General features: G+C 46.5%; 1 protein-coding gene across 1 annotated transcript; it reads right to left on the minus strand.

The window, feature by feature from the left end:
• Nucleotides 1–120,304: 120,304 nt before the first annotated feature.
• Nucleotides 120,305–120,805, minus strand: LOC109767901 (uncharacterized). The gene has a single exon (XM_020326625.1). It carries the CDS (start codon nucleotides 120,803–120,805, stop codon nucleotides 120,305–120,307), a length of 501 nt encoding a protein of 166 aa, XP_020182214.1.
• Between the last annotated feature and the right edge of the window lie 23,374 nt (nucleotides 120,806–144,179).

A 144,179-nucleotide genomic window follows, 5' to 3' on the forward strand; every position in this document is an offset into this window, starting at 1 on the left:
TTTCCCTGTAGCGACTCTATTTTTCTATAACAACTTGACACTGTAGCACATGGGTTTCCCAGTTGGTTAGAAAACGATTTTGTAAACACATACATTTTCTGAAACACATTTTTATTTAAGACGCGAGCTATTTTGGAAGACATGAATTTTTAAAAACTTTTTAACACTTTAAAACACATTTTTTGTGGGAACAAGTGAACAATGTTTTCAAACTCAAACATACTTTTACAAAATTCCGAACATTTTGTGAGTACACGAACATTCTTTGCAAATACAAACATTTTTGGGGAAAACACGAACAGTTTTTAAACGTGAACATCTTACAAAAAAAACATTTTCTACATTTTGGAACACTTTTTTGAAAAAGTATTTTGGGAATTCTTGAACAAATTTTGAAAACATAAAAAAGTTAAAAAAGTTCAAACATTTTTAAAATATGATCACTTTTTAGAAAAGGCCAAAGTTTTTGACATTGTGAATAGTCTGTTACAATGTGAACATTTACTGAAAAGACAAACATTTTTTGAAATTTCATTTTTTTCAAAAACTTAAATACTTTTAAAATAGTGAACAATAGTTTAAAATACGAATATCTTTTCAGAAGCAATTTCTCTTATTAACACACGAATATTTCTTGAAGAAAGCAAAAAAAAGGTACATGTACCGGACCGGAACACTCTGTAAGGTACCCAAAACCAGAAAGCTGAACGCACAGAAAACCTAGCTAAACGGGCCTATGCAGTTTTTTTTTGCGGGGAAAACGGGCCTATGCAGTTAAGTGATGCACTACCTTTCCCCTACATTTCAGCGTCAATCTACCGCAACAAGCGAGAAGATAGATTTTGCCACATAGATGCACCTTTTTCCTTACTCACTCCTTGAGTCCTTGTACAAGCGCATATGCAGAAACCCAACAACCTAACGGCTATCCCTTCGAGGGCTTTCGTAGAGTCACATATGGGACACCGAGAGTGCATCAAGTGGCATGTCCAGCCGCCGCCATATCGCACGCTGGGTACACCCTCAGGATTTGACTTTTTTGCATGTGTTCTTATGGCTTTTTACTTTTCTTTTGTTCTTAGGTTGACGAAATAACATTTTTTTTCGGGAAGCATGCTTTTTTTACTAGAAGCACAAGATGTGCTTATACTGAAAAAAGAAGAAAAAAATACATTCTATGCATCCACCGCATGAAGCACAACTTTGCTTATGCGAGAGGTACAATTTGTGCTTCTCCAAAAAATAGGAACCTGTGCATCAAAAAAAAATGAGAAACACAATTGAGCTTTTGGGATCCAGTTTTCATATTTTTCGATTGCTGGTTTTTTCGGCATACTATTTTTGTCTTATTCTTTTGGTCTTTGTTTTTTTATCTTTTTTTTTCCTTTTTCGTGAAAAAACAATTTTTAGGAAAACTATGTTATCTAGTTTTGAAGATCTCGATTGGAGAAATGCAACGGTGAAAACGGTTCTAGATTTGAACACATAATTTAAGATATAAACCATTTTTAGAAAATGAACGTACAAAACAGGCAAAACTCATAGATTGCGACAAATGACGCACATGCAGTGCGCCACTTATCAGCGCTGGATTTGCTGTTTTGGCACAGTCCCATCTGGCTCACAAACTACTTTAATATACCATGCATGGCCCGAGCCTCTTTTATGTGTCCTTTAATGGACGTTTGCCATGTTGCATGGGGTTTTTATATTTGACGCGCTCTGTGTGAAATTGGCACAAAAACAAACTTGAGCGAGTCTATTTCGGCTGGCCCATTTTAGGAGGAAACATAGTGCACCATACGGTTGTGGAAACCTTCAGAAGGTTCCTTACCTGTTTTGGAAACTTTTTACAAGGTTTCTAACCGGGCTTTTGTTCTTGTTGTTTTCTGTACTAGTTTTTCCATTTTTATAATTTATCCCTTTTTTACATCGATTTTCCTATCTCTTTTTTATCATTTCTTTCAAAAAATACTGATTTGAAAAAGTTCCCAATTAATAAATAAAAAATATAAATTTTAATTATTGTTCTAGTTAATAATATTGTACGTTTTTCAAAATTATTTTCTAATTTTAGTAACATATTTGAATAATAATATATTTTTTTACACATTCGGAAAAACCACAAAATATATTTACATGTTAGAAAAATTGCATAAATTTTACATTTTTTTGGCGTTTCCGGAAACTTTTCCAATTTTCAAAACTATATTTGTGTGCTGAAACATATTTTGGAATCCAAAATTTGTTTGCACTTTCAAAAAATTTACAAAATCTTTTTAATAAATATTCAGGTTTCCAAATAATGATTTCATAAAATTTCAAGAAAGTTTGTACTTCTTGGAATGTTCGGAATTTAAAAACATTTTCCTGTTTTAATAAACATAAAACATTATTCATCTATTTAAAAAATATTCCAACGAATTTCGAAATTATTTGTGTGCTTAAAAAATCAGAAATTCATATTTTCCCGCAATTTCAGTAAAAATTTAAAACATTCACGCCATTAGTTTTTGTATTCATTTATACGTAACTTTCTTATTTTCCTAAACCATTTGCTACAGTACCGTTTGCCGAAATCCGGTTCGCTCAATAAGGGTTTTTCGCCGCGAGTCATATTTGGCTTTTTTTTTAGAAACAGCACACTTTATTTATCTCATAATGATTGTAGGAAAACAAAGACCAACAGGTGGCTCGAGCAACCAAAGATGTCGCCCAGATTCTAAACTAGTAGCATATCTAGCTATGCATGAACCTCCTTATTGCATGTGCGTTGTTCGTGGCAAAATTCACTAGCCTGAAACTTGCTACGTCGGTCTTGAATCTCCCTCAAAACCATACAGTAGCTTCCAAACTGGATGGGTGCTTGAAGATCACTGATGAGTCTCAGACAGTCTGAAGCAACCTTGAGCTTGCTTAACATGAGATCTTCAGCGATAACTAGAGCTTCTCGGCATGCATAGGCCTCAAGTGTGGCCGGGTCTGTTACCCCTTCATAAACTACTGCTGATGCCCCTCTAAAAACACCATGATCATCCCTGCATATAACACCGACATCACCTTTATTTATGGATTTTGACACAACACCATCTGGGTTTATTTTGGTAGTTCCCAGGGGAGGTGGGATCCAACGGTCAATCCCCCTCACACCAGCACTAGGTGCAATCGCTGGTTTATTCGTGGCGATAATATTCAGATCCATCAGATATCGTTGTATAACCATGTGGGTGGACAACGGGCTCTGAAACTCCTGCTCGTGTATGGCCTTCCGCCTTGCCCACCATATAGCCCAAAGGGTCACAATAACTTGCACGAACTGATGGCTTCCGAGAGTGTTGCTGAGTCCAAACAACCATAGTTTTGCATCAGTCGTTTCATTAGTTATCAGAGGTATAGTGGTGTCATCCTCCCGAAGTGCCCATACTGATTTTGCCATGTTGCAATCCAACAGAGCATGCCTCCATGAGTCTGTCCCGGCTTGGCAAATAGGTCGCCAAATAGTGACGTAGCATGTCGTCTATATGGGCCAACCCATTCTGGGTTTTCTACAACCAATCTCGGGGAAGCATTCCCTGAACCAATTTTTTTCCTGGTCTTTTCCTTATTTTTTTCATTATCTTTTTTTATTCCTGTTATGCTTCTCCTATTTTTTCACTGTTTAGTTTTCCATTCCATTTTCTTCTTTCTTTAGTTTTCTCTTTTTCTTTTTTCCGTTTGCAATCATATTTTCGAAATCTTGAATGTTTTTCGAATACACTATCAGTTTTGAAATCACAATCTTTTTTATCAGGAAATTTTTCAAAAGCTCGCGGAATTTTTTGTGAAATCATATTTTTTTAATATGTGAACATCTTTTTCACAAATTCGAGAACATTTTATTGAAACTCGTGATTTTTTTAAATCGGCGAACATTATTTTTACACTTGGGAATGTTTTATGAAATTAATGAACATTTTATGAATCAGCTGTTGTTTGGAAACAATGATTTTTTTTCCAATTTGGGAACAATTTTTGAAAATTTTGAACATTTTTTAGTTTATTTGATCATTTTTTTAATTCATGATCTTTTTGGCTATTTCATGAACATTTCATTCCTCAATGTTGTCCAAAACCTTGAACATATTTTTAATATGCATAATTTTATCAAAATCACGAACATTTTATGATTTCCCAAACCATTTTGCAAGGTCACGAACATATTTTGAGTTCATGAATATTTTATGAAATTCTCGAACATTTTTTTCAAAAGTTGTATTTGTTTTCAAATTAGAATGTTTTATAAATCCTGTATTACTTTAAGAAAAACGAGAAAAAAGTGGGTGTGCACCTGAGGGGGGGGGGGGGGGGGGGGGTGGAGGTGCTGTGGGGGGCGGAGGGAACCATGAGTGCTACATCTCGCTTATAGCGGAGATAAAACTCGTGGAGGGAACCATGAGTGCTTCCGACTCGCTGAAAGCCGAACGAGATGGGCCAGACCACAGGCACGGCAGGACATAGCGTCTTTTAATATATATTTTATATATTATCCGTTTTTGTTTTTTCTTTATTTTTGTACTTTTATTTATAGTTTAAAATATTCTAAACATATATATTGGAAAACAAATCAACACGTATTTTAAAAATATTAGTCAAGCACTTGGAAAAATGTTGAATGTGTTCATGTATATCACAATTTATTAGAAATATGATGAGTTTTTTTATCATGTATGTAAAAATGGTAATCAAGCATTTTGAAAAAAAAATGTTGAACAAGTATTTGAGAAATGTTAAGCAAGCATTTGGTCAAATGTGTATAGAAAAAATGTTGAACATTTATTAAAAATGATGAAAAAATTTGATGTTGTATATAAAAATGTTAATCAACCATTAAAACAAATGTTGGGCAATTGTTCAAAAAATGTTAACAAGTGTTTTGGAAAGTGAAATGTTTATGGAAGAAATGTTGACCATGTTTCCAGAAATGTTAACCTTTTTATTTGAAAAGTTTAAATCAAACATTTCAAGAAATGTCAGAAATGTATAGAAAACATATTGACTATGTATTGAAAAAATCTTAATCTTGTATTAGAAAATCTTAGTCAAGCAATTGAAAAATGTTAAAAATATAAAAACAATGTTGACCATGTATTACAAAAATGTGTAATTTGTATTGGAAAAATGTTGGACTTGTATTAGAAAAATGTTGTTAACATATATAACAAATGTAGAAATATAACGAAAATAACAAAGGAAAACAAAAAAAGAAACAAAGTAAAGGAAATGAAAAAAACAAAGAAAATATATGCAAAAATGAATGATAAAAACAGAGAAGAAAAAAAAACAAAAAAAAGAAGAAAATTGGATCAAATCGCCTGAAGTAGGACATGCCCCTACAAATTACCACAAATGGGACCTGGGCGGAGTTGCTCGCAGCGCCCGCTATCTCCCAGGTGACCAGTGATCGATCCCTGATTCTCCCCTTTCCTCTGCAATTTTTTACTTGTTATGCGCGCGCAAATGGACCGACCCAAGATGACGCGGGGGGAGGGAAAACCTTCAGAGAGATTTGCTACCATCTCGTTAAATGTGAGATATAGAGCATAATTGGTTTGCTACCAACATTTGGCAAGCCAACATTTGGCAACTTTTTGTGAGATTGACAATGAAAATTGGCAAGCAACCAATCTCTAGCCAATATTTGGCACTTGCCAAAATTTGGCATGCCAACTTTTGGCACCAAACAATTATGCTGATAGCACTCGCGAAAAGCTCTCGCCTCATGCGCATCACGAGCGGGCCAACCATTATTGAGGTTATTCGCTCACTGTAGTTTGCTCGCTTGTTCACTCATCTTCCTGTTTTCTCCATTTTCCCATTTTTAGTTTTCTTTTGTTTTTTATTTTATTCTTTTTGTATTAAATCGGTTTTCTTTATTCCTTGATATAACTTTCTGTTTTCTTTGTTTTTACTCGGTTATTTCTATTTCTTTATTTTTTTCTTGCTTTTCATTAGTTATCATTTTCTTCGGTTTTTCTTTATTTCTCTTTTGTATTTTGTTGATTTTCTTTAGTTTAATTTCTCTTTCTTTCTCATCTGTTTTCTTTGGATTCCTTTTATGGTTTTCATCGGGTTTTCTTTTGTTTCTCATTTTTCTCCTTGTTTTGCATTCTTTGTTTTTTTGTTTCTTATTTTGCATTGTTTTTTTGTTTTAATCTGGATTCTTTTGTTTATTTTTTCGTTTCCATTTTTTGTTTTTGTTGTTTCTTTCTATTTACAATTTACATTTTCTGTATCTTCAAGAATCTTTCTTAATACATTTTTAATATTTTAAAAATACAAGTTTAACATTTTTAATACATGTTAAACATCTTTTCCATACACATCTTGAATTTTTAAAATGCTTGATTAAGATTTTTCAAATAGAAGATTAACATTTTTTGAATACATGGTCAATGTATACCTATATACATTTAAACATTTTTAAATGCTTGATTTTTTCAAATGTTTTTAAATACATGGTCAATATTTTTTTCTATACACATTTAACATTTTGCAAATGGTCGATTAACATTTTTCAAATACTTGTTTAACAATTATTCAAATGCTTGATTAACATTTTCTAAATAAATTTTCAACTTTTTACACACATGTTGTATATTTTTTGGATACATTTTCGTAGGTCAGAGAAATATTTTACTTATAGACATTTAACATTTTTCAGAGGCTTGCTTGACATGTTTTGTATACATAGTCAACAGTTTTTCTATGCAAATTTTAAACATTTTTTAATTACTTGATGAACATTTCAAATGCAAGATTAACCTTTTCTAATGTGTGGTCAACATTTATTTTTGTATACATCTTATTTTTTTCAAATGCTTGATTAAATTAATTCAATAAAAGCTTGATAGTTTTTTAATACATGCTCAACAGTTTTTCTATACACATTTAACATTTTTTAAATGCTTGATTTTTTTAAATACTTATTTAGAATTTTTAAATGCTTGATTAATATTTTCTAAATACGTGATGAACTTTTTTCACACACATATGATGTTTTGTATACATCTTTCGTATACTTGACCGACATTTTCTTTATACACATTTAACATTTTTCAAATATTTGGTAAACATTTTTTTCAAATAGTTTCTATAACATATTTATTTAAAATATTTGAAAGCATGAACGAAAGTAAAGAAAGAAAGAAAAAAATTGAAAACCAAAAACATGAAAAAAACGAGGCCGTGGCCTCTCGCGCGCCTGGGTCGACCCATTTAGGGAGGTGCGTGACGCAATACCATGCTAGGTATCGAAGGAAGGGACATATTGAAACAATGTCTGATAAGAAGAATTGGTGATGGCTCAACCACCAACATATGGAATGATAACTGGCTGCCCAGAGACGGGACGGTGAGACCGTACAGGTGTTTAGTAGATAACCCCCCTGAAACCGTGTCCGAGTTGATTGTTGCAACCACGGCCAGTTGGGACTTGCACCGAATCCAGCAAGTGATGCTCCCAGTTGATATCCCATCTGTAACTAGCATCCTGCTCTATACCAGAGTTGTCTCAGATTTTGGGTCATGGAACTTTGAGAAAAACGATTTGTTCTCGGTCTGGTCAGCATACAAAATGCTTGTCACAACAAAACACCGGCGTGAGGATTGGCTGGAAGGAACAACAGGGACATCCAGCACAGGGCAAGATAGGAGCTCCTGGAAGGCACTATGGAGCGTCCAAGTACCGAGGAAAATACGGGTGTTTCTTTGGAGACTTGCGAGACACTCACTGCCAACCGAAGATGTTAGGAAACAATGAAACATGTCAACGACCAGCTCATGTGGGCTGTGCGGTAGCCCGGACTCATGCCGGCATTCCCCCCTAGATTGTACAATGTCTCGCTGTATTTGGGCTCTAATGGACGGTGAACTTGCGGACCAGTTACGTGCGTGTTGACACCAGATTTTGGCACGGTCAAGAACTTATTTAAAATGGCCTCAAACCGAGAAGTAATCTACATGAAAGATTTCCGTATTGTTCATATGAACATCTTTGAAGTTTGGGTCATCGCCGTCCGATTTCATCTCGAAGGCCGAAACTATGTTCAAAGTACTAAGATCTTATATTCAGAGTACAGTTTAGCCGATTAAGCCCCCAAGACGACCTGAAATGGAAAAAGTTTCAACATGAAAGTTGTGCGTCTCGTCGAAACGGTTGATTCTGATATAAAATCGTCCCAATCCGAGTTAGTATGCAAAAGTTAGAGCCATCGGAATGCAGCCCTGTCATGAGGCAAAAAAATGGCGCGCCCCACCAGACACCCTGTCTGATGGGTAGCGCGAATAATAGCCTGTTTTGCGCGAGTTATTTGACCCCGAAGGTGACCTCCGGTCAGAAAACGTTCAACATGAAAGTTGTTTGTCTTGTCGAAACGGTCAAGGTTGCTTTTGGGCTCGTTTCCATCCGAGGTCGTTCACCACCTCAAAAAAGACCTGCAAGGTGCAGCTAGTTTTAAACCGAACAGTTTTGGAAAGTTCGGACAAAACCAATCCGAATTTGACTAGGGTTTTGGACGTGAATCCAAGCCTTTTTCTTGCACGGGAAGTCCAGCCGCCTCTTATATATCTAAGGGGTGACGGCCGATTGAACAACACACAATCGATCAAATCATCTACCACTTTTTATCTTTTATCTTTTCTCCTTAACCCTAATTCTTCTTCTTCCTCGTTCTTCGTCTATTCTTCTTGTTGCAGGGCGGCGAACCTCGAGGTCCTAGGGGCAATCATGTCGACCTAGGACAGCCCATAGCCGTCGCGTGCCCTGACGGGGTCCCTCCCGGGCGTGTGGGGTTTCGGGTCCACAAAAGCACCTGCCGGATTGCCTGCGTACCGTGCTTCCGGCCGGGTCTACTTCGACGTGAGCTGCGGTGCATCACCCTCGGCGTCGAGGGTACACGGTGACGTGTTCGTGTGTGAACGGTGCGTCATCATAACCAGCAGCAAATCCATGGCTCTTCTCGATGATTCAGGGATTATCGCATGATGCTTTTCTGAAGCTAGCAATCACATTGTGGGCGACATGGACTGCGCGGCAGATGGCTATACATGAAGGCGAATTTCAGAGCCCTCACGCAACTCATGTGTTCATCAATAGGTACCTGACGGAGATGGAAATTATCAAGGATCAGCAACCAGCTAGGCAACCGAGAGCCCTGAATCTGCAAGCTCCAATTGGAAACGCACGGCCCAAGGCTCCGTCGGCGGCTATGCAAAAATGCACGTGGATGCAGGTGTCTCAAAGAACCACAGAAGAGGTGCTGTCCGCGACAGTTTGCCGCGATGAGCACGGCGCATACCTGGGAAGCTCTTCTCGGGTGATTTCAGGAGTACATGATGCACCTAATCTAGAAGCTATTGCTTGCCGAGAAGCTTTTGCACTGGCAGAAGATCTAGCTCTTCAAAACATCATCATCGCGTCGGATGCTAAACAAGTAGTAGATGATATAAACCAGAATGGCAGGGGCGCTTATGGATCCATCATCACCGAAATCACGGCAAGGGCTCCGAGTGTCAACAGCAAGATTATCTATAAAGGTCGTCGATCAAACAATGATGCTGATAGCTTAGCTAAATTTTCCCTTAAGTTAGTTCAGGGGCGCCATTTGTGGCTCATTCAACTCCATGATCCTTTATGTATCCCACAAACTGTGGTATTTGATGAATAAATTCATGTTCATCCCTCCAAAAAAAAGTATCGCTATAAGCGAGACATAGCGCTGCCGTGGGGAGCGGGGATACGCACTTCATCGTGCTCCAAGGTGCAGGTTGCCAAATAGGTGCTCCCGGTTTTGCTTACTACAACATAGAGTGTCTGGTCTCCCGCTTGCTTCGGCAATGGGCCAGCTTTGTCGGGCACACCCTATGCGGAAGGGCGTGAAAATGGGTCAGTCCAGTCGGGCACTTGCTGACTACAACATACAACGCCTGGTCTCCCGCTTGCGTCGGCAATGGGCCAGCTTAGTCGAGCGCACCCTATGCGAAAAGGCGTGAAAATGGGCCAGCTCAGTTCGGCACTTGCTAACTACAGCATACATCGCCTGGTCTAACGCTTGCGTCGGTAATGGGCAGCCCGAGCCAAGTCACATGGGGCTCTTCTCTGGCGCCGGCAACACCAAAGCCAAGGGCAAGACCCCCGCCACCCCTTTCACCCTCCCCCGCCATCGCCTGTGCCAACTCGCCGGCCGAGTCAGCGCGTGAACGTGCCAGTGCATCAGGCGGAGTGGCACTGGCAGCACCACATCCCTCTCCCGTACCCCGGCATAACCCTGCCGCACGACTGGCATTTGGATCCGGAGAGGATCCGAGTGCCGGCGACGCCGCGGTCGGCTAGGGCGCATGCAGAGGAGGTGCGGCGTCGGCAGGCGCTGCTGACGCCGCGTACGCCTTCGAGCACGAGGAGGCCAGGCGGCGCAGCGTCCGCGAAGTCGCTCGCAGCTCGCCGCCGCCCCACCACGTCGTCCGCGACGAGAACCAGGAGGCGGAGGCCGCCTACCAAGCGGCCATGGCGGCTGTCCTCCGAAAGAGCGAGGAGGACCAGCGGCGCAGGGTGGCGGAAGAGGAGGAAGAGGAGGTGGCGTACCAGGCGGCCATGGCGCTGTCCGCGGCGGGTGATTGCGTCGTGCCGCCGGTGGCCCCGCCATCCCCGGTCAAGGCCGAGCCGGAGCCGGCCCCTGTCGAGCGCTATTCCTGGACCAGAGTGGTGCGAGAGTGGGTTAGCGCCCCGCCGGTCTGGTACCGGGCGACGGATGTGCAGGAGGCGGCGTACCTCGAACAATGGCGCCAGTAACGGCTGGCCGAGGAGCCCCACGACAGCGAGTACCTCGAGATGCTCAAGCGCGACGTCGTGGAGGAGGCGCGCCAGGCCGCGGCCGACATCGCCGTCGTCTAGAAGACGGCGTTCCCCTGGGCCGGCCCTGCGCCGATGCCCATCGACCTCACCGGCACCAACGTCGACGACGAGGATGCCTAGGGCAGCGCGCCGCCTCGTAGTTAACTTTTTTTAATGCAAATGTGGACGCGTGGACTCTCGCCGGCCTTCGTGGCCGGCTTTAATGTTTAAATAATGTTTGTCTTTATTTTTAAAATATTTGTATTCTTTTTTTTCTCGCACCGTCAAAATGGGTCGGGCCAGCGTTGGGCGCATGCACCGACCCAAACGTGGAAGCGGACGTTGGTGTCCGCCGGGCCGACTCAAACGGATAAAAAATGAATAAAATCGCCGATTGTGTGGGTCGACGCGTTGGAGTTGCTCTAACAAAATCTATTTTTAGCCTCTATGAGAGTACAAATGTGTGTGGCCTTATTTGAAGACACGGAAGAAGGATGGTCCAGCTTCATGGACCGCGCCATGCGACTGTTCGAGAATTGAGAACAGTGTCCACTCGCTCTCGTACGCACGGTTCACGATGGCCATGTCTTGGCTACCTCAAATCTGCTACCTAGCCTAGGGCGACCAGAACTGAACGCTGCTTTGTTATCTTACTGTTGGCCGGGACCTAAAAGAGTACCATCACTCCGGTTTAGTCATGCAGCATTTGCCGGTACTTAATCAGGCAGGTTTGTCCCAGCAAAAGTTTCCAAGCATACAAACATTGACCGGTCTCCTAGGCCCAGCTGCTGATCCACTCACGTGATTTTTGTCTTTCATGTCTATACATATTCCTCTGGCACATCTTACCCTTATACCCTATACGTACATTCCATCATTGTAAACGGATTGGAGTAACGTAGCAAGGATAGCAAATAACAGTATGGTCATTTGCAGAGTATTGCTCTTGCTTTTGTGGCCATCTTGATCTTGTATCGGTGCTTCCACTAAAAATACGTGAAGTGAGAGAAAGTTCGTGTGACTCCATCATTGGTTGTTACTTTCGACTTCAATGATGCTCATCATCCCTACTGCCCTACAGCGCAGCTGCCTGCGTCAATCTGCCCAATCTTTTTACCGCGAGCCAGATTTCACGTGCCGCTGCCAACGTAGATGCAGCTTTATATATACAGTTACGTACGCGCAAAAGGAAAAAAAGAGCAATGTGCAGCCAAAGGTTGGCAGCACCGCATGCAGATGCAAATGACGTTAGCGTCCACAGCCCATCATCATGGCTCCACAGGCAGGCCACTGTGGCTCCATGCAGGAAACGCAAACCGCAGCGCAATGCAGTTGCATGCATACTCCATACGTGCAATGTTCATGCGAGGCGAGCGCGAGACGACGCGACAAGGAAGGAGGCCCGGGAGCCGTCTCTTTCCGCTAGCCATAATGGATAGTAACATAGAGTAGTAACATGCTCATATAGTAAGGAGTAACATATGTGTGATAACATGCACCACTTCATTTATTATGCTATAGACTCATCTTGCCTTGATATGTGTGATGTTACTCATACTAGTAGTAGTAACTAGCTATGTTATTACATGCCTTTTTTTCTTTATTTATTGCTTGTCACATCATCTAATTTATCTAGATATGTGTGATGTTACTGACCTATGTTGCTTCTATTATGGGTAGTCTTCGCCGTTCCTGCTTTATCGGGATCTCCTCCCGCCGCTCTCCAGCCTGCGTTCATTCCTGAAATTCCAGGTACAGCAGCAGGCTAGCAGCGATACTTTGCTTTGTTTTGCTTTGCAGTCGCAGTCGCAGGGTACGCAGGCCGCAGAATTATTAGTCGCTAACTTTTGTTGGACGCCGTGCCGCCGGTAGGCCTCGCCCTCGTCACGTCCACGCCACGGTGTGGGCGCGGCGTGCCCATGCGTCCGCCGGCGGCTCCTTCCTATCGCCTTCCCACGGGCACGGGGTGATGCGTGTGGATCAAATTCTTCTTCTCCGCGCTCGTTGGCTTCGCTTTTACGTAATTTTACCCCATGAAGCAGGGCATACATGCAATGTAAATGTCAGTGTCACTACACAGTACACACGAGCGCGATAGCGAGGCACGCAGTTTGTCTGATCCCCACGGCCGTCGGAACGCTCAACCGCACCCGACGACCCTTTTAATTTGCTCGATTTTGTCTAGCTCTCCATGGATATGATGAGTACGGACCCGCGCAGATCCAACGAGGTCTCGTTTGGATTGTGCTGAGCTATAGCGGATACATGCATCCATCTAGGATTTATGACGATGCACCTAACACAAATCATATGTGTAGTGTAGTCCACCTGATATCAAAGGTTTAGCCATTGGGGAGCTGCAAGGTAGGAGTAAACATGTTCCAGCAGTTGAAGCCGTAGGCTCTGACCAGTGAACATGTATCTGCGTTCGATCACAAGAATTAATCCAGAATAAGACTACTCTCCCCAGCCAATCATTACGTTGTTCGCAGATGCACGCTTCCGCCGGCATGACGAGAGGGACGTTTGTATTTCTAGTACTGCCTCTGCAAAGAAATATAAGTCCTTTTAGATCATTATAAAGCAGAGGGAGTTCTGTAGACTCTGTTAGACTTGATTTCACTGCTAATCCTTGCAAGATCATGAAGCATCTCCGATGATAAAACCTATCTGTTCTTGCTTGGAGCTGGACTTGTAAACTCATGACAAAAAAATTCAAGTACTGCACAAGCAGGTTCAGTATTCAAAAAGTGCACTAGTAGAAAACAGGGCATTGGTTCGGCCCTCGTAATACCATTAATCCCGGTTCGTGCCAAAGGAGGCAACTGTCCCGGTTCGTGAGCCCAGGGGGCCGGCCAGGCCACGTGGGCCATTGGTCCCGGTTCATCTGGACCTTTTGGTCCCGGTTCCACGCACGAACCGAGACCAATGCGCCTCACCCCTGGCCATGACCATTAGTCCCGGTTTGTGCCACAAACCGGGACTAAAGGGTTGGTCCTCGTTGCGGTCAGAGTTTAGTCCCACCTCGCCAACCGAAGGGCGCTCACACTGGTTTACAAGCCCGTCCCTCTCTGCCTTGTTGAGCTCCTCTCAAAGTGAAAATAGATGCCCTTATACAGGGAATTTGACCTAAATTCAGAGTAAATTTCTTTGAAATTCATAAAAATTTATTATGAATTTAGGTTGAATTCTCTCTATAGGCGCATCTATGCTTTTTTTTATGTTGGGGTTGGCGATCTTTACAGACTTTTTGTGTGTTGAATATGCACCATTCAAAATCAGTCTCTGCTTTGAATGGTTCATTTTGAACACACAATAACTTCAAGAAAATGAAATCCCTTTGTAACAGATGAGTTTTCGTCTGAAACCCTGATACTTCGAAAGAGATTGTCCATTTTGTTCACGAAGTGCATCCAGCTTTCGCCGTAACCCTCTCAACTTTTTAGCACATGCTATGTGGGTGAAATGATGATACCATGCCAACTTTCAACCTTTTCAGAGCTCATTTGTAGGGCTTTTCAATTTCAGGGTCATTTAGCTCAAAACAATCCGTCACTGCATGAAAAATAACAAATGAAGTCAGAAAGGGTTGAAAATTGATGATGTGGCTTTGAATGGTGCATTTTGAACACACAAAAAGTCTGGAGTTGAAATAAGTTCAAGAAAATGAAATCCCTTTGTAACAGATGAGTTTTCTTTCGAAACCCTGATACTTCGAAAGAGATTGTCCATTTTGCTCACGAAGTGCATCCAGCTTTTGCCGGGACCCTCTCAACTTTTTAGCACATGCTATGTGGGTGAAATGATGATACCATGCCAACTTTCAACCTTTTCAGAGTTCATTTGTAGGGTTTTTCAATTTCAGGTTCATTTGAAATGCTTTTCAATTTAGGGTCTTATAGCTCAAAATAATTAGTAAATGCATGAAAAATAACAAATGAAGTCAGAAAGGATTGAAAAATGATGATGTGGCTTTGAATGGTGCATTTTGAACACACAAAAAGTCAGGAGTTCAAATAAGTTTTAAAAAATGAAATCCCTTTGTAACATACGAGTTTCCGTATGAAATCCTGATACTTTGAAAGAGATTGTCCGTTTTGTACACGAAGTGCATCCAGTTTTTGCCGTAACCCTCTCAACTTTCTTCCACATGCTATGTGGATGAAATGATGATACCATGCCAACTTTCAACCTTTTCAGAGTTCATTTGAAATGCTTTTCAATTTTAGGGTCTTATAGCTCAAAATAATCAGTAAATGCATGAAAAATGGTGCATGAAAAATAACAAATAAAATAAATAAGTAACTAGAAACAAAATAATATAAACTTTATTAAAATATATAAGTAGAAACAAAATAAAATAAACTTTAATAAAATTTATGAAACTAAAATTAACAAAGTATTTTCTGTTCAAAACATTATAAGAAACCTCTAGTATTATTGAAACTAAAATTATATAAAATTGATGCAACTAAAATTGTCGAAGTATTTTCTGTTCAAAATCATTAAAAGCAAAAAGAATTTTCATAAAGAACTTTTTTTGTTAGAAACTTTAATAGCAAAAAGAATTATCATAAAGTAAAATAAATAAGTAATTAGAAACAAAATATAATAAAATAAATAAGTTTTTGTTGTAAGTAGAAACAAAACAAAATAAATAAAGCAAAAAAGAAAACAAAAAATAGGCAAAAAATAAAAAATATGCCACCTACTGGGCCACCACGGCCTGAATACGACTAGAAACCCATCCATGGGCCAGGATTCAGGCCCGCAGATGGCCCAGTAGGCCCATCAAGCATAGCAGTAACAATTAGGCCCGTAAGCCTGCAATGGAGAGGAGCTCGAGAGGGGTGCGGCAGTGGGGCTTATAAACCACTGCGCGCCCCTCTCAACTAGCGAGGTGGGACTAAACTTTCGACGCGGGCGCAGCAGCACAAGGCCTTTGGTCCCGGTTGGTGGCACCAACCGAGACTAAAGGTGTGCATTGGTACCGGTTCGTTCACTAACCGGTACCAATGCCCCCCCCCTTTAGTCCCGGTTGGTGCCACCAACCGGGACCAAAGGCCGCCGCTTCTCGCCCTTTGGGCTGCTGAAAAGAGGCCTTTGGTCCCGGTTGGTGGCACCCACCGAGACTAAAGGTCGCATTCGTCACGGTTGCTGTCACGAACCGGGACCAATGCTTCGTCTATATAACTAGCACTTGTGAAATTTTTCATTCAGTTCGTCTTCCCCGCCCCGACGACGCCGCCAGGCTGCCCCTCTGCGCCTCGCCGTCGCCCCTGCCTCCGACGCCGTCGCCGCCCCGCGCCCCCTGCCTCCTCGTCGCCCGTCGCCGCGCCCCTCACCGTCGCCGTCGCTGCCCCCTGCCTCCTCGTCGCCCGTGGCCGCGCCCCTCACCGTCGCCCCCGTGCCCTGCCTCCTCGTCGATCGCCGCCCCCTTAGTGAGCTCATATGAATTTTTCTAATTTAGATGTGTAGTTTAGATGTGTAGTTAATTGAGTTGTTGTAATTTGTTCATAAATGAATATGCAAAAGTTAGATTTTTTTTCTATTCATAGATTTTTTTTGTGATATTATTGTTGAATATGCAAATGTTTGTGTGTTCATATATATGCAAAGAATATGTCAATTTTTTTCATAGAATTTTTATAATTTTTTTCTGTTGTAATTTTGTTCATAAATTTTTTATCTTGTTCATAGAATTTTTATGATTTTTTTCTGTTGTAATTTTGTTCATAGAATAAGAAGAGAAAGTGTTTAATAGAATTAGTTAGAAAAATAATAGAACTAGTTAAACTAGTTTATTTTTAGTAAGTACTACTTTATTCTATTTATAGTAAGTGCTTAGTAGTTGAACTAGTTGATTTAATAAAACTAGTTTATTTTACTATAGAAGTAGTTTATTTTTAGCAAGAAAATTAATAGAACTAGTTTATTTTTTTAGTTAAAGCAATTATTCCCGCATCGACGTCGACGATGCCAATCCCGCATCCTCGTCGTCGACTCGGCGGAGGAGGCTGGCTTGATCAAAGGGGCCATGTCCGGGACTGGGCTCCGCCGGGCTAGTTTTGGGAGGTGCTACCTTTCGGGGGGCGTAGGTTGGTGAGGAGCCAGCCCGTCATTGACCCAATCCTTGTTTGGTGGCGGTCGCGTGGGCCAGTGATGGTGCCGGGGCTTCCGGACACCGCGGAGGTGGTACGTCACCGTGCCAGCGAGGAGGACGAGCACGTCCGTCGCTACATGGTTGCGTTGGAGCGCAGGTTCGACAATACCTGGCAGGTTCTTCAGGGATCTCACTGGAGCTATGATCATGTGATGGTTCCTTCTCTTTGAGTATCCACCGCCCGCGCCGATACCCGTCGGGCGCTATGGTTCTAGCTGTACTAGCGATGCTATATGTATGATAGTATTCGAGGTGTATTAGTGATAATATTCGACGATGTACGGACGCATGGAGACGATGTAGTTTTTCTTATAATTGAATGCATCCTAATTTGAATACTACTTTATTTTGTGATTTGATTTTGCTTATTGAATGCTCAAATTGGAAAACTACTCCTACTTTGAATGCTAAAATTGGAGAGCACTATGCAAGGCGTATGCATATGATTAGTTGATAGCTTATAGGGTTTTTGTTTTCGCAGAAATCTAGGAGCCCCCCTCCATCATCCCCGCCGTCGTCCCCGTCACCGACCCCCTCCGACCTCGAGGTGAGACCAGCCACGAACCGGTTTTAGAAAGATAATTAAACGATATTTTGGGTTGACTTTAAGTCTATTGAGTCTCCACCATATATGAGAGGATAAAGAATCCCGACTGTTGTCATGGGGGTAGCTTCTCCTTCGTTCCCGTGTGCTAGAAAATTTGGTGTAATGCACTCGGGAACGAAAGGAAGGAGCTACCATCACCGACGGTCGCAAATGTCTGAGAGGAATCAGTGAGGGAGAGTTCCACCATATATATATGAGAGGACGAAGAATCCCGACTGTTGCCGTGGGGGTCGCTTCTCCTTCATTCCCGTGTGCTAGACATTTTGGTGTAATGCACTCGGGGATGAAAGGAAGAGCGACCATCACCAATGGTCGAATGTATACACCACGCGAGCTGAGAGTTTTCAAGAAAAGACTCGACAAACCGATAGTCAACCCGTGATGAATAATAATGATCTAACTTAGGTTTTTTAGTACATATATTTAATTATAGACGTTTAATATTTGAATTATGAACATAGGAAATGTCGTACTCGGACGACGAAAGTCTCCCGTGGGAGTGCGACTGGTGCCACGACGACCGAGGTCTGTGCAACAGGCCTCACCTGGACGAAGATCGGCGCTTCAGTATTAAGCTGGAGGAGATCTTCGATGTTGAAACGGTACGCAACGACGACAAGTGTTATTTTTTCGTAATTAAGCACGACTTCAACTATTTCAACGTGTACTTTTCATCTTTTACAATTCGACTAGCTTATCCCATGCCATGCAAGACGCTACGTTTTGGAGAGGATGGGTTTTGAAGACCATGAAAGTATGGAAACAAAGAAAATTCACCTAAGGACCCATCATGATATATATTTTGAAGTAAATCTGTATAATTCTGAGAGGGTAACCCATTTTGGTTGTAAAAATTGGGAAGCATTTTGCAAGATGTATGGTTTTGATGAGGGTATGCTTGTCACCATGGATCTTGATGATCCTGATATCGAGCAAGACAATATGGACATTTGGGTCCTTGTTGATATGCCTTCAATTCTACCGCTATGTGAGTTTCTCAAACATAGTTATTAGCTAATTTATATTGTTCATTTCAAAATAGTTGACAGCTTATTTTCATTGACAGCTTATTTTGATTGTTCAAACAATGTGCGGAACATGGTAGACAGAACCTACTACACCGATGGCTCTGAGTTAACTTATAAGGAGAAAACTCATCTGGTCGGATTTTGTACTGATCTTGAGAATTACAATATCTATTGTAAAACTCCTCCACATTATGGTCAATACGTGCCACTAGTGCACGTGTTGAACTACGGTAACTACTATGAAGATACCCTGGTAAGATTTCTTACTATTACGACATCCGTGCATCTTTTGCATACTTCTAAAACTAGTACATCATTGCTAACTATGAAGTTATTACTATGTTTTTCAACAGATAATCCCAGAGGATTGTGTGCCTCATTTGATGTATCAGAATGGTAGCCTTGATGTTTTGAACATACAACCAGGTCATCCTACGAATCTCAACTGTCCATACCGGATTTCTAAAAGAAGTGGAGACATGAAAATCAAAGAATGGAAAAATGTATTGACAGTCGCAAGGAGGTTCTTGGAAGCAAAAGGAAGCGAAGCGCAAAAATTGGAGACAGGATGATCTCCATTCTCCATAATGGAGAGTCGGGGTCTATATTGTTTTATGCTATTTTACCTTAAAGAGGGTATTTAGGGTTGGTTCGATGACTATGAGGATGATGATCGTATGACTGGTTATTAATAACGAGTAGAAGTTGTATGATGATGATTAGGACTTGTTATTATGATGATGCATGATGCGGGCATGAAGAGTTATTATATATCTCTGTTAGCTAGCTTACACACCCTAAATTACCCCCTAAACCCTCCCCCCTTTCAAAAAAAAAACAAAAACCCCAGCCACTAAAATGCTGACGCGTGGATGCCTGGTCCCGGTTGGTGTCACCAACCGGGACCAAAGGCCCTCCTTCCTGGGCTGGCCGCAGCGGCCACGTGGAGGCCCATCTGTCCCGGTTCGTGTAAGAACCGGGACTAAAGGGCTAGGGCATTAGTAACGACCCTTTAGTCCCGGTTCAACAACCGGGACAAAAGGCCCTTATCAACCGGGACAGATGACCCTTTTTCTACTAGTGGTGGTATTCAAAACACTAACTTTTTTGTTCCGGGAGCAGAAATTTTACATAGTCATGAATATGTGTACAAAATCTTCTTTTTTGTGTGTCTTTACCGTACATCCCAGGAGAACGTGATAGTACATTCATCAGACAAAAAAAAAATAGGAGTAGTTAAGTACATAAATCCACTAACATGCAATTCTAGCTTGTTATTGTCAGCCAAACAGTGCACGGCTAATTTCCACAAACGCATAATGGCTGGCTAATACCATGATGGCGATGAGGAGCATTGGAGCCAAGGTTGGACGCCATGATTTGAAAGGTGGCACTCTCCCGGTTGGGTTGCTGCTACCTCCTCTCTGGATCAAACCTCTCTCCATCCATCAGTGATCAGTGTTAATCGGGAGTCCTCTCCCGTTTGAATTGATCCTGTGCGCGCGTGATGTGATTTTGGCAAACCCCACCCTGCAGGTTCCCACTTCTAGCTAGTGGAAAGATCACATCAGACGGAGAGATCAGTATATTACTAGCAGATAAATTGTGCATCTCCAAAGCAACACTGGCCCTGGCTGGCCCCTTGTCTTTCTAATTCTAGTGGGTGTAGGGTTGTCAGTTTACTATTGGAGCAGTAGTACAAACTGGGAAGGGATACAATGCTAGTAATCGTTTGCCCGTTGAGATGTTGACATGCATTGCCATGACACTTGAGAGTAGTCTAGGGAAGCAGAAATCGCTATCACCTATCAGGTTCAGGTACAGTCCACTTGTTGATCGGAGAGGTGTTGTGAGCTATTTGGACGTCACATGGTCTTCCGTTCACTGTGTGCCCTGTCTACTCTTCTTGGCTTTTCGATTAGCTTTGGTAGCTGTGTGTGCATGTCTCCGATTTGGTTCGACGGTTCACTTGAAAGTTGACACAGAGAAGCCAACTTTTTTGTTTATCTGAACATAGAATCCTCTGCCTTGAGGGGGAGCACGCAATGTGCTCCGGCCGGCCATGAGCGTGGTGGCTACTATGATGAGCAAGGGATTCAAATGTCAAGAGAGAGGCTAGGGAATTTGAAAGAATCATTTTGTGCCCGCCTGGCGCCTGCCCTCCCCTCCGGGTGGACGGCGACGTGATCCTGTCAAATGCATGCCGGTGGACGTCTCCCGTCTCACCGTGTCGCTACTTGAGCAGTGTGCTGCACACGTTGCCAGTGAGAAAAAGAAAATGTACAGTGTAATGCCTGTTACTTTGGCTCCTCCAGCTCACCGCTAGAACACAGGGCAAGAAGATGGTAATTCGATCCACCGACGTCGCACGTGTCTTTGACGCGACACTCGGCAGTAGCCAGTCCTGATTATGAGCTCGGCGCTTTTATCCTGCTGATTCTTACCCATGAGCTGCAAGAAGTGCGACAGACTAATGACCTGAATTTTACACAGTTTCTCCGAAGATTCAAAGTCAATCTACCTGCTTTCCCACGAGCCTCATACTACTGTCAAACAGAAGCACAGGCAGTACGCTGCATTAGCGACGATCGATCGCGAGGGAGAAGCGAGAACACGACCCCTAATTAAGTGCACATGGATTTAGCCAAGTTTTTCCTTGGAGAGAGAGCGATTGACAGACAAGGCAAGGCTAATTGAATGCCCTCACATGCCGCAACAACTACTCAGCTCAGCTCGCTCTCGCCAATCAACACAACACGCGAGACTGGTACGTCGGCGCGGCGGCCATGCACATCCATGATCCGTCCTCTAGCTCAGGAGCCTGCTTGCCTACACATGCAGCGCGTCGACGATCGGCCGCGCACTCTTCCTAATTCCACAGAGCGCCCGATTGAACGGGCCGGATCAATCAAACCGCAGCAAAGCAGAGCGTTTAATCTCGGTGTACTGCCTGTGGCTCTGCGTGTCCTTTTGTTTTGGGATAAAAGGCTCTGCGTGTCCTCTCCATCCTCTGCGCGTGCCGGAACAGTTAAAAAGAGTACTAGCACGTCCAGGGAAATCAACACAGATAATGAGGCTGCGCCCCCGATCGGAACATTCCCGATCCGCGCCCGTGGAGCCCTTGCTCCTCTGGTTTTGCTGGAGTTGTAGCAGCACTAGCTAGGTACGTACCTGGATCAATTAAGCTCGTTAAAGATAGCTAGGCGCGGGATTACTACGTGTACTTCCCTCGCACCCACACATGGATCGGGGCATGGTAGGGGCCGGTGGTTCGTACCTGTAGGGGCCGAAGGCTCGTACTGTTACGCGTGGAGTGCATGGTAGGGGCCGGTGGTTTGACTTTTTTGCATGGTAAGAACATCCAGTTTTATTGTCGTGTCGGTAATGGAAAAAGAAGCCACTCACATGCATCCACGTAGTTGCTAGCCTGTTACTTCTAGTTTTGAGCTTATCTGCATTAGGACATCTCCAAAGACAACCCGTAAAAATCTTTCGTATCCGTCCGTATACAGGGGATCAATCCGCGGACAGGGGACAGGGGATCAATCCGCGGACAGGGGACAACCGTCCAATGCTAGCCGCACACATTTCAAACTATTTTTTAAAAAATCGGATGAAATTCATGCAAACATGGACGGATTTCGTACAAACACGGCAGATTTAACTATATTTCAAACATTTAGAAAAAAAGAGGCCCGCCCCTAAACCTATCCTACGGCGGCCGGCGGCGGCCGGCGTCCAAACCTGTGTCGTTCTCCTTCCGCCATCTCCATGAGCACCAGCAATAAGACCGATGAAGTGAAGGTGCGTTCATCGGCGAGGAAGAGTAGAACACGGAAGACGGACCGGCCCACATGGGACACCAGGCCCCGCCGCCTCCCATGGCCTACTCATCCTCGGAGGAGTCCATGCCTTGTCCGCCGCCGGTGGACGTGAGGTTAACGAGGGAAATGGTGGCGCCTTGGCTGTCGTCGTCCTATCGGGCCGGCTGATAATTCGTCGGCAACGCGTAGGAGGCGCAGCTAGCTATGTTCTCCTCCGCGATCGCCTGAAGCTGTGCCTCCGCGGTTGCCGCTTCCTGGAGAGCGACGGCCTGAGCGCAGACGACATCGTAGATGCCATGCTGCTCCGCGATGAAATTTAGATTCGTCGTGGCCATGGCCGCCGCAGTCTCCTCGCTCGCGCTCTTGTCGTAGATCTGGACCTCTGCCAGCCGGTGCTGCTCCCGGAGAAACAGGTTGTACCGCTGTTCCTCCCGCGCCTGTTGGAACGCCGACGCAGGCTGCACCTCCGCCATGGCGGCGTTGAACTGCGCCTGCGTCTGCTCCATGGTGAAGTCGGCGTGCACAGGAGGCGCGGGAGCCGAGGCGGAGTCGTCGTTGCCCGTCTCCATCGTGGTGTCGTCCTCGTCGTCGGAGACCTCGGGCGAGCTGGCCGGCAAGCTGACCTCGATCCGCCTAGCATGGGGGCTATGCCAGTCGGCGGTAAGGGCGGCTACCGTGTGCTTCATCTTCGGTGAGAGACTGTCCCACAGTGCTTTTCCGCTGGCATTCATGGCGGATGCAGTGCAAGGCAGGAGGATGTGGAGGGTCTGGTGTTATGGTGTGGAGTTAGCCGGGTGTGGCCGCCTTTATCGAAAATCCTAAACCTATGAAGGGTTACCTAGCTGCTACGTAAACTTCCAACTAATCTAAACATGCCCCCCCTGATTTTCAAGTGGGGTGGGCCTAATCCTCTCCTTTAATCCAATCAAATAGTCCCATGTCAGATCAGTTCGTAACCTTACGTAAACCATTATGTGGATGTAGCATTGCCGCGACTTTATATAGCGGATATGGGTGAGGCCAGACGTCCGGGTGCGTCAATGCGCGACGCCGGAGTGGGTTTCACGGCCGCGAGCCTACTTAATGGCGGCAGATGGACAGACAGCGGCATTGAACGGACTCGGTAGATATCCGTCCCGTCCAGTCACGCGTCTCCGGCATCGAATAGGCGCGGACACCGGAGACGCGTTGCCGGCGGCGCCCTCGGCCGGCGCACCGCTTCAATGGCGGAGGCAGTGAGAGGCCGCATCCGTCGTGAACCTTCAATGTTGAGCGGCACACTCTACAACGGCATGAATGCGAGCAGCTGGCACCGGGAGTGAGCACGTGTGGGAGGGAGGATGATTTTTTGGTGGGCTAGGGCGGTAAGAAAACAGGATTGGGATCGGTCCGGACTCCCGCAAACCTTCCCACGTTTGTCTCTGGTTCGCGGGAGAAATCGTGTCCTGACCATTCTACGGACCGATACACACTAGTAGAAAAAGGGTCAAATGTCAAGCACATTAGTGCCGGTTTGCTTTTGAGCCGGCACTAATGTGTGCATTAGTGCCGGTTCCAACGGCTAGCCAGCCGCTTTCATTAGTACCGATTCATGGCTGACCTTTAGCACCGGTTCGTGCCACGGACCGGTACTAAAGTGAGTGCTGGCAGGATGTTGTCAGTCCGGGGCCCCTCCAGCACCTTTAGTACCGGTTCATGGCACGAACCGGTGCTAAAGGTCGTCCTACTTAAGCCCTTCGTCCACCCGAGCTCGCTCTGTTCTTCCCCTTTCCCCTCTCCTCTCTGTTCTTCCCCTCTTACTCTCGAGCTCATCACACATTTTGCCCAAAATTTGTCAAGATTCGAAGGCCCCCATCCATTCAAATGATCACAAAGGTTAGCAACTTTGTCCTTTCATCTCTCATTGCTAGATTAGCTCTTGCAATGCTTTGTATAGTGATTAATTTATGAGTTTAGTAATTTGGTAGAAAATATATGTGCTAATATTTGATTTATATGCAATTTGTGGTCAAAACTAACACTTAGTTTGCATATGTAGGTGTGGTTTACTTAGTGCCTTCTAAATCTCCGTCGTAACCACAGTCGATCGCCCGCACCGTTCCGTCGCCGGCACCACCTTGTGGTGAGCCTCTTGTTCATGAATGTTTTACATTACCAAATTGATGTTTGTGTGATTTGGATATATAGTTACTCGTATAATTATCTTACCCGTACGTTGTTTGTTATACATAGTGCCATGGTTTTGATATCCGTCCCCGTCGGCCCTCGTCCTTGTTATGATTCGGATGTGGTATATTCTTTTTTAAAACTAGTTGTTGCCTTTCGTGTTTATGACAAATTATGCCCATCAAGTTGATATAGATATTTTTGTCTAGGAGGTTTGTGAACCGGAAATTCCAACCGACCCTATTGTCGAGAGGTTAAATTTAGTTGAAAGAAAATGAGTATTTGAAAGAAAAATTGAAAAGAATTGAGGGGGAGAAGATGGAATTGGAGTTGCATGTTGCCGATGTCGTCGATGATCACAAGATCAAGATGGAGAAAATGCGCTTGAAGATTAGAAAGATTAGAAAATATGCCATTGATAGTAAGGCTTGGTATCATTATGCTGTTGGATAAATGCCTGTTCTGCACTAGTGACAGGTCGGCGTTGAATGGCTTCCGTGGTCCGGACAAGCCGATTCGAATGGTTGTGGGAGTTTTACGGGTCCATCTTGAAGATGCCCTTACGTAGAAGGCGGACACATACATAGAGACCGAGCATCAGAATGACCATGCCTATGCATGCACGCATGGTCCAACAATGGGGTATCACACCATCACCGTGATCACGGGAACACCCTCGACCCTTTTCAATGCAGGCACGAAGGGAATCAATGCCTCCACGTACGCACGCAAAGCATTAACCATCGAGTACCTACACGTTTATGGCCATTGCAAAAACTTAATTAACCGATATCCCTCTCTCGTGGAAAATACTCTTGAAAACGATGGACGTACGTACCGCACGGTGAAACGCGATATATATAGTGTGTGTACCTGTGAACATTTGCATGTGCTGGTGGATGCACCGCTATCTCCATCTGCATGCTGCCTATCTTTGGGCTGGAAGAAGAAGAAGAACAACAACAAAGCCTTTAATCCCATACAAGTTGGGTAGACTAGAGATGAAACCCATAAGATCTCTCGATCAACTTATGGCTCTAGCACATATGAAGCTTCCACGCACCCCTATTCATAGGTAGTTCTTTGGTGATACTCCAATCCTTCAGGTCTTTCTTAACGAATTTCTCCCATGTCAAATTCGGTCTTCCCTGCCCTCTCTTGACATTCTCCGCACACTTTAGCCGTCCGCTATGCATTGGAGTTTCTGGAGGCCTGCGCCGAATATGCCCAAACCATTTCAGACGATGTTAGACAAGCTTCTCTTCAATTGGTGCTATCCCAACTCTATCTCGTATATCATCATTCCAGCCTCGATCCTTCCTCATGTGCCACACATCCATCTCAACATACGCATCTCCGCCACACCAAACTGTTGAACATATCGCCTTTTAGTCGGCCAACACTCAGCGTCATACAATATTGCGGGTCGAACCGCCATCCTGTAAAACTTGTCTTTTAGCTTTTGTGGCACTCTCTTGTGACAGAGAATGCCAGAAGCTTGGCGCCACTTCATCCATCCGGCTTTGATTCGTTGGTTCACATCTTCATCAATACCCCCATCCTCCTGCAATATCGACCCCAAATATCGAAAGGTGTCCTTCTGAGGTACCACCCTCCCATTAAGGCTAACCTCCTCCTCCTCACACCTAGTAGTACTGAAACCGCACATCATGTACTCAGTTTTAATTCTACTAAGGCTAAACCTTTTCGATTCCAAGGTTTGTCTCCATAACTCTAACTTCCTGTTTTCCCCCGTCCAACTATCACTACTAGGGAAAACCTTATACACAGAACTTTAGCAGTAGCGCTTGTTAAAAAAGGGTGCTACTGCTAAATAGCAGTAGCACGTGCAGGATAAACGCGCTGCAGACCCAAACGTAGCAGTAGCGCGTCTGCTTTTAAAAGTGCTACTACTAAAATTATCACTACTAAGCCGATAGGCTACATATAGTAGTAGCGGTCTTCTAGAAAGAGCGCTACCGCTAAGTTTATTTTAGCAGCGCGTTTCTTGTGAAACGCGCTACTGTTAATGAAAAGAAAATTAAATGAAAAACAAATAGAAAAGTAAATGAAAATGAAAGAAATAAAAAAAGGAGAAAGAAAAAAAAATAAAATGTAAAGAAAAATAAATGAAAAGGGAAAAAGGAGAAAGGAATAGCAGTAGCGTCTGTTCATCAGAGGCGCTATAGATAACTTAGCAGCAGCGCTTGTTTAGACCCCCGCTATAGAAAGAGAAAATGAAATAAGAAAAGAAAAGGAAAATACATAGCTATAGCAGTAGCGCTTTTACTGAAAAGCGCTATAGCTAACTTAGCTATAGCGTTTTTACAGAAATGCGCTACCGCTAAGTTTGACTTAACCCAAAAGCGGTTTCCCCCCCCGGCCAGCACTTCTCCCCCAAATCTCTCGCCCTACTTCGTCGCCATCTCCCCAATTCGCCGTCGCCCTACTTCGCCGCCGTCTCCTGCCGACGTCAACGCCCCCGGAGCCACCAGAGCCGCGCGACGTCGATGCCACGGAGCCGCGCGGCCTCATCAACGCCACCGGAGCCGCCCTCGGCGCCAGCGGAGCCACCCTCGACGCCCTGCCTCCCTCGCCACAACTGCCTCCCTCGCCGTCACCGGAGACGCCCCTGCCTCCCTCGCCACCACTGCCTCCCGCGCCACGACCGGAGCCATCCTCTGTAAGCCCCCACCCCTCCTCTCTCTCTCATGCATAGCACAAACATTGGACAAAGAACTAGCTAGCTAGGTTAACTAGTTTAATTAGGTTAATTATCTAGGTTAGTGCAAAAATTTAGTTAGGGCTTTGGCAGAGAACTAGTTAGGTTAACTAGTTTAATTAGGTTAATGATCTAGGTTAACTAGGTTAACTAGCTAGGTTAACTAACTAGGTTAAATAGCTAGGTTAATTAGGTTTGTTGGGCTAACAAGCTAGGTTAACTAGGTTCGCTAGGTTAGAGGAAAAATTTATTTTAGAGCATTAGGTGAGAAGGGTTAGAGAAATGGAGTTCCTTTGCAATTTAATTGGGTTCTGTCCTAGGCAGAGAAGCGTTAGAGAAAATAATGTGTGTGTGAGAGAGAGAGGAATAGCTAGAACAGAATTTGGGTTCTGTCCTAGGCAGAGAAGTGTTTAGTGAGGTCATTTTGCAAAGGTTTTTGATTTTTGAAAAGATCACTATTTTTCTAGGAAAAGAATTTAGGCAAGTTTTATTTTAAAGATGATCCTTCCTAGACTTTTATTGTTGATTTTATCTTTTCATTGAAGTGGTCATGTTATATCTTTTCATTGAAGTGTGGTTCGATTGTGCCCATGTGGCCTTTTGTTGTTTCCAGGGAATGAAGCACGGGTGGCCTATGTTTTGCCGGAATGTTGATTCATTTCCGTTCCGGTAAATTTCAGGTGCTCGATTTGTCCACTTTTTAGCAAAGGTCATGCCGAAATTTTCCGTGAATTTCGGCATGACTTGTGCTACAAACTAGGGCATATCGAGTGCCCGCGATTTGCCGCACCGGGAAGGAGTCAACGTTCCTACAAAGCATAGGCCATTTTTTATGTCATTATTCATTTTATTAGGTCTAGAATTAATTGACTAGATTTAATCGTAGGAAACATGGCTAGCAACGATGAAGGACAGGGTTCTCGTGACTGCGACAACGTCTACCTGGCGGCAGACGAATTTTTGAGGGAAGCCGACGATCAAGAGTTGATGTTGCTGGGTCCACCTGTCACATCGGAGATTGAGACCGACATCGAGACCGACGCTGAGACTGAGACCGACGCTGAGACTGAGACCGGCATCGAGACCGGCGCTCAGATTGAGACCGGCGCCGAGACTAGCGGAGCCAGTATAGAACCGAAAGCAAAGAGGCAACGGCTTCCTAACAAGCTCAGGACTACTAGACTGGCGGTCACGGAGGTGGACGACGGCAATTTTGAGCCAAACGAGCCCGTGGAAGCGCGCGCGTGCTACGGCAATCAAATAGGCTGCATCATACGGACAACCGCCACCATCAACGATGAGAAACTACAGAAGATAGATAATATGAGGCCCTCGCTCCTAAAGAAGCTGCACCAGATATTCTTGTTCCCGGGCCGGAATGAAAAGGATTATAAAGATCCAGATAAGGACCCGGCAATGAAGAAGATAAACAAACACGCCATGACCAAGTTTAGCGACGCATTGGCCGCCTAGAAGGCAAGGGTGAAATATCGGATCGTCAAAAAAAGGAACCCTACTCCGAGATTGTAAAGGATAATCCGACAATCACGGCAGAGCACTTTGAAATATTCAAGGCGGATTGCAAGGCCGAAGCTGCCAAAGAAAAGTCGAAGTACATGAAGGGGCTTCAACAGAGGAACATTGGGTGCCACCACCACAGAAGCCATGGTTACGGCGGGAAGAGGTCCATATGGGCCAAGGAGGACGTGGAAGCCGCGAGTCTGGGCATCCCAGACCCCTTGGCGGAGTTCACCGTCCCGCAGGAGCGTGATGTCCTCAGGGCTCGGCACCGTCGGGACCCAGTGAAGAAGATTTTTGAGACGAACGCAGTCACGAGGAGTTCATGAGACTCCTGGTAATTTTAGTTTCTGATCAATTCGACTACATATTAGTCATATTTGTAAACGATCCTTGTGCCTTTTGCAGAGAGAGCAGCACAGGATTGCGGCCGAAAGCGACTCGCCGTCTGAGGCATTGGCGAGGCCCAAGTGGGACACTCCATTCAACCGGGCGTTGAACATATTGAAACAACTCCCGGTGGAGACTCGACCATCGTATGGACGCGTGCACGGTGTCGGAGACGGTGCCACGTGGAAGAAGTACTACCGTGAGACCACGGAGGAGAGAAAGGAAAGACGGAGGTTAACTGAAGAAAACATCGACAAGAAGGTTGAGATTGCGGTTGAGAAGAAATCATCTGAGACAGTCGCAACAGCGGTAGCTGTCGGAAAACAGGTGCTTGTAGATATGTCTACTTCCTTGGTTCCGGCCGTTTTCAATTGGAGCAGGCAAAATCCAGAAAAAAATGCAGCGGACTTTCCCCTTGCTGACTTCTTGGGGAGCAGCTCGACTAGCGTTGCACCAGCACCAGCAGCTGCACCTGCTCCCGCACCGGCTCCTGCAACTGCTCCCGCACCGGCTCCCGCACCTGCTCCAGCACCGGCTCCCGCACCTGCTCCAGCACCGGCTCCCGCACCTGCTCCCGCACCGGCTCCTGCACCGGCTCCCGCACCTGCTCCAGCACCGGACGTGCTCGGCGGTGCTTCGTCTTTGGCTGAGCTCGACGCCCTCACGGTATCTGTCACACCGGCCCCCTTCAATAAATGTATAATCTCACGTTTTCGTTGCCTTTCGGATGTCTCACGTCGCAGACTTTTCTTTGCAGGCCGATGAAACCCCGTGCACCATATTGTACACCATCGGCGACCAGAAGGTGGACGTGGGGAAGGCGACGATAATGGAGCCGAAGGAACCATTGTTCCACAGCCGGCCGATCCCCCCGGACATCTTCAAGGTTTCCGTGGCCAGTGTCAAACCGGGCCATGAGAATTTGCCTCCTCTGGTACTAGTGGGGGATGATGACGAGACCTCGCGGCGGCTTGGTGATTGTTGCAATGGGTGGGTCCTGTTGTGGCCAAAGAGTCTGCTTCGTCTGGAGGCGGCCAGGAGCACACCCACGAGCACGCAGTTAGGTATGAACATCAACACCTCACCTACCCAATTAGCGTCGGCTGTCGTGCAGGGTGATAGCGGAGGGGGTGAGGAAAAGGCTCCATTAGTCGCTGGTGACGTCGCCATAGATGAGGATGAGGATGACGATGACACTCAACAGTATGTCAATACTGGCGCCTACTTAGGGTTTGAGTGTCATGAGTCGGCGCCTGAATTGCCGTCTCCGGAGGCTGAACGTATTATGGACGACCTTCCGTTAGTAAAGAAGTCTAGGAAGAGACCGAGGAAAGGCAAAAAAGCTGCTTCTATGATCCAGCCGCCTCAGCAGCCTCGGGTTCAAGACCGTATAGATATCCCCGGTGCGGAAAAATGGCATATCCCCGGTCAACCAATCCTACCTGAAGCAGTGCTAGGAGCCAGATTCGGCGATCTAAGGAGACTTCATGACGATGTGCTGCGGATAGAGAAAGGCCTCATCGCCTCGAAAGATCCAGGATACCCACTCTATGTGGTTAACGTTCCGCAGCAATTGTTGTACGTCGACACATTCCCCACGGATAAGTTCTTCCTTCAATTCGATTACATATTCGACATGTTTCACGTGAAGAAGCTGGATTTTACGTTTGTCCGCCTTTATGCCTTGCACATGAACTACATCATCGGGGTTGAGCAGATACCTCATATCCGTGTCGTTGACCCGTACTTCATGCACGAGGGCTTCTTGGGAGTCTGCACAAAGCACGGTGAATACGCGAGGGAATACATTGTCAAATTCATGCTCGCCAATAAGGACAAGGAGGCGATTCTCGTGCCTTATCATCCCCTGTAAGTCATCCGCGCGGATATCCTTCCTTCGATTTCAATCATTCATTTGCACGGTGGAGGCTAATTAATTTGAGGTGTACTTATTTTGTGCAGCGGCGGGCGCGCCGTCCTCATCATCCTCTACCCCCGATACTCCCATGCTCTTTACTTGGACTCGTCGAAGAACATTAACAAAAAGGATTACACCCACATCAAGGATGTTCTCGACAGTGCTATGTTTTACTACGACGCACGGGGTGGAGAGGTCAAGGACAAGAAGAGAAGGGACGGCAGTCCCGCCTTCGGCCATAAGACCGACTTCTGCTGCATCCAGCAACCGAGTGATTCTCTTAATGATGGATTCTATGTCCTCCACCACATGCTGGAGTACAGACGGGAACACCAGAACCTTCGCATGTCACCTACATCCGGCGATGCCCATATTCTGCAATGGGCAAAGAACGTAGGAGATATCGAGGATCATCGACTTCGAGCTGAGTTCTATCACATCCAGCGCGAACTTGCCCAAATCATCATGAAGGAGGTCGTCGGAAAAATAGGGATGTTCTACGAAGAAGGACAAATGTCGCGGGAAGACGTCCGAACACGGGTAGCCGCTCACGTCTCGACCTGAAGCCTTTCACTAGGCTCAGGGACTATCTCCCTGACTTGGATGGATGGCACTACATGTTGGCGTGATTGTCGATATATGACAATGTGTCCTTTTAATCCATACTTTCTGTATGACGAAACTTTGAGTTATGCACGGCGAAACTTTATTTGTGATGTAATTAAACCGTCCTCCTCGACTAGCGATGATCACTCTAGTTAGGGCATTTTGGGTACGATCAAACTTTATTATTTATGCTTATGATATGTTGCTTCTATTTTTGCCAAGTCTGTCTCTTTCTGTTGCTCAACTATATATGTTGCATATCATCGACTCATGTGACGATGCAAGTGCATAGATCATCGATGGCGAAGAAGTGCTACGCCAGGAGTATATATACGATGAGTGGCCGGAGTGTCAGGCCTAGGTGTACCGGTTTCTGGTTTCCGAGCGACAGGCAGTAGTTAGTTTAGGTTCACACTAATGCGAGAGAGGGATACGAACTCATGTAATGCATAGTTCCGCTCTCACTCTAAGTGATAGCTCTTCTCGCGTATATCATTGTTTAGATGGATGACGATGTAGTTGCAAGTAATCGAGACTTGTATCGCTATTTTTGAGATGATGACGAGAGACCACTTTGTGTTGGATGATGATTATGATGACGACATGATTTGATGAGACTATTTGTATGTATATGCTATGATTACATTTGTATGTGTATGATATGCTAAAGATTATTGTATAAAGCCTATTCAAATACAAAACAAATATGCAGAAAAAAAACTAATAAAACTAGCAGTAGCGAGGGGAACAGAGTTAGCAGTAGCGCTGCCTTACCAGTAGCGCTTCCTTCTAAAAAGCGCTGCAGATATTAGCAGCAGCGCTCTGCACTAAAGCGCGCTACTGCTAGCCATGTATAGCAGTAGCGTGGGACGACATGTGCTACTGCTACACGTTAGCTGTAGCGCCTTCACTACAAAAAAAATACATTTCCGTGATGATACGTGTTTGTCACAGTAGGTCGCGTTTTTTGTCATGCATGTACATCCATGACGATTTTATAACAGAATCAAGATAGTCATACCTGTGCTGTCGTAGAAGTGTTCCATGACATTTTCAAAATTATCATCACGGAAGTGTCCACTTCCATGACGATAAATCGCGCGTCACAGAAGTGCTTTCGTCAAGGGTGACCGACACGTGGCATCCACCGTAACGGAACGCCGTTAAGCTATCGGGTCGGGTTTTGGATCCGATAACCCGTTAACAGCCCCGACCAATGGGAAATTTCCACGTGTAAAATTCTTATTGGCCGGACGAAACACGTGTCAGCTCGTCAGTGGGTCAGATAGGCGCCTATGATATGTCGACACGTGCCACGGCCCACCACTGGCCCATTTAGCTTACAAAGCCGGCCCGTTTGACTTGGTCAAAAGTTAACGGGCTGGCCCATGAAAAGCCTGTTAATGGTCTCTTCGCAAATAGCCCATTTTATGGCCCGTGAACTCACGGCCCGTTAGGCCCTAAAGGAAATCGGCCCAACAACGTCATGTGGGCCGTCGAATATAACACCAGCCCATTTCACTTTCGGCCCATGTATGGCCCACGACGTCTTTCGGCCCATATGAGGCCTTCGTATCTTTCGGCCCTTTACAGGCCCATGGTGACTCTAGCCCATAATAAACAGTAATTTTCTTTATACCCGTTAACGGCCCATGATTTACATGGGCCGTTTCCAGCCCGTGTTAGCTTTCGGCCTATTGACGGCCCATACGTTCTTGGGCTCCTTTTCGGCCCTCGATTACTTTCGGCCCGTTACTGGCCTGTTCCCCTAATGGGCCAAATTCGGCCCATGGCAAGAGTCGGCCCGTTACTGGTCTGTTCCCCTAATGGGCCAAATTCGGCCCATGGCAAGAGTCGGCCCGTTACTGGCCTGTTACCCTAATGGGCCAAATTCGGCCCATGGCAAGAGTCGGCCCGTTTCTGGCCTGTTAACCCGTTGCGCCGTTTCCAGCCCGTCCTATATTCTGGCCCATTAACGACCCGTTATGCCTGTGACAGAATTAAGCCTTTGCTGTCCTACGGCCTGTTAACGGCCTGTTACCGTGCTGGGCCGATACCAATTACGCCCGATTACGGCCCATGTAGACCCATTTATCCGACGGCCCGAGGCCCACCGATTACAGGCCCATTTATCAACGGCCCGTAGGAGACCCATGGATCCTACGGCCCGTATATGGCCCATGGTAGTTGCGGCCACTAGCAAACCAGGGAAAAAGAAGACTAGGAAATAAATAAGGCCGAAACTAACGCTAGGCTATTAAGGCAATTGCACAGATTACATCCACTCGGCATCAAAGATCGCCACCAGTGCAAATATAGGGAACACCCTACACTATACAAAAATGGCTTGCTGTTTTCTTTAGCCGGTGGCTGCACGTTAAGAATAAATTTTGTATCGCACCAAAACAAATTACAACTATATAACAAAAGGAAGGTTGGCATAAAACTTAACAGTCTAGCAGATAAATGCACCACCAGAAGTTCAGAAGCTCGGTTCATTTGACCCGACTGTTATGTTTTCATGCTGTATTGTCCGATGGAGCACCATAACCATCGCCTTCATTTCCCTAGGCTCCTGAACAACATAGCAAATGTCTGATAGTTTGGTTTCAAAACCATGCATATCTTGACGACATTGAGCAATGTTTCTCCTTGTTTCACAAAGGGTCTCTGTTAGGGAATGGACTTGTGTCTGGAGCGCAGATACAACATTGCTTTGAGCTTGCATATCTTGATCATGAGGCAGTTTGGACGATATTGCCTTAACAACCAACCCAGTATTACGCAGGAACGTGCTTTTGGCACTGTTAGTGGACAGGTACTGACCCACTGCAACAAGAGCTGACATTGCGGTTATAGTTGCCTCGCCACCTTCAGAAGGTGGCGGTTCCACCATTTTTTCCATAGCTTGCTGAAAAGTTGAGGCTTTACATTAGTAGTACCAGAACAGAAGATATTAAGGAGGCAGCAAAACCAAACAAAATAGCTTTAGTCTATATACATAACTTATTCTGGTGAACCCATGTAAAATATTAGTTGTATTTTATTGCAAAGTACATAATAAAACCAGGTTCCAAACATATGACTATGTACCATCGCTAATGTATTGTCTATTTCTTCACATTGTATTGAGGGCTAAGGATAAAGAGACGAAGTTTATAATACGGTAAGCATAGTATGACATCATTCATATCACAAAACAACTGAGAACAGACAAACAGGCAATTGTAACGTTGTGTGGGCAAGTCCAGCACGGAACTAGATTACGGGTCAAGATCAAAGGAACATCACTCCTCTCTTTTAAACCTTGTAAGGTGCAATGATACGCTAAGACAATTGTGTATAAAATTGAAAAGAGTAATAGACATTGGCTGCAAACCATGTAGTTCAAGGCACAAGTCAGAGTAAGTAGTAGTTAAAAGGCATGAGGATTAAGGACTTACAACAGCGGCTTTGACTGGTGTAGTCATGCCCTTCTTCTTGCTGGTGTGACAGTCCTTGAAGATTTCCACAACATTTGGTTCAGGTACTTTTTGGTCCTTGCGGGCTTTCCTCTGCATTTCGAATAAGTCAATATAGATCTGATAATATGGTACAACGAAAAGAGTGAAACAGCAGCTAATTACAAGAGCCTCGCAGTGTGCAATATAGCTACGAGATCCTGTCGTCTGTTGGAATTTCACTTTCGTACGGTTGGCCTTGTTCTTTGAACAGTTCACCTACAAGAAGATAGATTTGTGTGGCACATGCGTAAATAGGACTTCAACATGTGATCTGATCACATATGTATAATGTACCTGATACTTCGGATTGGACCAGTGTTTAACAAGGCCCCTCCAGTCTTCATCCGATATATTTTCCACTGGAGATGTTTGGGAAAGTTCACTGTTAGCCTTGCCTTCAAAGTGAGTTTTCCTCAAGTTATACCGATACTGTCGCAGAGCAGACTTGAAAACATGGGTGCAAGCTTGTCTGGTTGCATCATCTTGGCTATCCAACTTGAACCTCATCTGTTGAAAATTATGGGAGTCTCATTATCAGCAACCTAGAAAGTATGGGACAGAGCAAGACGATATTACTAGTTTCCATACATAACCATACTTACAGATAAATGGTCGAGGAAGGTGTTGAACTGGGTTTCGTCTTTGTCATTCCTGTACTGAATCCATGTTGGGAGGATACGTACATGACACCTAACGGCAACCGCTGCCTCTGATACTAACTTGGCTGACTCTGTAGCATCACGTGGCCTTTTTAAACCTGCCTCAAAACGGATCTCCATTCTTCCTCCTCTAGATTTAGTTAACCTATCGAGCATTATCCCTGATGTTTGTTTCCTCTTGCGCCTAGGTGCTAGTCCAACAACGAACATAGGAAGTGTTAGTGTACATCAAACTATGAGACTACATATAATGAAGCATGCAACTGTAACTTGACTCCAGCAACTACCTTCTTGCTGTTGAAGCTCACAAGGTTCATCTGATATTGCCAACTCGTCTTGTGTCAAGAGTGCTTGGGAAGTAGTGTCAGGTGGCAAGGGAGCTTGGGAACGTGCTGCTAGCTCAGTTGACGCACGAGTAAGTCGTGCAGCTGGTAGTACTGTGGTAGGTGTTGCAAGAACTAGGGTTGTCTCTGCTTGTTTGGTGGCAGCTATTTGTTTCTGTTTGGCTTTTTTTGCAACTCGTGTAGCATGGGATGCCGTGTTTGTAGAATTTTCCGCTGGACTTTGACCTTCTATTGCACCATCAGTACCAGCAGAATCTGCAGGATTCATCCGCTTCTCATTCCCTGCCATTCCGTGTTTCTTCCTCTTTCTCCGTGCCATGTTAAGTCAAGCCGACAAGAAAAATGAATAAAAATTTAGTTCTTCAGAACAAATTGATGCGTGATGCAGACGAACTGAACTTTGATGTTAGACAACCACATGATAGGAGGATGTAATATGTATGAAAAACAGGACGGAAGAGATAACCAGAACTATGATGTGTAAACTAAGAAGAAGACATTTCACCAAATTAGAAGCAATGCAATGGAAGGTAGACACCATATGAAAGATGCTACAAATATTGCTCTGCCAAGTTAACAGTGTCTCATCATAAATGGCGTTTAAACAAATGTGAAGCAGTACAAGAAATAAATCATATGCAAGATGCAAACAACATCACACTACCATGTTAGAGGTCTCTCGTCATTAGTGCCATTGCATATTCACAGCATTGCATATTCATAGCTTATGATGTGTAAACTAAGGAGAAGGCATTTCAACAAATTAGAAGCAATGAAAGCTAGACACCATATGAAAGATGCAACGAATATCACTCTACCAAGTTAAAACTGTCTCGTCATAAGTGCCATTTCAACAAATTAGTAGTACAAGCTAGAAAAGAATGTGAGATGTAACCTATATCACACTCCGAAGTCAAACGTGTCTTATGATAAGTGATTGTTGCAGGTTACACAACAGCAGTAATTTGATGTAAGAACATGGTGTGATAGACAGATATTGTATGTTCTAGAAACAGGAACACGTGTCTTATTCAAGTATAATGTGTAAAGTAAGCAGATGGAATTCAACAAAATTAGAAGCAATACAAGCTAGACATCACACATAACATGCAACCACATATAACAGTGCCAAGTTAGAGGGAGCACCGGTGGTGCTACACTAGGGGAGACGTGCTCATCATAAACACAGCTTTGTTGAGTGTCTATGCATGTGTTGTCTTGGAAATCATCTTGGGGGTGTGGAGGAGTAGAAACTGTAGAGGCCCTCCGTTCGGAAGGAGCACCTTTATCCGCTGCCTTGCTAACTTCCTTCCGCTTTATTGATTTTGAATTGTCAAGTAAAACCGACAAGAAAAAGCAATAAAATTCTCTCTTCAGAACTCCTTCATGCATGATACTGACAATCACTACTTTGATGTAAGGCAAACACATGATACCAGGATGGAATATGTATGAAAAACAGGACGGCATGGCATGTTCACAACTGTTTGTGTAAACTAAGCAGAAACCATTCCAGCAAATAAGAAGCAATGCAAGCTAGACACCACATGAAAGATGCAACCAATATGACTCTGCCAAGTTAAAAGCGTCCCATCATAAATGGAATTTCAACAAATTAGAAGCAGCGCATGCTATAAATCATATGAAAGATGCAACTAATATCGCACTGCATATACTAAAGGTGTCTCGTCATGTTGATTGATGCGGGATACAAAAAAAACAATAGTTTTATGTAAGAACATGCTTAATAGACAGATATACTATGTACTAAATACAGGAAGGCATGTCACATTAACAGGTATAATGTATAAGCTAAGCAGACTAGCACATGCAGTTTAACCAGATTGGAAGAATTACAATCTAGACACCATATGCAACATGCAACCACATATCACGCTGCCAAGTTAGAGCAAACACCTGCGATGCTAGTGTAGGGGAAATGCTGTAATCAACTACAGAGCTATGTTCACTATCTTCATCTAGCATTTCTGTTTCTTGAGAATCATGTCGGGAGGCTGACGCTGCATTCTTTAAATGAGGAGTAGTCCCCTTGCCTCCCTGCCTCGTCATAAGTGATTAATGAGGGATACACAAGAACATTAGTTTGATGTAAGAACATGGTTAATACATAGATGTACTAGTATGTACCAAAAACAGAAAGGCATGTCATATTCAAAGGTATAATGTGTAAGCTAAGCAGATGCAATTTAACCAAATTGGAAGGAATACAAGCTAGACATCCGGCTGGAGTGGTGAGCATGATCATCTAGGACCTGAGAGCCTGGTGGGAGGCGGGCTGCTTCGCCACCATCGCAGCTTTTTAGTTGGCTTCCAGGTGATGCCTATCTTTGCTGGGCTTGTCACTGGCTCGGCCAGTGCCCTGACTAGCTATTTGTCTTCTGGTGCTCACGGGATGGTGGTTCATGTAAAAAAATATCTTTCCTTATCTTACCGACTTCGGCCTTTCGAATACAAGCTAGACACCATATGGAACATGCAACCACATATGACACCGCGAAGTTAAAGCAAGCACCTAGGATGGTGGTTCATTGCGAGCGAGGTCATCAACTCCAGAGCTACGTTTACCGTCTCCATCTACTGACACTGCACCCTTTATAGCGCTGTAACGTGTCTTGCCTACCCGCATATGAAGCTGGAGCGACTTCTCTCTTTTCTTTTTGGCTTCTCTCATGGCAGCAGAGTCTGAAATACCCTTGCATAAAAACACAATAGAGAGAGTAAGGGTGAAGTGTGTGCAGAACTAGTGCACTGTAAAAGTAGCAGATAGCAGGTGGCTGAAAAATAAATGACAGGAGACATATGATAGCTCTACAACATTGCATGGCAAACAAAATTAGATTCTACTCCGTATGATTTTGTAATATATGAGCACAGGTAATGCAGGTACTCCTCCAGCACACCACCACATGTGGTCATATCTAAGATAACAGTCGACTGAAAATAAATAGGTCAGTTGATTTTTTTAATGAACCGTTCGATCTATAAGGAAGGGGCAGATGGCCTTCGTCTACCTCCCGCCAGTCACTGTTGACGATCTTTCTCGAACCGCCAGCGACCACCGGCCCAGACCCCTGCCTCCGCCGCCCCGCCCTCCCATCGACCTCACACCACCGCCATGCTTGGCAGCACCCCCATGCCATCCCTTTAATCCCGGCCGACCTCCAGATCGGGCGCCAGTAGCTCTAGGCCGCACACGCCCCTAAGATAAACACCAAGGCGCTGCTTCCCCGGCGTAATAGGCGTACTAGCGCCTGTTACGCCGGGGAATGCTTCCATTAATTGGGAATCAACTGGCCAGAAATTGAAATTCAGGGGGGCGACGGACCTCTAGCTAAGGTGAAATAGTATATGAGGAGAAACCTTGTGCATCGCGAGTTACTAGGAACATCTAGTATCAAGAAGAAGCGGTCAACTAGTGTCATCTGTGGGATGAATACCGTGCAAGCAGAGACGTAAGATTTGCACAAATAAGGGAAGAGGAGTACCTTTTTCGGTTGCCGGTGTGGTCACCTCCACATGTCGCGCCGATCTTCTTCTTTTTACCGGGGAAACCGATGTTCTGGAGGGTGCAGGCTTGGACGAACCCATGGCCAAATTGTTGACTGTGTTGCCGTGGCCGTATGTCGGCGGAGGGGAAGCAGATCCGAGGCTGCGAAGGACGGCGTAGCAGGAACAACTCCGGTGCGGTGGAGGGTGGCGAAGTTGGAGCGGCAGCGGTGAGGCGCAGGACGGCGTGGTTGAACTGGCTCGGGTACGGACGGCTCGGCCTCGGCTTCAACTACTAGCCGTGGAGGGCGTTGCGGTTGAGGTTGCGGTGGACGACGACGTCGGGGTATCGGCTCCAGCGTGATGGAGGAGGGCGGCGGTTGATGGGTGGGATGGGGTGGCGGACGGAGGACGTTGGGGTTTCGCGGCTGGTGGAGAGGTAGTTTTGGCGCCCACGGAGTACGAATGGGGAATCGGACGGGTGGGGGGAACCATGTTTCGGTCTGGGACGCGCTTGTTTTTGGCTTTTTTGAACAGAAGATGGGACGCGCTTGTTTGAAATTTGGGAAGTACAAACTTTGCCCCCCTCTTAAATTTCGGACCTACTGCGGGTCGGGGGTAGGATGGTAATCCCAGGTGTCCCAAATAGTGGGCGGGAGCGATTTCGGCCGCGCGCATGTGTGCTTAGGCGGCCATTGTGTATGAATGTTTTTCGGTGCGGTTGCATGGCGTCTAGATGAAGCTACAAACCTACCCCGGTTTAGACCTTTGGACGTCGGGTCGGTAGGTTTCACGGGTCGGAGTTATTAGAAAAGTAATTTCCTTGTACTATCAAACATTGTCTCACACGGTTTCGGGCGAGTAGAGGCTCTTTTGGCGCTTCGTTCGAAATTTTGAAACACAAGCATTCACGTTTAGAGTACTCTTGAACTATGAGGATTGACCTAAATAGACAATGTTATATTTGACCTTGTATGTTTGAAAACCTCATTAAATTATCCGCTTCTTTTTGAAAACTTAGACACTTGAAAATCCTATAACTACGATTATTTTGGAATGGAGGAGCTAAATTTGAATCTATTTTGTACACGACTACATATGCTATTATGTACAAAATCAGAGCAAAGATTGGTGCCCCCATAATTTAGGTATGGTTTACAAATGCCATGATATCAAATTCAAATAATTGAATGGACTTCATGTTGAATTCGATTTTTTAAACCACCTTAAGTTGAATTCAAATGTATGCTAGTTCATAGGTAGCTATTTATAATGTCCATTGTGTAACTTTCGTATGTATAATGTGCTTTACACACACAACATGAACTATACTCACGTTTATTCGATTGCTAAAGCGATGCATTGTCTGGAGTTCAAAATACTAACTATGTGGATCAATTGTGTCGAATAATAACATAGACATGCTCAAATTCGATAGAATCTAGATGTGTGATGGATCAATGACCGCGCCTTAAGCGAATTGCAAATATCATGATCCCATCCTAATATTTGGATACAATTTATATCTTTAATCAATGTGTAGAGCAGTCTTTTACGTGTAGTTTCACTCTCCATCGGTGGTCTCTCACACATGCTCACACACTCTCTCCCGAGGTGTCTTTCTCGCACACATGCTCTAGATATAACCCTATTGGGAATCGTAGCATAATTTAAAATTTTCCTACGCTCACCAAGATGCATCTATGGAGTCTACTAGCAACGAGGGGAAAGGAGTGCATCTACATACCCTTGTAGATCGCGAGCGGAAGCGTTCCAATGAACGTGGATGACGGAGTCGTACTCGCCGTGATCCAAATCACCGATGACCAAGTGCCGAACGGACGGCACCTCCGCGTTCAACACACGTACGGTGCAGCGACGTCTCCTCCTTCTTGATCTAGCAAGGGGGGAGGAGAGGTTGATGGAGATCCAATAGCACGACGGCGTGGTGGTGGATGTAGCGGGTCTCCGGCAGGGCTTCGCCAAGCTTCTGCGAGAGAGAGAGAGGTGTTGCAGGGGAGGAGGGAGGCGCCCAAGGCTTAGATGTTGCTGCCCTCCCTTCCCCCCACTATATATAGGGCCAAGGGAGAGGGGGGGCGCAGCCTTGCCCCTTCCTCCAAGGAAGGGTGCGGCCAGGGGGGAGTCCTTCCCCCCCAAGGCACCTCTGAGGTGCCTTCCCCCTTTAGGACTCTCCCTTTTTTCTTATCTCTTGCGCATGGGCCTCTTGGGGCTGGTGCCCTTGGCCCATATAGGCCAAGGCGCACCCCTTACAGCCCATGTGGCCCCCCCGGGGCTGGTGGACCCCCTTGGTGGACCCCCGGACCCCTTTCGACACTCCCGGTACAATACCGATAAAGCGCGAAACTTTTCCGGCGACCAAAATAAGACTTCCCATATATAAATCTTTACCTCCGGACCATTCCGGAACCTCTTGTCACGTCCGGGATCTCATCCGGGACTCCGAACAACTTTCGGGTTTCCGCATACATATATCTCTACAACCCTAGCGTCACCGGACCTTAAGTGTGTAGACCCTACGGGTTCGGGAGACATGCAGACATGACCGAGACGCCTCTTCGGTCAATAACCAACAGCGGGATCTGGATACCCATGTTGGCTCCCACATGTTCCACGATGATATCATCGGATGAACCACGGTGTCGAGGATTCAATCAATCCGTATGCAATTCCCTTTGTCAATCGGTATGTTACTTGCCCGAGATTCGATCGTCGGTATCCCAATACCTTGTTCAATCTCGTTACCGGCAAGTCTCTTTACTCGTCCGCAATGCATGATCCCGTGACTAAAGCCTTAGTCACATTGAGCTCATTATGATGATGCATTACCGAGTGGGCCCAGAGACACCTCTCCGTCACACGGAGTGACAAATCCCAGTCTCGATCCGTGCCAACCCAACAGACACTTTCGGAGATACCCGTAATGCACCTTTATAGTCACCCAGTTACGTTGTGACGTTTGGCACACCCAAAGCACTCCTACGGTATCCGGGAGTTGCACAATCTCATGGTCTAAGGAAAAGATACTTGACATTGGAAAAGCTCTAGCAAACGAAACTACACGATCTTTTATGCTATGCTTAAGTTGGGTCTTGTCCATCACATCATTCTCCTAATGATGTGATCCCGTTATCAATGACATCCAATGTCCATAGTCAGGAAACCATGACTATCTGTTGATCAACGAGCTAGTCAACTAGAGGCTTACTAGGGACAGGTTGTGGTCTATGTATTCACACATGTATTACGATTTCCGGACAATACAATTATAGCATGAATAATAGACAATTACCATGAACAAAGAAATATAATAATAACCATTTATTATTGCCTCTAGGGCATATTTCCAACAAACCCTCCCTCCCTCTTGTAACCATTTACAAATGTTTTCACTAACCTTTATCACAAGCACTCTTCCTCTCGCAAACATACACACGCACAATCCTCATCGACCCTTTCTATATACATGGACCTGCCTACGTGTCTCATGTACGCACATTATCTTTACGCCTGTCTCTCACGCATTGTCTCACACCTCTCTTCCTAATTGACGAGTATGATTCTAGCAGAGCATTCTGTAGGATGCCCCTTAAAGTTAGGTTGGATGAATAGTAATATCAGAGATAAAAGGGTTACCTTAGTCCGAGAACCTGGGGTTACAAATCCTAGCCGGCTTTGTCAGTGGACACAGAGTCCTTCACAATTCTGCTATCTTTGTCTTGTACGACTAGTCATCCATGGGTCTTCCTAAATGCGTCACGGGCCGACCAATGTGGCGCAGGACGGAACCGAACGAAGGGCCTCACCTCGACCCACCGGACCTCACGCGGTGACACACCCTCTGCCCCCACGTCTCATTATCTTCTCACACCCACACATACCAACACAAACACCACACACACAGAAAATTTCTCCTGGTGCCTCTATTCCCTCCCCCCTTGCATATACACACTCAAGGGAATGGAATCTCTTGTCGTGACGTCATATTCGTCTCTCTCTCTCTAGAACACTCTCATTTCTCGTGCTATCTCTCCCACGCCCCCCCCGTCGGCCCCTCTATCCATGCCTCTCTCGAATACGCAATACACACACATACCTCTCTAGGCCCCGCCAAATGCATCAACTACACATTCACACATGTTACATCACGTACCCCATTGATCTAAAAAGCCCTCTCTTCACGTTTATTTCGCATACAACATTCCTTTTGAATAAAGTGTGGCCAAAAAATTATTTTAGAGTTTCTACATATATACAACATTACAAAGTTATATGGAGGAGTACGAACACTAATTTGCATTGCATGGTGCCCACAATGATATTTATTTCGCACTGTGAATTTGTATATTTTTATACTATATACAAAGTTAGTCATAATAAAGAGAAACGAAGAGCATCTCTCTCTCCATCGCATACCCCCCTGTACGCCCCTTTCACGTATGCACACAAAACTATCTCCAGGTCCTCTAAAAGTAAGCCCCTAGAAAATTCATGCATGTTTCATCTTTCTCTCACGATATATGCAATGACGATCATTGTATTTGAAGCGAAAGCACGATACGTACATTGGACTTCAGAATCCACTCATTACGGTCACCATTTACGTTTAGTGGTTATTATACAGTCACGGGCTCACCGTACAACTCTGTATTTGCTCATGACATGACTAGTTGACCAGTTAAACGCTCCACGTGGCACCTCTAGTGTTGCATCACATTATCTCACTACCATCGTGCCCACCTGTCGACTTGTATCTACTCTACATCTACACTCTTATAAAATACATAAAATACACTCTTATAAAAAACAGAGTTGGTGATGATGGTGTGCCTGCCATCCTGAATATAGGCCGTCCGATTTATATCTGACGGATAGGAAAGAAACTATGGCAATTTTGCAAAAAAGGTACCCACACACCTCTCCACATTTGCAAATAAGGCCTTCCCTCGTTCATCCTTTTCTCTCACAAGATAAACAAGTCATACAAATGCATCTTGATGTTACGTGCAACGCAAGGGCATCTTGCTAGTAAGAATGAAAACAAACGACAAAAAAATATTTGGACGGTGGTTCGAAGTCATGACCGCGGGCACAACGGACAAGGTGGCCTTGTATTGGTGTGCTGAGCCGTCTGTTTTAACACACAAGAGCTGGTGTGGTGATTATACACACACGCACGCATGCACACGAACTGCATCCACGCAACACTCACACAAACACATGCACCCACGCACGCACGCAACACTCACACGTACACACGCAGCCACGCACGCACGCAACACTCACACGCACACACGCACGCATGCATGCACACACCAGTACACCACACGACCAACACACACTCTCACGCTCAAGTGCTCAACCTACACGTGCATGCGCACACATCAGGCCCTGACAGACACATACACAACCAGGTGATTCCCGCGCACGGGTTGGAGCCTTGTCGCGCCTGCGTAAATATGTGTTTATCTGACCTTTTGCCTATGCGAACTGACAGGTGGGACCGACAAGGAACATGGTCAATTTAACTAGTAAACATGGCGCCACGCAGACTATTTGGTCGGTCAACAGAGTGCAATCCGATGCTGAACTGTGAGCAAGTGACCGTATAATCACCGCAAAACGTATATAGTGACCGTAATCAGCTTATTCTGAAGTTCGGTGACCGTATTACGCTTTTCTCTCTGTAGGCCCTCCAAAACTACATCTCTACACGTTCTCGCATGTTACATCTAACAACTATGCAATACAGCACTACTACTACACTCTTAACACAATAAATCATATGTGTTTTTAGTTTTACTAGATATCATATTGTTACTTATAATTATTCAGTTTGCATACATTAAAATTGCCTTTGAAATGTATGGCCAGTATCATCTACCGCGCGGGAAAAATCCCGCCCTTTCCTGTTTAATCGGGTTTGTATCGATGGATCGTGCGAAACAGCAAAACTATAGTACTATACAGTACTACAAGTGACAGTTCACTGGGCCGTCGTGTCGTCTACTCCTCCGTCGTAAGAGTGGAGCGCTCGCTTTTATAAATCTTCTAGTCCCTTTTGCCGACATGTGGGACATCAAGCTACCGGGTCCACGTGCCATACCGGAATACAGTGCAGAGCAGCCGGGGTGAAGCACCCCAGTCATGGCGCCGGCGTAGTAATGAGCAATGAGGCGTCAAATCACAAAGCTGCACCTTTCCCGCAGTTAAGTTGGAGGGACGAAGCAACCATCACATCATTTCACTCGTTGTTGAATCCGCTTCTCCCTCATCTTCTTCAACTTAACCACGTGTTGCTTCTGCCGTTGTTCTGCCTCATGTGGGACGCGGATCGGCTTGGTAAAGCACTGACACGTGGGACCGCATGTTAGCAAACCGCCAGGACAACGTCTTCTGAAAATAAGAAGCCTAATCCTAGACTTACAAAGGGCTACGTAGCTGCTACGTATACTTTCCATCTAATCTATATATGCCCCCCTGATTTTCAGGTGGGGTGGGCCTAATCCTCTCCTTTAATCCAATCAAATAGTCCCACATCACATCAGTTCGTAACTTTACGTAAACCATTACGTGGATGTAGCATTGCTCAAATAAGAAACCTCCCCCGCCATCCGCGTGGCAAAATCACCTCCTTTTTACTAATCTTGATTCTATAATTTTTTAGATCAATATAATTGAGATTTGTATAGATAGCGCACAGGAGCAAAACCAAGTGGTACGGTTAAGGGCATCCACAATGTGTAGCCAAATGTGAAAATAGCTTTTGGCATCGTGGGAACCATTGTGGACGGTGTTGCCAAAGCCAAAAAGATGGAACCGAAGCTCCCTGATTGATTGATTGATTGAAGGAATAGAAAAATGCAACGTCTCTCCTCTTTCTCCCATGCTTGGACGCATGTAGTACAGTATAGAGCACAGAGTCTACTCCCCTGTCCCTTCTATCACAAATCACAAAGCAGTGAGGCGTCAAATCACAAAAGCACGGACGAAGCAACCATCATTTCACTCTTCGCTGACTCCGCTTCTCCATCGTCTTCTTCGAGAAACCATCTCACCGCACTAGTACTCCTAGTAGTACTAGTAAAGGACTTCCTGGATGCAAATAAGGCGGTTGTCTCGGCTTGCAGACGGCACTTGCGAATGACTTACCGTGGTCTCCCTCAATGGTGTTCTCCGTCGAACGCACTTCGCCAAACCACAAAAAAAAGATATTGTCGACGTCACCGCAATGGGGAAGGAAGTCAAATATAGTTACTACCTCCATTTTTTTGTACACAAGGCCAGTATATCAAAATTACAATTTGCAAAGGGCCACTAACACTAATCGAGGCAAAATTGATGGGGTTAGCAACCAAGGACATTAATATCCCCTGCATGCATGCGGAAGTGAGAAGGTTGGTTTGCATGGCGCTGCATTAATCAAGCGATGAGGAGTGAGATGGTTAGCTCTTTGGTCTTTGTAGAAAAAAATACGCATTAATTGACACGTGAAACGATGATTTGTATCGATTAAATCCCGCGAAGGAAAACCCCGCCTTTCTTTTTTAACACTAGTACTCCTAGTACGTACGTACTTATCCTGTTTGGGTCTATGCCTGGCATTGCCAAACTTCGCCACACATTTTTGCCAAGCTTGCCTAAAGTTTTCAAAATGAGAAGGAGGTACACTTACGCACGGCTGTCGCGGTCGCACCGCACCCTCACACGGTCACTCCTGCATGCCGCGGTCGCACCGCACCCTCACACAGTCGCTCCTGCACGCCGCAAACCCAACCAAGGGAACGCACCCTCACTGACACGTGCTGTCGCATGTGAACAAACCAAACTCAGCCATCCTATCGCTGACACATAATTTTCGTTCATAGAGTATGTTTATCCAACCGCATGTTGGGGAGTATCTGTACGGCCCGTGCGGTGGTCTGTTGGGGAAGAAGAAGAGGTGAGGAAGAAGGAAAGAAGGGTTAGGAGACGTAGGATATTCATCCAACCGCCTGAAATGGTAGACTGACCCAAGTCAGGCGACTTGCATAACAAATATATGTTTTTACACAGCAAAAGATCCATAAAAACAACAACATAAAGAAAAACTATCACTGCTCGCGGAAAGAGACGGCCTCGTCGTCTTTGGCTGCCGGCGCGAACCAGTCGTCGCTGCCGACGTGTGTCTTCGCACCGTGGTTGTCCTCGGCCTCCAGCTACTCATTCAAGCGGAGCGTGCGGGCGCTCTGCACGGACGAGAGCACAGCCCGGTTCAAGTCGAGGACGTCCGGTTCCGCCTGCAGGAGGGCCTCGATGGCAGCGGCATCCGCGCGCTCCGCGTCGAGTCGAGCCTCCGCCGCCCGGTTCAAGTCCAGGACGTCCGGTTCCGCCTGCAGGAGGGCGTCGATGAGAGCGGCATCCGCACGCTCTGCATCGAGTCGAGCCTCTGCCGCCCGGTTCAAGTCCAGGACGTCCGGTTTCGCCTGCAGGAGGGCCTCGATGGCAGCGGCATCCGCGCGCTCCGCCTCAAGTTGAGCCTCCGCCGCCCGGTTGACATCCACGACATCCGGTTCCGCCTGCAGGAAGCCTCGATGGCAGCGGCATGCGCGCGCTCTGCGTCGAGTTGAGTCTCTGCCTCCCGGTCCTCCTTTAGTATCGCCATGTTGAACCGCTGGTCCGCCTGCACCATGGGGGACTCGGACGCCGGCACGAAGTCGACGTCCATCGTCTCATACCCATCGGGGGCCTTCTGCGCCGCGACCTCCGCCATGAACATTGGATCGGCTTCCTCCTCCTCGTAGCTTGGCTCCAGAGAACTCGGGGATTGGCCCGCCGCAAAGCGAGCTTGGGAACGGAGGTCTGTGGCGCCGACCGCCGCCGAGATTTCTGCACGGCGCTCCAGCGTCAGCATCTTGTAGTAAGTGATCTTGCGGCGCACCATGGCTTTCCGGCGAACTAGGGGACGCTTGATGCGGGCTAGGGGATCGAAAGGTGGGGGAATGGGCTGGAGATTTGGTGTGGTTTTAGGGCAGTGGCTGGCGTAGGCCGAGCGCGAAGGTTCTGGTGTGAATAGTGGTTCCGGTGACGACCGGTCAATCGGTTTTGACTGTACATCGCTCTTGTCGCGTTCGCGTTGCAGCCCGGCACGCTGGACCCTCCACGTCGCTCACCGAATGGAACGCACTTCGTCTTGCGTTTTCGCTCGCTTGTGGGACCGCAGTTGAGAGCAAACCGACGTCCCTCCCCCTCCCCCGCACGCGTCATTTATTATACCACCACTCCCTCCGTTTTATGCGGAGTAAATAAAAACAGAGGGAGTATACTACGGATGAGGATCCCCTGACGTGGCCGAACCCATTGAGTAACTGACATGCGGGGCCTAGCAAGCATGGGGTCCGCCAGTAAGTGACCGAAAGGGAGGGTAAGGCAGGGATACCTACGTCAGAGGATCCACTTCCACTATACTACTTTGACCAAATGTTAGAGTAATAATATATGACATGCAACTTACACAAATGTTAGAGTAATAATATATGACATGCAACTTACACAAAGCATACAGGGTCTAATGCGTTTTTTGAGGCTAACTTTGACCAAATGTTAGAGTAATAATATATGACATGCAACTTACACAAAGCATACGGTCAAATTCGTATGTGAAAGGAGTTTCCAATGATATAATTTTCACATTATACATCTCATGTACAATTAATCTTGTCAATAGTCAAATTGGAAACCATCTCGAGTACAAATCTAGGAGTACGTACGAATCTAACAATATTGATTGGGCGTTGTTGAATGTTGATACCTTTTTGATCAAAGTAGAGATACTTTGACTACACATAAAACTTATATGTAAACTAGAAAGGATAGGGGGAGTATATTGTACGTTCAAAAACGAAACGAACATTGAATACCCTTTATATATGATTTAAGGATGCTATGATCACCGGTTCAAAATTTTGAATCCGCCTTAGGTATCACGTGCCCCCACTCGTTCCCTCTCGATTTCATCTCGGGGTCCGGAGATCTATTGAAAGAGGACTACGGTGGGTACATGCGAATGATACTCGGCGGAATGTTCAAATGAGGCATGCGGGAGGATGGACTCGACTGGAGGGCGACATGATCGATGGAGAAGAGGGTTGGAGAGGAATGAGAAATAAGCAAACACCACATGATTATACTTGAACGGCTCAAATAAACAATAAGTTGTCTCGCTTGGCCTACATAGTGAAAGGCCTAATGCGCAACGCGGAGCACTGACGCTCGAATATGGCCGGGAAAACAGGGAAACCGACATGTGGAGCACACCCGTCGGGACGACGTAGTGCAGACTAGTCCAATGGAGGAGCTGGCCCACGACCTCCTCGCCACCGACAACCGTTCATGTGGTTCGTTGGGGCCAACAATGGGGCGCAGCTCCAGCACCGCCTCTGGACACGGCGACTGCGGTGAGCGACACGCTCATATCGTCGCTAGACACGGTTGGTTTCAGTGTGCCGAGAGTGGCGTTAGTGCTGTGGCACGACCAACGGTATGTTTGGTTTGTGCCCAAGGTTGCCCCATCAAAGCATTGGATAGCCAAAATTTTGGTTGAGGTATTGGTTGCCCATGATTTGGCCGACATTGGCAAGAAAAATGAACTAGAGTTGGCTAGAGTTCATTGGCATGCCAAAGAAATGGCAACCATCCAAACAAAGACCAATCTTTGGGTCATGACCAAAATTTTGGTTGAGGTATTGGTTGCCGATGATTTGGCCGACATTGGCAAGAAAAATGAACTAGAGTTGGCTAGAGTTCATTGGCATGCCAAAAAAATGGCAACCATCCAAACCAAGACCAATCTTTGGGTCATGACCAAAATTTTGGTAAGGTGCACTTTGGCCACAATCCAAACACACCCCAACACCCGGCTCGTCGAGGATGCACGGGGCGCCGTGACGCGTCCGCGGAGTGGTGTAGTGCGGCCAACTGCATCCTCTGGACCTGAGACCATGCCGGGTCGTCTTGCTTTTTCAATGACATGCGGGGATCGCATGTGAGCAAAGGTCATCTCCAACGTTGCCACGACCGCAGCTGACTACCCTGGCACACCAAAACCCTCGTCCCTCGCGCCGTCGCGCGGTGCGTTCCCAGCCGGCGCCAGCTGCCCGCATTCATGCCGTCCGTTCGTATGTCGTTGTTAAGAGGCTCGGTGCCCGAGGAACCAACTCCGGTGACTTAATGACGCACCCGGACGCTTGGCCTCACCGGAATGCACTACTTAAAGTGGCAACGCCCAGCTAACCTCCACACCATAGCGCATCGTCCTCCTACCTGGCACCACATCCGCCATGACCGCAAGTCTGAACGCTCGGCAGGAGAGCTTGTCTTCGGGGATGAAGCTCGAGGTCGCCGCCCTCGCTCAAGTCGCCTCTCGTGACGCAATAGCGGCGTAGCCGGACGCGGACGCGACCGCACAAGCGGTGGCCACGCTGGCGGCCGATGACGGGAGCACCGTCAGCCACGCGTCCTACTTGCTGCCGTCCAACGTCCGGCACCGCCGAGGTCGGGGACTCCTCCGAGGATGAGTAGGGCATGGGAGGCGGCAGGGCATGGTGTGCCAACTGGCCGGTCCGTATCCCGTGTTCTACTCTTCCTCGCCGGAGACCGCACCTTCACTTCACGGGTCTTGAACCCCGCCCCCGTACATAGAGATCACAGATGGAGGACGTCGGTCGCCGCCGTAGAATAGGTTTAGGGTCGGGTTTCTTTTATTTTTCTGTCCTATAAAAGTTCGAAATGTAATGAAAATCTGCCGTGTTTGCATTAATCTCGGCCGGTGTATATGAACTTTCACAATAATATACATATTGTAGGAGTACTAGCAAGATGCCCGTGCGTTGCACGGAAGATCAAGATCTTGTGGGAGAAAAGGATGAACGAGGGAAAGCCTTATCTGCAAATGTGGAGAGGAGTGCGGGTAAATTGTCATAGTTTCCTTCCTATCCGTTAGATATAGATCGGACGGCCTATATTGCAGGATGACAGGCACACCATCATCACCAACTCTGCTTTTTATTGAACCGAGACAAATCTAACATGCGAAGTAAAATAAACACATAGGGTCTATACATACACAAATTATCTTAGGCACTCCAATAGTACGTCCACTACACATTCACGCATTTCACATCTTTCTACATCTACGGGAACCTACGAAAGGGTTAACGTAAATTGCCTCTCTCTCTCCTCCCCTGATTTTCATGGTGGTGGGCCCCTCCCTCCCCCCAATCTACAATCAACAGCTCACACGTTTCACATTACGTTAATTACGTAACTGGGATTACGTAGGTGAGCATTACTCGTCCTAAAAAACCCAACTAAGCCAACCTCCCAGCATATCGCGCGGGAAAAGACCCGGCCGCGCCGTTTTAGTCGGGATTACCGGAATACTAGTGGTAGTATCGATGGATTGCGCGAAGCAACAAAATTTTTTTGAGGGGCGAAGCACCTAGTTTAAAAGGAAAGAAGGCGGTACACTCACAGCACTCCTGTCGCATTGCACCCCACACACGCTCGGTCCTGCACACGGCTTACGCAAACGGAACGCGCTTCGGCTTGCCTCTTCACTCACACGTGGGACTGCACTTGGAGAAACCGACCATGCGCCAAACTCCCCCTGCCCACCGCGCGAAAATCCTCCCCCCCACCCAAAAATTCCCCCCAAATCCGATTCAACCGCCCTTCGGCCAACTAGCCAATAATAGTCCCCAAACCCCCTCCCCCCTGTCCCCCTCCACTCCATTCGCTCCACCAAAGCCGCCCTCCCCGCCGCGCCGATACGTCGGCGCCGCGGTTCGGCGATTCTCTCGCTCCCACAGTACGCTCTCGTAGACTGCCGTCCTCTAGCCGCGCCGCCACCTCTGGCTACATTCTTGTGGAGGCGCACGGCGGTCAGCGCCGCCACCGCTGGCGATGTTCGTGTGGAGACGCACGACGGTCAGCTTCTCCCACGGTACGCGCATTCTAGACTGAGGCCCCGTTCATGTCGGTGTAGCGCTGAATGTTAGCTGATAGACGCTGTTAATCTCACTGTTTGCCGAAGTAGTTTACTGCCAATATGCTCTGCTTAAGAAGCTTCCTTGCCCTGTTCTGCACTCAATCTGCTTAGCTGAGATGGCATGCCAAGGCCGATTAGTTGCTAAAATATCGTGCCATATATTTATTGTGACGTAGATTGCCATGGTCTAGTAGCCAATCTGTTAGGTGAAATAGCTCTACACCGTTTTATACTCGATCTTTGTTGCTGCGATGGCCTTCGATAGTTCGCTGGCTGTGTGCTCGGCCTCATTGACTGCTGAAACAGCCTGCCATAATTTGGCACTCAAATCTGTTTGCTGAATTAGCTTTACATATATTTCGTTACTTAGATCTGCTCGTCCAAATATCTTGCCATAGCTTTAGACATCGACCTAGGTATTTTTTTCTGGACTTCATAAAAAAAGCATATATGTTTTTCCTGTAATATCTAGTAGAAGAACTAATTTGTATGTCTAACAGATGGACAGGACTTGGATAACTTCTGCTCGAAGATTCTCCGCTGCATATGTCGAGGGGGTTGAAAACTTCATGAACTTTATCAGAGCTGAGTACGGTGGTCCGAAATCAGATGTGCTCTGCCCGTGTAGCAGTTGTATGAATTCAGTTACAAGACCCCAGTAAATGGTGCAAAATCATCTACACTTGTATGGGATGTCGGTCACATATACTAGGTGGGTTCATCATGGTGAAGCTGTGAACGTCAATGTTATTGACTACGTGGAAGCAGCAGATCACCATCTTGATCTGCCTGATGCTCAGGTGGAAGAGGAGGAGGTGGTGGTGGCGGCGGAACCAGTGAGTTTGACAAACATTGAAACAATGCTACGAAATGCTCATGCATTCCGTGAACTTTCACCCGCAGAAGAAAAACGGTGGGCCCGCATGTTGGAACAATGCAACGTTGCTGTCACCCCAGGAAATAAGCTGTCAGTATTCTCAGCTATGGTCACCTTTCTTCAGGTGAAGACATCTGAGCGGATGACCAACAAATCATTCAATGCGATGTTGGCTGCTTTCCGCGAATCTTTCCCAGATGCGTCTGAGCTGCCACACACCTACAGTAAAATGAAGAATTTCCTTCGTGCAGTTGGAATTGGATATGATATGATCCATGTTTGTAAGAATAATTGTGTTCTGTTCCGGAAGGATTATGCCAACTTAAGTGAATGCCCGAAATGCAAATCATCAAGATGGAAAGATGGCGATGCTGTGAAGAGGATTCCTCATAATGTTCTGAGACATTTTCCAATTATACCAAGATTGCAGAGGTTGTTTCATGATGCTGAAACAAGAGAGGATGTACTGTGGCATTCTAGGAACCAGGAGTACAGAGATCAGAATGTAATGAGCCATCCATCTCATGGTAGTGAGTGGAAAAGCTTCAATGATAAACACAAAGAGTTTGCTGCTGACCCGAGACACATTAGACTTGGCTTAGCTTCAGATGGATTTAACCCATTTGGCCACCAGAGCGCCACATATAGCATGTGGCCAGTGCTTGTTATCCCTTACAACATGCCTCCAAATGTCTGCACCAAAGAATCAAACTGCATGATGGCCTTGCTCATCCCAGGTCCAAAAAGTCCTGGAAAGGATTTTGATTTGTTCATGGAGCCTCTTGTGGAGGAACTTCAACAGCTATGGAAGGGTGTTCTCACTCGAGACCTATATAGCAGCCCACCAGCTGATTTCTTTCTGCGTGCTGTTATAATTTGGTGCATCCATGATTATCCGGCTTTGGGCACTATGTCAGGGAGAACGACACATGGTTACAATGCATGTGTTCGCTGTGACAGGAATCCGCTGTCATACGCAATACTTAGCAAGATCTGTTACACTGGACACCGCCGTTTCCTTGCCAAGGACAAGCCGCATCCTAGAAAATACCAAAGACATGTGTTCAGTGCAAAGCATGAAAACCGTGATGCGCCAAAGAGGCTCACCGCCGATGAGTTGCAAGTGGAATTAGAGAAGGTCAGGCATATTACACCAGGAAACCATCCTGGTAATGGTAGCGGGAAAAGGAAGCATGGCAGGGTAGAAGAGCGATTATTGTTTACCCGCAGGTCCACTTTGTGGGACTTGGAGTATTGGAAAGATTTGGATCTGCGGCATAATCTTGATGTGATGCACATCGAAAAAAATATATGTGACAGCATTATCGGCACACTTCTTAATATTGAAGGCAAGACGAAAGATACCTTAAAATCTAGGATTGATTTGACACACCTAGGTATCAGAAAGGATTTGCAGGTGCAAGATGAAGGTAAACCACGGGATATGGCACCAGCTGTGTACGTCTTGGACAAGGTAAAAAGAAAAGAATTCTGCGAGGTCCTGTCACGTGTGAGATTCCCACATGGATTTGCTTCCAACCCTGAAAGGAGAGTCAGTGCAGATGGAATCAAGGTACAAGGGTTGAAAACTCATGACTGCCACGTCCTACTTCAAAGGGTTTTACCTGTTATCCTTAGAGGATTGGGCCGCCCTGACTTATACAGAGCAGTTGCAGAGTTGGGACAATTCTTCAGGGAACTCTGCAGTAGGAATATCAGGCTAGATGCTTTGGAGCGTCTTAGAGACAAGATACCAACTATCCTATGCGACCTTGAGAAGATATATCCTCCAGCCTTCTTTGATGTGATGGTGCATTTGGCTGTTCATCTACCTGATGAGGCACTACTTAGAGGTCCAGTACAGTATGGCTGGATGTACCCTATTGAAAGGCGGCTAGGCACTTTCAAGGGCTATGTTAGGAACAGAGCTAGACCCGAGGGTTCCATTGCAGAGGCCTACATTGCTACAGAAGCGTTGACATTCTGCTCGAAATACATTGAAACAGCTGATCAGCTTAGCAAAGAGGTGGGTGAAGACAATCCCGGGCTCAATGGTTTCGATTATACTATTCGAGTTACAGGGAAGAGTCGACAAGAGGACAAACCTAAAGATTTGGACAAAATGGTTTGGTATGTGTTGAATAACTGTCCTGAGATACTACCTTATATCAAGTAAGTGCAGTACTGCAGCTTATACATCGTAATCTACTAAACTTGCAGCACATACTTATATATTTAGATGTTTGACGCGATCACTATGTTGTGCAGCATCTACAAAGAGGAGTTACTGCCGCAAAATCCAAGAAACATTGACAAACTGGTTATGGCAGGATTTGCGAAATGGTTCAAGAACCATGTAAGCTTTTGAAGTGCACTGTCAGTTTTTTTAATATATTGAGTACATAAGATGATCAGCTTGTCTATTTTCTAACCATAGGTTAAGAAGATGCGGGAGGATGGGCAGGCAGTTGATGACGCCCTTTACTCACTAGCAATGGGTCCTGATACTCAGGTAAGACATTATGAATCTTGCGTTGTTGGAGATGTGCGCTACAACACCCTTGCACGAGACGAAGGCAGGAAGACACAAAAGAGTGCCATCATGAGCACGAATACGTATGACAAAGAGACAACTGAAATGTATGCTAACATAACAGACATTGTTTAGTTGCAGTATATCTCCAGTTTCGAGGATCATCGGTGTGTGGTTCTGTTGTGCTGTCGTTGGTATAACCTGTTTTCCAGGATCGCAAAACCCAGAGCTGATGATTATTTCAAATCCATCAATGTCAAGGCGGTGTACCAGACCAACGAGCCTTTTATTTTGGCAAATCAAGCAACACAAATATTTTTTCTTGGAAGTCACATTTGCACGTAGCGATGACTGGAGAGTATTGCAAAGGTTTGAGCAGAGGAATTCGTTTAATGAAGTTGCACAACAAGATGATGCTTACACTGCTCCTGATGTACAAGATAACACAGATGTTCCTAATATCTTTGAGAACCATCACGTCAATGACGCCGGCGAAAAGATTGTCTGTCGTGCTATGGACATACAAGAGTTGATCCAGAAGAAGCCAACGTTCGAGGACGAAGAAGAAGATGACACCGTGGGGAATTACGATTCAGACTGATGCACATGGCGAAGATGTTGACGCTGCTGCTGCGGATGATGATGCATTGCTTTTGTCGTATTTGCCTGTCAGAAGACGTTTTTTATCTACTATGTGAAATTGTGTTTGCTATGACAACTGAAACATGATGAACATGTTGTTTAGTATTTTGCTGTGAGAACATCACTTGTTATGTATGCTGATTTGTGTTTGGTGATTGTATGACAACTAAAACATGATGACATTGTTGTTTAGTTGTACTCATATTTGGCTGTGAAACTTGAATTTGATGACATAGTTTGCTGTTGGACTGCAATTTGCTCGACGTCTTCGAATGAGAACAAAGCTGACCTGACAGGGCCTCTGTTATTTATTTATTTATATGAGCAAAAGGGGATAACCCCTGATTTCCGTTAATAGAAATCATTAGATGTTCACAACACTACGCCCAGCCTGCTATACAGGTTTCATTCATTACTAGTTTCAGCAAAGTGCTCATGTCGTAGCCACTGAATACATCACGAGTGCTACATACACTTCAAATAAAGAGACAATCATCCTACAGAGCACATCGATTTTGCCCATTATCTTCACAAGCTCTTTCATCTCCTCATTGCTGTCAAGGCCGTTCAGCAGCTGTTGCTTGGCCATGATCAGAGGAACTGCATCTTTAACCTTCTGCTCTGCATCTTCCTCTTCTGCCGTTCCTTCAGTTACTTGTCCAACACCCCAACCTGCTGGTATTGGGATTCCTCGGCTAACCAAATAATCAGCGTAGTTGCATTTCCCCACATCAGCAACTTCCCAGAAATACAAATCACACGAATCTTCCCTTTTCTGCACGAATCAAATTGGAAGATCATCAACCAAACTATTAAAAAAATCAGCAACTGAAAGCAGTAGAACAACACTTAAACATATTATTACCCCATGATTCGGGCATTTGTAGAAGACTCGGCCAGGGTTGCGGATTGTGGTTGAGACGCGACGGATGACTCTGCATGATTTGCAGCAGTGTCACCACACCAATGGTAGCGGGTTGCGATGAGCAATCGGCTGCGGTGCGCGTGCCGGCGGGGGTGTGATGAGACCCACAGGCGATGGTATGGGTGGCGACTTGGCGCATATCTGGTTGTTGCCTGCTGAAGAGCAGGTGGACGAGCAGCCAGCGGACATGGTTGCTGCGGCCAGAGCTTCTGATGCTAGGCAGAGTAAGTAGAGAAGAGGAGAAGCGAACGTTGGATATGTCAGTTTCATTACTTGTAGAGTAGCATAGCACCATATATAGTCATAGTCTAGGTTTGGATTCGAACTAACTACAGGAGGGACCTCCTTGTTTTGTGAAAAAAAATATTTCTCCACCTGACAGCTGGGACCCACCGGCTGTATCTTCGCACGGAAGGAAGTGCCTCCTTGTTTTGTGAAAAAAATTATTCATCCCGTTGACAGCTGGGACCCGTCAGATTTGGTGACTGACTTGTGGGCCTACTAAGCGGACGTGTACGCACGGCTTTGTCAACTTAATCAACAAATGATTCTAGCAGCTGGACCATTGGATGTTAATCCAACAGCCGTGCTCCTTCTTCAACCTCTGTTCTTGCTCCTGTCTCCCGTGGGCGGCACCGCGGCTGTGCTGCCGCGCACCCGAACCAGTGAAGTTTCCCACTCCTCTCCATCTGTGACTCCACTGCCCCGTCTTCCACATCTCCGGGTCATTCCAGTCTGGGTGCGCTCGGCACGGTGTGGTCAACGTGGTCAACAACCGAGAGTCATCGGAAGATGACTGTACGTGAGAGGCTGACAGTGGGGACGCACCACGCCCATGGACGCATGCATGCAACGGAACGCGGCGAGGTCAACGTGGTCAAGGAACGACTTCCATCGGAAGTATACTGTACGTGGAGAGTCTCAGCTGGGTCCATGGTCGCAGCAAGTAAGTGCCTCCTTATTACGCGGAAAATAATGATTCCTCCAACTGACAGCAGGGACCCACTGGACGGGCCACCGTATTTTGCGAAAAAAACGTTTGCCCCCTGACTGTTGGGACCCACCTGACGGGCCACTGTATTTCGCGAAAAAAACGTTCCCCCCGCTGTCAGCTCGGACCCACCGGAAGTGCCTCCTTATTACGCACAAAAAAAATAAATACTCCCCCGGCTAGCTGGGACCCACCTTGGTGGGAGGCTGACTTGTGGGCCTACTAAGTTGACGGGGACGAAGGGCTTTGTCAACTTAGTCAATATGAACGACTCTAGCTCCAGTGACCGTACCATGTCCATCCAACGGCCGTAGTGCTTCTTCAACCTCTGGTCTTCTTGCTCCAGCCGCCCAAAGCAGCGCCGGTCGTGCCGCATGCTCCTGCCTCCCGTGGCCGGCTGTGCTGCCGCGGAGGCCTCACCGCCCCCTACTATTCCCACCGCTGGCCAGGCCCTGCGGCGACGGCAGCCTCACACCGCAGCCGAACGAGTGAACCCTCGTACTCCTCTCCGCGCGGGCTTCCACTGTCGCGTCTTCCCTGGCTCCGCGTCATCCCCTTCCCAGGCCTCGCCGTCGTCCACCGCCGTGGTGATCTCCGCGCGGCGTGGTCAACGTGGTCAAGGAACGACTTCCATCGGAAGAGTACTGTACGTAGAGAGGCTGACAGCTGGGTCCACGGGCACAGCCCATTTTTTTGTGATTTGCCAAGTAAGTCGCTTTGTCAGGCCTGTTGGGCTGCAAATCTTTCAAGACGAGGAGAGCTTTCATTCGGCTGGCCGAGAAAATGGCCCATCAGTAATGAGAAATGGGTTGTACATTTTTAAAACACATCAAACCGGCAATTAGTTTCAAATATCTTTTTTTTTCATTTCGAGATTTTAAATTACATTAATTTTTATGCGTGGAGAATTTGTTGGATTTTATATTGATATACATTTATTTTTAAAATCAGTTTGAATGTGAGTCAAAATTTCGGGATTAAAAACAGTTCGGACCGCACCGAAATATGCAAAATTTCGTATAATTTTTTAACCGTGGCCACAATATGGGCTGTAATGCTAACAAAAAGAATATGGGCTCCAAAAAAACCTTAATAATTAGCAAATGGGCTGTAAATTATTACAAATAATGGCAGATGGGATGTATGCTGTTTTCCACAGATTTGAGGCTTTCCTAAAAAAAGGTTGACGCACAAGCAGTGACTGTTGGATGGCCATCCAACGGCTGTCGTGCTTCTTCAATCTCTGCTCTTCCTGCTCCAGCCGCTCAAACAAGCGCCGGCGGGACTGCCTGCTCCCTCCTCCCCGCGGCCGGCTCTGCTGCCGCGCAGGCCTAACCGCCCCACCGTACTCCCATTGCTGGCCTAGCCATCCCTCTACTCACCCACACCTGTTGTTATTCTTCGGCGACGGCAGACGAACCAGTAAACCCTCGTACAGTCGTACTCCCCTCCGCGTGGGAAACAACTGTCGAGTCTTCCCTGCCTCCATGTCGTTCCCTTCCTAGGCCTCGCCGTCGTCCACCGCCCTGGTGCTCTCGGCGCGGCCTGGTCAACGTGGTCAACGACCGACATGCATCTGAAGTGGACTGTACGTGGAGAGGCCGACAGCTGGGTCCACGGCCGCACGCAAGGAAATGCCTCCTTATTACGCGCAAAATAATGATTCCTCCACCTGACATCAGGGACCCACCGAAAGGGCCTCTGTATTTCGTGAAAAAAAACGTTACCGCCGCTGACAGCTCAGACCCACCAGCTATATCTTCGCACGCAAGGAAGTGCCTCCTTATTACGCACAAAAAAATGAATACTCCCCCTGTTAGCTGGGACCCAGTATAGTGGCAGGCTGACTTGTGGGCCTACTAAGTTGACGGGGACGGAGGGCTTTGTCAACTTAGTCAATATGCATGATTCTAGCTCCAGTGACCATACGATGTCCATCCAACGGCCGTAGTGCTTCTTCAACCTCTGGTCTTCTTGCTCCAGCCGCCCAAACCAGCACCGGTCGTGCCTCGTGCTCCTGCCTCCCGTGGCCGGCTGCGATGCGGCGGAGGCCTCACCACCCCTACTACTCCCACCGCTGGCCAGGCCATCCCTCTACTCACCCACACCACCTGTTATTCTGCGGCGACGGCAGCCTCACACCGCGGCGAAGCAGTGAACCCTCGTACTCCTCTACGCGTGGGCATCCACTGCCGCATCTTCCCCGGCTCCGCGTCGTCCCCTTCCTAGGCCTCGCCGTCGTCCACCGCCCTGGTGCTCTCGGCGCGGCGTGGTCAACGTGGTCAAGGAACATCTTCCATCGAACGTGGACTGTACGTGGAGAGGCTGACAGCTGGGTCCACGGCCGCAGCAAGGAAGTGCCTCCTTATTACGTGCAAAATAATTATTCCTCCACCTGACAGCGGGGACCCACCGGACGGGCCACCGTACTTCGCGAAAAAAAAGTTTGCCCCTGACTGCTGGGACCCACCAGCTACATCTTCGCACGCAAGGAAGTGCATCCGGGCAAAAAAAAACGATTCGCCCCCCTGACTGCTGGGACCCACCAGCTACATCTTCGCAGGCAAGGAAGTGCCTGACAGTCGGGACCCACCTGGTCGAAGCGTACGTAGCGTTGTCATTCTGGTCGCGAACGTGTACGTACATATATACTGGTGGATGTAGAGGCGCGGACGTGTCGTAGTAGAGGCGCGTACGTGTCGTAGTAGAGGCGCGTACGTGTCGTAGTAGAGGCGCGCACGTAGCATGTACACGTACGTACAGCGGCCAGGGTGCAAGAAAGAAAATACGGCCACGTATGTGTACATACGGGCGGGGTCTCGAACGCCTACTCGCGCATACGTACGGCCAAGGCTCGTGTACATGGCTGGGTCGGAACGGAGAAATAGCGTCGTCGTCGTCTTCATGGGGAGGCAACGGAATGCGTCGTGTTCATGGGGAGGCAACGGAATGCGTCGTGTTCATAGGGAGGGGTGTGGCGTACCGCAAAATGGAGGAAACGGACCTCCTACGGTCGAAATGGGGGTCCTGTTGATCGGGAGGGGTGTGGCGTACCGCAAAACGGAGGAAACGGACCTCCTACGGTCGAAACGAGGGTCCTGTTGATCAGGAGGGGTGTGGCGTGCCGCAAAACGGAGGAAACGGACCTCCTACGGTCGAAACGGGGGTCCTGTTGATCGGGAGGGGTGTGGCGTACCGCAAAACGGACGAAACGGACCTCCTACGGTCGAAACGGGGGTCCTGTTGATCGGGAGGGGTGTGGCGTACCGCAAAACGGACGAAACGGACCTCCTACGGTCGAAACGGGAGTCCTGTTCATCGGGAGGGGTGTGGCGTACCGCAAAACGGGACTCCACGGGATACTGTTCATCTCCACCGTCGACCTCTTCCAGCCTCCACGGGCTACCGTCGACCTCCTCCAGCCTCCACGGGCTCCTGTTCATCCAGCCTCCACCACGCGCTACTCCACCGACTACTGTTCAAGCACCCCTCCACGGGCACCCCTCCACCGTCTACTGTTCATCCAGCCCTCCACACCACGGGGTCCTGTTCAAGCACCCCTCCACGGGCACCCCTCCACCGTCTACTGTTCATCCAGCCCTCCACCACACCACGCAGTCCTGTTCATCCAGAGGTGACGCCACCGCTCACTGTTCATCCAAAACCCCCCGCAACGCTCACTGTTCATCCCAGAGGCAACATCGACCGGCTTCAGTTAGCAGCAGTAGCGAAGGAATCGCTCAATCGGGTTCAGTTAACAGCCATCGATCGATCGCTCGGGTTCAGTAACGCGTAGCCTGCAGTGCAATCGCTCGGGTTCAGTTAGAGCCCAACGCCTCGCTCGGGTTCAGTTAGAGCCAACGCCTCGCACACACGCGCGTACGTGTACGAGAGAAACGCGCATCGCTCGGCCCCCGACCTCCCACCGTAACCGGGAACTCCCCGAAATTTTCCTCGCCCTCGCTTCTACCACGGTTTTTTCCGTCATGGACGGCCCATAGAATGTCATGCAGTTGCGTCTCCGGCCCGCCCAGGACGAAAAGCCCATTTTCTGTCATGATTTTTTGTCATAGAAGTAGGACCCCACCACATCTATGATGATACCGGGTTTTGTCACAATTATCGTCATAGAAGTGTCATATGTATGACAGAAAAAAAATTTGTTCGGCCCAAAATGTCACGGATGTGTCTTTTTTTTGTAGTGCTTATCAGTAGCGCGTCGTCCCGCGCTACTGATAGGCAAAATACCCGCGCTACTGCTAGGGTTTTCCCTAGTAGTGTATCGTCAACTAGCACCACATCATCCGTAAAGAGCATGCACCATGGGATATCTCCTTGTATATGCCTTGTGACCTCATCCATCACCAAAGCAAAAAAGATAAGGGCTCAAAGCTGACCCCTGATGCAGTTCTATCTTAATCGGGAAGTCATCAGTGACAACATCACTTGTTCGGACACTTGTCACAACATTATCGTACATGTCCTTGATGATGGTAATGTATTTTAATGGGACTTTGTGTTTCTCCAGGCCCACCACATGACATTCCGCGGTATCTTATCATAGGCCTTCTCCAAGTCAATGAACACCATATGCAAGTCCTTCTTTTGCTCCCTGTATCTCTCCATAAGTTATCGTACCAAGAAAATGGCTTTCATGGTCGACCTCCCAGGTATGAAACCAAACTGATTTTTGGTCACGCTTGTCATTCTTCTTAAGCAGTGCTCAATGACTTTCTCCCATAGCTTCATTGTATGGCTCATCAGCTTAATTCCACGGTAATTAGTACAACTTCGAACATCCCCCTTGTTCTTGAAGATTGGTACTAATATACTCCGTCTCCATTCTTCTGGCATCTTGTTTGCCCGAAAAATAAGGTTGAAAAGCTTGGTTAGCCATACTATCGCTATGTCCCCGAGGCCTTTCCACACCTCAATGGGGATACAATCAGGGCTCATCGCCTTGCCTCCTTTTATCCTTTTTAAAGCCTCCTTGACCTCAGACTCCTGGATTTGCCGCATAAAACGCATGCTGGTCTCATCGAAGGAGTCGTCGAGTTCAATGGTAGAACTCTCATTCTCCCCATTAAACAGCTTGTCGAAGTACTCCCGCCATCTATGCTTAATCTCCTCGTCCTTCACCAAGAGTTGATCTGCTCCGTCCTTGATGCATTTGACTTGGCCAATAACCCTCGTCTTCCTATCTCGGATATTGGCCATCTTATAGATGTCCCTTTCGCCTTCCTTCGTGCCTAACCATTGGTAGAGGTCCTCATATGCCCGACCCCTTGCTTCACTGACAGCTCGCTTTGCGACCTTCTTCGCCATCTTGTACTTCTCTATATTGTCTGCACTCCTATCCAGGCATAGGCATCTGAAGCAATCTTTCTTCTCTTTAATCGCCTTATGGACATCATCATTTCACCACCAGGTATCCTTATCTTCGCTTCTCCTTCCCTTGGACACCCCAAACTCCTACGAGGTCACCTTATGAATGCAAGTCGCCATCTTCATCCACACATTGTCCGCATCCCCTCCTTCCTCCCAAGGGCCCTCCTTAATGACCCTCTCCTTGAACGCCTGAGCTACCACCCCCTTGAGCTTCCATCACTTTGTTCTAGCGACTTTGGCACGCTTATCCCGCTGGACACGAATCCGAAAGCGGAAGTCAGCAACCACCGGCTTATGCTGGGGTACAACACTCTCTCTAGGTATCACCTTACAGTCTAGGCACGCACGCCTATCTTCTCTTATCGAGAGGATGAAATCGACCTGGCTAGAGTGTTGGCCACTACTAAAAGTCACCACATGTGATTCTCTGTTTCTAAAAGAGGGTGTTAGCTACAATCATGTCGTAGGCTAGAGAAAAGCTTAAGACATCTTCTCCTTCTTGATTCCTGATGCCATAGCCAAAGCCCCCATGCGCCCCTTCAAAACCCGTGTTAGATGTACCCACGTGGCCATTGAGGTCTCCTCCTCTGAAGAGCTTCTCGCCAATCGGTACACTCCTAACCATGTCTTCCAGGCCTTCCCAGAATTCCCTCTTGGTGTTCTCATTGTGGCCTACTTGTGGGGCATACGCGCTGATAACACTGAGAACTAAGTCCCCAACTACCAGCTTGACCAGGATAATCCGGTCCCCACGTCTCTTGACGTATACCACTCCATACTTGAGGCTCTTGTTGATCAAGATGCCTACGCCATTTCTGTTTGCAGCCGTCCCCGTGTACCACAGCTTGAAGCCGATATTCTCCACCTCCTTCGCCTTCTGTCCCCTCCATTTGGTTTCCTGGACGCAAAGGATATCAACAACTCTCCTCAGAGCTGCATCAACTAGCTCCCGAAGCTTCCCTGCCAGAGACCCTACGTTCCAACTACCTAAGCGAATCCTCCTAGGCTCGGCTAGCTTCCTTACCCTTGGCACTCGTAGAGTCAAATGCGAAGACCCTTGCTCATTTGCCACTACATCCGGGCGCCGATGTAGCGCGCCACTAAGGATGCGACGACCCGATCCTCGCTCACTTGCCACCGTATCCGGATCAAGATACGGCGCGCCACCAGGGGGTGACGACCCGGCCCTTACCCATTTGCCACCACACCCATGTTCCGATGTGGCGCGTCGCTGAGAGGGTTACGCCCCAACAAAAATCTTTTGGGTTTCATCTCCATAAGAGCGGCTGAGTTTTTACGTTGGCTCACCAAGCCTATCACAACCCTCCTTCTTTAGCCGGGCTTGGGACCGGCTATGTTGAGACAACATAGGCGGAGTTTATCTTTGGGCTGGAAGAAACGATCTAAAATTAGAACGTAGGTACAGTACCATATCTAGCCGTGCCCATGCATGAGGTTGCACTCAGATCCCTGACGCCGCTTTTTATTTTGACTTCCGATTTTAAAGTTCTATATCTTTTAAACGAAAATTTCAAATTAAGTTCTGTTTTCATATTCATGTTTCTCGTGACCAGCGCTTAAATAAGATCCATATTGAATATGTTTTTATGACTTAAAAAATGTTAAGTTTCAATGTTGAAACTCAAAATCAATTATTTTATGTCTACGACAGACAGAAAAAAATTGCTTAAAATTATATCTCTGAAACTTGTTGAGACTTGGGCATTTTTAGATGCAAAAACAACAAGTTTCATCGTTGAATCTTACAGCTTTTTGAGAGATTTTCTTTTTTATTGTGTCCACGTGTATGACTCAACTACTTCGCGAATGGTGAGGCTAATTGAGCGGGTGGGAGTGCCTGGCAGGTGAGTGCCCCCACACTTATGTGCCCCTGCGAATTTCCGGCAAACATATAGTATTATACATGGTTCGTTCGACTAATGAACCATGATTAAACATGAATAGATCGAAAGTTTTTTCATTAAAAAAAACTACGAGTAGATTTTATGGCCGATTAAATCCGCCCTCGTGCTACGTACACTACGTGCAACGCACTACTCCTTCGTCAGTCCTATGAATCCGTTGCATACCCGAGCGGGCAGGTCGAGCGCAGTGCATGCAGCAGTAGTTGCATACCGGTATACCCGCGCGGGAAGCCTGCGCCCAACACGCCGGGCATTGGCAAGCTATATACTCTAGATCGAGTGCATGCAGCAGTAGTTGCACCCCAGCGACGCGTCAACTCACGCGGTAGCCAGAGCCCAGAGAAACCCACAAAGAACCAAGCCAAGCTTGACCACGTTGACTGATATGCGTATGACAGGATTGATTGGCTCATGTGAGCGCAGTGTAGCTTTGGCTTGGCACTCCACGGTGACCGTGGCCACAGCTTCTGCACGCAGCTCTAGCTGTATATGTAGCTGGCCGGCACAGCCTACCCTGACTGCGCCTATGCTGCTTCGCTTTGGCATCTGTGGATTTGTACGTACGGGCGTGTAGTACTAGCATGGACGTACTGCTGGACACTGGACGCGTTGGCCGTTGGGTCCGGCGAGTTATGAAAAGGGAGAAAAGTTGAGGGCACGGTCGCTTATCCAGAGACTTGAGTGCACCTGCGGTGATTCTTCCAGGACCTGTACCACTGGCACTAGCTTTTAATTGCTGTTGCCTGTTGCATGCGTGTGGTGTATACTCACGTCTACTCCTATGCAGGGAGGTCCACAGGGCAGACCGGCCAGCCACTGCATTTATTTTCTGTATATAATGATATACAGAAGTTGTACGTCGCTTCAGGTAGGCCTACTCTACTGCCGCACGTATATTTGGTCCCAAGGCTAAAGGGGTGGTGCTCGGGCTCGGCAGCGGCGGTGCTCGCGTTCCCCTCTCGAGGGCGTTGTCGTGGAGGCTTAGGTGTCCTAGGTCGTGCTATGACGTTGTAATCGGGTAGTCATGTGCTAGTTTTTTGGCAGCATAGTTGTGTGCGTTTATGTTGACCAGTTATCTAGGGATCAGCTGTCTCATAGGACTATCTTATCACATTGTGTCGTTCGATCGTGTAACTTTGGTCTTATTGCTTTATTGTATATAAAGCTGGGCGAGAAGCCTATTTTGAGAGGCTAAAGGGGTGATGGTGCTGCCTCGAGTATGTATCTACTCCCTCTTGTAATACTCTACCACTTGTATATAAACTGTATACTTCCTCTGGTGAGTTTAACATGGATGGTACTCAGTGGTAGTTTAGTGGCCTGCACCAGCTTGCTTCGCCCTGTACTGTCTTGAGTGGTTCGACGGTTGGTTTGGCCTTGTCAGTATCATGGATTCTGCTATTTCCTCCGCGTCTATTAATCATGCAGTAGGTAGCTTGTGCCTGTTATTAACCAGACAAAAGCAAGTTGGAACAACACATAACATGATGCATCTGGACCTGGGTACAAGGTCTAATAATGGCACGGAACATTCCTCATATTCACCATATACTATGTAGCCGCAAAAAAAGGTATTGCACAATTATAAGCTACTCCCTCCGTCCCATAATGTAAGATTTTTTTTGACACTAGTGTAGTGTCAAAAAACATCCTACATTATGAGACGGGGAGTAATAATTTTCTCATTTGCCGCAGATCCAAACATTTTTCTCCCACAATTATAAGGCAAATGAAATGGTAATTCGCAGTCGTGCAAGTCCTTGCTCTGTGCAACGACCGGCAGGGCACAGCAAGTCCATGCAAGCCAGCCGGCCGTACGCGGCCGATCGAACCATGGCAGGACGCAGCAGGCGGCGCCATACTCGTCTGTGATGGAGACCACGCTCTACTCTACCAGGCTGCGCGGGCGCGACCAGCTAGCTGCGCCAGAACGCAACAGCAACCCTTTGTCCTTTGCCGGAGGCCGCTCGACCAGCGCGGGATGGGCTCGCCCGCCTCGTGCCGCCATTGCTCGCGCTCCTCCGGCACCGTGCCGCGGATCTCGTGAGGTCATCGCGCGCCACGCCACTCCTATAGCCGGCACAGGCTGGCTAGCCTTGCTGCGCGCGTCGGGTAGGCGCCCGGCCGGGCCCCAAGCACAGTGGCCTGGCCGACCCTGTGACCCGGGCCACAGGTTAGCTGGGCACCGGCACCGGCCGGGGCGTCGAGGAAGCAACCGCTTGTTGCGGGGGTTCTCACAAGGGAATGATTGGATAGATAGATTCATAGATCGCCTGGCCTCCAACTCGACGCTGGTCGCCGTCCATCGCTATTCATTAGCTGTCGTGCATGCGGTGCGTGCTGGCGGTCCCACGCACAGTCACCAGAGAAGAACTCATCAATCCAGGGCATGGCCAGGCAACGGATCGATCGGGAGATAGGGTTTTTCTTTTTTCATGCTAATACGTGTCTCACTCATATCATAAAGATTAAGTTACAAGTCACGTAAGGATCGACATGACAAAACTGGAAAAATAGTAAAACATCTCTGAGCTTGACGCCAACGCCCGTCACCTGCCTCCGGCACCACCACAGCAACCAGCGAAGAAAAGAATAACGGATCACCTCCTTACCCGACCTCAACGTGGCTCCATCGCTGATATGCAGCTTTGACCTCTAAGGTGGCTCATCAAAAGTGAAGCCCTTGCCGTTGAACGAATTAGACCGGGGCAACACCCCGGACATGCCATCGAACTCCAGATCTGACACCCCACCATAACTAAAACGCCGAAGAAGGAACCATACCTGCCATCCACGAACCACAAACCCATACGTACGTTTTGCTCGTACAGCAACTCAGCAAGGTTGCCTCCATACGTACGTATGGCGGAGGCTGCTTTTTATTTTTGCATGGTGGGTGCTGGGCTGCTGAGGGTGTGGATAATATAGGGCATGTGACACGTTCTTTTTGCTTGGCAATACAGCAGGGCATGTCGTATATCATAAAAGTCATAGTACAAGTTATGTTATCTAACGAGACTGAATAGACAATAGAATGCTAGTCTTTAAACAAAACAAAACCAGCCAAAAAAGAAAATTACAATCAAGATCAAAGAGTCATTGAGCTTGGCTCGTTACAGCAGGTCGTACGTGGGGACTAAAGAATAAGAGATGCATGTAGAATTTTTTTGCATGATAATATGCGTCTCATATATTATATCATAAGGATCGTAGTACAAGTCACGTGCACACCCACATGCGAAATTGAAAAACAGCAGATCGCTAGCCTTTGTATAAATAATTATCAACCAACAAAGAAAAAATACAATAAAAACCGAAGAATCCTCTTAGCTTGACACCAACACACGTCACATGTCTCTGACACCACCACAATAGCCATCAAAGGAAAAAATTGACGAATCACCTCGTCACCCGAACTCGACGCGGCTCACCAAAGGCGAAGCCATTACCGTTGAACGAATCAGATCGGAGCAACACCTCGGACACGCCATCGAACTCCAGATCTAGCACCCCTCACGACTAAAACATCGATGGAGGAATCCATACCTGCCATCCACGAACCCAAAACACGACACACCATCTTCTAGATGCTGCAGATGCAGACCACAATCTGCATCCACTCCTGGACTACCTCCCTGATTCTGTGCTGACACTAGAGGAAATGTGTCGCAACGGCAGTGCCTGAGGACACAAGTCCACCATGAAGATGCCGCCGTCGCCATGCCATCCTTGCTTCATATTTTATAGAACTTCATATTTTCAACATCTATTAAATTATAGTTTTACTTGTCAGATACGTTCAATACTGTATAGGTGATGCTCTCGCATTTCGCGGGGACAGCGTTGCTAGTTTTATAACGGAAAAAGGAACTTTTTGTACTAGAATTTATGGCACCCAAGTGCACGGGCGCACATGTCTCTGGTGCCCGCTTTTTTATTTTGGCTTTTGATTTTCGAAATTTTATATCTTTTAAATAAAAACTCTAATTAAGTTCTGTTTTCATATTCATGTTTCTCGTGACCATCGCTTTCAAATAAGATCCATTTTAAATATATTTTGACAAGTTTCTTGTTGAAACTTAGTATGAGCGACCAATAAAAAACAATTATTTCATGTCCACGGCCGATAGAAAAAATTGTTTGAAATTATATCTATGAAACTGGTTGAAACTTGGCAGTTTTAGACAAAAAAATTGTAAGTTTCATCGTTGAAACTTCAAACTTTTTGAGGAATATAATTTTGTTCGTTATTGTGCCCTTGTGCGGAATTGAACTACTATGCGAATCACGTGGCAAAACAAGCCGGAGGGGGGGGGGGGGGGGGGGGGGCGATCATGTTAGTTTTAACATATTTGAGAATACATATATGTGTGGCCTTGTTTGAAGACACGGAAGAAGGATGATCCTGTTTCATGAGACGGTTTGAGAATAGTGTCCACTCGCTCTCGTACGTACGATTCACGATCGTCATGTTTTTCGCTACCTCAAATCTGCTGTTACCAAGAACTGGACGCTGTTTTTCATCTTACTGTTGGCCTTGGCCGGTACCTAAAAGAGTACTACTATCACTCCGGTTTAGTCATCCAGCATGAGCCGGGTACTTAATCAACTCCCTTCGTTCAAGAATTAAGACGTATTCTGATAAAAGAAAAAACGCCTAACATTATAAAACGGAGGCGGTACCTCGTGGCAAAGGTTCCCAAGCATACAAAGATCATCTGTCACATCTTTCTTTATACTCCATTCGTCATTTTAAACGGGTTGGAGTGGCGTAGGAAGGACAGTAAATGACAGTATGGTCATTTGTAGAGTGTTTCTCTTGTTTTTTCTACCATCTTGTATCACTGCTTCGACTAAAAATACGCAAGTGACCAAAAGTTCGTGTGATTCTATCTTCAATAATCCTACACCGTTCTATCTTGGACTCTTGGTGGTTACTTCCGACTCCAATGATGCTCATCCCTACAGCGCAGCTGGTTGCATTAGTCCAATCTTTTTACCGCGAGCCACGTTTCACGTGCTCCCAATGCAGATGCAGCTTTATACTATATGCTGTTACATGCAAAAAACAAAGCACAGTGTGCAGCCAAAGGTTCCCAACTTCCCATGCAGGGTCGTGACGTAGCGTCCACAGTCCACACAAGCACAAACTACGGACGCATGGCTCCATGCAGGAAACGCAAACCGCAGGGCCAAATCGGCTACGCAAAGCAGCGGCATAGTGCATGCAGTATGTACAATGTGCATGCGAGAGCGAGACGACGCGACAAGGTGGCCCAGGATCCGTCTCTTTGCCCTCCTCCTTGCTTTATCGGGATCTCCTCCCGCTGCGGCATGCGCATCTCCAGCCTGCGCTCATTCCTGAAATTCCAGGTCCGTATCGTATGCGCCCAATCAGCATGCACAGCAGCATCAGGCCAGCAGCCACCCTTTTGCATTGCTTTTTGCTTTGCAGATGCAGTCTTTTGTTGGATGCCGTGCCGCCGGTAGGCCTCGTGAAGTCTACGCCGCGGTGTGGGCGCTGCGCGGCCATGCATCCACCGGCGGCTCCATCCGATCGCCTTCGCACGGCCACGGGGTGATACTGATACGTGTGGATCCCATTTCCTTCTTTCCCGCACTCGATCGTTTCGTTGGCTTCTCTTTTGTTCTGAAAAGCCAGACCCAAGGCCATCACAAATGCGGGATGCAAACAGTGGCAGAGCACAGCAGCAGCTCTCGTAGTTTAACTGTTTTACTCCCTCCGATCCATATTACTGCTCAAACGATGTATTCCTCATACATCCGTTTGAGCGACAAGTAATATGGATCGGAGGGAGTACTGAAGTTTCGTATTTTCTTTGCTTGTAAAGAATCAAGAAAGTGGCGTTGGACCCGGTTGCAGATCCCGCAACCCCCTAAATACGAACGCGCATACATGCAATGTACTAATGTCAGTGTCACCACACACTAGCGCGATAGCGAGCCACGCAGGAGCCCCCACGGCCCGCGAATCGGAAAGGGATGCCCAAACTGCATCCGACGACCCTCTTTTCTCGATCGATTTTGTCTGGCTCATGACGACGCCTTAGCCCGTTTGGATTATGTTGAGCTATAGCGGATAGTACATGCATGCATCTCGGATTATCAATCAAACGACGAGGCACCTAACACAAATCATATGTGTTGTGTAGTCCACCTGATAAGAGAAGGCCAGGTAATGAGGTAAACATTTTCCAGAAGTTGAAGCCGTGGGCTTCTGACCAATGAACATGTATGTATGTGTGTCGATCGCAACGGCATTAATCCAGAATAAGACTACTCTGCCTAGCCAATCATTACGTTGTTCGGAGATGCATGCATGGTCTGGCATGGCGAGAGGGACGTTTGTATTTCTAGTACTATCCGAGGACTCCGTTAGACTTGATTTCATTGCTAATCCTTGCTAGATCATGAAGCGCATGTGCGATGAAAACACCTATATACTCTTCCTAGGAGGGCGTGTAAGTGTAAATTAATGGCAAAAAAATTCAAGTTCTGCATAAGCAGGTCTAGTGTTCAAAAACTGGTTTTCATAGCACTAATGTGTTTTGTTCCGGAAGCACAAATTTTACATAACCATGGATATATGTGCAAAATCCTTTTTTGTGTGTGTCTTTACCGTCCATCCCGGGAGAATGTGCTGGTAGGGTCCATATTGGTGAAGAACAAAGAAATTGTTGAGTATATAAATCCCCTAACATGCAATGGGAGGTGATTAGGAGAGAATTAGCATTCTAGCTTGTTATTATCAGCCAAACCGTAGGCTAGACATATCCATTCCGTGGACAGCTAATTTCCGCAGACGCATAATGGCTGGCTAATACCATGATGGCGATGAGGAGCAACGGAGCCAAGGTTGGACGCCATAATTTGAAGGTGGCACTCTCCCTGTTGGGTTGCTGCTACCTCCTCTCTGGATCAAACCTCTCTCCATCCATCAGTGATCACTGTTAATCGGGAGTCCTCTCCCGTTTGATCCTGTTCGTGATGTGATTTTGGCAAACCCCACCGTGCAGGTTCCCACTTCTAGCTAGTGGAAAGATCACATCAGATGGAGAGAGATCAGCATAGCAGATAAATTGTGTATCTCCAAAGCAACGTTGGCTCTGGCTGGCCACTTGTTTTTCTAATTCTAGTGGGTGTAGGGTTGTCAGTTTACTGTTGGTGCAGCAATGCACTGGGAAGGGAAACAAATACGAGATGTTGAGACAATGACATGCATTGCAATGACACATGAGAGTGCTCTAGGAGAAGCGGAAATCGCCATCACCTCCATGTACCGTCCACTTGTTGATCCGAGTGGTGAACATCGTCCCGGCCGGCCTCCTTTGTGTCCCAAGCCCTGGCCGGCCATGAGCGTGGTGGTTATGATGAGCAAGACCAAGGGATTCAAATGTCAAAAGAGCGGGTAGGGAATTAGAAGGAATCATTGTGCCTGCCCTCCCGGTGGACGGCGACGTGATGCTGTCACTTATATGCCGGTGGACGTCTGCCGTCTACTCGCTACTCGAGCGGTGCGGTGTGCACACGTCGCCAGCGGAGAAATAAAACGTACGGAGTACAGTGTAATGCCTGTTGCTACTTTGGCTCCTCTAGCTCACCGCAAGAAGATAATTTGATCCACCGACGTCGTACGCGCCGTTGACACGACACTTGGCAGTAGCTAGTCCTGATTATGTGATCTCAGTGCTTTTTAAATCCTGCTGATTCGTCGTACCCATGAGCTGCAAGCGTGGTAAAAGCAATCTCAAATTAACAACAACAAAAAAAGTACCCATGAGCTGCAATAAGTGCGACAGACTAATGACCTGAATTTTACCTCTCTTCTCCGAAGGATCAGCTAATCTGACCATCTACGAGTCTCATACTTACTACTTTAGTGATCTAAACGTTTTTAGATTTCTTTACAGAGGGAATACTACTGAACCAAATGGAAGCACAGGTACACAGCGTTAGTGACGACCGATTGCGAGGGGAACGAAGAACACGACTCCTAATTAAGTGCACATGCGTGCACGCAGGGATTTAGCAAAGTTTTCCCTGGGACTGATAGCGATTGAGAGAGAGGGCAAGGCGGATTGAATGCCCTCACATGCCGCAGCAACTACTCAGCTCGCTCTCGCTAATCAACACAACACGCGAGTCTGGTATGTCGGCGCGGCGGCCATGCATCCATCTTCTGCTAGCTCAGGAGCTTGCCTACGCATGTCGCAGATGGTCCTGTACGTATCAATCAAACGGCACTGGTAAAACCAGCAGAGGGTCGAACGGGTTTAATCGCGATACTGCATGTACAGTGCGTACGTATGTCCTCTCCAGATCCTCCGCGCGTGCCAGAAGCCCAGAGCAGTTAAAAAAAAAGGGTACGTCCAGGGAAATTAACACGGATAATGAGCTTGTGCCCCCGATTGGAACATTCTCCCGGAATGATCATGTGATTATTAATGAAAGGTAACAATTAGTTCTCCTAGTGCATCGTAGGAGAGTATTATCATTAAATGAAGAAAGACATTTGTGATAGTATCATATATAGCTTGTAATTCGAGAAAACATTAGTTTGATTTGATCTAATACTTCAGACCATATACATGGAGTACATGATACTAGTCTATACAAGATCGTATACTACATGGAATTTGTAGGCTCACCTGGACTACTTGCTCTAGTAGTATCTGCTTTCTAGTAGCAGTAGACAAAAGAACCAGTATCTGGCACGTTGAAGCTCGTTAATAGGCACGGGATTACTACGTGGGGATTACTCTGTGTACTGCACTTCTATCTCAGCCACACCTACCATTTGGACGTGGAGTTTCTCAGCCCGAGCTCAAATGAGCTCGTGTGAACAGTAAAATTGAAACAATTTTTCTTTCTTTCAAAAAACTGCAATTTTCTTGTGACAAACATTAACAAAAGTTCTAAGATCTTGCAAATATTCGTCATGAAATCACATTTGTGGAAGTCGTGACGAAAAAAACAAAAGCAATACTCTGAAAATGCTACTTTTGAAAGCATTTTGGAGCACTGATTTTTTTTGTCACGACTTTCACAAATGTGATTTCATGACAAAATTTTGCAAACTCTTAGAACTTTTGTAAATGTTTGTCACAAAAAAATTACAGATTTTCTTGAATTTCTTTTGAATTTTACTGTTTACCCGAGCTCATTTGAGCTCGGGCTGAGAAGGTTAGTTTCCCCGGTAATTTGACATTTTTGCATGGTAGGAACACACAGCTTTATTGATATGTCAACCAATATTCCTTACTCCTACGCATGGACCACATGGTAGGGGCCGGTAGTTTTAGCAAAAAAAAAAGAGGAACTCTACCGGAGTCGCCATACGGCGTATGGTAAGTGGAGGCTGCGAGGACGACACACAAACTCAGAGTTCCCATAGTGCGTACTCAATAGTATTTGTTTGTGTTTTTCATTTATTTCAAATTATATGTTCGATTCAAGGTGCTTATATCATGCGTGTTCAAATATCGTTATTACATTTTTTTTGCAACTTTAAATGTGGCCAACGACATTTTCAAAATATGCAATGTCGCTACGTGTTACTGCCTGTGGTACCGCCGCCACCATCTAGTCGTCATCCTTGTCTTCCTCCGAGAGTTTGTTGAAGAAGGCGTAGGGGCCGGACTCACAAGCGGCAGCCGCTGCTCCTTCCGGTCGGTGGTTGCGGGGCGGGATCACTCCTCGTTGTGGCGGAGCGCCTGACTTCAAGTTGGGAGAGTCACAACATGGCGACGACCGGGTCCTAGGGATCCAGCTCGGGGAGGGGGTCATGGGGCCAGCGGCGTTGTGAACGGCTACGATGCACCCGAGGCGCCGCCTGACGCCATGGGAGCCGACAGATCCCCTGAGGCTCCCATCACGGGAGCCGCCGTGGGAGGTGGAAGCGCCCCGCGAGCCGCTGTGGGAGCAGGAAGCCTTGACTGTCGTGGCCGTCGGTGTGCCACGTTTGGAACAGGAGGATCAACTAATAGGTTCCATCCTTCCGGCGTAGCAGCGTTGTCGTGGAGAGGGGAGGAGATGGCTAGGGGAGCAGACAACGAGGAAGGGGGACACGGCAGCTAGTGTTTAGGTGACGGGGACGCCTTGCCGCTAGGCTTTTTATAGCCGGGGATGACTCCGCATGGCGGCCATCGGAACTGGCACCTGGGGTATCCGAGGGAGCGGGCACACCATTAATTGTCGGTTGTTAGCGGTCACGTCAACCTACTCGCAGGTGATTATGTGTGCGCGGTGGTGCGTGTGGGGCGGCGGTTGCTTAAATTTCAGCGTTTGCGCGAGGAGGAAGAAACTGAAACCTTCATCTTGCGCTGGCGATTGGATTTGGAGCGAGCCCCAAACTGACCTGCACAACTTTCAAATATGGAGGCTACAAGCTCGTTTTTGGAGTGAGCTACATAAATTTTGACGATCCAGAGACACATCAGATAGAGTGCCATTTTACGCCAAAAACAATATATCGGTGATTATTATGACAATTGGGCCAATACAACAACTCCGTAGAGTTGCTCAAAGAACAGGTTATTAGTGTAGTTACGTGAGCATATCTTGGCCCCATGCATGCATGTCTCTAATTTACTCCTTGCTAGTTGTAGGCTTATGAGCTCTGTAAGACGTGCATACATAGAGATCAGAGCACCACAGGATACTTGCATGCATGCACGCATGGTCCAACAGTCGGGGATCACACCATCACCGTGACCACGCAAACACACAGTTACTCCCCCATCCGCCCTTTTCAATGCAGGCCCGAAGGACTACGTAGGAATGCAAAACATTAACCAGGAGTTCGTGGCCACTGGCAGCCGGGAAATTTAACTGACACCCTCTCTCAGGGAATTGCTCCTGAAAATGATGGACGGCCGTACGCACGGTGGAGCGAATATACAGTACGCAATTCTTGTGTGTGTACGTGTCCCCGCACGATCGCGAAGTACGCGCGCATGGCCAAGGCCTGTGGACATTTGCATGTGCTCCTGGAAGGACCGGCCGGGCGGCTGATCCAAAAGCGGTGTTTCATCCGGCGCCTGCATACATATACGTGCCTATCTTTGGGCTGGAAGAGACCATCTAAAATTAGTGTGTACGCGACCTGCATACATATACGTGCGTACAATACAATCTCGCCTTGTCGATCCATATGTGGGGATATATGCACGGACTGGAGTCTTATGAATCCACTAATGGGTAGCACTGCGTGAGTAAATTTGATGTAGTACGATTGAAAGGCTTCTTGGTACTCGCACTGTGCAGCGCACTAGTAGTATGGATTTCCGGATGCATGCCCAACTCACACACTTGTAAAAAAGAGAGTAGCCGCAAGCCGCGTTATCATTGCCATTGCGTTTCAGATTTTTTATTTTTCTTACGGGGTATTGCATTTGAGAATCTAAGAGCATCTACAGCTAGACCTGACAAATCGGCACGTATCCGGGTGCGCCCATGGACAACGCCGAATGGCTTCTCATATGGGTTGCCAAGCAGCTACATACCTCAAATATGAATCCTCAAATTCATACGCGTTCATAATACACGTGAATATCATACAGTGCTTATAGTCGTCGCTAAGTGGTCTACGTATCTGGATGTAATTTTTATTATTTCTAGTGTTCGTTGTACTACCATGATTGAAGATGAATAGAATGAAAGTTTTTCTCACAAAAAAAAACAGTTGTTGATAGCGAAAATACGTAGTTCGACCTGTACATGGAGTATCTACTCTCAAGCTCATATGCTCCTGGATTAACTGTAAATTTGAATAAATGTAATACAAATTCAAAATATACTGAATTTTTTGGGGCTAAACTTTAAGAAAATTTTAAGTGCATGCAAAATTTCACACGAAATCACATTGGTGGAAGGCATAGCAAAAAAACAAATCGATGCTCTAAAAATGGTAGTTTCAAACGCATTTTGGAGCTCTGATTTTGTATTTTTCGCCACGACTTTCACCAATATGATTTCGTGATGAAACTTTGCATGCACTTTAAACATTTCTTAAATTTTGCCAAAAAAATTTAAAAAGGTATTTTTAATTTACTGTTCACACCAGGAGCATTTGAGCCAAGCTGAGAAATGTACTTTCGGTTTGACCTGCAATAGCCAAGTGAGCAGAGCAACACCAGTATACCCGCGCGGGAAGCCTACACACAACAAGCCGAGCACTGTCAAGCTATACTCTTAGGGCGTGTTTGGTTGCTCGCATTGAATTTGCCTGCATTGCATGTGTGGCTCACTTAGGTCTGGTTGAGAAAAAATAAGAAAAAACCAGCATCTACATCCTTGTTTGGTTGCCCACATCGAGGTTGTCTGCATTAGGAGATTGGTTTGGGCACGGTGTTTGGTTTCCTGCATTGGCCGGGCAGACGCAAATACACGATGTTTAGTTGCATACATGGAGCGAGGTGTGGTTACCTTGTACCCTACGTGGTGAGCTTACCCACTACACCTTACACACGATCACACCAATCACACCAACAAAACAACACTACAATCACAATGAATTGGACGATGATGATGTTCTTTAGCCCAAACTGTCGATCCACCTTGCCAACTTCAACACTGCATGCCTGCTTGAGCATGGTCTTAGAGTAAGCATCCTTGCCGCCTGCCTACTCTTAAACCCTCTATGGCAGCTGTTCTTATAACCTGACACTTTTTTATTGCATGCCCCCTATGAACTGCCCCTGAAATCCTCCCTTGGAACACCAGATACCACTTGACATAGCATGGCAGAAGAGCAACAATTCAATTAGCAAGCAATGGAGCACACCAGACATGGAACATAACAAAGCATGTATGATCATACGACATAGCAAGTTCATCCTACCACTACTATGGTGTCATCCTACCACCACATCCAAAAGAGGGTGTAATCATATCACCGTAAGTTCGCCATCAGCGTGAGGGGTTAGCATATACCACCTCACCAAAATATATAGACCATCAATAGTTTTAAGCTCTAGCTACACAATTATATGTCGTCATCGTCTTCATCGTCGTCATCGCCATAGTCGTCATGGATCATGCACACGGTCACCACCACAAGAAACAACACTAGTAGTAGTCCTTGCCCAGTCAGGTCTTGAGCCAGAGCCCCCTCTGAGCGTATGCCACGGCAACAAACCCAACACCCTAGGCCTTGTTGTCCAATAGGTGGCTCAGAGCCTCCACCAGAGCCTCTGGGCTGAAGCCACCTTGGCCCAGGACAACGGTGTAGAGGTCAGGGTGGCCGTCGACCGACTTGCTCTCCCTTATGGCGGCTGCCACCTCCTTGATGGCCTCGGTCATGATGGTGAAGACACTAATCTCATCCTCCGTCAAGTTGCCCCTCTTCTTCTTCTTATCAAGCACATGCACGTACTCAAAGCCCTTATCAGGACCATCAAGGACGATGGACTCTAACTCGTGGGTGTATGGATACTCAGGCATGGGTGCACCGAGTGGCTCACCAGAGCCCACGGCATGCTTGCCGATTGCCAGCCCAAAGGAGAATATGTGTTGTATCTGCTTGTAGTTTTGGATGAGTGTGTTAAGAAATTCTGCGTCCTTGGGGTGGTCCTAAAAAATAACACAACGTGGTTAGTAGTGACAAGACGACGGTTGGCATGCTTAAACAAGGGGGATGTGAGCTAACCGCGATGTGACTGGAGTAGTGCTCTGCCTCAAGAATGATCGAGCAATTGGTCTGATCCCATGAGACGCCGCTAAGGTCTCTCAGCATGGACACTTGGATCCATCTAGCTCTCCACTTCCCGAGGTGGTTGTAGACCTAGGTGGCGGTCACCTCCTAGCCATAGAACTCTAACACCTACTTCGCAACGATGTTTAAGTGCACCTCTTTAAAGTAGTTCTAACCACACTGGCTGTGAGCTCACACATCTTGTTAAGTACCACTAGTGCAGAACAAGCCTTTATCACTGGTTCGTAAGGGCCTTTAGTGCCGGTTCTGCAACCGGCACTATGGAGTGGAGACTAAAGGCCCTCCCCTTTAGTACCGGTTCGGCACGAACCGGCGCTAAAGTGCCACCACATGGCACGAGCCAGGCCCGGGTGCTGGTAGACCATTAGTACCGGTTGGTAGCACCAACCGGTACTAAATGTTTGGGGGGGTTTTGGTTTTAATTTTTATTTTTCCATTAATTTTGTGTTTTCCATTTTTTTGTTTGCTGGTATTTTACGATACTACATATTGTACACGTTATGCATATATATAAATAGATTTTCTCGTAGAACTGATCATATATATATAATCGAATGTCTCACAACCACCATTAATTATTCACACATACACATGTATATATATACAATTTCTCCTACATGTTGCCTTGGTGCCTTCGGAGTACGATGACAAGTGGTTCATGGGGGCGGTAGCGGGTAATAGTATTCTCCTTTGGGATCTATGACCTGGTCAAGCAAAAATCCCACTATTTTCTCTTGAAGTGCTCATATGCGCTCCTCTGATAGGAGCTTGTCCCGCACCTCTTTGAACTGTTAAGAAGGAGATCAATATGCATGTGTATTAGTTGTGTGACTAGATATCGACAATCATGTAAGATTTGTGAATAGTGTTCTGGCAAACGTACCCAGTCCTGTCTATCAGATCTGCTCCTTTCGGACGCCATCAGGCGAATGTTCTCGCAAACGTAGTATGCACACACTTCAGTCCCCGGCGCCTGCTTCAGGGCCTTTACGACAATATAATTTAATCAGATAATAATTAATCAAGCATGTTAATTAATTAATGGTATTGAAACAAGAATTAAAGAGATGGTAGCTAGCTAGCTAGTACTACTTAATTACTTACCTTGGGTCGATACCAACATAGCTTTTGTCGCCATTATCCTGGAGTCACCTTGATGTACTTTGCCCAAGCCCTACCTGCCGGCAAAGAAAATTAATAAAGGAGTTAGTAAAAATAGTTCATATCAGGAAATGACGAACTAAATAGGCCGAGATATAGTTAATAATGATTGAAATAACCTGTCGACTATCCCCTTCACGATGCTGTAGTCACTATTTTTTTAAGTAGTGAGTCCAGTACTTCAACTTTTCCTTCGTCAACTTTAATGTCTAACAAGATCCAGTGGAAGCTACATGCGCATACGTTTGCATGTATAAATTAAGCGGGCATGTGCATAACACTAATCAACTATAACCCTAAACCCTATACACTTATTAACATGTAGCTAGTAAGCAAAAACAGAATTTGTAGTACAAGACAGTGTGACTCACTCGAAGTTGTAAGGAAGTAGTATATCTTCATTGCTATTGAGGCGCTTCAAGAACTCTACCATGTTTTTCTCTACATCTTGTCTACACCATTCCAATTTCCATGTGTATTCATTAACGGTATTTGGGTCAATGAACCCAATGCCATAGCGTCCAGCTTTTTTCATTTCATACATCTTCATCCTGCATAATACCACAGAAAAGAATATATAGTGAGAATATATAATTACAGGTAATTAATGATCAATCAATGAGCACTAGAGCTAGCTTGAGACTTAAATTACAGAAAGAAATCATTTACAGACAATAGCAACTGACGATAGATTTGTCGAGTGCATCTTGATTGAATAACTGAAATAGTTCTGAATACTCAACGGCCAGAGCTTTCTTATGGAAGTAATGATCTTCCTCGACTTGCACCATGAGGGACTCTCGATTGGAAATCTTGGTAATTTTCATGTACCAATCATGCAATTCATACATTCTCGTTGGGAGGTTCTTGACCTCCTCGGGCTCGACCAAAGGTTCGCCGCGGATATATTTCCGTTTTATTTCCTCCTCTCTAAGCGGAGGCATGGGCTCGATATCGAGGAGTTGTCCAATAGTGATCTTGAGCATTTCAGCCTGCATTATATGCTCCTTGGTTATTACCACATCGCCCAGCTCGGGAACGTAAACGGTTTGCCCACAATAATATTGGGCGCGCGTACTCTGATGTGTTGTTGGTAGAACAAGCGGGGGGGGGGGGGGGGTCGATTGCGCCGCCTGTTCTCCCAGCTGGGGAACGGTTTTCCCGCATTTTTTGACAGCTGCTTGTTGGCTCGAGCTCGAGCTCGCTTCTTTCTGTAGTCGTGCTCGATGTGCCTTCCTGATTTGGCGCTCATAGTCTGAGTCAACAGGCTTGGGAGCTGGTGGTCTAGCCATACGAATGAAGTGGTCAATCTTTTCCTCAGGCACTTTCTCCCTCGGCGGCGTTGCCGGTTTCGGTCGAAAATGAGCGTCCTCTTCGGCCCGCACTATTGCATCGTTTTGCTCCTCGGTCATGTCGTAAGGCCTCTGAGGAAGAGGAGCGAGGCTGCTTGGACCATATTTATATCGCTTGTCTCCGCCTGTACTTTCTGTACTACCTTGACTCGTACCGCTACGCACCATAGCTGCGGCGTGTCTCTTCTGCGATTGCTTAGGCGGCGGAGACGGCTGACGTGGCTTAGTTGGAGCAGGAGGAGTGGCCTGACGCTGTGCCGGAGTTGAAGCAGGAGGTGTGGCTTGACACGGTGTCGGACTTGAAGCAGGAGGTGTGGCCTGACGCTGTGCCGGACTTGAAGCAGGAGGTGTGGCCTGACACGGTGTCAGACTTGAAACAGGAGGAGTGGCCTGACGCTGTGCCGGACTTGAAGCAGGAGTCTGCTCACGCCTTCGTGGACTTGGAGGAGCGGGAGTCTGCTGACACGGTGGCAGACTTCGAGGAGGAGTCGGCAGACGCGGTGTCGGTGGACTTCGAAAGATGATGCAATCCTTTTTCCATAGGATGATACGATGTATGGCCTCTCCCAGTGTTTGCTCGTCGTCACCTCCAGGAATGTCAAGCTCTAGCCCCGAATATGGGCCCACCACCTCATCAACCAAGACACGAGCATAGCCCGCTGGAATCGAGGCGCAATGGAAGGTTGCTTCGGGGGTAATTGTAAAAGCAACGACGTTCGCCACCTTCATGGATATGTTCTTCATTTTGAAGTGTAGCTCACAGTTAGTGTTCTCTATGATGTCATCCACAGGGTATGTATCCAGCAGTGCGTCGCCCGGGGCGGAACCAACGCTGCTTCTCGGCATGGATGGGACGGTGCTATCCAATGCTGGATGATCATCCGCTTGCTGCTGCCGCTGCTGAGACCCCCTTTCCTGGCTAAGTGAGTCGATCTGCTGCTGCTGCTACTGGAATTTGAGTGCCAAGTCCGCGTGCCTTGCTTCTAGGCCTTGAAGGCGTTCCGCGTCCTGCTTCCTCTGCTCCTCCTCCAGCTTCCTCTTCTTCTCCTCCTCCATCTTCTTTCTTGCACGGGTCCTGTAGTCATCGTTCCATTCCGAAAAGCCCTCATACCAGGGAATAACGCCCTTGCCTCGTGTTCTTCCCGGGTGTTCAGGATTTCCCAGGGCGCGCGTAAGCTCGTCGTTCTCTCTGTTGGGCGTGAACACCCCCTTTCGAGCATCTTCTATTGCGTCAAGTAACTTTTATTCTGCTGCTTTTAGACTTGCCTTCTTCGAAACCAGGCCTGTCTTCGGGTCCAACGCCCCCCCATGCGCATAGAACCAAGTTCTGCACCTGGGGGGCCAGCTCCTAGTAACCGGAGTGACCCCTGCATCCTCCATCTCTTGCTCAGACTTATCCCACTTAGGCATTGCCACCGCGTAGCCACCTGGACCCAGCCTATGGAACTGCGTCTTTTTTGCGGCATTGGCTTTGTTTTTTCTCGACCGTTCCTTAGATAATTCTGATTCCTTGAATTTCACGAAAACGGGCTAGTGTTCTCTTTGCTTCTCCAGTGTTCCCTTGAATTCTGTAGTCTTCCTTTCTGCAGCGAGGTACTTGGCCCATACAGTTTTCTTGTGGGTGTTGAATGCAATTGCCATCTTCTTAAGAGCAGCGCCCTTGACTTTCTGCACATCTGCATCAGTGAAATAATCTGGTAGGGTGAAATGTTCCATCAGAGATTCCCAAAGCTTTTGTTTTGCTCTGTCGTCGACCCAAGTAACATCTGGGCGTTTAGTTTTTGGCTCTTTCCATTCTTGAATGGAGATCGGGAGTTGGTCCTTCACAAGAACTCCGCACTGACGAACGAACTTGCTCGCAATGTTCTTAGGCGTGAGGGGTTCACCACTAGCTTTGATGGAATCGATGTTGTACTTCACACCCTCCTTCAACTTTTTGCTCGGGCCGCGCTTTCTCCTGCTGTCTGTAGAAGCAGATTTGCTCGATCCGGAGGGCTGAAAGAAGAAAGATCGATTCGTTAATATATCTTCAAATAAAAAACATGTGATGATCACTAGATGCCTGCTTATATAAATATACCTCGCTGGTAGTCTTTGTTATTTCAAGATCAACATTGTATTCGTCATCATAATCATTGTCTGCGTCATCATAATCATAATCATAGTTCATGACTTCATCAGCTCGGTCGTCGAGATCGAATATCTTATCATCACCCTCCCCGGTATTGTTCAGATATTGGGAGCCGTCATTTGCTTCATTCAAATCATCTGGCCTGCTAGGGCTGCGTATGATCTCGAACAGGGCCTCTTCTCCCTCTCTGCCGGTATAGTCCGCCATAGGTTTTATTTAACTAATATAGAAGAAATATAAAACAATTTAGTATTCAAATTACAATGCATGGATGCAATCAATAAGGAAAAACTGAATCATATAGTACATAATATGCATCGTCTCGAATAATATATAATCTCGAATACATCGTCTCGAATAATATATAATCTCGAATACATCGTCTCGAATAATATATAATCTCGAATACATCGTCTCCAATAATATATAATCTCGAATACATCACTGGCTAGGTAGCTAATAAAGATCGAATACTATAGAAGAATCTAAGCCACTCGCGGTTCCTGGGGCGCGGGCGGTGGACACCCAAAGACAAGGAACCATCACAGGATCATATCTCCGGTCATCTGCCCAAAGAACCTGCCAGGTATTGGAGAACCTGACGTCCATAGCAGCCATGTAGCGATGGACGTGCTCGTCCTCCTCCCTGACACGACGACGCACCACCTCCGGCGGGGCCGGCTCCCTCTGCACCGAATGTGGCCCACGCGAACGCCACCAAAGGAGATCAGGGTCGACGACGGGACCCGAGGCCGGGTTCCTCACCAAGCGTCGCGCCCCTCCAGGTAGCACCTCCCAGTGCCAGCCCGGCGGAGCCCAATCCCGGACATGGGTCCTCTGAAGCAGGACGTCGTCGCGAACGGGTCGACGACGAGGATGCGGGCCGGGCATCGTCGACAACAAATACTATATGCCGCAAAAATAAAGTAACATTTTTTAAATGATTGGATTGTGATTTCTTATATGCAAATTCTAAATTTTATAACTAAAAATTATAATAAACTAAAAAAACATCGACCATATCTAAAACTAACATTTCTATAACTAAAATTGTATAACTAATTTTTCTTTAACATTTCTATATAACAAACATTTCTATAACATTAATACAGAAAAAACTAACATTTCTATATGACTAACATTTCTATAACATTAATACAGAAAAAACTAAAAACTAATAACTAATAACAGAAAAACTAAAAACTAAAAACAGAACAAAAATTGTGTATGTGTGTGTGTGTATGGTGTGTGTGTGTGTGTATGTGTGTGTTTGTCTTGTGTGTGCAGGAGACGGCGAGCCAAGGCGACGGCGCCGGCGGCGCGCGCGGCGGCTTTGATTGGAGGGAGAGGAGAGGGGGGACTGAGGCTCACAGCGCGGGCGAGGTCGAGGCGACGGCGACGCGGGCCGGTGCGGGGACGGGGACGCGGGCCGGTGCGGGGATGGGGACGGGCCGGCGACGCGGACGGCGCGACAAGGACGGGGGCGGCGGCGATGAAGCAGAGAGAAGTGAGAGGAAACTGACGAAATTTTCGTAAGTGTTTCTTATATAGGATGGTCCTTTAGTACCGGTTGGAGCCACCAACCGGTACTAAAGGTCGATTTTGGCCAGGCCAAGCGGCGGGAAGCGCCCACCTTTAGTACCGGGTGGTGGCACCAACCGGTACTAAAGGCCCACCCTTTAGTACCGGTTGGTGCCACCACCCGGTACTAAAGGGCGTGCGCTGCCAGGCGAGGGGCGCAGAAGTTTAGTCCCACCTCGCTAGTTGAGGAGCGCCAAGACCTGTTTATAAGCCCCGACGCGGGCACTGCATTGAGCTCCTCTCAATAGCAGGCCTTCTGGGCCTACCTCTCCTACTCTGCCTGTGGGCATACTGGGCTTGCGGGCCTGCATCCTGGCCCAACTACAGGTTGGGTTTCTAGTCGTATGCAGGCCACTCTGGCCCAGTAGGTGGGCTTTTTTATTTTCTTATTTTTTGGTTTATTTATTTTTGAGTTGTTTTTTGCTGTATTTAGACTTTCTTTGGAAATATTTTTGCTTTGGTACAAAAAATTACAAACTTTCTGTTAGTGCCGGTAGTTTACAAATTTGAATAGTTTACATTTTGAATTATTTGAAATTTGTGTGAATCACTAGTTTGTGAATAACTTAACTTTGAAAATAGATTTTCAGTGATTCTTTTTTCTTATGTTTAATATTAGTGTGTTTTATCATTATATTCAATTTGGTAATGCTTAGGTTATTTAAAAAATGAAATCCCTTTGTAACAGATGAGTTTTCGTCCGAAACCCTGATACTTCGAAAGAGATTGTCCATTTTATACACGAAGTGCATCCAGTTTTTGCGGTAACCCTCTCTACTTTTTTGCACATGCTATGTGGGTGAAATTATGATACCATGCCAACTTTCAACCTTTTCTGAGTTCATTTGAAATGCTTTTCAATTTCAGGGTCATTTAGCTGAAAAAATCAGTAAATGCATGAAAGAATTTGTTTGCACATAAAATTTCTTCGCGTTTCAAATGCCAAAGCACATAACTACCCTAACTATTACAGAGATTCCCTCCTGGGTGTGAAATACAGAAGAAAGTGATGATAGTGAAGCCGATCACATCCCAGATCTTTGGGTGTGAAACTTTTTCTTCGCGTATGTCCCTTTGCGCCGTAGCCATGGAAAATCTTCATCATTTAACTGGATGCTCGGGTCAATATTCACTGTGAATGGAGCAATTTCATCCAACTTTTCATAATCTTCTGACATGTCTGTCTTGTCATCCACTCCCACGATGTTTCTCTTCCCAGAAAGAACTATATGGCGCTTTGGCTCATCGTATGATGCATTCGCTTCCTTATCTTTTCTTTTTCTCGGCTTGGTAGACATATCCTTCACATAGAAAACCTGTGCCAAATCATTAGCTAGGACGAATGGTTCGTCTGCATACGCAAGATTGTTGAGATCCACTGTTGTCATTCCATACTGCGGGTCTTCCGTTACCCCATATCGTGTCATATTGACCCATTTGCACCGAAACAAAGGGACCTTCAAATCACGTCCATAGTCAAGTTCCCATATCTCCTCTATGTAACCATAATATGTTTCCTTTCCCGTCTTGGTTGCTGCATCAAAGCGGACACCACTGTTTTGGTTGGTGCTCTTCTTATCTTGGGCGATCGTGTAAAATGTATTACCATTTATCTCGTACCCTTTGAAAGTCATTATATTCGAAGATGGTAACTGGGACAACGAGTACATGTCATCTTCAATAGAGGCGTCATGCATGGTACGTGTCTGCAACCAGCCGGCGAAACTCCTGGTTTGTTCACGTGTAATCCAGTCATCAGACCGCTCCGGGTGTTTGGAGCGTAGAAAATTCTTGTGTTCGTCCATATACGGAGCCACCAAGGCGGAATTCTGTATAACTATGTAGTGTGCTTCAGTGAGAGAATGTCCGTCCATACATATTTTTTGATTCCCTCCTAGCGTGCCTTTTCCATCCAGTCTGCCCTTATGCCGCGATTCAGGAACACCAATCGGCTTAAGGTCAGGAATAAAGTCAATACAAAACTCAATGACCTCCTCATTTTCATGGCGCTTGGAGATGCTTCCTTCTGGCCTAGCACGGTTATGAACATATTTCTTTAAGACTCCCATGAACCTCTCAAATGGGAACATATTGTGTAGAAATACAAGACCCAAAACGCTAATCTCTTCGCATAGGTGAACTAGGACGTGCGTCATGATGTTGAAGAAGGATGGTGGGAACACCAACTCGAAACTGACAAGACATTGCACTAAATCATTCTCTAACCTTGGTATGATTTCTGGATCGATTACCTTCTGAGAGATTGCATTGAGGAATGCACATAGCTTCACAATGGCTAATCGAACGTTATTCGGTAGAAGCCCCCTCAATGCAACCGGAAGCAGTTGCGTCATAATCACGTGGCAGTCATGAGACTTTAGGTTCTGGAACTTTTTCTCTGCCATGTTTATTATTCCATTTATATTCGACGAGAAGCCAAATGGTACCTTAATACTGAGCAGGCATTCAAAGAAGATTTCCTTCTCTTCTTTGGTAAGAGCGTAGCTGGCATGCCCCTGATGTATGCCGTCTTTTCCATGCATACGTTGCTGGTCCTCCCGTGCCTCAGGTGTATCTTTTGTCTTCCCATACACGCCCAAGAAGCCAAGCAGGGTCACGCAAAGATTCTTCGTCACGTGCATCACGTCGATTGCGGAGCGGACCTCTAGGTCTTTCCAATAGGGCAGGTCCCAGAATATAGATTTCTTCTTCCACATGGGTGCGCTTCCGTCAGCGTCCTTTGGAACAGGTTCTCCGCCAGGACCCTTTCCAAAGATTACCTTCAAATCCTTGACCATATCATGTACATCAGCACCAGTACGGTGCCGAGGCTTCGTCTGGTGATCCGCCTCACCTTTGAAATGCTTGCGTTTCTTTCTTACGGGATGCCTGCTCGGAAGAAATCGACGATGTCCCAGGTACACATTCTTCCTACAATTCTCCAAATATATACTGTCGGTATCATCCAAACAGTGCGTGCATCCGTGGTATCCCTTGTTTGTCTGTCCTGAAAGGTTACCGAGAGCAGGCCAATCATTGATGGTCACGAACAGCAACGCCTTTAGGTCAAATTCTTCCCCCATGTGCTCATCCCACGCACGTACACCTGTTCCATTCCACAGCTGTAAGAGTTCTTCAACTAATGGCCTTAGGTACACATCAATGTCGTTGTCGGGTTGCTTAGGGCCTTGGATGAGCACTGGCATCATAATGAACTTCCGCCGCATGCACAACCAAGGAGGAATGTTATACAAACATAGAGTCACAGGCCAGGTGCTATGGTTGCTGCTCTGCTCCCGAAAAGGATTAATGCCATCTGCGCTTAGACCAAACCATACGTTCCTTGCGTCATCTGCAAACTCCTTCCCGTACTTTCTCTCAATTTTTCTCCACTGCGACCCGTCAGCGGGTACTCTCAACTTTCCGTCTTTCTTACGGTCTTCTCTGTGCCATCGCATCGCCTTTGCATGCTCTTTGTTTTGGAACAAACGTTTCAACCGTGGTATTATAGGAGCATACCACATCACCTTGGCAGGAATCTTCTTCCTCAGGCGCTCGCCCTCGACATCACCAGGGTCATCGCGCCTGATCTTATAGCGCAATGCACCGCATACCGGGCAAGCGTTCAAATCCTCGTACTCACCGCGGTAGAGGATGCAGTCATTAGGGCATGCATGTATCTCCTGCACCTCTAACCCTAGAGGGCAGACAACCTTCTTTGCTTCGTACGTACTCTCGGGCAATTTGTTGTCCTTTGGAAGCATATTCTTTATCATTACCTGCAACCTTCCAAATCCCTTGTCAGATACACCATTCTCTGCCTTCCATTGCAGCAATTCCAGTGTGGTGCCCAACTTTTTCTTGTCAGCTTCGCAATTCTGGTACAAAAATTTCTTGTGATCCTCTAACATGCGCTGCAACTTCTTCTTCTCCAAATCACTTGCGCAGTTTCTCTTTGCATCGGCAATGGCCCGACCTAGATCATCAGCGGGCTCATCTGATGCCTCTTCTTCAGCTTCTTCCCGCATTGCCAGCTCAGCTTCTTCCCCCATTGTTGTATCATCGTATTCAGGGAACCCATGGCCAGGATAGCTGTCGTCGTCCTCTTCTTCTTCATTGTCTTCCATCATAACCCCTGTTTCTCCGTGCTTGGTCCAAACATTATAGTGGGGCATGAAACCGGACTTAAACAGGTGGACGTGAACGGTTCTTGACGTAGAGTAATTGTGATCATTCTTACAGACTAAACATGGACAAGGCATAAAACCATCCGCCCGCTTGTTTGCCTCAGCCGCAAGCAGAAAAGTTTGCACACCATTAATGAACTCGGGAGAGCATCGGTCATCGTACATCCATTATCGGCTCATCTTCATTACACAACACCGAATAGACCAAATTAATACAAGTTCATACATAAAGTTCATACAAGACTTAAATGCAACAAACAAATAACTCTCTAACTAAAGAATTTAAATGCAACAACAAATGCGATCAAGATCGCAACTAAGGTAACAATTGACCCAACAGCATAATGATACCAAGCCTCACTATCAATGGCATATTTTCTAATCTTTCTAATCTTCAAGCGCATTTTCTCCATCTTGATCATGTGATCATCGACGACATCGGCAACATGCAACTCCAATTCCATCTTCTCCCCCTCAATTCTTTTCAATTTTTCTTTCAAATACTCGTTTTCTCTTTCAACTAAATTTAACCTCTCGACAATAGGGTCGGTTGGAATTTCCGGTTCACAGACCTCCTAGACAAAAATATCTATGTCAACTTGATGGGCATAACTTGTCATAAACACGAAATGCAACAACTAGTTTTAAAAGAGAATATACCACATCCGAATCATAACAAGGACGAGGGCCGACGGGGACGGATATCAAAACCATGGCACTATGTATAACAAACAACGTACGGGTAAGATAATTATATGAGTAACTATATATCCAAATCACACAAACATCAATTTGGTAATGTAAAACATTCATGAACAAGAGGCTCACCACAAGGTGGTGCCGGTGACGGAACGGTGCGGGCGATCGACTGTGGTTACGACGGAGATTTAGAAGGCACTAAGTAAACCACACCTACATATGCAAACTAAGTGTTAGTTTTGACCACAAATTACATATAAATCAAATACTAGCACATTTATTTTCTACCAAATTATTAAACTCATAAATTAATCACTATACAAAGCATTGCAAGAGCTAATCTAGCAATGAGAGATGAAAGGACAAAGTTGCTAACCTTTGTGATCATTTGAATGGATGGGGGCCTTCAAATCTTGACAAATTTTGGGCAAAATGTGTGATGAGCTCGAGAGGAAGAGGGGAAGAATAGAGAGGAGAGGGGAAAGGGGAAGAACAGAGCGAGTTCGGGTGGACGAAGGGCTTATGTAGGACGACCTTTAGCACCGGTTCGTGCCATGAACCGGTACTAACGGTGCTGGAGGGGCCCCGGACTGACAACATCCTGCCAGCACTCACTTTAGTACCGGTCCGTGGCACGAACCGGTGCTAAAGGTCGGCCACGAACCGGTACTAATGAAAGCGGTTGGCTAGCCGCTGGAACCGGCACTAATGCACACATTAGTGCCGGCTCAAAAGCAAACCGGCACTAATGTGCTTGACATTTGACCCTTTTTCTACTAGTGTACGAACATGGACAAGAACGGATGCCACTGCATGGGGTTCCCCCTACCACCCTTCTTTGCCTTTGCGGCTGCCATTTGTGCAGCGGCGGCAACAACAACATTTGGCACAACGAGCACAAATGTTGTAGGCACAAAAGGAGGACCCATACCTGAACCCTGGAACACATCCGAATCAGGAGGCATCTGGTCCTCGATGGGAGGTTGAAAGTCCTCGACATGGGACGACCGAAACTGGCTCTCAGACAGGACAATGGCCTGACTAACCTTTTACATTTGCGTTCTCATGCCCTACAATCGCAACACACACATGGAAAGTACGCATAACACACACTACTGATACCTCTTGAGCACTGCGTTGGTTTTCCCTTGAAGAGGAAAGGGTGATGCAGCAAAGTAGCGTAAGTATTTCCCTCAGTTTTTGAGAACCAAGGTATCAATCCAGTAGGAGGCCACGCACGAGTCCCTCGCACCTACACAAACAAATAAATCCTCGCAACCAACGCGATAAGGGGTTGTCAATCCCTACACGGTTACTTACGAGAGTGAGATCTGATAGATATGATAAGATAATATTTTTGGTATTTTTATGATAAAGATGCAAAGTAAAATAAAAGGCAATAAAAATAGCTAAGTGTTGGAAGATTAATATGATGGAAAATAGACCCGGGGGCCATAGGTTTCACTAGTGGCTTCTCTCAAGAGCATAAGTATTACGGTGGATGAACAAATTACTGTTGATCAATTGACAGAATTGAGCATAGTTATGAGAATATCTAGGTATGATTATGTATATAGGCATCACGTCCAAAACAAGTAGACCGACTCCTGCCTGCATCTACAACTATTACTCCACACATCGACCGCTATCCAGCATGCATCTAGAGTATTAAGTTCATAAGAACAGAGTAACGCTTTAAGCAAGATGACATGATGTAGAGGGATAAACTCATGCAATATGGTATAAACCCCATCTTGTTATCCTCGATGGCAACAATACAATACGTGCCTTGCTGCCCCTACTGTCACTGGGAAAGGACACCGCAAGATTGAACCCAAAGCTAAGCACTTCTCCCATTGCAAGAAAGATCAATCTAGTAGGCCAAACCAAACTGATAATTCGAAGAGACTTGCAAAGATAACCAATCATACATAAAAGAATTCAGGGAAGATTCAAATATTGTTCATAGATAAACTTGATCATAAACCCACAATTCATCGGTCTGAACAAACACACCGCAAAAGAAGATTACATCGAATAGATCTCCACGAGAGAGGGGGAGAACATTGTATTGAGATCCAAAAAGAGAGAAGAAGCCATCTAGCTAATAACTATGGACCCGAAGGTCTGAGGTAAACTACTCACACATCATCGGAGAGGCTATGATGTTGATGTAGAAGCGCTCCGTGATCGATGCCCCCTCCGGCGGAGCTCCGGAAAAGGCCCCAAGATGGGATCTCACGGGTACAGAAGGTTTCGGCGGTGGAATTAGGTTTTTGCCTCCGTGTCTAGTAGTTTGGGGGTACGTAGGTATATATAGGAGGAAGGAGTACGTCAGTGGAGCAACGTGGGGCCCACGAGGGTGGAGGGCGCGCCCTGGGGGCAGGCGCGCCCCCTACCTCGTGCCTTCCTGGTTGATGTCTTGACGTAGGGTCCAAGTTCTCTGGATCACGTTCGTTCCGAAAATCACGTTCCCGAAGGTTTCATTCTGTTTGGAATCCGTTTGATATTCTTTTTCCGCGAAACTCTGAAATAGGCAAAAAACAGCAATTCTGGGTTGGGCCTTCGGTTAATAGGTTAGTCCCAAAAATAATATAAAAGTGTATAATAAAGCCCATTAATGTCCAAAATAGAATATAATATAGCATGGAACAATAAAAAATTATAGATACGTTGGAGACGTATCAAGCATCCCCAAGCTTAATTCCTGCTTGTCCTCGAGTAGGTAAATGATAAAAACAGAATTTTTGATGTGGAATGCTACTCGGCATAATTTCAATGTAATTCTTCTTAATTGTGGTATGAATATTCAGATCCGAAAGATTCAAGATAAAAGTTCATATTGACATAAAAATAATAATACTTCAAGCATCCTAACTAAGCAATTATGTCCTCTCAAAATAGCATGGCCAAAGAAAGTTCATCCCTACAAAATCATATAGTTTAGTCATGCTCCATTTTCGTCAGACAAGAATGCTCTCATCATGCACAACCCCGATGACAAGCCAAGCAATTGTTTCATACTTTAGTAATCTCAAACTTTTTCAACTTTCACGCAATACATTAGCGTGAGCCATGGATATAGCACTATGGGTGGAATAGAATATAATGATGGGGGTTATGTGGAGAAGACAAAAAGGAGAAAGTCTCACATCAACGAGGCTAATCAATGAGCTATGGAGATGCCCATCGATTGATGTTAATGCAAGGAGTAGGGATTGCCATGCAACGGATGCACTAGAGCTATAAATGTATGAAAGCTCAACAAAAGAAACTAAGTGGGTGTGCATCCAACTTGCTTGCTCACGAAGACCTAGGGCATTTGAGGAAGCCCATTGTTGGAATATACAAGCCAAGTTCTATAATGAAAAATTCCCACTAGTATATGAAAGTGACAAAACAAGAGACTCTCTATCATGAAGATTATAGTGCTACTTTGAAGCATAAGTTTGGTAAAAGGATAGTAACATTGTCCCTTCTCTCTTTTTCTCTCTTTTTTGGACCTTTTTTTTATGGCCTTTCTCTCCTTTTTTCCTTTTTCTCACTTGGGACAATGCTCTAGAAAATAATGATCATCACACTTCTATTTATTTACAACTCAATGATTACAACTCGATACTAGAACAAAGTATGACTCTATATGAATGCCTCCGGCGGTGTACCGGGATATTCAATGAACCAAGAGTGACATGTATGAAAGAATTATGAATGGTGGCTTTGCCACAAATACGATGTCAACTACATGATCATGCAAAGCAATATGACAATGATGAACGTGTCATGATAAACGGAACGGTGGAAAGTTGCATGGCAATATATCTCGGAATGGCTATGGAAATGCCATAATAGGTAGGTATGGTGGCTGTTTTGAGGAAGATATAAGGAGGTTTATGTGTGAAAGAGCGTATCATAGCACGGGGTTTGGATGCACCGGCGAAGTTTGCACCAACTCTCAATGTGAGAAAGGGCAATGCACGGTACCGAAGAGGCTAGCAATGATGGAAAGGTGAGAGTGCGTATAATCCATGGACTCAAGATTAGTCATAAAGAACTCACATACTTATTGCAAAAATCTACAAGTCATCAAAAACCAAGAACTACACGCATGCTCCTAGGGGGATAGATTGGTAGGAAAAGACCATCGCTCGTCCCCGACCGCCACTCATAAGGAGGACAATCAAAGAGCACCTCATGTTTCAAATTTGTTACATAGAATTTACCATACGTGCATGCTACGGGACTTGCAAACGTCAACACAAGTATTTCTCAAATTCACAACTACTCAACTAGCACAACTTTGATATCACTACCTCCATGTCTCAAAACAATCATCAAGCATCAAACTTCTCTTAGTATTCAACACACTCATAAGAAAGTTTTTACTAATCTTGAATACCTAGCACATTAGGATTATTTAAGCAAATTACCATGCTGTTTAAGACTCTCAAAATAATCTAAGTGAAGCATGAGAGAATAATATTTTCTATAAAACAAAACCACCACCGTGCTCTAAAAGATATAAGTGAAGTACTAGAGCAAAAACTATATAACTCAAAAGATATAAGTGAAGCACATAGAGTATTCTAATAATTTTGAATCATGTGTGTCTCTCTCAAAAGGTGTGTACATCAAAGATGATTGTGGTAAACTAATAAATAAAGACTCAAATAGTACAAGACGCTCCAAGCAAAACACATATCATGTGGTGAATAAAAATATAGCTCCAAGTAAAGTTACCGATGGAAGTAGACGAAAGAGGGGATGCCTTCCGGGGCATCCCCAAGCTTTGGCTTTTAGATGTCCTTAGATTATCTTGGGGTGCCATGGGCATCCCCAAGCTTAGGCTCTTGCCACTCCTTGTTCCATAATCCATCAAATCTTTCACCCAAAACTTGAAAACTTCACAACACAAAACTCAGCAGAAAATCTCGTGAGCTCCGTTAGCGGAAGAAAACAAAAGACCACTTCAAGGTACTGTAATGAGCTCATTATTTATTTATATTTGTGTTAAACCTACTGTATTACAACTTCTCTATGGTTTATAAACTATTTTACTAGCCATAGATTCATCAAAATAAGCAAACAACACACGAAAAACAGAATCTGTCAAAAACAGAACAATCTGTAGTAATCTGTAACTAACGCAAACTTCTGGAACTCCACAAAATCTACCAAAATAGGACGACCTAGACAATTATTTTATTGATCATCAGCAATTGGAATCACTATTTTATCACGTTTTGGTGATTTTTAACAATTATTTTTGTGAACAGAAAGTTTCTGGAATTTTCTGCAAGATCAAATAACTATCATCCAAGAAGATCCTATAGGTTAAACTTGGCACAAACACTAATTAAAACATAAATACAAATCTAAACAGAGGCTAGAACAAATATTTATTCCTAAACATAAGCAAAAAAGCAAAAAAACAAAAAAATAAAATTGGGTTGCCTCCCAACAAGCGCTATCGTTTAACGCCCCTAGCTAGGCATAATAGCAAGGATAGAACTAAGTATTGAAATCTTTCATAGGCAATCCATAAGTGGCTCTCATAATAGATTCATAAGGTAATTTTATTTTCTTTCTAGGGAAGTGTTCCATGCCTTTCCTTAACGGAAATTGGAATCTAATATTCCCTTCCTTCATATCAATAATTGCACCAATCGTTCTAAGGAAAGGTCTACCAAGAATAATAGGACACGAAGGATTGCAATCTATGTCAAGAACAATAAAATCTACGGGCACATAGTTCCTATTTGCAACAATAAGAACATCATTAATTCTTCCCATAGGTTTCTTAATAGTGGAATCCGCAAGGAGCAAGTTTAGAGAGCAATCATCAAATTCACGAAAACCTAACAAATCGCACAAAGTCTTTGGAATCGTGGAAACACTAGCACCCAAATCACACAAAGCATAGCATTCATGATCTTTAATTTTAATTTTAATAGTAGGTTCCCACTCATCATAGAGTTTTCTAGGGATAGAAACTTCCAACTCAAGTTTTTCTTCATAAGATTGCATCAAAGCATCAACGATATGTTTAGTAAAAGCTTTATTTTGACTATAAGCATGAGGAGAATTTAGCACGGATTGCAACAAGGAAATACAATCTATTAAAAAACAATTATCATAATTAAATTCCTTGAAATCCAAAATAGTGGGTTCATTAATATCTAGAGTTTTGACCTCTTTATTCCCACTTTTATCAATTTTAGCATCAAGATCTAAAAACTCCGAATTTTTGGAACGCCTTCTAGGTAAAGGTAGATCATATTCAGTCCCATCATTATCAAGATTCATATTGCAAAACAAAGATTTGATAGGAGACACATCAATAACTTTTAGATCTTCATCTTTATTTTCATAGAAACTAGAAGAACACGCTTTTACAAAACAATCTTTCTTAGCACGCATCCTAGCGGTTCTTTCTTTGCACTCATCAATATAAATTCTCATGGCTTTGAGAGACTCATTGGTATCATGCTTAGGTGGAATAGATCTAAGTTTCAAAGAATCAACATCTAGAGAAATTCTATCAACGTTCCTAGCCAATTCATCAATCTTAGGCAACTTTTCTTCAAGCAAAGAATTGAAATTCTTTTGCGAATTTATAAATTCTTTAACACTAGTCTCAAATTCAGAGGGCATGTTATTAAAATTTCCATAAGAATTGTTGTAGGAATTACCATAATTATTAGAGGAATTACTAGGGTACGTCCTAGGATTAAAGTTTCCTCTATACGCGTTGTTACCAAAATTATTCCTACCAACAAAATTCACATCCATAGATTCATTATTATTCTCAATCAAAGTAGACAAAGGCATATCATTAGGATCAGAAGAAACACTTGTATTAGCAAACAATTTCATAAGTTCATCCATCTTTCCACTCAAAACATTAATTTCTTCTATCGCATGCACTTTTTTACTAGTAGATCTTTCGGTGTGCCATTGAGAATAATTAACCATAATATTATCTAGGAGTTTAGTAGCTTCTCCTAAAGTGATTTCCATAAAAGTGCCTCCCGCGGCCAAATCTAAAAGATTTCTAGAAACAAAATTCAATCCGGCATAAATTTTTTGTATAATCATCCATAAATTCAAACCATGTGTAGGGCAATTACGTATCATTAATTTCATCCTCTCCCAAGCTTGTGCAATATGTTCATGATCAAGTTGCTTAAAATTCATAATATCGTTTCTAAGAGAGATGATCTTAGCAAGAGGAAAATACTTAGAGATAAAAGCATCTTTGCACTTATTCCACGAATCAATACTATTTTTAGGCAAAGACGAAAACCAAGCTTTAGCACGATCTCTAAGCGAAAAAGGAAATAGCTTCAATTTAACAATATCATTGCCCACATCTTTCTTCTTTTGCATATCACACAAATCAACGAAGCTATTCAGATGGGTAGCGGCATCTTCACTAGGAAGGCCGGCGAATTGATCTTTCATGACAAGATTCGATAAAGTAGTATTGACTTCACAAGATTCAGTATCGGTAAGAGGAGCAATCGGAGTACTAAGAAAATCATTGTTATTGGTATTGGTAAAGTCACACAATTTAGTATTGTCTTGAGCCATAGTGACAAGCAAGCAATCCAACACACGAGCAAATAAGAAGCAAACAAAAAGAGGCAAACGGAAAAGAGGGGGCGAATAAAACGGCAAGGGTGAAGTGGGGGAGAGGAAAACGAGAGGCAAGTGGAAAATAATGTAATGCGGGAGATAAGGGTTTGTGATGGGTACTTGGTATTATAAATTTTGCGTAGACTCCCCGGCAACGGCGCTAGAAATCATTCTTGCTACCTCTTGAGCACTGCGTTGGTTTTCCCTTGAAGAGGAAAGGGTGATGTAGCAAAGTAGCATAAGTATTTCCCTCAGTTTTTGAGAACCAAGGTATCAATCCAGTAGGAGGCCACGCACGAGTCCCTCGCACCTACACAAACAAATAAATCCTCGCAACTAACGCGATAAGGGGTTGTCAATCCCTACACGGTTACTTACGAGAGTGAGATCTGATAGATATGATAAGATAATATTTTTGGTATTTTTATGATAAAGATGCAATGTAAAATAAAAGGCAATAAAAATAGCTAAGTGTTGGAAGATTAATATGATGGAAAATAGACCCGGGGGCCATAGGTTTCACTAGTGGCTTCTCTCAAGAGCATAAGTATTACGGTGGGTGAACAAATTACTGTTGAGCAATTGACAGAATTGAGCATAGTTTTGAGAATATCTAGGTATGATCATGTATATAGGCATCATGTCCAAAACAAGTAGACCGACTCCTGCCTGCATCTACAACTATTACTCCACACATCGACCGCTATCCAGCATGCATCTAGAGTATTAAGTTCATAAGAACAGAGTAACGCTTTAAGCAAGATGACATGATGTAGAGGGATAAACTCTTGCAATATGGTATAAACCCCATCTTGTTATCCTCGATGGCAACAATACAATACGTGCCTTGCTGCCCCTACTGTCACTGGGAAAGGACACCGCAAGATTGAACCCAAAGCTAAGCACTTCTCCCATTGCAAGAAAGATCAATCTAGTAGGCCAAACCAAACTGATAATTCGAAGAGACTTGCAAAGATAACCAATCAGACATAAAAGAATTCAGAGAATATTCAAATATTGTTCATAGATAAACTTGATCATAAATCCACAATTCATCGGTCTCAACAAACACACCGCAAAAGAAGATTAAATCGAATAGATCTCCACGAGAGAGGGGGAGAACATTCTATTGAGATCCAAAAAGAGAGAAGAAGCCATCTAGCTAATAACTATGGACCCGAAGGTCTGAGTTAAACTACTCACACATCATCGGAGAGGCTATGGTGTTGATATAGAAGCCCTCCGTGATCAATGCCCCCTCCGCGGAGCTCCGGAAAAGGCCCCAAGATGGGATCTCACGGGTACAGAAGGTTGCGGCGGTGGAATTAGGTTTTTGGCTCCGTATCTGGTAGTTTGGGGGTACGTAGGTATATATAGGAGGAAGGAGTACGTCGGTGGAGCAACGTGGGGCCCATGAGGGTGGAGGGCGCGCCCTGGGGGGGAAGGCGCGCCCCCTACCTCGTTCCTTCCTGGTTGATGTCTTGACGTAGGGTCCAAGTCCTCTGGATCACGTTCGTTCCGAAAATCACGTTCCCGAAGGTTTCATTCCGTTTGGACTCAGTTTGATATTCTTTTTCTGCGAAACTCTGAAATAGGCAAAAAACAGCAATTCTGGGCTGGGCCTCCGGTTAATAGGTTAGTCCCAAAAATAATATAAAAGTGTATAATAAAGCCCATTAATGTCCAAAACAGAATATAATATAGCATGGAACAATAAAAAATTATAGATACGTTGGAGACGTATCAACTACCAAACCATCTAGCTCAACACAACACGATATGAGAAACATACAACAACAACTAGCATGCTACCCATCTATGGAGTTCAACACACGGCCACACACCAACAAGAACTCTACGAATCCATCACATCTAGCTACTAATCCATCACCAATAGCTACCACAACATCACATTCTCACAGATCGAACGTGTACAATGCTACAAGATGGTCACAGATCAAACTCTAGCACAGGCTCTCATATCAAACTCCACACATGCTCTCAGATCAAACTCCACCACATGATCTCAGATCAAAACCTGCCACATGCTCTTAGATCTAACTAGAACGAGTGCAGAGAAGGGGATGATTGAACCCATAGAGGACATTGCTGCAGCTCGAGGGAGACACGGAACAGGTCGGAGAAGAGGAGGACACGAGTCGTCGCCGCCGCCGTGGACCGCCGACCGGAGAAGAAGCGTCGTTTACCTGCTCATTGGCGCCGATCCGCGTTGGAGGGAAAGCTAGAAAGGGGAGGGGGGATGGTGACGGGAGTTTGGGCAGTGAGATGAGAGCGGCTATATAGGGCGACCGAATTGGCGGGAGGTAACCCGAAATCCTCCCGCTCATTTTCTGGAGACGTGCGCGAGCTCGCGTCATCTCCGTGGTCACATGAGCTCCGTACCGCGTTCCCCCTCCCTTGCTTCGCCCGAGGCTAGGTCACTAGAAACTGTTGATTCGGAGGTTCCTAACAGGTCTGACTGTGAGGTGTTTTAAACTCCATGCAAGCCAAACAATGAACACGAACGACCAAACAACCGAAATTCATCCCTCACGGGCCTAATTGGTCTTAATGCGGGCAACCAAACACGTGACTACAGTGCAGTAGTTGCACCAAGCGACACATCAACTCACGCGCAGAAGAACCAAGCCAAGGTTGACTAGTTAACCGAGAGAAGAAACAAACGAGCCACGGCAGGGCCAGTATGACACGATCGATTGGCTCATGTGAGTGCAGTGCAGGTGTAGCTTGGCTTGGCACCCCTCGGTGAGCGCGTCCACGTACAGCTTCTGCACATAGCAATGACCTCTTAGCTATACCGGCACAGCCTACCTTGACTGCACTTATGCTGCTGTGGTATCTGCGGATTTGTACGTACTGCTGGACACTGAACGCGTTGGGTCCGGCGAATTTGAAAAGGGAGAAAACTTGGGGGCACGGTCTCTTAGAGCATCTCCAGCCGCGCCCCAGAAAAGCCTCCCCAGATGATTTTTTCGCGCCGGCGCCAAAAAAACGGCCCAGTCGCGCCCCCAGGAGCCCGATTTTCGCCGGCCTGGGCCGAAATCAGCGCCGGCGGACCAGGCCAAACCCGGCGCGCTGGGGGGCGCCGGGCGAATCGTTTTTGGCACGAAATAGCCGCGGGCCCTCCTTGCCAGCGGCTCGTCTCTCTTCTCGCCGCTTCGTCGTCCTCATCGCCTCGTTTCCCGTGACGAATCAATGCCAAAGCTGCCGCGCCGGTCAGCCTCCTCCATTGATGCCTCACGGGCGGCGTAGTGAAGACCGGACGACGCGCGTCCCTCGCCCGCCACGCGTACACCCGACGGCCACGCGTACGCGCGGCGCCCCCGCCTATATAAGCCGACCGCCAGCGCGCCGGTGACGCACAGCCTCTCCACCACCGACGCGCCGTTTCTCCACCATCCCTCCCTCTCCTCTCGCCGTCTCCAGTTCAACCATGGCCGAGCGCTTCCCAGGCGACGGCGCGGCGGCGAACGGCTTCGGCCGCCGCCACCTTCACGAGGACGAAGCTCGGCTCCTCTACGAGGCCCAGTACCCGGTCCCGCCGGACATGCGGGTGCCCGGGTCGTGGAGGATCTGCGTCGGCGGGGTCCCGGTGCCACCACCGCCCACGGGGGCGGCGCGGTGTGCGGAGATCGCGCATATCCGCGCCTCTCTGCCGCGGGCGGCGAGGGAAGGTCCACGTTACGTCCCCGACAGCCTGCTGTGGGAGCCCTACTTCCGCCACCGCCACGCCGAGCAGCTCGAGGCCACCAACGGCGTCGTGCCCTCCGGAAGGCCCAACTCCGAAGGCCGGCGCCGATGGTGGGGCATGCCAGGCCGCACGCTGGAGGCCGTCCTCGAGTACATCGAGGGCAGCAACACGCCGAGGCTGGAGTACCCCACTCCCCCGTCCTTCTCTCGCCGGCGTGGGAGCTCGTGGACGCCGAGGCGCATGGACCCGGGGGCGTCCTCCTCCTCGTCCGGCTCTCCCTGCCTCCGCCCCATCAAGCTGGAGCCCCAGGACACGCCTGTCAGTGCACGCACCCGCAGCTCCGGCGTCCGCATCGAAGACTCCGCCCCCGCCTCTGGCCGCCTCGTCCTCGTTAGGCCGAAGCCGGAGCCCGGCCTCCCCGCGGAGTACGAGGAGATAGCCCGGCGCGGCTTCTCTGACGAGCACTACTAGGAAAAGGCTAATTCGTGGCGCACCTGTTTTGGCTATTAATGGCGCACTACAGGTGCGCCACTATCATCACGACACTAGTAACTAATACTAATGGCGCACCCCTGGTGCGCCATTAGTATACCAGACAATAGTGGCGCACCAGGGAGTGTGCCATTAGTATGTCAAACGGTGCGCCATTACTATGCCTCCCAGGGGGCCATAGTTACCTTGTGCTCTGGGTTACTAATGGCGCACTTCTAGATAATGTGCCACTAGTGTGTTTATTGCAGTGCGCCACTAAAGTGCAGTGTGGTGCGCCACTAGTATGAATATTAGGATTTTTTTTCTTTTCTGATATTTGCACAGGTTACAAAATATATTACTGCACAGAATATAGACAGCACAACATACAAACAGCAGATTTATCGAATACAATAGAAGATTAGTCTCCGAATACAATTCATCATATTAGTCTCCGAATTCAAAAGACCAAACAAAGTTAGAACATTACAAGTCTCGAGACCGCGAGTAGCGAGTTTGTCTTCACATTACAAGTCGATATCGATCATCTAAACTACCATCACATAGAAGAGAGCTGCGGTCATCACGATTAGCATCATCGCGATGAAACTGGTCTTCATCCGGTTCCTCCTCCGCTCCCTCCTCTCTCCCGCTAGATAGCGCGCGTATCTAGCTTCCGCCTCCGCCCTAGTGGTGTACCCTTTGTAACTGTTACCGCTGAAACGGTGAACCTGTCTCCAACACTCCTCCCAGTCGTCGTAGACTCCGGGAACCTTACCCTTGTACACGACATACGACGGCATCTCTATGCACCAGCCAAACAAAACATTAATAGCAATTCACAGACAATACATAAGCAATATATAAGTATGCAACAAAAGGATCGGAAGAGAAAAGCAACACATTAATAGCACGATTCATGGTCCTACTAATAAATAGCATCGATTACATATAAGTTGAACGACTGTCCAAACCAAAGAGACATACAAGTTCATTAAAATTTAATTACAACATGAGTTAATCGATATTTCAGAACTACATAGCGTCACTACTTTCGACTCGACTCAGGGACCGGAGCGTGGATGAAGCCGCCGTCTGTCTGTCGTGATGGTCATGAAATCGCGGGCGTTGTCAGCCTGCATTTGTAGCGTTGTTTCTATCTCACTGTTGGACGGTTGATATCTGAGGTAGAACTGCCCCGAGGTACGAAGGACATCGTGATGGATGATTTCCGTAAACTCCGACTGGATGCGAAAGAATTCTTTTCTGATGTCCGTGTCCTGGATTGCCGACAAGCGTGCGGCCCAATCTTTGAGATTATTTGGTAGCAGAAGGTGATTATGGTCCCGTACGATCGCCCGCATGTGATGGAGGGCGTAGTAGGCATCCTTCTGACCGCCAGGCGGCTGCTTGACGCAGGGGAACGTCGTATTGTGGGTGAACACGTGCTTGCCGTACCTACGAATTGGCCTGCTGAAGGTGCCTCCAGATCCGGCGTAGCCGGGGAGAACATCATCAAGAACATTCTTGATATTTGTGTAGTCTTTCTTCGACTGACGGTCCGAGTCGAAATACGTTGCCATGGAATATTTCGGGCTTAAGAGGATGAGTGTGCAATGTGTGTCACTGCACAAAACACGGAATGTTAGAAAAAAAGAACGATCGAAATCAAAGAAATCATATGTTACGGGGCGGTGAGGGGATGACTTACTCGGGAAAGTAAGGCACGAGGAAGTTATCCTTATCTGGGTTTGCCAGAATGACGCCTTCGAGGTATGAACTCGCGACTTGCCGGTCCCCAGCGCTGCCCAAGATCTTGGCATGCATGTAGAAGGGGTCGACTATCACGATGTTCGGGGTCTTGTCTCTAATGATCCGCATCTCCATACTCAGTGAAAATAGCTGAACGAAGGTGTAGTGCAGCGGATGAAGGTTAAACATAGCGAAGATGTCATCAAACCGCAGGACGATCATACCCTCGATGGCGCTATCCACAAAGCCCTTGCCCTCTGGCACCTTGGCCACGAAAACCGGGTATGACACATCATTCTCGGAGAGACGCCGCTTCTCCAAAGAAAGAACACTGTCATGCAGACTCCGCATAGCACCGGTTGCAGCATTGAGCAGATTAGTCGGTAGCATCGGCCTACCCGCCACATGCACCCTCCTCGAGATATCCTTAGGTGAAGGTGGCCCGTCCTGAGCACGGATCGTACTCGGTGCCGGCTGGCTCGCACCCTTGTTAGTCTTTCTTTTCCGTCCCTTCTTCTTCTGCTGTAATGGGATCGAGTTCTGCTCAGAGACCGCCTTCTTGAGTGTGTTGGGGCTGATAATATTTCGCACCTCGGCTATCTGAGGCTCGGTGAAGGCGGCAGCTAGAGGCGTCTCCTAAGAACTGAACGCCAAACGACGCCTGTTGCAATTGGGTTTCTCTGCGGTACCAGCTAGATCGCGATCGTCTTTTCAGGGTTGGGTTCTTGAGAAGGAGGCCCCAAGAATTCGCCACCGTACCCATGTTCGTTGAAGTACCTATCGACGTTGGTAAATGTACCGTCGTCGTCGTCCGGATCCTGTGCCATATGCATGTCTGGATCCTGTGCCATATGCATGTCTGGCATGTCCAGTAGCGTTGCGGCGGTCTTGCCATGGCTTGGCGCCGGCACGACTGGCGGTGTTGTCTGTGGGGTGGTGTCCCCCGCCCCCAAACAAATCTGGCTCTTCGGCCAAAGCAGGGTCTAGCTTAAGCAGGCGCTGAGGGTCATCACATCATCTTCGTCGGCCCCAGGGGGTCGAAACGGAGGTAACGAGTCGTCGCAGCCCCGCAGCACCCAAACCAGTTGAACCCTATACACGTTGGGTGGCATCGGATTACCGTGGAACAGGTGGTTGCCCGGTTGAACGATTCTGGCCTTGGCGACATCGAACAACTTGCCGTCCCTGAAGTGCAGGAGAGTGCATGGAACGTCAGCGGCGCCCTGCGAAAACATGTAGGGCGTCAGGGATGCCCAGTCAAAGGCAAGGAGATGAAGTCATCGGCCGAGAGGCTTAATTAGTTACCATGATGGCGTCGAGCTCGGCTAATGTCGAGGCACCGCCAACGGCGGGCGTGCAAGTGACGGAGGGGCCGCTTGCTGCCGAGGTGTCGGCCGGCGTATTCTTCCCACACCCGGGTGCATTAAGCTGCAATGCCGGCGCTGCCACGGGAGACACCAATGCCGCCTCCGCCGGAGACACCAATGGCGCCGCCGGCGCGTTGCACGAGTTGCTGCACGTGAAGCTGGGAATCGGGGGCGGCCCCTGTTGGCCGCCCGCCATCCACGCCTGCAGCCCAGAAACCAAGGTAGGTATAATGGCGGTGATCGTCGCTCCCAGTTGGTCTCGCACTTGCTCTTTGACCATCTCCGGAATCCGCGCCACTTGTGCCTTGAGTTCTTGAACCTCGCGCTCCTGGCTTTCCGAGCTGGTCTTTCTCTCCTTTCGCCCACCAGCAGTATAGTATTCCGACCATTTCATGGACAAGCCTTTGCTGGCCACACGACCAGCTAACGACGGATTACTGAGCTTATCCTTGTTTTTCATTACGTTCAACGCTCTATTTAAAGTGGTGTCCCAAGGGAGCTCTTAGACGACCCCGCGCTACTGCTTTCAGTGTCCTGCGGAAGGAACGTGAACCATTTAGAAATTTGGCTTCATTAATTAGAATGCAATCATATGGAGCTAATTACGCGGGGGTGTATTCCTTACCAGAACAAGCTCAAGCGCCTTGGTCTGCGGATCCGTGGTAAGCTCCTTGGTTACAGGGTCAATCTTGTACCGGGCCCTGACATAGTTCCTGGTCTGCTTGTCACGGTATTTCTCGAAGAGGGGCGGTAGGCCTTGCTCGGCATGCTTCGCGTCCTCCTTGTCCCATATAGGTTCCGCCACTATGTAACCGCCAGGACTGAGTTTGTGGACACCTAAGTTCAAGTCCTGCATATCTTTCCCCCACTGACTTGATTCCCTGGTTGCGTTGCTCTCGCACTTGATCTTGAACTCCAGGTAGTCATCTTCGTTGATCGAAGGATTTTTCTCCTTGGCCTTCTCATAACTATCACCTTTTTCAATCATTCTCTTCACCGCGGCTCTCCAAGTAGCCAGGGCCGTGCTCATCTTCGTGAGGGTGGCACTGTTCACTTTATTCCCTGAGAGGCGTGTGTTTGCGAAGTCACCGGGGAACTTGTATCATTCGTGCAGCTTCGTGAAGAGGAGGTTGTGCAAATTCCCTCGGTCACGATGCCTTAGGTTCTCGGTGTTGATCGAGACGGTGCTCTGGAGAATGCACCCGAGCTGTCCCGCGTACACCTTGACTATTTCTTTGGGCGCCGTTGGATTCCCCTAGGAGGACACTTTAGTAAATTCCTCCTTGACGGTGCCGAGCACGTTCGGGCGCCGGTCCTTCCGTTGCCTCTTCGGTTGGCTGCCATCTGTGCGTGCGCTGCCATCATCAGTGGTGGCATCCTCGGCGGTACCATCAGTGGTGTCATCCCCGACGCCACTAGGGGTTGTGTAGTCAGGATCGGTGTCTTCCGCGGCGTCCTCATAGCGGTGAGGTTCTTCCTCCATCTCCTGGGACAGCTCCCAGAATGCCTTGCCCGAACCGCCGGCCTCATCATTGTGGGCCATGTTTCGCTCTAAATAGGAAAAAAGTTTGGTCAAAAAGTTGGTTATTGTCAAGGAACAAGATCTCTAAGTTGACCAAGTAACCTAATTCTCGAGGAATGTCGCCAAAAAGTTGGTTATTGTCAAGGAACAATTGAGAGATGTTTGTGATATTGCCTAGGTGTTTTGGGATGGAGCCTGTTAGTGTGTTGTTTCTAAGGTCCAAGTCCCTTCCTAACCCCCTTCTTCTTGTCTCCTCTCACTATCTCTCTCACACACATGGAAAGCAAGGTACAAAACGGAATTTTGGAAATCTACAGAATGAACAAGCTAAGGGCTGCAAATGCCCGCAAGGCTTCAAGGGTGACGGCATAATGGCTCAGTGTTATTGAAGGGTTGGTTTGTGAGGAATTATCATGGTCTCATCATTTAGGGTTTGTCGACACCAAGGCACCCTAAAAGCTAAGCTTTTATCATTTAGGGTTTGTCGACGCCGAGGCACCCTAAAAGCCTAAGCTTTCATCATTTAGGTTTTTATCGACACCGAGGCACCCTAAAAACCAAGGTTTTATCATTTAGGGTTTGTCAACGCTGAGGCACCCTAAATACTAATTTAAGTTTTCATCATTTAGGGTTTATCGATGCCGAGGCACCCAAGGTTAACTGATATATATGGGTATCTTCTAATAATATACCCTATCAAGAAAAGGGAAGGAGAATTCTAAGTTGGGCCTAATCACTTGGCTCTATTGCCACCTATGGCAGTTGCATATTAGTTGTGCAAAAAAATTTAAGAGCGGGCAGTAATGAATAATATTTAATGGGATACCTCAAAAAGCTAATCTAGTATCTCCATTTAACAGTTTTCAACTAGAAAGTGCATAAAGTGCAACAAACAGATTATTTCAACCCCCCAAACAATAATGATAACATTCTTTTCCTGAACTATAAACGACTCATGGTTTCGGCTGTCCACACATGAATTCAGCATATGTGTTTAATGCAGCAAGAATAAAGGGGCAGTTGATCCTACTTAATTAAGTACTAAGATACCCCGGCCCATGCATTAGTCACAAGTACCCCATATGTCCTATTTTTAGCAAAGTCATGCTAAAATTCACGGAAAATTTCAACATGACCTTTGCTGAAAATAGGACATATGGAGTACCCGAATTTGCCGGAACAGAAGTTAATCGACATTCCGGAAAACTCAAGGGCCTCTAGGGGTACCTGCAAAATCATCACGACACGATGGTTGGAGACAAAACCCAGCAAAGTTACTGACGTGTTTACAGAAATTGTTTTCTGTAAAGGATGATCATCATCTTTACAAGTCTTTCTCAATGTCTACAACTATCAGACCATCACAAGTATCAACAGAACATATCTACAACTATCAGACCATCACAAGTACCATCATTCAGGCCATCACAAGCATAACAGAGCAATGGTGTTTTCTTCAGTTACCTTTGATCTGGCTGCTCGGAATCCACTGACCTTCAGATCCGCTGACCAATCCAGTAACCTGATGTAAACTGTACATCATTGTAAAAACACAATTCATTTCATTTTATTTGTAAATAAATGCAATTTGTAATAAATTATTGTACAACAATATATCTTCTAGCCATGAAACCCTACCCTGATCCTCCTTTCTTCCTCTTGCCGAAGAGAAGTTGGCTGCAGAGGATGGTCCAACTCAGATCAGCCTGCAGAAGTTCATTGTATAATTCTGTTTAGTTCCAAGCATATACGAATACTCTTCAGAGTGGGCACAAAGATGGAAGCAAACTAATAGCACACCTCGATTCTCACTATTTTTCTGCCCAACATAAGTCTAAATAACACAGACAGTGTAAACATTTACAATTAGAATGTGAGGGTTGCCTACTTCTCTCTATGGTGCGTGCTCATCTCTGGTGGCCAAACAGGGGAGCCTGGACATGGGCTCATCGGGAACATAGCACATGACCCATCTTTTACAGTCCAATTAAATATCAAAACGTGCAAGCACTCAAATTTCCATTCAATAAGTCCACTTTAAAATAGTTTCAACTCTTGACATTAAAATTTCAACCCGAAAGAAGCAAAACAGAACAGGCACTCACTCTCAGTGTGAAAGCATCCAATGTAGTAGCCTCATTTTCTTATTCTAGACCGGATCGACAGGCATGCAAAGCATCCAATGCAGTAGCCCAAAAAACAGCATAATTAATTACTATTTTCCTTCCTACAATCATCCTATGGTCATCTATGACTAGTGGCACTAGACAAAATTGCACCGACAACTAGTGGCACTAGACAATGCCAAAATCCACAGTGTTCTCAGTCACTACAGATTTAGTGTTTTGAGGGATTCTGCAATCTGCAATGTGTTTTCAGTTAGATGTTCACTGTACCTCCAGAAAATGAAGGGAGAATCAAAATGATTAGTTATGGTTGCTTAGACAGAATCGGAGTTCAATCTCCCATGGGATTAGTTTCTGACTGGTTAGCAGCGGTTACCACTTACCACTTAGAGGCCCTCACTACTAAGGCCAGCACCAACTGGTATATTGGTCTGTTTTAAAATAATAAAACAGCAGTAGTTCAAGAAGTGCAAATTGCAGAAGTTTGAGAAAGCACTAACTGGAAAGTTTGGTGTTTCCTTGAAAACATGAAAGGGCCTGACTATGCATACAATTTTACAACAAGACATCCACCATAGTCAACAGATATTCTCAAGGAAATCATGCCTGTCACTAAAAAGTGTTTAAATAATATTTGATGCATTATGTATGCTGTAAATTTGTTGTAGTATTGTTGGCAAATATGTTCATGATTTTTACTGTGGTTTACAGATACAACAACTCACACACGTATATTTCACTATTATTCCTTGCACAATTCAACTTGCCAATAACCTAATCCAGTTCTTTTTTGTTCTGCAGTGAAAAAGAACCTGCATTGCTTGAACAAATGGTTGAGGAATTGTGTCAACATGTAACCGACGACTCACCAACTGTCAGGAGTCTCTGCTTGCGAGTGGGGGCGAGAAGCGGAGACAGGATTCAGATGTCAATCCCACAAGACGATTAAGACAGATAAACAAACACAACCACTAGGTGCCAGTCTACACAGATCAACCAACCCACCCTATGAACCCTACACTGTCGGTGATGAAACTGAAGTACTGAACCCTAACAGAGTATGACACATGAACAATCAGACAGAGCTGCCATTTTACCAAAAACTGGGGGATTTTCTCCCAAGTGATGAACTGCCAGTTCTTGGATGCACATTTGGATGGGTGGGCGGGTGGAACGATGAGTTCTTGGGTTCTTTGCTTTCGGGAGGAAGGGGAAAGGGGGGAGCCGCACCTTCGCAAGTGGGGGGCGACAGGACCCACGACGGCGAGGATCCTCCAAGACGGCGTAGCGGAGCTTGGCGCAACTCCTAGGCACGACGACGGAGCACGGGGCGGTCGGTGGCCGCGGTGACGCGCGGCGGCCGCGCTCAGGGAGGCGGGGGCCGCGGAGGGTTCGGCCGGCTGGGCGCGCCGCGGCGGAGGGCTGATAGCGGCGGCTTGAACCCTAGGTCTCGCGCTCGGGAAGGGCTCCGGTGGTGGGCTCGGGGAGGAGGCGGCACTAGGGGGGGAGGGGGTGGGTGGTGCGCTCGGCCGATTCCGTTCGGGGGAACCGAGCAAGGAGACAGGGGAGGGTGCGGGGGGTCGTCGGCGGCGGTGGAGCGGGGGAGGGTGCGGGGAGTCGTCGGCGACGGTGGAGCCGGGGAGGGTGCGGGGGGTCGTCGACGGCGAGGGGGATCTGGTGAGGGGGGATAGCGATCGAGATGGAGGGGGATCTGGCGCGGGGGGCGAGGGGGAAAGGGATAGAGGGGGGAAGGTTAGCAATGGCGCACCTCCCAGGGGTGCGCCATAAGTACATCCATAGCAATTGCGCACCACCGAGGGGTGCGCCATAAGTAACTTATTATTATTATTTTTAGTTGCGTCTAATAATTTTTTAGAAAATGACGATCAAATTTGAAAACATTTATGAATGTGAAAAAATATCATCAAATTATTATTTGAAAATATTTATGAATATGAAAAAATATCATCAAATTTGTTATTTGAAAATATCATCAAATTTGTTATTTGAAAATATTTGAAAAAATATCATAAAAATTGGTATACCAATGGCGCACCTCCTAGGGGTGCGCCATAAGTACATTGATAGCAATGGCGCACCTTCTCCTGGTGCGCCATTAGTAACTTTATTATTATTATTTTTAGTTGCATCTAATAATTTTTTAGAAAATGACAATCAAATTTGAAAACATTTATGAATGTGAAAAAATATCATCAAATTTTTTATTTCAAAATATTTATGAATATTAAAAAATATCATCAAATTCGTTATTTAAAAATATCATCAATATTTTTTTGGATTTTTAGATGCATTCATTTGTGAATTGGTAAAACATTTATGAATATGAAAAAATATCATCAAATTTGAAAAAATATTCATGAATTCAAAAAGTGCCCATGAAATTTAAAAATATTCACGAGTTCAAAAAATATTGACAAATTCAATACTTTTTGTGAGTTAGAAATTCAATACCATAATAAACATAAATAAATATTCATGAGGACTAGAACAGAAGAAATATCATTTCAATATGTCGAAATACAATCGAGAAATGAAGACTACGATTTAAATACAATCGATCTTAGCTAGCTATCTTTTCACAATCTTCTTGCCCTTCTTTTTCGCAAATGGAGTTCTTCTGTTGAACGGACGTCCTTTAGGTAGGGTGGTCCTGCTTCTTCTTGTTGTGTATGGCACTTCATCGTCGTCGTCATGTTCCATCTTCGGGTCGCCGTACTTGTCGAAGTCTTGCTCATTGGTGACTCCATCCATTCCGATGATCTTCCTTTTGCCTCTCCTCACGACAACACAACTGGGCTTTGACGGGTCGGTAATGAAGAAGCATTGGTCCACTTGGGAAGCCAGTACCCATGGCTCATTTTTCGCGGTGACGTTTGCGCCCGTGGTCTTGGATTTGGCTTCGGGTATAACCATGGTGGTGAAATACCGGTCTTCTTTTAGGACGCTCTTGGCCCATCTGACACGGAACATCGGGACCTTCTCTCCAGCGTAGCTCAGCTCCCAGATCTCCTCGATCCTTCCGTAGTATCTGTCCTTGCCGTTACCGGTGTAGGATTGCATCGTTACCCCGGAGTTCTGATAACCATCGCTCTTCATGTCCTTTCCCTCGGTGTAGAATGTGTAGCCGTTGATATCGTACGCCTCATAGGTCATCAGGTTGTGCTCGGCGCCCTGTGACAAGGCGAATATGAGTTTTTCTTCCGTGGAAGAATCCTCATGTAAAGGGTACGACAGAAGCTTCTCCTTGAACCAACGCGTGAAACATGAGTTGTGCTCTTTGATTATATCTCTGTCCATCCTCTGTTGGCCTCGGTCATTGTACGTCTTCTCAATAAAGGTTTTGTGTTGTACCACCCAACGATCGACCACGTCTATGTGTTGTATCACGACTAGGTTTGCTCTTTCAAAGTCGGCGAGTCAACCCTCGAAGTCGACATGCATTTCGCGGCGACCATCGTGGTGACCCCATCCAGCGAGCCTGCCGAGGTGCCTGTTGACGGGCAGACCAACGGGGTTCTCGATGCCTAGATAATTCGTGCAGTAGGAGATGCACTCTTCGGTCAGAAAGCCCCTGGCTATGCTTCCCTCTGGACGTGACATGTTGCGAACGTATCCTTTGATGACACCATTCATCCTTTCGAACGGCATCATGCTGTGCAGGAACGTCGGCCCGAGTTGGATGATATCCTCCACGATATGGACCAGCAGATGCACCATAACATCGAAGAATGCGGGCGGGAAGTACATCTCAAGCTCGCATAGTATCACCACGATCTCTTTCTGTAGCCTTCTGAGTTGCCTCACGCCAACCGACTTCCGAGAGATGACGTCGAAAAAGTTGCATAGGACAAATAGCGTTTCACGGACATGCGCGTCAATGATCCCACGGATTGCAACTGGAAGTATCTGCGTCATCAGCACGTGACAGTCGTGAGACTTCATCCCACTGAACTTCAGCTTCGCTGAGTCTAGGTATCTGCTTATCTTCCCCGCGTAACCGTAAGGAAGTTTTACTCCTATGAGGCAGGTGAAAAACTGCCCGATCTCCTCCTGACTTAAGAGTGAAGCACGCGGGAGGGTAGTCATTTCCAATCTTCTTGGCCTTTTTGCCTTTGCGACGACTTTCCGTGTCCTGTTTCGCCTCATCATCATCATCATTAGCGTGAAGCTCCTCCCTGATGCCCATTGATTTCAAGTCTGCCCTTGCTTTCGGCCCAACTTTGGTCCTCTCTGGCATGTTGAGCAGGGTACCAAGCAGACTCTCACACACGTTCTTCGTGTTATGCATGACATCAAGGCCGTGAGGCACACGGAGGATCTTCCAGTACGACAAGTACCAGAAAACAGACCTTGTTTTCCATACCTTCAGCAGCGGCTCTGGCGCCTTTCGCTTCTTTCCCGGCTCTGGCGCCTTTTGCTTCTTTCCCGGCAGTGGGCAATCTTTCCAATTTTTCAACAGCTCGTCTATTTCCTCGCCGCTCCTCGTACGCGGGCGTCTTCGGGGTTCGGTTTCACCATCGAACAGATCCTTGCGTTTTCTCCATGAGTCATCGTCGCGACGCCACCTTCGATGTCCCATGAACATGGTTTTCGAAGACCCGGGATCTCTATCTAGCTGGCGATACGTTGTGTCATCCATGCACCTGACGCATCCAGAAAATCCGTGGACCACCTGCCCTACGAGATATCTGTAACCGAGATAGTCATGCACCGTCGTGAGCAGTGCGGCTCTCATAGGGAAATATTCTTTCTCTACGGCATCCCACGTATTGGCTGGCGTTTTCCACAGCGTGTCTAGCTCCTCTTTCAGCAGCCCCAGATACAGATTGATTTCGTTCCCTGGTTGTTTCGGCCCTTCAATTAGCATACTCATGTGAATGTACTTCCTCTTCATGCACAACCAGGGGGGAAGGTTGTACATCCACACAAACACAGGCCAGGTGCTATGTGTGCTTCTCTGGCTGCCAAACGGATTGACTCCATCGGTGCTCGCTCCCAGCACGATGTTCGTTGGATCGTCCCCAAATTCTGGGTGTTCGAAGTTCAACGCTTGCCACTGGCTCGCATCCTTAGGGTGACTCAGCATCTTGTCTTTTTTATTTATCTCCGGATCATTTCCGTCATCTTCTCGGTTCTTCTCCTCCCTATCCGCGTGCCAACGCAGAAGCTTTGCTAGCTTAGGGTCCGCGAAATACCATTGCAGAAGAGGAGTGATCGAAAGTACCACACCACTTTTTGAGGAGCTTTCTTCCTCTTCTTGTATTGAGTGACACCGCACACCGGACATATGGTAGACTCCGCATGCTCATCCCGATAAATGATGCAATTGTTCATGCACACATGGTATTTCTCGTGCGGTAAATCCAGAGGACACACGATTTTCTTTGCCTCCTCAAAACTAGTCGGGCACTTGTTCCCCTTGGAAGACGTTCGTGCCAGAATGACATGTTCTCGTCGAAGCATGCGTCGGACATTTTGTATTTTACCTTCATCTCCAAAGCCATGAGCGTTACTTTCAGGCGGGTATCCTCGGGCCTGCATCCTTCGTACAATGGAGTAACCGCTCTATCTCCAGTTGATCCAGCTTGGCTTTCTCTCGGGCGGCAGCTCTTGCGTTATCCGTCTGCTTGAGAAGCAGCTCTTGAATATGAGGGTCCTGCACCCAGCCCATCGATGGTCCATCGTCGTCTGCTCCGGCATCTTCATCTTCATGATCATGCCCTTCGTCTTGATCTTCCTCATCATCATGTCCAGCATCTTCTACATGATGACTGTGTACTGCATCACCGTCGTGATCATGTCCTGGAGATTCTTCGTCTTCTCGCCCGCCCTCGCCGCGGTGGTTCTCTTGCTGCCCTTCCTCATTTCTTGCCCGGCCCCCATGGACGACTTCATAGTCATCTTCATCACCTTGCCACCGATAGCCATCCATGAAACCACGCAAGAGCAGGTGGTCCCGCACCTGTCCGGAATCCGGGTCCGTAATAAGGCTCTTCAGCTTGCATCTTCGACACGGACATCTTATCTCCGTCTCGTTCTTTTGAAGCATCTCGGCCTTCGCGGAGCTCAAAAACCTATTCACGATGCCTTCGGTCATCGTGCGTACCATGGTCGCCTGCGGGGTAGAGCAAAACGATATTTTAGAACCAAGGAAAAATTTGGCATGACTTTGCCTAAAAATAGGACCAAAAAGAATGCATAGTGCCAAATTCTCGCCAAAACGGAAATGAATCAACATTCCGGCAAAATATTGGCAACTATCGTATTTCAAATACCGGTACCTGCAAACACAAACATATGCAACACCACAAACATATGCAACACCACAAACATACATAGATCTAGGCCATAAAAAGTGCATGTGCACGTTGTTGGAGGGAGAAAAAAGTAGATCTACAACATAAAGAAAGCTTTCCCCTTACTTACCTATCAAAAAAAGGTAATTTAACCACTTAATTTGGGTGAATCTATGGTGCAAATGAGGTGAGAAGGAGGAGGCAGCCGAGACAAGCTTGGAGGAGGACGTGGAGAGAATGAAGTGGGGAAAGTGAGTGTGGTAGGTGGCTGCCCAAAATATCTAGCTGCTCCCAGGTTACCCTGGTTACTAATGGCGCACCTGTTACGTGGTGCGCCATTACTAGTTTTGCAAAAAAAAATGTTAGTAGTGGCGCACCGTGGTTGTGGTGCGCCATTACTAGTTTGAACTAGTAATGGCGCACTGTACCCAGGTGCGCCATTACTAGTTTTGAAAAAAAAGTAAAAAAAAATTGTTAGTAGTGGCGCACAGAGTGCGTGGTGCGCCATTACTAGTTAAAACTAGTAATAACGCACTGTGCTTTGGTGCGCCATTAATAGTTTTGGAAAAAAATTGTTAGTAATGGCGCACCGTGTGTGTGATGCGCCATTAGTAATGAGGACACTAATGGCGCACCTGTATCTGGTGCGCCACTGGCGCACCACATACATGGTGCACCATTAATGTCCATATTAGCTATAGCCCTTTTCCTAGTAGTGGAGGACGCGCTACGGTGGGCGCGGGACGACTACCGCCGCGACGAGATGGTCTGGCATCGCCGGGCTCTGGAGGAGATAGCCGCCGGCAAGCGTGGGCGCGAGGACGAGCACGGCGTGGTGATCCTCGACAGCGACGAGGACGAGGACGCCCCCGGACCGTCCAACCCGCCGCGCCAATCCTAGGGAGGGTTGCAGCAGTGACGGCGGCCGCGGAGGAGGCGACGACGACGACGGCGGCGGCGACTACACGCGGTCCTACAGCCTCCTCGGCATGTAGCTGCAAGGGCGACGGGCGGCGAGGAGCGGCGAGGGAGACGGCGGGCCTAGTAGTTTTTTTTCTTTTTGTAAAATATTTTAAATATATATGAACTCGCTGAAGTTTGGTTGAATTTGCGCCGTGTTTATGCCGGAATTTAATTTTCACAAAAAACTGGGCGCGGCGACTGAGGACCAACTCGCCCATAAACCCTTTTTTTAAACCGGCTCGCCCCCAGGCGGCGATTTTAGGCGCCTGGGGAGGGGCAACGGCTGGAGATGCTCTTATCCGGGGATTTGAGTGCACCTGCTCTGCTTCTTCGACAACCTGTACCACTGGCGCTAGCTTTTAATTGGTTGTTGCATCATTGCATGCGTGTGGTGTATACTCACGTCTATCCGGGACCAGGACGACCCACATGCCACTGCATTCATTTTTTGCTGTATAAATACGGAAGTCGTATGATCTGTGTACGTCGCTTCAGGTAGGTCTACCCTACTGCCGCACGTATATTCGGTCCCGAGGCTAAGGGGTGGGACAGTAGCATGTTGCACGTATATCCGGTTGCTGCCCCGAGTATGTATTTCCTCTTGTAATATTACTCCACTACTTGTAGATAAACCGTACACTTCCCCTGGTGTGTTTGACATGCATGGTACTACGTTTTCGCCTTAACCACACTACCTCAGTAGTAGTTTAGTAGCGTGCACCAGCTTGCTTCGCCGTGTACAATCTTTCTTTGTTCGACGGTTGGTTTGGCCTTGTCAGTATCATGGATTCTGCTATTTTCTTCCGCGTATTAATCACGCAGTAGGTAGCTTGTACTACCTGTTATTAACTACTGTAGACAAAAGCATAGTACATGGTCTAATAATGGGACGGAACTTTCCTCACCATATGTGACTGCATATTGCACAATTATAAGTTCCTTTTCCTGGGAAAAAATACACTTATTGCATAATTATAAGTTCCTTCTTCCTCAGGTCAAAACATTCTAATTTTCTCTTTTAAAGTTGCAAATAAAGTGGGAAGCAGTCCAGTTACCGTCGACCGGAGATCTCGTCGAACAAAGATTCCTTGCTCTGTGCAACGACCGGTAGGGCGCAGCAAAGTTCATGCAAGCTAGCCGGCCGTACGTGGTCGATCGAACGATGGCAGCACGCAGCAGGCGGCGCCATGCTTGTCTCTGATGGAGACCACACTCCACTCTACCTGGCTGCGCGCGCGCGACCAGCTAGCTCCACCAGAACGCAATAGCAATTCTTTGTCCTTTGCCGGAGGCTGCTCTCTACCAGCACGGCGGGATGGGCTCGTCCGCCTCGTGCCGCATGGCGCATGCCGTGTGCCGCCATTGCTCGCGCTCCTCCGGCACTGTGCCGCGGATCTCGTGAGGTCATCGCGCGCCACACCACGCCCATAGCAGGCATAGGCTGGCAAGCCTTCCTGCGTGCGTTGGGTAGCCGGCCGGCCGGGCCCCGGGCATATGGCGGAGGTCCAGGGCATGCTCGGTGAAAGACACGAAGGCATCTTCAACGTCGACCCTTAAACCTTTCGTAACCGTTCAGACTACGGAATCCATATAACACGGTCCTCTATTGGTCCGCGACGCAGTCTGGATGCGATTCTCCCGCGAACCGGAGACAAACGCGGTGGCGTGGAGGGGAGTGCTTTGCGGGAGTCCGGACCGATCCCACACCCGCTTCTGACCGCTCTGGCCCACCAAACCCCTCACCCACCCCTTCCGTGCTTTTCTTCCGATGCACGTGCCGCTTACCACGCCGGCCCAGAGCACGTCGAGGTCGGCATTAATGCCGTGATGAGGACATCAATACCATAGTTACACCTACAGCTCCTGCTTGTACTATATATACTGGACCAATTACTATAACTTGCGCACCCCAATTATTAAATTATCAGATACTTTCTTTTTTGGAATAATTCAAATGTTCATGAGAATATGATGCTCCCTAAAATAGATACATTTGTGTTGATTGCTAATGAAGGGCCTAGCATGGACAAGAGAGATGAACACTGGAGCAGGATCAAACTGGGAGATGAAGCCGCGCGCGAAGGGAACCAGAACAGCGTTACAAATGGAGTTTTCAGCACTTGGAAGCCCCCATAATGACATACAAGGACATGGAAGAAATATACAAGATGCCCTTTCATAAATTTCGTCCATAGCTTATTATAGGTGTTGCGTCACCTTAGTTTTGGGGAAGGCCCATGTAATTTCGAAATACTACTAAATAGACTGGTTTTAGAGTCGGTATTGTAGGGGAAACAACTCTGGAGGTGTTTTACTCCCACCTTGCCAAGGGTGGACGAAATCCCCTCCCTTTTCCCCTATAAATACAACCCTTAAGGCAATGTTTACACTTGGGTTTTGTTTAGATTAAAATTCGCCATAGCTGCAACTCGCGTCCTTCGTTTGTGTTCAACGACCAGACCAAGACGTCACAAAACCCCAATTTGAGGAATAAAATTTTCCTCTTAAATTCATAACATCCAGATTACAATCTCAGTTTCTTGCTTGTTCTTCATTTGCTTGCAGGAAATAAACCCTCGTGGTCAGGTTGATCGTGCTCCGGCGTGGTCAATAACCTCTCGGAGTTGGTTTAGCGATTGCTAAGGCGCGACGTCTTCGCACGTTCGTAGTCGGATCGTCAAAGTCAACTTCCACCAAAACGATGGTTACCATCTCATCGAAAGATGGGACACCTTCGCCTCTATCAAGTGGTATCAGATTTCCAGGTTGCTCGATGGGATTTTACCAGTTTTTCATAGTTCAAATTTTCAAATGCAACGGTAGTTCTACTTGAATAAGTTCAAATATTACACTCAAATATTGTTTTTTTTGCGAATGTACACTCAAATATTGTTGTTCCCTTTAACTGCTCACTGATGCTTGATCAAATCTTCCTTAAGTTGCCCATGAGTTGCTTAATGCCAAATTTGTTGATGCATTTGAACAAACTCTTCAAATGTGGCCAGATTCTTATCAGGAAGTTCGATAGGATCACCCATCTTCTCAAATTCAAGACTTGCGGCAGCACCATCACATTCATCCTCCACGATCATGTTGTGTATGATCACACAACAAGTTATCAGCTCCCACAAGGTCTCTGCATCCCATTTATTAGCTAATCTACGAACAACCGCAAAACATGTCTGCAGAACTTTAAATGCCCTCTCAACATCCTTTCTAGTTGCTTCTTGTCTTTGGACAAAGCAAGCCTTTTTCTGGCTTAGAGATGGTGTTGACAAAGGTAGCCCACGGAGGATAGATACCATCAACCAGATAGTAACTACTCATGCCCATTGACGGTATAGCGGCAAGTAGGAACTTTATTTTCAGTCAATCTCGCAAACAATGGTGATCGTTGCAGCATATTGATGTCATTGTGAGACCCGAGCATCCCAAAAAGAGCATGCTAAATCCAAAGATCATGTGATGCAACCGTGTCAAGAATGATGGTGGGCTTCTTAACATGGCACATATATTGCCCTTGTAGAGCTTTTGGGAAGCTCTTCCATTTCCAATGCATGGAGTCAAGAGATCCGAGCAAACCTGGCCACCCTCTTGCTTCAGAGATTGTCAAGAGCCTCTCGGTGTCTTCGACATTTGATTCTCTCAGGTATTGAGGTCCAAACACCGAGACAACAGCAGTTGCAAAATTGACCATGGCATCTCCGCATGTGCTCTCACGTATCCATAGGTACTCGTCCCACGAATCAGCGGCCGTGCCATATGCAAGCGTCCGCAGTGCGGCCGTGCACTTCTGATAACCAGAAAATCCAATCCTTTCCACGGCATCCTTCTTCAAGATGAAGTGGTCATCAAACGACCGGACCCTATGGTAGAGACGATCAAAGACATTTTTTCGCATTCGAAACCGCCAGTGAAGATTATCAGGGGCAAAGTAGTCGTACATCAGCGTCAAATAGCTGCGGGCCCTGTTGCAGTTGAGCACTCAATGACCCTTCATCGATCCCTTGAAATTGAGAGCATGCTCTTCCGCATGCTCCGCGTCTGCAAGGACCGCCTGCATCATCGCCGTCTTATCCGTCTAGTCCTGCTCGTTTATGTACTCCAATTCCGAATCCATTGCTTCAAAGAATAAGGGCTAAAAAAATTTAGCACGGGCATTTCATCGAACAGTTTCTGGCATGGTGAGTACCCTAGGAGCTGATGGTACCTGCGTGGCGGTCGGAGGAGAGATGTGGAACAACGGCGGAGAAGAAGCGGCTTGCTTCCTGGGTGTACCGCTGGAGGTGACGGACACGTCCAGTATCGGCATGGGGTGTGCCGGGGTGGCGGAACGGTGGCGAAGGCAGGAGGGAAAAATGGAAGGAGAGAAAATGGGAGGATGGAGGCGTGGGGTCCGAGAGGGGTTTTGGTGAGGCTTTGGGTGGGCCGGGGGTGTCGGTGTCCGACGTGTCTGCTATTCGGACTCTTGTAAAGCCTTCTCCCCCAGAGTTTGTCTTGACTTTGCTGGAAAAAGTATACCCATACCACTTGGCGGATCGATGCAGGCCCTCAACACGTCCGGACCACACGGTCCCGACGTATGCGGGCGGTTGAGGCCCCTTTTGGAGATGCCCTAAGGAGTGCTTTGCGAGTGACAATAAGGACTATTGATAATCGACTGACCGGAATTGGTGGTGATGTCTCCAGAAAATATTATTTGGTTGAAAACATGTAAGCGGTGATTGATTTGTTTATACTACGTGACATGCAAGTGACGTAGTCATGTTACATGACAATAAATACATGCAAGCGAGAGCTTAGAACATTTTGATCGAAGTGTGAGGAATAGTATGAAGAGCGTAAAAGTAGATCGAAATACCACTACCGACAAGACGTAGTTTTAGATTATGTTGACATGGTATTTTTTCAGCATTTTGCAATAAAAAAATTACGCATGAAATTATGAGGGAAACCTCCACGGTAATTTTTTATTAACTAACAAACCACATAATGTCCCACATAGGTGATATTTTATAACAATAGTTTTGCTAAAATACATCTAGATGTGACATAAGTATTGCACATCTAAGTGCTATGCCCTTGATCTTACACGGAGATTCGTGTGGTATTTTTTTCTTTTTTATGCTTGATTAACTCACTTAGATATGCAATAAGAGCATCTACAGCCGGGCGCCTCAAACCCGCCTCATACGCCCGGGCGGGCCGCTCGGTCACGATTTTTTGACCCAGACGAGCTCCTCAAACGGCCCTCAAACACCCGAGCTGGCCGGCACCCCCATATTCTCACAAATATGGTGCGGATATGGGGGCGACCGGGCGCGCTCGCCACGTCGGACCCGGCCCACGCTCGCCCACCCGACCCCACATAAATTCCTCCCCATCCACTCGCCGGACCAAAACCTAGCCACTTCACTCCCCTCCCCTCCGCCACCCAAGCTCATCTCCGGCTCCTTCCGGCCATTTCAGGCATGGCAGATCGCGGATCCGAATCCTTCACCTCCAGATCCGTCGACCCCGAGCTCATCCTACGCAGCCCCCAGGAGGAGATGGTCGTCTGGCTTGCGCTCCGGCGCGCCCGGGAGGAGGCTCGTGCACAGCTGCGCTCGGACTCCATCTGTCGGAAATCCATTGCGTCCGCCCAAATGGCGCATGTATCCGACGCTAGGCCTGCCGTAGGTGCCTCGGCATAGGCCGTGCGGTCCGTCTGGAGTCCGAACGCGCTGGCGGACGTGCAACCCCTCCGTTGGCGCGCCGATATTCGGGACGCCCATCGTCCCACGAGGCCATGGCATTGTGTGCCCGCCGTGCAAGGCACCGGGCGCGGGAGGCGGCGGCAACCCTTGCGACAACGGACATCGGCGAGGCGGAGTCGCATTATCCGACGCCCTGTATGGGGCATCTGTCCGGGCGACGCAACCGCATCATGGTGGACGTCGGCGGCTCATCCCCGGAAGGATCCGTCATCGATCTGACGTCCACTGGCACCGTTCAGGTTCCGGGCTCCAATGAGGAAGAGTAGGGCATGGGAGACGACGGCGCCTTGAGTCCTGTGAGCCGGCTCGTGTCCCATGCCCTTCTCTACCATGCCGGCAACCGGACCAACATTCTGAGGTGCGCAGTGATACGTCCATTTTGCATCATCTTTTCTTACTGTTATTTATGATGTTTTTATGAATAATAATGCTTTCTGGAGTAATTCTAATGCATTTTCTCTCATAATTTGCAAGGTACACACCAAGAGGGAGAATTCCGGCAGCTGGAAATCTGGACCTGAAAAAGCTATGTCAGGCTACCTATTCTGCACAACTTCAAACAAGCTGAAACTTCACGGAGAATTTTTATGGAATATTTGAAGAATATTGGAATAAATAAGTACCAGAGGGGGCCCACCAGGTGGGCACAACCCACCTGGGCGCGCCAGGGAGCCCAAGCGCGCCCTGGTGGGTTGTGCTCACCCAGGCCCACCTCCGGTGCCCATCTTCTGGTATATAAGTCATTTTGACCTAGAAAAAATAAGGAGAGGACTTTTGGGACGGAGCGCTGCTGTCTCGAGGTGGAACTTGGGCAGGAGCACTTTTGCCCTCCGGCGGAGCGATTCCGCCGGGGGAACTTCCCTCCCGGAGGGGGAAATCATCATCATCACCAACAACTCTCCCATCTTGGGGAGGGCTATCTCCATCAACATCTTCAACAGCACCATCTCATCTCAAACCCTAGTTCATCTCTTGTGTTCAATCTTGTTACCGGAACTATAGATTGGTGCTTGTGGGTGACTAATAGTGTTGATTACATCTTGTAGTTGATTACTATATGGTTTATTCGGTGGAAGATTATATGTTCAGATCCAATATGCTATTTAATACCCCTCTGATCTTGAGCATGATTATCATTTGTGAGTAGTTACTTTTGTTCTGGAGGTCACGGGAGAAATCATGTTGCAAGTAATCATGTGAACTTGATATGTGTTCGATATTTTGATAGTATGTATGTTGTGATTCCCTTAGTTGTGTCATGTGAACGTCTGAAAGGATCGATATAGTTGACTAGAGGGGGGGTGAATAGGCGAGGATGTGTTACCAAAGTTCCTTCCCTTTGAGAGGAAGTACGTCTCCGTTGGAGCGGTGTGGAGGCACAATGCTCCCCAAGAAGCCACTAGGGCCACGGTATTCTCCTCACGCCCTCACACAACGAGATGCCGTGATTCCACTATTGGTGCCCTTGGAGGCGGCGACCGAACCTTTACAAACAAGGTTGGGGCAATCTCCACAACTTAATTGGAGGCTCCCAACGACACCACAAAGCTTCACCGCAATGGACTATGGCTCCGCGGTGACCTCAACCGTGTAGGGTGCTCACACACCCAAGAGTAACAAGATCCGCAAGGGATTAGTGGGGGGAATCAAATTTCTCTTGGTGGAAATGTAGATTGGGACCTTCTCAACCAATCCCTAGAAAATCAACAAGTTTGATTGGCTAGGGAGAGAGATCGGGTGAAAATGGAGCTTTGAGCAACAATGGATCTTGGGAGGGAAGAGGTAGTCAACTCGGAGAAGAAGACTCCCCTTATATAGTGATAGAACAAATCCAAACGTTATCCACTTATCCAGCCCGCGACCTGCGGTACTGCCGCACCAGACATGAGGTACTACCGCAAGGGACTACGGTACTACCGTGGGGCACTACGGTACTACCGCTTGCGCTGCAGGAGCTAGACCAGCCCTGTTGCGTTGAAGCAGAGGGCGGTAGAACCGCCGGAGCGATACTACCGCTCCCCCTTGCGTTACTACCGCAAGGCAGAGTTTCTCTGGGCTAGGAAGGCACGGACGAATAAAAATACATCTGTGGCCACTTCCGCTGAGTTACGATCTGTGCAAAAATCCGACACGGTACTACCGCAAACAGGGGGCGGTACTACCGTGAGGGCGCGGATGTAAAAAGTTACATCCGCTCCTACATCCGCTCGTGCTGCTGTGCCCGCCCCGAGGCCACGGTACTACCGCGCTCGGTGGGCGGTACTACCGCAAGGGCCTGCGGTACTACCGCGTCCCCGACCGGTACTACCGTGGGCCTATGCGGTACTACTGCTCCCATGAGCAGTACTACCACTTGCCACAGCAGAGCAATCACTAGGAGTCCTTCATTTTGCAAAGACACGGATAAACGGTGGTGGCTCCAAAGAGGCAAAGGAAGGGTGGTGCAAAAGGAACAGATTTGTACGTGATGATTCCACCCAAACCTTTCCAAAGCGGACCCCCTCTTAATAGTACGGCTTTCCTACGACTCAAGTCCACCGAAAAGAAACGTAGAGAAACGCCGTCTTCGATATGCTCCGAGGGGCACCGAATCGTCTTGCGCCTAGACATGATATATCTGAAATGCTCACTGCGCACGATTAGTCCACAAAAGCATTGTCATCAATCACCAAAACCACATAGGGAGAAATATGCCCTTACAACGTCGACTACATGACACTTCACCATATTTGGGCCTAAGGGAATGCATTGTGGAGTAGTTATTAGATGATGGGTTGCGAGAGTGACAGAAGCTTAAACCCCAGTTTATGCGCTATTCCGTAAGGGACCGACTGGATCCAAAAGTTTAATGCTATGGTTAGAATTTATTCTTAATACTTTTCCCGTAGTTGCGGATGCTTGCGGGAGGGTTAATCATAAGTAGGAGGTTTGTTCAAGTAAGAACATCACCTAAGCACCGATCCACCCACATATCAAATTATCAAAGTAGCGAACACAAATCGAACCAACATGATGAAAGTGACTAGATGAGATTCCCGTGTACTCTCAAGAACACTTTTCTTATCATAAGAGACCGTTTTGGGCTGTCCTTTGCCTCAAAAGAATCGGGCTACCTTGCTGCACTTTTGCTACTACTATTGTTACTTGCCTGTTACAAATTATCTTGCTATCAAACTACTCAGTTACTTAGAATTTCAGCACTTGCAGACATTACCTTATTGAAAACTACTTGTCATTTCCTTCTGCTCCTCGCTGGCTTCGACACTCTTTATCGAAAAGAGCTACAATTGATCCCCTATACTTGTGGGTCATCAAGGCAATTTTCTGGTGCCGTTGCCGGGGAGTGAAGCGCCTTTGGTAAGTGGAATTTGGTAAGGAAACATTTGTATAGTGTGCTGAAATTTATTGTCACTTGTTACTATGGAGAACAATCCTTTGAGGGGTTTGTTCGGGGTATATTCACCTCGACCGAAGTTACAATTAGCTACCCCTCAACATACTGCACCTACTGAAAATATTGAATATGAAATTCCTTCGAGTATGATAGAACAACTGCTAGCTAATCCTTATGCAGGAGATGAACAGAACATCCTGATATGCACTTGATATATGTGGAACAAATTTGTGGATTGTTTAAGCTTGCAGGTTTACCCGAAGATGATATGAAAAAGGTTTTCCCTTTACCTTTGAAGGGAAAAGTATTGGCATGGTATAGGCTATGCGATGATATTGGATCTTGGAATTGGATTCGTTTGAAATTGGAGTTCCACCAAAAAAATTATCCTATGCATCTAGTTCATCGTGATCGGAATTATATATATAATTTTTGGCCTCCTGAAGGAGAAAGTATCGCTCTAGCTTGGGGGAGGCTTAATTCAATGTTATATTCATGCCCCAATCATAAGCTCTCAAAAGAAATTATTATCCAAAACTTTTATGCTCGGCTTTCTCGTAATGATCAAATCATGCTCGGCACTTCTTGTGCTGGTTCTTTTATGAAGAAGACTACTGAATTCCGATGGGATCTTTTGGAAAGAATTAAATGCAACTCCGAAGATTGGGAAATCGACGAAGGTAAAGAGTCCGGTATTAATCTTAAGGATGATTGTGTTAAATCTTTTATGAACACCGATGCTTTTGAAAAGTTTAGCACTAAATATGGACTTGACTCTGAGATAGTAGCCTCCTTTTGTGAATCATTTCCTACTCATGTTGATCTCCCTAAAGATAAGTGGTTTAAATATCACCCACCTATTAAAGAAGAAAATAAAGAATCGGTACCAGTTAAAAAAGAAACTGTAATTTATAATGTTGATCCAGTTGTTCCTTCTGCTTATATTAAGAAACCACCTTTCCCTGTCAGGATAAAGGAACATGCTAAAGTTTCAACTTTGGTTAACAAAAGCTATATTAGAACACCTAAACCTGATGAACAACGAAACGAAAGCACGAAAGCAACAAGACTCAACACGCAAATCCTACACTCTCTCCCCCTTTGGCATCGAGACACCAAAAGGGCAGAGAGGGCACCTACGACACAGGTGGTAGCTTGCATGCAGTGATCATCCATCAACCTCCTCATTGGTGTCGGCAGCGGGAATAGAATCCTCCTTGGACTCAGACCACTTGTAGCCCTGCTTCGCCATCCAGGCAGCCTCCGGAGTGATTTCCTTCTCTGACCCGCTCAAAACCTAGTCGCCAAAGGTCCTCAAAATCCTCTTGTCGTGCCGGCGACTCTCCTACTGAGCAACGTGAGTCCTGTTCTGTCCCTTAGCCTGCATGCAGAAAAGAGTCTTCATCTTGTCCTTGAGCTTCTTAGCCCAAGATGGCTCAGCAGACGGAGGAGCGGACCCCTCAGCACAATCAGCAGCCACCTCCTCCTCAGCCTCCTCCTCATCAACCTCCATCTGTGCGGCCTCAGCCCTGGTGGTGGTATTGGCCCACTTGTTCTTCTGACGTAGCCTGATGGGCTCATGACGAATCCAGTTGGGAGCAAGAAACTCCTCTAGGGGAAAGAGCTCCTCCCAAGTCTGCGAGATCAAGAGCTGCAGGTATGGTCCATAGATAGGCACTTTGCGATTGAAGACCGCAAACCGGAGCTCACACCACATAATGTGAGAGGCATCAAGAATTCCAGGAACTTGGACACGGGCCTTCTCACAAAGAAGCAACATATCAACGAGATAAGCATGCACCTTGTCCTTGTCACCAATGCGCGGAAAGAGGGTGTTGCGGAAGATCCGGTGCATGACATCCAAGTAGGAGTTGAGCACCCAAGCCTTCTTGTTGTTGGCCAACATCTTCTCCACGTAGTAGGGCTGAAGCTTGTTCTTGTTTGTGGACTCCGGGTTGCCATGAGGGCGGGCACCAACGGGTACAGAGAGGCCCTCATCAAGAACGTTCAGCATGTCCATGAAATCCTTCCATGTAGCAGACAACCTCTTCCCATTGGTCATCCAAGTCATGGTCCTTGCCTCATCCGTGTGGAAGTGGACAGAGGCAAAGAATTGAGCCACGATCTCGGGGTCAAAGTCCTTGTGGAACGAGATGAAATCTTCAATGCCATACTGCTCCACTGCATCCAATGCCTCACCAAAGTATGCCCGGTCATTCCTCATATGATTCAAGTCAATCCACTGAACTGGAACATAGATGTTCTGCTTGGACTTAATCACATCGAGGTAGATGAGATTTTGCTGCTTGGTACAGAAAAGATCATTGCCTCGAACATTCTCACAAGGGTGCACATAGGGGTTGATCCTCCTCCAATGGATGAACTCAGAGAGAGGCATCTCATCCATGCTCATAGTGGGCTCCTTGATCTTGGAAGCTGTGGTCTTGGCGCGGCGTTGTGGGGCATTGGAGCCCTCCTGAGCCTCTTGGTTGCGCAGACACTTGGAGCTTGTGTCACGACTGGGATTCGAGCGCCTTGCACTCGCACTTGAGCCACCACCTATGACACACACAAGAACACACAAGAGAAACGAGAAGAATCGATGCAAAGACCACAACCAAAGCAAACGAAACATGTAGAAATAAGATTGGGTAGTTGCCACAAGGTAGTTTCGAAGTCAACGGTAGTACCGCACCACTAAGCGGAAGTAAAAATTTACTGCTACTCTAGCCGCGGTAGTACCGCACCGGGATGGCATGGTAGTGCCGCGTTTAGAGTGGAAGTAAAATTTTACTTCCGCGCCACGGGCGGTAGTACCGCTCCAGAGGAGCGGTAGTACCGCGTGAGGCGGATGCGGCCAGAGCAGTAGTACCGCACGGGAGGAGCGGTAGTACCGCCCGGAACCAAATATGGCACGATATGGATCTAGGCACATCCGCAACTTGGGAGCGGTACTACGGTTGATCTAAAATACCGTGTGGCAACATACCAAATAGCATCTCTACTGCACAACTACTCTCCTACATCCTTCTCTTGCAAAGATTTGTCCTAAAATCTCAAGAACAACATGCATGTCCCCAAAACCTAGAAGCAAAACCACGAAGCAAAGAGAGAGGGATATGGGGAGAAACCTTATTCCATGGCAAGAGGGCGAGGTGGGGATCGATCCCACCAGTCGGAATACGAGGAGAGAGGCCGGAGATGGAGATCCGGCGAGGTCCTCCGGCGACGTTCTTGGGCAGAAGAGAGAGAGAGAGAAAGAGAGAGAGACGAAGTGGGGAAACTGAGTTGAATGGGTATGGGGGAGTTGGAACTCCCCCTGCCCGCTCTTGACACCCACCTGCTCGCGACGGCGCGGTAGTACCGCGGATCATCGTGGTAGTACCGCCCGGCCGGAAGTACCGCACGCAGGGCGGTAGTACCGCTCTTCCAGCAGTAGTAAAAACTTACTGCCGCAAATGGAAGCGGTAGTACCGTGCCGGAGATGCATCTGTGCACGCACAGGGCACCCCATCTCCTGCGGTAGTACTGTGGCTTGCCACGGTAGTACCGTAACCCCAAGAAAATGCAAGTTTCGACAAGAAAAGAGAAACACGGCCTTTGCAACGCAACCTACAAGCAACTGGACACACAAAAGGGCACACACACGAAGCAACAGAAACACAAGTGCGGGACAAAGAACAACAAAGGGCAACGCAAACACAAAACACCACCTCTCCAAGGAGAGGGCGGTGGCCGGAGCCACCTATGTTTGAGTCAATTCCTATGGCACCGCGAAGAATTATCCTTGGGCCCATGACTAAAACTCGTCTTTGAAGCACAAGTACCATCAAAGATGGCTAATGTGAAAGAGTTGATCACTTTATGTATAATGGGGGGAGGGAGAGTTCATTGAGAGAACAACACTCCGCCTATGTCCATGCCTACACCTAAATAAGACATCAAGATGAGTATGGTGGGGTGTGCAAGGGTTCAAGCCACATTGCTCGAATCAATGATATTTAGCTCATGCCTTAACTCGCAAAATCTTGCTTCATCCAAGGGCTTTGTGAAGATATCTGCAAGGTTATCATGAGTGTTGACATAGTTGAGCTCGATCTCCCCGTGCCTAATATGATCCCGGATGAAGTGATACCAAATCTCAATATGCTTCGTCTTGAAGTGTTGCACTGGGTTGAGAGAAATCTTGATGGCACTCTCATTTCACACCAAAGAGGCACTTTGTCACAAGTGACACCGTAATCCTTTAAAGTTTGCCTCATTCATAGAAGTTGTGCACAACAACTACCGGCGGCCACATACTCCGCTTCGGTGGACGAGAGAGACACACAACTTTGCTTCTTAGAAGACCAACTCACCAAAGAGCAACCAAGGAATTGGCACCCTCCGGAAGTTGACTTCCTATCGACTTTGTCTCCCGCCCAATCGGAGTCCGAATAGCCCACAAGGTTGAAGTTTTCTCCTCTTGGGTACCATAAGCCAAAGTTTGGGGTATGAGCCAAATATCGAAAGATTCGCTTGACCGCCACATAGTGGCTTTCCTTAGGTGCGGTTTGAAACCGTGCACAAATTCCCACACTCAACATGATATCCGGTCTAGATGCACAAAGGTAAAGCAAGGAGCCAATCATGGAGCGATATGCCTTTTGATCCACCGCTTTACCATTGGGATCTATGTCAAGTTGGCATTTGACGGGCATTGGAGTGGAAGCCGGCTTGACATCACTTAGCTTGAATCTCTTGAGCATATCTTGAGTGTATTTGGCTCGGTTCATGAAGGTTCCTTCTCTTCTTTGCTTGAATTCGAACCCGAGAAAGAACTTCAACTCTCCCATCATGGACATCTTGAACTTTGAGGTCATGAGAGCGGCAAATTCCTCATTGAAAGCTTTGTTAGGGGAACCAAAGATAATATAATCAACATATAGTTGGCACACAAACAACTCCCCTTTAACCTTCTTAGTAAAAAGAGTGGGGTCGATTTTCCCAATTTCAAACCCACGATCTTCCAACAACTCGGTAAGGTGGTCATACCACGCTCGTGGGGCTTGTTTAAGGCCATAGAGTGCCTTGTCGAGTTGGTACACATGATCGGGGAAATAGGGATCCTCGAACTCAGGGGGTTGTTTGACATACACCAACTCATTAATGGGACCATTAAGAAAAGCACTCTTCACATCCATTTGTTGCAACTTGAAGTTATGATGAGAAGCATAAGCAATCAACAAACGAATAGATTTAAGGTGATCAAGGGAGCAAAGGTTTCACCGTAGTCGATACCCTCGACTTGGGAGTAGCCTTGTGCTACCGAACGAGCCTTGTTGCGAATGATAATTCCATGAGCATCTTGCTTGTTCTTGAATATCCACTTGGTTCCAATGACATTATGGTTCCCCGTTGGCCTTGGCATCAATATCCACACCTTGTTGTGCTCGAAGTTGTTGAGTTCTTCATGCATGACATTAAGCCAATCCGGATCCTCGAGCGCCTCATAGACCTTTTGGGGTTCAACACAAGAAACAAATGTGTGATGTTCCCAATAGTTTTCTAATTGTCTACGAGTGCTTATCCCCTTTCTTAAGCTTCCAAGCACATTTGTCATGAGATGATCCTTGGTAGTGAGCTTGGATGCAATCTTAGCGGCACGACGCTCCAATTCCTCCTCAGGATTGAGTTGAGGAGCGGAAACTTGATCATCTTGAGCGTCATCTTGAGCTCGTTCTTGATCTTGAGCTTGCTCTTGATCTTAAACTTGCTTGATGGAGAGAACTTGACCTTGGGCATCACTTTGTGGTTCACCACCATCTTGAGGTTGATCTTGCCCTTGATATTGTTCATTTGGTTGAGGGCCTTCACTTTGTTCTTCGGAAGCGTGTGGGTCTTGGGTTGGTGCACTACAACAAGAACCCCCCTACAGCAACACATGTCTTGCAACGATGTTAACACAATGTGTTGTTTGGTTAAACCCACCCTCCCCACTTAGCGCTAACCTCCCCATACCCACCTCCCTCTCTCTCTCGCACATAAGAAATATCCTCTCGTATTTCCTTTACACACACCTCTAAAAAATCGAGTGACAGACCCAGCAGCCAGGGTTTCCACCACCACCGCCATCCCCTCGCCCTCGGCCACCTCTGTCGCCACTTTCTCCGCTCGCTGGTGGCACAGACTGCGTCGCCGCGCATCCTCCTGCGCCGGGAAGGAGTCACAACCGCACATCCTCCTGCATCGGGGAAGGCGTCGCCTGATACGTCTCTGTCGTATCTATAATTTTTGATTGTTCCATGCCAATATTATACAACTTTCATATACTTTTGGCATCTTTTTATATTATTTTTGGGACTAACATATTGATCCAGTGCCCAGTGCCAGTTCCTGCTTGTTGCATGTTTTATGTTTCACTGAAACCCCATATCAAACGGAATCCAAACGGGATAAAAACGGACGGAGAATATTTTTGGAATATTTGGAAAATATGGGATGAAGAATCAACGCGAGACGATGCCCGAGGTGGCCACGAGGCAGGGGTGCGCCTGCCCCCCTGGCGCGCCCCTGACCCTCGTGGGCCACCCGTAAGGCGGTTGATGCCCTTCTTCGGCCGCAAGAAAGCTAATTTTTAGAAAAAAATCACGGCGAAGGTTTCAGTCCAATCGGAGTTACGGATCTCCATATATATACGAAACGGTGAAAGGGCAGTAGAGGAGAACGCAGAAACAGAGAGAGACAGAGAGACAGATCCAATCTCGGAGGGGCTCTCGCCCCTCCCATGCCATGGAGTCCAAGGACCAGAGGGGAAACCTTTCTCCCATCTAGGGAGAAGGTCAAGGAAGAAGAAGAAGAAGAAGAAGAAGGGGCCCGCTCTCTTCCGGTGGCGCCGGAACGCTGCCATGGCCACCATCATCATCACCGCGATCTTCACCAACACCTCCGCCATCGTCACCAACATCTCCATCACCTTCCCCCCTCTATCTACAGCGGTGTAACCTCTCTCTTACCCGTTGTAATCTCTACTTAAACATGGTGCTCAACGCTATATATTATTTCCCAAAGATGTATGGCTATCCTATGATGTTTGAGTAGATCCGTTTTGTCCTATGGGTTATTTGATGATCGTGATTGGTTTGAGTTGCATGTTTTATTATTTGTGCTATCCTATGGCGCTCTCCATGTCGCGCAAGCGTGAGGGATTCCCTCTATAGGGTTTGCAATATGTTCATGATTTGCTTATGGTGGTTGGCGTGAGTGACAGAAGCACACACCCGAGTAAGTAGGTTGTTTGCGTATGGGATAAAGGGGACTTGATACTTTAATGCTATGGTTGGGTTTTACCTTAATGATCTTTAGTAGTTGTGGATTCTTGCTAGAGTTCCAATCATAAGTGCATATGATCCAAGTAGAGAAAGTATGTTAGCTTATGCCTCTGCCTCAAATAAAATTGCAATAATGATTACCGTTCTAGTTATCGATTGCCTAGGGACAAATAACTTTCTCGTGACAAAAAGCTCTCTACTAAAACTAACTTAGTTGTGTCTTCATCTAAACAGCCCCTAGTTATTATTTACGCTCTCTTTATTATCTTGCAAACCTATCCAACAACACCTACAAAGTACTTCTAGTTTCATACTTGTTTCCGGTAAAGCGAACGTCAAGCGTGCGTAGAGTTGTATCGATGGTCGATAGAACTTGAGGGAATATTTGTTCTACCTTTAGCTCCTCGTTGGGTTCGACACTCTTACTTATCGAAAGAGGCTACAATTGATCCCCTATACTTGTGGGTTATCAAGACCTTTTTCTAGCGCCGTTGCCGGGGAGCAATAGCGTGGGGTGAATATTCTCGTGTGTGCTTGTTTGCTTTATCACTAAGTAATTTTTATTTGTTGTTCTTAGTTGTTTTCTATCTTTAGTTATGGGTAGGAAACGCAAAATACCAAAAAATTAGTTGTACCTACTGAACCAATGGTTGAAGAACCACTCAAAATCTATCACACTCCTGAAGCTTATTACTTGGATCATATTCGATCCCTATGTGCTCGTGCCAAAACACCAACTAGCTTAGTTGAGGGAAAATCTTTAGATGAGCATGCTTGTTATGTGTGACACCGCACATCTGAAAAAGGGAAACTTTTACTGGGTCAAATTCATTGTTTGCAATGCTATGCTTGGAATTTGTGTGAAATATATGATTTTACTTATTGTTCTGAAAACCCTAGGAAACACCTTCCCTATCAGTGTGAGTTTAGTGATAATGGAATCGTATCTTTGTATTCTAAAGGTGTTTATAGTTACTATGATGTTCAACAAATTGAAGAATTTGTTGCTTTTAAGGGTGCTTATGAAATTGCTTCTCTGATTGAAACGTATGATGCTACTCTTTACAAGTCTGAAATTTTTGCCATACTTAAATATTGCTATGATAATTATACTTCTAATGCGTATGTTGAACCATATATTGAGGACTACTCCGCTGTCCAAGAAGAGACTAATATTCTGCAGGAGTCTATGGAAGAAGAAATTGATGACATTGTGAGCTCATTGGATGAAAAAGATGAGGAGGTGAGCGAAGAACAATAGGGGGAAGAGCGGATTAGCTACCCGTGCCCACCTTCTAATGAGATTAACTCTTCAACTCATACATTGTTTAATTTCCTTTCGTGCTTACCGAAGGATGATTGCTATGATGACTATTATGATCCCGTTGATTCTCTTGAAATATCCCTTTTTGATGATGCTTGCTATGCTTGTGGCCAAGATGCGAATATGAATTATGCTTACGAAGATGAACTTGCTATAGTTCCTTATGTTAAACATGAAATTGTTGCTATTGCACCCACGCATGATAGTCCTATTATCTTTTTGAATTCTCCAAACTACACTATATCGGAGAAGTTTGCTTTTATTAAGGATTATATTGATGGGTTACCTTTTACCGTTGCACATGATGATTTTGATGAATATAATATGCATGTGCTTGCTGCTCCTACTTGCAATTATTATGAGAGAGGAACTATATGTCCACCTCTCTATGTTTCCAACACGATAAAATTGCAAGAAACTGTTTATACTATGCATTGGCCTTTACTTTGTGTGCATGAATTGTTCTTTTATGACATCCTGATGCATAGGAAGAGAGTTAGACTTCGTTGTTGCATGATATATGTTTCCTTGTGCTCACTACTAAATGCCAAATCATTGCTAATTAAAATTGGCTTTCATATACCTTGGGATCCGGGTGGATCCATTACTTGAGCACTATATGCCTAGCTTAATGGCTTTAAAGAAAGCGCCGCCAGGGAGACAACCCGGAAGTTTTAGAGAGTCGTTTATTTCTGTTGTGTGCTTTTATAAAGCTTAAAAATAAAAATAATGTGCCAAGGTTTGCCTTTAGCATGTTTACAATACTTGTTGGTTTGTACGGTGGAGGACAGAAACTTTGGCTGTAGTGCGTGATTTTTAATGTTTTACTGGAACGTCAAATGGTTCTGAAACTTTTTTCACTGTCTTTATATAATTTTTTTATTTTTCCTAATTTTGGAAGAATTTTTCAAGTAACATAAGTATGGTGAATGTTCAGATTATTACAGACTGTTCTGTTTTAGACAGATTCTGTTTTTGATGCATACTTTGCTTTTTTTGATGAAACTATCGATTTATATCAGTGGATTAAGCCATGAAAAAGTTATACTACAGTAGAAAAAATGCAAAAATAAAATATGAATTGGTTTGCAACAGTACTTAGAGTAGTGATTTGCTTTATTATACTAACGGATCTTACCGAGTTTTTTGTTGAAGTTTTGTGTGGATGAAGTGTTCGATGATCGAGAAGGGTCAATGTGAGAAGAAGGAAGAGAGGCAAGAGCTCAAGCTTGGGGGTGCCCAAGGCACCCCAAGTAAATATTCAAGGAGACTGATGCCCCGGAAGGCATCCCCTCTTTCTTCAACAAATATCGGTATGTTTTCGGATTCGTTTCATTCATGCGATATGTGCAAATCTTGGAGCGTCTTTTGCTTTAGTTTTCATTTTTGTTTTATGCACCATGCTGGTATGAGATAGTCCTTGGTTGATTTATAGAATGCTCTTTGCACTTCACTTATATCTTTTGAGTATGGCTTTATAGAATGCTTCATGTGCTTCACTTATATCATTTGATGTTTGGATTGCCTGTTTCTCTTTACATAGAAAACCGCCATTTGTAGAATGCTCTTTTGCTTCACTTATATTTGTTAGAGCGTGGGCTTATCTTTTGTAGAAAGAATTAAACTCTCTTGCTTCACTTATATCTATTTAGAGAGATGACAGGAACTGGTCATTCACATGGTTAGTCATAAAATCCTACATAAAACTTGTAGATCACTGAATATGATATGTTTGATTCCTTGCAATAGTTTTGCGATATAAAGATGGTGATATTAGAGTCATGCTAGTGGGTAGTTGTGGATTACTAGAAATACTTGTGTTGAGGTTTGTGACTCCCGTTGCATGCACGTATGGTGAACCGTTATGTAACGAAGTTGCACTAGTAGGAAAAGGGGCTTTTACCCCAGTTTGTAAGGGCCTTTTGTCCCGGTTTTCAAACCGGGACTAAAGGGTCGTTACTAAAGCCCTAACCCTTTAGTCCCGGTTCTTACACGAACCGGGACAGAAGGTCCTCCACGTGGCCGCTGCTGCCAGCCCAGGCAGGGGGGCCTTTGGTCCCGGTTGGTGCCAACAACCGGGACTAATAGGCAGGGCCTTTTGTCCCGGTTGGTGTCACCAACCGGGACCAATAGGCATCCACGCGTCAGCATTTCAGGGGCTGGGGTTTTTGTTTTTGTTTTTGAAAGGGGGGGGGGGGTTGGGGGGTTTTGGGGGGGTTAATTTAGGTGTTTCATATATTGTGTTAGCTAGCTAATTAATAGAGAGAAGTGTCCCCTCTTATCTCCGTGCTTGGTCGACGCTACGTACTATATACGTATGGAGAGGACGAGACACGCTAGCTAGTAAGCAAATGAAGGAAACAGAAGATCGTCATGAACATATGCATGCAGAGAGAAGTGATATCGACCACCTCTCCTTCTCCGAGAGATTGGTCGAACAACAAGTTCTCGTATATCTATCTGACACTACCGGCTACATATATACAATAATTATCTCTTACAATATAATCTCCTAATTAAATTGTAAGAACACAGGGTCCACATAGTATTCTCCGTTTTCAGCGATCACGTGGTCAAGGAAGAATGCCGCCAATTCCTCTTGAATTGCTCGCATACGATCTTCTGCTAGGAGTTCATCCCGCATCTGAAACATCTAAAGAAGGGGGTCAATACATATATATATATATATATATATATATATATATATATATATATATATATGAATAAATGAAACTCGACACAAATGATGGTAATAAAATAAAATTGTGAATATTATTGCTTACGCACTTCATATTGTTCGTCAGAGTAGCCCCGCTCACAGGTCATGTGGCGGATAGACTCGCAAACGTAGTATCCACATAAATCATTCCCTTGTTCCTGCCACAACCACTTTACAAGAAATAGAGGTCAATCTAACTGATAAGCAAGCATGCTAAATGGTATTGATGAAACTAGCGCTTGAATCACTAGGAGATGTGCGGAACATGCTACTATAGTACTTACTTTCGGGTGTCTAAATTGCAGCTTCTTCGGCAGTCCCGGAGCTTTTGTGGTGAATTTTCTCCAAACCCTGCCAAACAAAGAAAACAATTACTTGATATCAGGAAATGAACAAAGTTGCTGATAATGATCGATTTAACTTACTTCTCGAGCATTTGAGTCATGTCCGCATAGTCCTGGGGATCATTTCATCTTGAGTCTAAGACGGTTACTACTCCCTGCTCAAGCTTAATCTCTAGGAGAATATAGTGGAAGCTGCGCATGCATGCATAAGTCATCAATTACATTACCATAACCTGGACTAATAAGGGAAACCGAATATGCACAAGACAGTAACACTCACTTGAAGTTGTAAGGAAAGAGTATTATATCTTTGTTTTGATTTAATACCAACGATCGTAGCAAGTTGGCCTCGGCTTCTTTGGGATGTTTTTCAACCGTATATGCATCTATGAGATTTGTGTTAATGAACCCAATATCACCTATTTGTCTTTTCTTCAATTCGGCGATCTTCAATCTGCATAATATAGTGAGGATAATTATAAATACATGCAATGAAAGAGCTGACCTATATAGAGAGACTTAATGATAGAAGTAGTACTACTTACAGACAGTAGCAAGTGATCGTTGATTTATCGAGGGCCTTTTGATTGAAAAACTGGAAGAACTCCTCAAACGGAACATTCAGCAGTTCAATTCCAACGAGGTCATGCTCCGGTTTAACTCTCAGCGTCAAAGTATTCATCCCATCAGACTCTCTGCAGGTTTTCATGTACCAATCATGTAATCTTCGCATCATCGTTGTTAGAGATCTTTCATCTTTGATGAGAGGCTTCCCGTAATGGTATTTGTGTTCGTCCACCTCCATGATTTCATAATGTACATTGTCGGGCAGGTGATCTCCAAGATTGCTATAACCGGCCACCATCCTCGGATCATTAGCGACGATGTCTTTAGACACCTTGAGCGGGGGGCACGATTGGTTCGCTTGTTCGCCGAGCTGGGCAATTTTTTTCCCAGCTCGTCATTCTTTTAACCTTTGATCACTGACAGTACTTCCCGACCGCTCCGCTTCGACAAATGTCTTTGCAATAATGCGCTCGTAGTTGCCTTTCGGCGGAGACTTTGGTGGTTTTGTCAGGGCATCCAGAGTGCGCTTCGCTTTCACCGGATCTACCTTCTCCTCCGGAGGTGGATGTTTCTTTGCTTTCACCCCTTCAAAGAAGTTCTTCACTTCGGCTCGCACGATCTTCGCGTTCTCCTCCTCGATCCTCTCGTATGGTAACTTCTCTGGAGTCTTCAGAGAAGGACCGAATCTGTATTGCCTCCCGCCTCTGGCAGCTGTACTGCTAGACGCCGGCAGAGCAGACGGAGCGACTGCGGCTGTCTTCTTTCCTTGCTTACGAGGCGGAGGAGAAGGACTACGACGCGCCGGAGCAGCCGGAGCGGCGGCAGGTCTCTTCCGCCCTTGCTGACGAGGCGGAGCAGGAGGAGGCTGGCTGCTCTGGCACGCCGGCGCGGGCGGAGAAGGAGGCGGAGTGCTGCCACGCACCGGAGAAGGAGGCTGATGAGTCCCCTGATCACTCGCCGGAGGAGGAGGCGGAGGAGGAGGCGGAGTGCCGCCACGCGCCGGAGAAGGAGGCTGAGTGCCCTGATCACTCGCCGGAGGAGGAGGCGGCGGCGGAGTGCCCTTACTCGCCGGAGGCATCCAGTTCGGAAGGTTAATGAGCTCCTTCCGCCATAGGCACGGAGTCTTCAGAGCTAAACCCAGCCGAGTATCCCTTCACCGGTAGGGTGGTCAAGCTGGAGGTCCTCAAATCCCTCCGTTATTTCATCCACCATCACCCTAGCATATCCTTCTGGAATCGGCCGGCAGTGGTAGCTTGCGCCGGGTTCAGGAGGTAAAATAGAGCCAACAGCCGCCTTGACTTTGAAGTTCTGCCATTGCGCCATAAGGTGGCAATGTTGAGACTCTGTGATAGCATCCATGGGGTAGCTAGCAGGAGCCGTCAAGACATGCTCCGGCTGAAGCAGCTCGGTGGAAGCCACGCTGCTTCTCCGCTGAGATGGCGGGGTAGCTTCGGGGGTAGTTTCGGCATGTCGATTGCCGTCTCGTTCCTCTAGCGCTTGAACCCTTTCGTGCAGCTTCTGAATTTGGGTCTGCTCCATTTTTTCCTCCTCTCCTGGCTTTTGTAACCGCCTGCGTCCGGAAAACCAGCCTTCCACGAAACGGAGCCTGGCGTGCCTCGTGTCCGTCCAGGGTGCTCAGGATTCCCGAGGGCCATTGTGAGCTCGTCGTTCTCTCTGTCTGGAACGAACGTCCCTTCCTGCGCTGCATCGATATATTGCTGAATCTTCTTGACTGGTATTCTCAAAAGCTCGTTCGTCCAAACGCACCTCCCTGATACAGGGTCCAAGGTTCCGCCAGCCCCGAAGAACCAAGTCCGGCAACGGTCTGTCCAGTTCATTGTCTGTGGTTCGATCCCTTTTTCAAGCAGATCATTCTCAGCCTTGGCCCACTTAGGTCGGGCTTTGAGGTAGCCACCTGACCCCGTGCGATGGTGAAGCTTCTTCTTCGCAGCATTCTTCTTGTTTGTCGCTGACATCTTCTTACTCTTTTCTGATGTCTTGTGGGCCACAAATGCGGGCCAGTGATTTCCGATCTTCTCATACCGGCCGATGAATTCTGGTGTTTCTTCTTTGTCGACAAACGTTTTCAGCTCATTCTTCCACCTCCTGAATAGGTCTGCCATCTTCTTAAGAGCATGAGACTTGATTAATTGCTCTTTAACTGGCTTCTCCGGATCCTCCTCTGGCGGTAGGGTGAAATTTGCCTTCAGCTCAGTCCAAAGATCATCTTTCTGCATATCATTGACATAAGACACCTTAGGGTCTTCCTTCCTAGGCTTATACCATTGCTGGATGCTGATCGGGATCTTGTACCTAACTAGAACCCCGCACTGAGCAGCAAATGCATCCTTTGTCCGGATGGGTTCAATCGGTTGGCCGTCGCGCGCGATTGCTGTGATCTCAAACCTTTCATCTGAGCGCAACTTTCTCTTCGGGCCTCGTCTCTTTACCGCAGTTGTGCTCGATCCGGAGGGCTAGAAAAAAGAAGAAAGACGAGTGTTAATTAATATGTGTACATACCAAAACAATGAATGCATCAATTAGCTAGTCAGCACAGGCTTAACTAATATATTTACCTGGCCGGACTCTGTTCGGTCACCGGAGCCGTCACCACGGGCTCCTTCTTGCACCAGCATTGGGTCACCGGAGCCATCATAATCATGTCTTTCCTCCTCCACTCTTCGATCACCGTAGCCTGCTTCTTCACCCTGTTCTTCCAGACCATCATTGTCGTTAAGATACGACAAGATATCACCTTCGGCTAAGATTATGTCCCCCAACACCTCTTCTGCTTCCTCGTCTCGTCCGTGCTCCATTGTTTCTGCAAATATTACAACATGGCAATTATTACACAAACATGACAGCAGGTAGATATATTAGTGCAAACGTAGACCTAGCTTATTCCGGGTTTGGGGTGGCCTCGGCAACGCTTCAAGGGTAGGGGCGCGGCGGGAGGGGGTAGGAGACCGACATCGTTTTTTTTCTAGGGTTTGGGTGTCCTCGAGAGTTTTGGTAGAGCGAGAGGGCCGGGGGGTGCTCCCGTGGTATAAGTTATCACGGTCGAGAGGGGGTATAAATATCGACTGTCCATCAAGTCGAAGTTATCTGGGAGGGAGTTATATATATCGACAACAACGACATACATACATGGGAAAATAATGTTATCGGGGAGGGGGTATATCGACCCCCCCCCCCCACGTGTTGAAGTTATCGGGAGGGGGGTTATATATATCGACAACGATGACATACGTACATGGGAAAATAATATTATCGGGGAGGGGGTATATCGACCCCCCCCCCCCTCGTGTTGAAGTTATCGGGAGAGGGGTATATCGACGACGACAGACCCGATAAAACATAAGAAAACGAAGAAGAAATAGAAAGAGGAGAAGAAGAAAAGGAATAGAGGAGAAGATCGAAGAAAAAAAAGAAGAAAAAAAAAAGAGGAGAAGAAGAAAGGAATAGAGGAGAGAAGAAGAAAAAATAGAATTTTTTCTATTTTTTCTTCTTCTCTTCTATTCCTTTCTTCTTCTCCACTTCTTTTTCTTCTTTTTTCCTCTTCTTATTTATTTCTCCTCTTCTTCCTCCCCTCTTCTTCTCCTTTCTTCCTCTTCTTATTTTCCTTTTTCCTCTCATTCATAAAAAAATGGTCAAATAGAAAATTTTGAAAAAAGTAAAGGTTTTGCCTAATGCATTGTTCATATGAATATACAAACATTTGCATATTCTACAATAATTAATATCACCAAAAAAATCTATGAACAGAAAAAAATCCTAACTTTTCTAAAAATCTATCTTTTGCATATATACATGAACATATATATACACAGAGAACATATATACATACATATACTCATACATGAACATATCATCATATATATATAAAAACAAGCATATATATGAAAAAAAACAAGCATATATATGAAAAAAGGGCGCCGGCCGGACCAAGGTGAGGAGGACCGCGGGGTCGGCGGCGAGGATGGCGACGGGGCAGTGGGCGCGCGCTCGGGGTAGGGGGCGACGGCGGCGAAGGGCGGGGCAGGGCGACGGCGACGACGGGGACGGGCCGGGGCGGCGCGCGTCGGGGCAGGGGCGCGGCTGACGGCGAGGGCGCGGGCAACGGCGAGGGCGCGGGCGACGGCGACGACGGGCACGGGCGACGGCGACGACGGGCACGGGCGACGGCGGGGGCGGCGGGCGGCGTCGGGGCAGCCTGGCGGCGTCGGCGTCGTCGATGCGGCAACTGCAAGGTGAGAGTGAAAATTTCCTAAGTGTGAACTTATATAGCAAAGCCTTTAGTCCCGGTTCGTGGCACCAACCGGGACTAAAGGTGGGCATTAGTCCCGGTTGGTGCCACCAACCGGGACCAAAGGCCTCTTTTCAGCAGCCCAAAGGGCGGGAAGCGGCGGCTTTTGGTCCCGGTTGGTGGCACCAACCGGGACTAAAGGGGGGCATTGGTCCCGGTTGGTGCCACGAACCGGGACCAATGGCCTTGCACAGTGGCGTGGTGGTGGGAGTTTAGTCCCACCTCGCTAGCTGAGAGAGAGCCGCACCTGTTTATAAGGTGCGGTGCGCTTGAGCTATGGAGCTCCTCTCTAAAGCAGGCTCACGGGCCTAACCTCTTTGTACATGCCTGTGGGCCTACTGGGCCTTCTGCGGGCCTGAATCCTGGCCCATGGATGGGTTTCTAGTCGTATTCAGGCCGTGGTGGCCCAGTAGGTGGCATAAATTTTTTTATGTTATTAAAGTTTATTTTATTTTGTTTCTACTTATATATTTTATTAAAGTTTATATTATTTTGTTTCTAATTACTTAATTATTTTATTTGTTATTTTTCATGCACCATTTTTCATGCATTTACTGATTATTTTGAGCTATAAGACCCTAAAATTGAAAAACATTTCAAATGAACTCTGAAAAGGTTGAAAGTTGGCATGGTATCATCATTTCATCCACATAGCATGTGCAAGAAAGTTGAGAGGGTTACGGCAAAAACTGGATGCACTTCGTGTACAAAACGGACAATCTCTTTCGAAGTATCAGGATTTCATACGGAAACTCGTCTGTTACAAAGTGATTTCATTTATTAAAACTTATTTGAACTCCTGACTTTCTGTGTGTTCAAAATGCACCATTCAAAGCCACATCATCAATTTTCAACCCTTTCTGACTTCATTTGTTATTTTTCATGCATTTACTAATTATTTTGAGCTATAAGACCCTAAAATTGAAAAGCATTTCAAATGAACTCTGAAAAGGTTGAAAGTTGGCATGGTATCATCATTTCATCCACATAGCATGTGCAAGAAAGTTGAGAGGGTTACGGCAAAAACTAGATGCACTTCGTGTACAAAACGGACAATGGTATCATACTCGTCTGTTACAAAGTTGGCATGGTATCATCATAATAGTTGCGGGAGAAAGTCTTCACTTTTTCTTCGCTTGTGTCATTTGCTTATTGCGCCGTAACCATGGATAATCTTCATCGTTTATCAGGATGCTTGGGTCAGCCTTGACTTTGAAGGGAGGAATTTCATGAAACTTTTCATAATCTTCAGACATGTCTGTCTTGCCCTCCACTCCCACAATGTCCCTTTTTCCTGAAAGAACTATGTGGCGCTTTGGCTCATCGTATGATGTATTCGCTTCCTTATCTTTTCTTTTTCTCGGTCTGGTAGACATGTCCTTCACATAGATAACCTGTGCCACATCATTGGCTAGGACGAACGGTTCGTCAGTGTACCCAAGATTGTTCAGATCCACTGTTGTCATTCTGTACTGTGGGTCTACCTGTACCCTGCCTCCTGACAGATTGACCCATTTGCACTTAAACAAAGGGACCTTAAAATCATGTCCGTAGTCAAGTTCCCATATGTCCATTATGTAACCATAATATGTGTCCTTTC

This window comes from Aegilops tauschii, chromosome 5 (genome assembly GCF_002575655.3).
Source record: "Aegilops tauschii subsp. strangulata cultivar AL8/78 chromosome 5, Aet v6.0, whole genome shotgun sequence".
NCBI lineage: Eukaryota > Viridiplantae > Streptophyta > Magnoliopsida > Poales > Poaceae > Aegilops > Aegilops tauschii.

What these genes read in the sequence shown, in the direction of transcription:
- LOC109767901 (XM_020326625.1), bottom strand. Translation starts at nt 120,805, where the DNA reads ATGTACGACTACTTTGCCCCTGATAATCTTCACTGGCGGTTTCGAATG.